This window comes from Mustela nivalis (genome assembly GCF_964662115.1).
Source record: "Mustela nivalis genome assembly, chromosome: 8".
Taxonomy (NCBI): domain Eukaryota; kingdom Metazoa; phylum Chordata; class Mammalia; order Carnivora; family Mustelidae; genus Mustela; species Mustela nivalis.
The window spans coordinates 128,850,586-128,992,457 of NC_139027.1; the positions used below are offsets into that span (position 1 = coordinate 128,850,586).

Sequence of the window (141,872 nt, forward strand, 5' to 3'; positions counted from 1 at the left end):
GGGCCCAGGAGCAGATGCAGGTTTATTGCTGTACAGACCATAGCGTCCGACAGCCTCACCCCAAGCACCAGCTCTAACCCTAGGCCCGGCAGCTCTGGTACCCAGAGGCTTATCTCCAGCACTGGGCCAGCCCCAAATCTGGACAATGTCCTCAGAGCTGAGGCCTGGGGCCCACCAGCCCTAAGCAGTGCCCCCAGGCCAGCCGGGTCATTCCCGTGGAGCTCAGAGAAGCCCGAACGTGGGTGCGGAGCCGCGGGCTGCCTGAGGATGGGGACCCCGCAGCCCAGGATTCCAGCCCCGCCCTGGGGGGAAAGGCGAGGCCAACCTCATCAGAAACAGACTCGAGGTTGGGGAGCTGCCCTGGGGAGGCTGGACACCAAAGCCCCAAGGTGCCCAGAAACAAGCAGGAGAGAGCATCCCCGCGGCTCTGCTTGGATGCCATTGTCCCCACCTTCCCTGGGTGTGGAGGGGCCCAGACGCCCCTTCCCTCCGTCCTCCCTGGTGCAGGGGTCCGCGAGCCCTCAGCCTCTACCCAGCCGCAGGCACAAGGGACCAGAGACCCAGTGTGGTACAAAACTTCTGTAATGAGCTACATGCAAATACCATCTTCTGCCAAGCAAGCCAGGGGGCTCAGTAGTCAACGGACAACCCCCATCGGGGACCCCAGACTCGATCTTCTCTCCCTGGGAAACGATTGTTGCCAAACAGCCTGTCTTGGGCACCGGCCTGAGAGTGAGCCCCAGGGCAAGCTGCCCCGGCTTCGGACGGCTTCCGTGCTCATTCTCCCTGGAGGCTGCGGTGGGCCCTCGTGAGGGAAACCGACAAACCAATCCACGGCCATCCCGCTAGCGTTCTCCTGGTGGCCCCGGGGCTCCTGTGGGTGGCTCTTTAGTGCTCTGGGCACACTGTAAGCCCCAAGCGATGCAGCCTCGGGCTCAGGCCCTCTCAAAGACTGGGGCCATCCCAACAGCCCCTGAGCCCGGCTTCCAGCCCAGGCTCCAGTGCCTCGTGTCCCCCCCCTCTTCTCTTGGTCCAGAGGGACACCGACTGGACTGGTGGGAGGAGACAGGAGCACTGGGTCCCGGCACCCAAACTGAGCATGTCCATTTCCTCCGTTGTCGTCCTGAACATCTGTAAGCAAGGGACAGAGTGTGTGCTGCGTGGAGCCCACTCAAGGCAAGGGCCTCTGCGCCGTCGGGGGCTGGGTCCCCGGCTCGCCCGCCCCAGGGATCTGACATTCCCTCGGCAGCCAGGCGGTTAAAAGAAAGGGGGCAGGGGTGGAAGGAAAGGGGCTGGGAGTTAGTATCACTATCCTGGTTTAGTGACCTCTCCCAAAACACACAAAAGCTCAGGGAAGGGGGACCCCAGCGGCAAGGTGAGAACACGGGGGAGGATGAGGGGGGGCAGGCGCGCTCAAGAGACCAGGGCTCTTCCTTCGAGGCCGGGCACAGGGCTCCCGAGGATCCCCAGCACATTCCGTTCCTCTGGGCACTTCTGTCACCCAGCGCCAGGGCCAGGGGCGGCCTCCTTAAACAGATGTGGTGTGGAGGCGAGCTGGACCTCAGTGGCACCGGCCTGGTAGCGCAGAAAGGTGGGTCCCTCCCATCCTCGGCAGAAACTCCTGGCTCTGCAGAGAGACAGCGAGAGGCTCAGGAGAGAGAGGGAGGGAGGGAGGGAGGAAGGAAGAGGCTGGGCCAGGTCCGAGGTGGGGTTCAAGCCCCGGGGTGTTCTCTGGGGCCAGGACCCACCTCTCCCAGCCCCCAGGGCAGCCCGACTCAACAGAATCAGAGTCAAGTCCCTGAGGCTCCCTGAGGCCTCTCCCAGCCTTGCTGTCCCCGAGCCTGGTACGCTCTCCTGACCCTCCCCCTCCTGCTGTCATCTGGTTGGCCCTTCCACCCATCGGGCCATGAGGCGTCAGTCCTTGCAGCCAGCAGAGCCCAGATCCCACGGGCCCCAGCAGAGCCCAGCGCTCAGCCCCAGGGCACCACCTACCAGGCTAATACTGTCCCTGGCTAGTCACTGGGTGACTGGACAGGGAGTCCTTCTCCTCTCCTGGGACTGAGTGGGAACCTCCAGCCCACACTAAAGTAGGACTCAGAAAGGGGGTGGGGTAGGGTCTTGGGTTGGGGTCAGGGCAAGAGGCAGAAACTCTGTTAGCATCACCAGGCGCAGGATTTGTGGTGTGAAGGCTGGTCCTGGCAGGGAAAAGATTTTCTTTCTCGTGGATACTTCACCCTGAGACCCATGAGAGCCACTTTCCTTCAGCCCAGGCCAGCCCAGCCCAGCTCCTTTTCACCGGGCCCTACCAAGCCCTCCCAGTTCCAGCACGGGGCAACCACCGACCGACAGCAGGGTTTCTGGAAGGGAGGGCTGGGAGAGGACTGGAGGGCGAGGGGCAGACGGATTACGGACTGAAGTGGGCAAGAGAGAAAGGGAGGGCAGAGAGGAGGGGGCCTGCCCATGTCCGGCAAGCTCCGGTGAGACCGTGGCAGTCTGGGGAGAGGCTGTTCGGCCTCACGTCTGGATGTCTGACTTCTGTATAACGAGCTGTAAGTTACGGGTTCACTCTCATCTTCACCCCATTTCTAGGGCAGAAGAGGGTCCCTGCTGTGTCCCTAGATCCCAGCAGAGCAGCAGCTCAGTAAATGGTGGTCAGAAGAAGGAATAAATGATGAACGAGTGAGTGAGGGAAGCCCCAGGGCTCACCTGACAGGCGGCAGGTGCTCTGCACATGCTGCGCAAATGAGGCCCGTGTGTGTGTGTGTGTGTGTGTGTGTGTGTGTGTGTGTGTTCAGGAAGGCATCATCTACCAAATCCACAAATCCGATGTCCCTCCCTCTGCTGGGGGCAGGGCCTCAATTAGCTGCAGGACCGACGCGCAGGGGGCAACATCCTTCCCCCAGCACCCTGGTGCCCACAGCTCTCCACAGACTCCTGGGCGGCGGGCAGGGGGGAGGGTGGGGGGTGGAGGGGGAGGGGACGCACCTGGTAGACAAGGGTCAGGTCAGGAGGTGAACGAAGAGGATGGCCAGACCGATGTTCAGCAGGATCACCATGCAGATAAGGACAGTGTTGGGGACCTGCGAGCAGTGGAGAGAAGCTGAGTTCCCGCGGCCTCAGAAACATCCCCCACCCAAGACCCAACAAGGCTAGATAGAGGAGCAGAAAATTCTGAAAGAACCCTCCTGAGAACACCCCTCGTTCTGCTCACTGCTGTGTCCAGCACCTGGACAGCAGACCATCAGAGCTGGAAGGATTCTGGGAAATGAGTAACCAAACCATACAGGGTCCAGAGAAGGACAAGGATGTGTCCCAAAGCACAGTGGGCAGTGCTGGGCCTGGAAGCCAGAACATCCTTCCTTTGTGCTAATTCCCCCCCTGGATGGCATCCATCAGTCCACATAACTTTGCCTCACCCGTGGCCCCTGTGTTTCTGGCTCCCAGCCCCCTCCAATAAACCCTACTGGGTCCTTCCTCCACTGCCAGGAAGCCCTCCCTGCTACACCTTGCTGAAGATGCTGCTGGTGCTCCGCTCAGATCGCCCTAGTTCCCCAGGTGCGCTCACTCCTCCCTAGCTGCTTCGGGCTCCCCCGCACCCTCTTCTCCAAAGCACTGCCCGCTGGCCTGAGCGCAGGCACAAAGGCCCGCCCCCTGTCCCAAGGTCGGGGGGGGGGGGGGGGGGACGGACTCGGCAGGGATTCATGCTACCAGGTCCTGATGAGGCTATACTTGACGAAGCCCACATCCCTGCTGCGGTTTTCCCCTGTCCCATCCTGTGTCACGACCCTCCCCACCCCCAAATCCTCCCGCACTGGAATCCCACGTGGAGCCCAAGCACCCCTGGGGACCGGAGCTGGGACACGCCCTTCTGCCCCCAGCCTCACCTCCTCCACCTCCACTTCGGCCTCGGCTGCCGGCGCCGCCTCCTTCCGAGCCTTCTTCTTGGCCCCCGCCTTGGTCAGCCCTCGGGCCTCCGTCTTGCGGGCCTTCGCCTTGGGCTCGGCTCTGGGGACAATGGGCTTGGGCTCCAGCTTGGCCGGGGACTGGGGCGGGGACTCGGGCGCGAGCTCGGGGGCCCGCGGCGGGGCGGCGGCCGGCGACGGCGGCGCGGAGTCGGGCCCGGAGGCCTCGGGCTCGGGCTCCGGCTCGTCCTCGAAGGGCGGCGGCGCGGGCGGCCCGGTGCGCACGGCGTAGCTATGGTAGCCCCGGTACAGCGCCACCTCGGGCTCCTGCGACGGCGCGGGCGGCGGCTGCAGCGCCTCGATGGCCATGTGCTCAGTGGGCGGCCGCGCGGGGCTGCGGCGACCCGCGCCCTCGGACGGCGTGAGCGGCCGGCTGCCCTGGGCGCCCGGCTCCCCGTTCCAGGCGCCCGGGCTCGCCAGGCGGTCCTTGGTCGCCGCCGGGCGGGGCCGCTTGGGCTGCGGCGGCGTCCCGGCAGGCGACGGGGGCCCGCCCTCGGGCCCGAGGGGCTCGTGCTCGTGCAGCTGCGGGCTCTCGCGGGAGCGCGGCGGGGGCCCCGCGGCCCCTGGGCCCCGCTCCGGGGGCTCGAGCAGGCTCTCCGAGTTCTCCAGGATCTCCTGCAGCAGCCGGCGCTTCTGATACTCGGGTCCTGCGGGGGGGAGGGGACACCCAGCGAGGCTGCCCTTGAACCCGGGTCCCACCGCCTGCCCTGGGCGAGCGCTTCAACCTCGCCCAGCCTGCTTCAGTGACTCGGCCGGCACCTCGTCTAGCGTGGGCCCCCCACACTATCAAGCGGGGGCTCGTTGCGGCGGCCTTTTAACAACCCTAAGAGGTCCGTGCAATTATTGGCCTCGTGCTCACAGGGGACGAAAGGGAGGCTCAGAGACTTGACGTCACTTGCCCAAAGTCACCCAGCTCAGAGCCAGGACCAGCACCCAGACCGACTGGCTCCAGAGTTTATGCTCTTCACCGCGACACTGGTTTCCTTCCATTCCCTTACCTGAAAAATGGCCTAATCGTACCAATTTCATAAATACTAATGGAAGGACTAGTGGGGGAAAATGCATGAAAAATGCGGAGCTCGGGGTCCAGCTGTTGCTACCACCACCCAGAGCGGAGGCAGCGCCGGGAGGCGTCGCTCTTCCTGGGGCCAGCAGGGGGAGCGCCTTGCCAGGAGGCAACTTAGCCTGCCTGATACACATCTGCGCTCCACGGTCCGGCACCTGGTCCCCTGTGGTGTCCCTGCTACAGCCAGAATAACGTTTAGATACAAGTCTGATCGTGCCACTCACAATGAAACCTCCTATGCGGAGAACAGCAGCCTCCCAGCCCCCGGGCTCCCACTACTCTACCCAGGAGCCAAGTCTCCATCCCCACCGGTTCCTGCCTGTTCCATTCTCCAGCCTCTGAGCCTGCAGCTCTGCTCCAAGTCTCTGTGCCTTCGCACCTGCACCTTCCTCCGGGTCGGGGCCGCCCACACAGCCCTGCGAGGCCCCCCCACCTCCCCCGCGATTCTCAGTGGATGGTCCCAAACCAGCAGCTTCCGCACTGCCTGATCCTTGTCAGGAACGCACGCACATTCAGGGGGGCTGTGTGGCTCAATCCGTTAATCCCCCAACTCAGTATGATCTTGGGGTCCTGGGGTTGAGCCCGGACTCAGGCTCTGTATTTGGTACAGTCTGCTTGTCTCTCTCCCTCTGCTCTCTGCCCTCCATCTCCCAAATAAATAATAAATAAAATACTTTTTTTTAAAAAAAGGAAAAGAAAAGCACATTCACGGATCTACAGAATCACGGATCCCCAGATCTACAGAATCAAAAACTTGGAGTGGGACCAGCGTGCTGTGTCATGTTTGAGACCCACTGACCTAGGGGACCCTCGTTCAGCCTTCAAGATTCAGCTCAAACAGCCTTTCCTGAGGGCAGCCTTCTCTAGGGTTTCCCTGCCTGACTGGTGAAGTGCCCCCCTGAGCTTCCAAAGCCGCTGTTCCAGCCACACAGAACTTAGGCTGTGCAGAATGTAGTTGTAACAGTGAGACAGAACCAACAGTTCCCAAGAGCTTGCTATACGCGGGGCTCTGTGCTCCCCGACATGATTTGACCCACCCAACCCCCAAGAAGGTAAATATTATGCTTACTCCCATTTTATAGATCAGAAAACTGAGGTTTACAGAAGTGAAAGGACTTAACAAGGTCACTGAGCTGGCTGGCAGGGGAGTCAGGACAGGGATAGACTCCCTGATCCTCACTCCCCGATTCTGCCATGATTCTCGGCTCCTCTAGATTCTGGATCCCGGAATCCCGGGTTTGTACCGCAGAGCCCAGCACGGTGCCTGACACACGGGCAGCACTCAGGGACCGGCGGACTGAAAGTGATGAGCTGCAAGGCTTTTTGCCTCCTCATCCAGAGCCCTCTCCCTTTGCTAAGCTTTATCAGCTCAGCTGTCAGCTGTTTCTGCAGCATGGAGAGGAGACAGCCTGGGATAGGTCCAGTCCACAACCAGGAGCCTCTGATTCCGCACCCCCCGCCCCATCGCAGCACAGGTCTCCTTGTGTCACCGCATCCCGTGCCATACCTGTCCTCCCTCCCTGGTTGCTTGACCTCACAGACATTTGTGAACACACTTGGGCATCTCAGCTTTCCAGCAAGCAAGCAAACAAACAAACAAACAAAATGTCCAGCCCCGGGACCTCCCCTTACTCTGTGCTGCCCATCCCGGCCCTGGCTGGCCCTACCTGGCTGGTAGAAATCCGGAGCCAGCTCCCTGGCCACAGTGCGGGCAATGCTGGACTCCTGGTTGGCAGCAAGGGCGGCCTGTTCCGCTGCCTCAGCTTTGGCCTTGGCGTGGCTTGTCCTAAGGAGACAACATGGTAGAGGTTCAGGATCCCTCCAGAAAACCAGACCTCTGCCCACCAAAGACATGCCGGACACAGCATTCGTTCACTCGGGCTGCCAGTGAGTATGTATTGAACCCCGGGGGGCCAGACTGCTGTGCGCTCCGTAGACCATGCCTTCTTCCTTCTGGGCACACAGACAGCCCACGTTCCCCTTGCAATCAGTGCAGTCAGGTGACTGAGTCCTGGCCGGCGCACAGTGGGAAGACACGATGCATGCGGTTTCTAGTCCTGGACCATGAAAATCTCATGTGCCATGCTCTACATCCTCTCCTTCCCCTCTCTTGTTGCTTGAATGGAAGGAAGGCCAACACCCCTGAATGGGGACCTTAACCTCTTCTGTGTCACAGATCTTTGGCATCTGGTGACACTCATGGGCCCCTTCTCAGAATGATGTTTTAAAATGCATAAAATACACAGGATTACAAAGGGATGTCATTATACCGACATGCTATTACCAAAATATTAGAGGAACAAATCTGTAATAGAATGCATTTTCTTCTTCATGAACACACTGAACAAAATATCTAGCAAGGGAACTAACCACAATAATTTTGAAGTACAGATTAGCAGAAAGGATATTTCAAAGATACCCACAATAGGGGTGCCTAGCTGGCTCAGTCGGGAGAGCGTACATGAGGCTCTTGATCTTGGGATCGTTGAGTTCGAGTCCCATGTTGGGTGTGGAAATTACTTTAAAAAATAAAATCTTGGGGCACCTGGGTGGCTCAGTGGGTTAAAGCCTCTGCCTTCGGCTCAGGTCATGATCCCAGGGTCCTGGGATCGAGCCCCGCATTGGGCTCTCTGCTCAGCAGGGAGCCTGCTTCCTCCTCTCTCTCTGCCTACTTGATCTCTGTCAAATAAATAAAATAAAAATCTTTTAAAAAATAAAATAAAATAAAATCTTCCTAAAAAATGATATCCGCAACAAAAATAATGTGACATAAAAGCATGTAATTTCCACGGTGGCAAAGTCACAGATGTCCCGACTACTACTGTGGTGTATTGCCTATCTCCATAATTGAAGCAAATGCTACATTTCAGTAAGAGGTTAGTAAAAATAAGATGGTTTTTCCATCTTTTGTGGACACTGAGTGCCCTGCCCAGATCACTTCCCTGGCACGTGCACCTACCCCCAGCTCCTGACCAGGCTGCTAATGGCTCACCAAGGTCCCAGAGAACTGCAGAAGCCATGTTGTTCTAGAGACCAAACTACCCTCCCCCACCTCAACCACACAGCCCACAACTAATGATTGATGACACCCACCAGCCCCACTCTTGCCCCGGGAAGAATCAGTTCTGTGGTACAAACCAGGCTCCAGAACCCCCACCATGGGGCCAGGTAAGACCACACCCTGGTTTGGTCATTCCCCTTCTCTCCGGAGAGTGTGCCCCACAAAAAATCATCTGCTCAAGAATCCCTACCTCAGGGCACCTAGGTGGTTCAGTCGGTTAAGTATCTGCCTTCGGCTCGGGTCATGGTCCCAGGATCCTGGGATGGAGTCCTATACTGGGCTCCCTGCTCAGCGCGGAATCTGCTTCTCCCACTCCCTCTGCTGCTCACCCCCCCCCCCCGCTGTTGCTCTCTCTCACTCTCTCTCTCAAACAAATAAACAAAATATTAAAAAAAAAAAATCCCCTCCTCAGGCTCAGCTTCTAGGGAGTCTAATCTAAGACAGCATCCAAGTTCACAGACTCTGAATTCCGGCCCCCGTTAAGAAACACCACGGAAGGAACCTAGGTCCAGAAATGATTACTGCATAGGGCAGAGTTCCCACGCTGGAATGGGGAACATTCAGGCATTACACTTAAACATTCCACGTGGGTCATTTAAGCAAACCGTACGTGTCTGGGAGTTAAGCACCTGAGATTAGGGGGGGACGTGTGTTTCAGCTGTTAGTCTAGCCAGCAGCACCTGCTGAAACAGTAACAGGCGCATGGGGTTGGGCCAGGCACAGTTCTCCGGGCAGGAATTAGGCAGTTTATCTCCTGCAGTCATCATCACGCCTTAGGAAAGCTGGTGCTGTTACCATTTTCCACAATTTGCATAAAAAAAAAAACTGAGGCAGAGAGGTGATATAACTTTCCCTGGGTCTCAGGGTCCTTAACTGTAGGAGCTGGGATTTCGAACCCAGGCAAGATGACTCCAGAGCTTGTGAGCTTGAACATGACTTTGCAAATGCGCCACACCTGCCAGGAGCTGAAGACAGGGACTCCCGTGGGTAAGACAAGCCCCGTCCCTGTCCTCACCGGGAAGTAAGGGAGGAAGAAGGCCAACGAACAACAGAACATCTTTAAGAAAAGGTCATTAAATAAACGGTCCTCGGTTGCAATTGTGAGCAGTGCCATCGAGGAAGAGTCGAGAAGGCAGTGATCTCGTAGAGTAGGATGACAATACAGGTCGGTGGCAGGGTGGGGTCAGGGAAGGTTTCTGGGAGAATGGGACAGTTAAGTTGCCATGAAGACAAACGGAAGTTAGCTCCGTAATAGGAGAGGCGGGGACAGCAAGGCAGGTGGAGGAAAGAGAGCAAGGGTTTGGTGCCTTTGGGGGAAGTGAAAGGTCAGCATAGTGTCCACCCCGCAGATGACCCAGCTCCTCGGGGACTTGACCTGTATCTTTGTACCTGTCTCCAGCATGTAACATTGGGCCTGAAATAAGGGAGAGAGCTTTCACGAAGCTCCTTCCATGGGAGAGGCCCTTTGCCTGTGTTATTCCCTCCAATCCTCAGCACAGTCTGGGCAGTGGCTCTTCCTGTTCGGCCTTCACACAGGGGGAAACTGAGGCTCAGAAAGGTATCTCCTCAAGGTCGGAAAATGAGTTAACACTCAAAAGCATTTACTACATGCCACATGCCAGGAGCTTTATGGAAATTAACTCCTTTGACACCCCGCTCCCCCCGCAATAACGCTGGGCAGCAGACATCAGTACCAGCATTCCTCTCTACAGAGGAGAAAAGCAGGGCGCGGCTTTAAGGAGCTGACACAAACTTACACAGCCAGCAAGTGGCAGAGCAAGATTTCAAACCAAGGCCTTCTGGGTCTTGAGTCTGTGCCTTGAGCCACAGGCTATCCCTGCAATAATGGGCAATGAAGGAAGGACCCAGAACTGTCTGATCTCCAGGCCCTCCCCTCTACGACGCCACCTTACCACAGTAATGTTTACTGAAGGAAAGAAGACACAAACGCAGGGCGCCTGGCTGGCTCAGCCATAGAGCATTTGACTCTGGATCCCAGGGTCGTGAGTGCAAGCCCCACACTGGGTCTAGAGTTTACTTCTAAGAAAAAAAATATGTACGTGAGCTCGTGCCTGCACCCAGGTATAAGCAGAAGGGGCGGCCCAGGGCCGAGTCCAGAGCCCAGCTTTGGATTCCAACTTTGGCTCTGCCAAGACTGGTGCTAGGGTAGGTAAATGATGCATTCACCGCAGGTTCAAAAGTTAGGAGGATGCAAAAACTTAGTAAGCAAGATAAAACAATATTTTAAAGCACTATTTCTAGAAGTCAAAAATAATGCCAAAAGATCCTTAATGAACAAACTATGAATAAAATTTAAATAAAGACTGGATCAGACCCTGTGGTTTTGCATGGCCTTGGTCACGTCACCCTAGTCCCAACCCCATGGTGCCTCTAGGACTGTTGATAAGTGGCCCTGGCTCTCTGCGCCCCAGTTTCTTCATCTGTACAATGAGATCGTAATTCTCCCCTCTTGAAGAGGTGGTGAAAACTGACAAGAGGCAGCACAGGGAAGTGTTTGGGCCAGGACGGGACTGACTGGAGGTGGTGGTGTCGGTGGTGGGGGAGATGGTAGTGGAGGAGGTGATCATGATGGTCGTGATGGTAGTGGTGGAGGTGGTGGAGGTGGTGGTGGTGGTGGTGGTAGTGGAGGAGGTGATGGTGATGGAGGAGGTGATGGTGTTGGTGGTCGTGATGGTGGTGATAGTAGTGATGGTGGTGGTGATGGTAGAGGTGATGGTGGTGGTGGTGAAGATGATGGTGGTGTGGTGATGGCAATGGTGGTGGTAGTGATGGAGGTGGCGGTGGAGGAGGTGGTAGTCGAGGTGGTGATGGTGGTGGTGGAAGAGGTGATGGTGGTGTTGGTGTGTGATGGCAGAGGTGATGTGGTGATGGAGGTGGCAGTGGAGGAGGTGGTAGTCGAGGAGGTGATGGTGGTGGTGGAGGAGGTGATGGTGGTGTTGCTGGTGGTGATGGCAGAGGCGATGGTGGTGATGGAGGTGGCAGTGGAGGAGGTGGTAGTCAAGGAGGTGATGGTGGTGGTGGAGGAGGTGATGGTGGTGATGGAGGTGGCAGTGGAGGAGGTGGCGGTGAAGGAGAGGAGGAGGAGGACGATGAGGTTTATGACATCAAGACAGAGTGTGGTACGTGCCTAACCCCAGGTTCACATTTGCCTATACACACAGGCATGCGATTCAAACTCCTACACTTTCCAGAAACACTTCCCTGGAAACCTGAAACCCCAGGTCAGGCGGAGGAGGGAAAGAGCCGGGCAAACCTTCAAAGGGAGAAAATGTCCTTTTTTGGTAACACAAGCTGGATGGTGCTTGCTTGTTTCTTGGCGCCCTGGGAAGCTGTGTTGCAGGGATCTTCCTAAGGCCGGAGCGGCAGCCTGCACGCAGAGCCCCAGAAGAACTGGAGGGGTCAGCTGTGGACCTCCCGTCCAGAGTAGCCAGAACAGGGGTGGAGAAAGGGGAGGCCACACAGCCCACAGCAATGAGGGCTTCTGTGTTCAAAGGAAGCCCACCGCCCTTCCCCGTGTCCATCAGTCTGGCCGATGGAACCCCTTATCAGCCCTCCCCCAGGTCTCTGGTCTCAGGAATGACTCCCAGCCTTCAAGTCAGTCACCCCCGAGTCCTCCCGCACCCTCCTTGTCTCCCTGCTGCAGCCAAGGCCATGACTCACCAGGTCCCTTCTCCTACTCCTGCTACATCGGCAGCTTCTCCCTCCTTCCGTCACTGCTCCTCGAAGCCCCGACACACTCCCTACAACTGATCACAGTGGCACCGGGGCTGGCTTAATCCAATTGTCCAGCGGCCTCTACTCTTGCTTAAAATCTTTGCAAGGCTTCCTACCATGTTCACAATAAAACCCAGGGCACTTTCCACAGCCTTCCAGGCTCTCCGGAGCCTCTCAGAGTGTCCTGGGTATATCACCAGCGACCTTCAGGGCGCAGCCTGGGGCAGCTCAAGGTGGGTGGAGGGAGCACTGTTGCCCACAGGCTCCTGTAGGCTGGGGCCGCTCACAGTGCGGCGCATCACCCTCCTGGCCCCTTCCTCACCTGGGAGCTTGTCAGAATGCTGGTTCTCAGGCTCCACCCCAGACCTGAGTCAGAGCCTCAGGGGGAGGAGCCCAGGAATCTGTGTGTTACACCCCTGCAGGGCAGCTCCCAGCCTGCTCAACCCAAAGAGCTTCGAGTGTTTCTCCTCTGAGTCTTGTTAGGGAAATGCCGGACCCATTTCTTCTCCTCTGACCACTCCCTGGGTCTGGGCTGAGGCCCGGGCGGGGGTGGGGGGGAAGGGTCTCCGGGGATGGCTCTGACCTGTGGGAAAGTAATGCAGCAGAAACTAGGGCAATGGGAGGGGCATAGAGCAGTCCCTCTTCTTGATTTCACTTGTCAGCAGGGTTAAAAATAAGGCTGGTGGTTCTGGGATAGGGGCAGGGCAATAACCCGACAGAGCCACTTCTGAGATCGTCCCCCTACCCCAGCCTCTTTCCCCCACCCCCAGGCCCCTAACTGCTGCTTCCAGTCTGCCACTTCGGCATATAAGCTCATTCATTTCATATAACTCTGTGGAGTGCCTACTGTGTGCGAGGCACTGTTCTGAGTACTGTGGATATCACAGCAAACCAAGCAACCCAAACCCCCTCGCAGAGCTCATGTTCTAGTGCAAGGGGTTGGCACACTGCAGCCAACAGGCCCCCCACCAGAGCCCACCGCCGGTGGCCATACTGTCAGTGAGTTAAGACTGATTTATACACTTTTGAATGGTTGAACTTGGAAAAAAAAAAAAAAAACAAGAGTAATATTTTCTGATACATGAAAATTACATGGAATTCACAGTTGAGTGTCCATATAAATAAAGTTTTTTTTTTTTTAAAGATTTTATTTATTCATTTGACAGAGAGAAAGATCACAAGTAGGCGGAGAGGCAGGCAGAGAGAGAGAGAGAGAAGCAGGCTCCCGCTGAGCAAAGAGCCCGATGTGGGGCTCGATCCCAGGACCCTGAGACCATGACCTGAGCCGAAGGCAGCAGTTTAATCCACTGAGCCACCCAGGCGCCCTCCATATAAATAAAGTTTTATTGGAACACAGCCACACCCACTTGTGGACACACTGTCTACAGTGAAGTAGTTGCCACATAGACTGTGACTGGCAAGGCCAAAGATGTTTGCCATCTGGTCTTTTACAAAAACAGTTCGCTGATGCCTGCTTTAATATATTCACTCAGTAACTGTCTCTTCTACTACTACTAACAATATTAATTTGTTATTTGTTGAGGTTTTTTGTGCCCAGCTCTGTGTCACCTTAACACAAATGACCTCAGAGAGGTGGAGTTCTTCTTTCAAGGTCACACAGCTAGAAAAGTGCATCGGTCCAAGCTCTTACCCATTATACCAAGGTCTCACCCTCTTCCCACTGACTCTGGGCTAAGTCCTCTATGGGCTGGGACCAGGGATGGGGATGAATGGGACCTGAGGAACTTATAGCCTAAGGCAGCCCTGCCAAGTCCACCACACAACACCCCTGAAAACCAGTGACTGAACGGGGGCACAGAGCACAGTCTCTAAACCGCTAGGTAGCTGGGATGTGGGGGCCTACCTCTGCCCCTACTCTGTTCGGCAAGTCTGAGCTCCCTGAACCCCAACCTCCTCATCTGTAAAATGGGGCTAATAACAGCAGCAACCGGAGCAATGGTGTAACGAATGACCAGTCATCTGGCCCCTGGAGCAGTGGTCAGGACACAGGAAGTCCACAAGGTGCTTGTTAATAAAATAAATAAGCATGTTTTTTTGGAGAGGACTAAAAATCCCAAATGGACCACATGCCACTGATTTGTTAAATAAAGATTAAAATGATTTTTTTTTCATTTGGCAGATAACGGGAGTCCCCAGCTTAAACCTCTGCCAGCCTCTCTGGAGGTCGCAGAGGAGGCCGACAGGGACAGTGCTGCCCAGTGTCTTCCTGAGGTGGGGAATGCTTCGGATGCCGCTGCCCCGCCCTCTCCCAAAATAGCCCCTCGCCCACAGCTCTGGCCGGCCGTGGCCATTTCCTCCAGAACAATCATGGTCAGAGTCATCACGAGCAGGAACCATAGCTGGGGACACAGACACCCACCTGGATAGCTCGCTGGAAGAAAGCCCCCTGACTACCAAGGACATAGGCAAGGGTACAGTCAGGGAGTCCTGCCTGATGGGGGAACTTCTTCTCGACCCCAACCCACCCCCAGGACTTCATTTGGCAAATGGGGCTTAAGTCCCTGCCGGGAAGTACAAATAAGAGACGCATCACATTCAAGGTATCTGCCCTTGACTCACTGGTCTCAGTCTCCTCAACTGGGAAATGGGGATGCTAATATTTCATTATGCTCCTGAGAGTCTGAAATGAGCTTTTAACAAACACTGGCTTTCATTATCATGGTTTTTGTTACTATTGTAACAACGCTTACCAGCCATTCCCTTCGGAATTCTATGGACCGCCCACAAGCTGGGATATAAATATGTGTTCTGGACCCTGTTTCAAGGTCCACCCATGTTATCGCACGAGCCCAAAGCAGGCTGAGCTCACCTGTTCTAGCGTTTGCGTTGTTTTCACCGCTTGGTTGCCATGGGCACTTGTGCACAACTTTTTTTGTGTGGTTCTATGTTTTCATTTCTCTTGGGTGCACAATTAGGAGTAGAATTTCTGGGTCGTATGATAACTCCGTGTTCCGGGTGAGGAACGGCCGGGATCCTACCACAGTGCCTGCACCATTTGACATCCTCCCCCTAACATCTGAGGGCTCCCGTTTCCCCACATCTCTGCTAACACTTGCTAGATCCAGCTTCTCATTTTTATCCATATGGTGGTTTGTGAGGCGCCATCCCAGCATGGTTTTGTTTGCATTTCCGGGATGGCTAAGGATGCTGAGCTTCAGTTCGTGGGCTTCATGGCCACTGGTATATCTCTCGAGGGGAAATGTCTATTTGGATCCTTTGCCTTTTTTAAACTGCGTTTTTGTCTTTTTTATTATTGAGTTGCAAAAGTTCTTTATATATTCTAGATATAAGTCGTTCATCAGATATATTATTGCCAATCACGTATTGCAAGAGTTTTTCTATCTTGTGGGTTGTCTTCTCACTTTCTCGATGGTGCCCTTTGAAGTATAATGGTCTTTAATGATGTCCAGAGTATCTTTTTTTTTTTTCTTTTGTTGCCTATGCTTTTGGTGTCAGATCCAAGAAGATTTTGCCTGACCTACGGTCACAAAGGTTTACTCTTGTATTTTCCTCTAAGAGCTTTCTAGTTTTAGTACCGGCATGGAGATCTGTAAGTGTTGTTTCTAATAAGAAAAGAATGAGAACTGGGGGCACCTGGGTGGCTCAGTGGGTTAAGCCGCTGCCTTCGGCTCAGGTCATGATCTCAGGGTCCTGGGATTGAGCCCCGCATCGGGCTCTCTGCTCAGCGGGGAGCCTGCTTCCCTCTCTCTCTCTCTGCCTTCTTGTGATCTCTGTCTGTCAAATAAATAAATAAAATCTTTAAAAAAAAAAAAAAGAAAAGAATGAGAACTAACCTAAGGGTTCATGCTGCCCTGTGAGGTCGGCTCTACTGCCGTTGTACAAATGAGAAGATTGAGCCACGTGCCCATTACTTAAGTCACGTGCCCATTACTATTATAACGAACGCGGAGCCAGACACGGAAGGAAGGAGACTCTGGCAAGAGGAGAGGAGACGGAAGGTCCTGGGATGAGAACAGAGACTACAGGGCAGCCGTAAAGGCCACCTGGTGGGTCGCAAGTTCATAATCTGTCTTTGGTTATTTTATAGTATACGTTATAAAATACAGAGTATAAAATGATATGGCTTCATTGTAGAAAAGTCTTGAGAATAGGCAGGTTTTGTCTTTTAAAAAGGAAAAAAAAATGCTACTAATGTTTTGGTATTTTGAGGTGGTAAGGAGCACCGCTGTGTGACCGCGGGTGACTAAACGAGTTCTCTGTGCTTTGATTTTTCCCTCTGTAAAATGGCGGCAGGAATAGTCCCGCCCTCACGGGGCTACTGGGATGACAGTGAACTGCTGTAGTAAAGCATCTGGAACTGGACGTGGCAGATAGTTGGCTCTATGCAGGAGCTTGAAAAATTCCGATAAGGTGGTTTTGTTCTAGTTGGGGGGGGGGGGTCGGTACCACCTCCTCAGGCCCTAGAGAACCTCCCCACCTTGGAAACCCAGCCTGAAATCCCCAGGCCATGGACATGACCTCTCCCAGATCCCTTTTTATAGTGACCTTTCTCCCCTTCTTAAAGAGCCTCCAGTTCTGCTGGCAAGTCTCCTCTACCTGTGAGCAGGTGTACGCCGCTGCCCCCCGCCCCGGCCCTGGCCAAAAAGGCATAGGCAAAGTAGTAAGAATTGCAGTTTACTGAGTGCTAACTATGTGCCAGACACTTGACCTATGTGTTTGGCTGAGAAATGGCCCCAAAGATATCCCCTTCCTATTCCCTGGAACCTGTGAACATGACCTTATATGGCCAAAGCAGTTTTGCAGATGCGATTAAGGATCTTGAGATGTGGGGATTGCGCTGGATTGTGTGATCACACGTGTCCTTATAAGAGGAAGCAGAGGGAGATGGGATGGCAGGCGAGGAGAAGGCGAGGTGTTGACAGAAGAGACTGGCCGTCGAGGGTGTGATGTGAAAACAGAGGAGGGCCGGGGGCGGCCACTAGAGACTGACAAGTCAGGGAATGGGATTCACCCCTGGAGCCTCCAGGAGGAAAGAACCAGCCCGCTGACCTTGGCTGTGGTGTGGTGAGACTGATCACAGACTTCCGACCTCCACATACTAGAATAAATCCGTGCTGTCTTCGGGCCCCACGCTGGTGGAGGTTTGCTATGGCAGCAACCAGAAACTAAAACAACTTGTGTGCTCCCTTGTCATCCTCAAGACAACTCACTTTATGGGGGAAGAAACGCAGGCTCAGGAAATCATCTGCCCGAGGCTCATCGCTGGTGGCTGCTAGAGCCAGCTGGAACGTGCCTCCAGGGCTTCCTAGCAGCAAGGCCTTTGCTGACCCACGCATGCCCTGTGCTGCCTCAGTTCAAGCCCCCCTTGCAGAAGGGCCGAGCGGCCGCCACCCAGCCTGTTCCCACAGGGACGGTGTGAAGCCCTGCCCGTCTCAGAGAGCCCAGGGCTAGTGGCTACCAGCAGTGATAACCCTACTTCCCCAAGTAGGCTAGGAACTGCCCAGCTGACTATATGTGACTGAGATCTGGCTGCGCTTCTGTGACAAGTGACACGACAGGGCAAGGGACCCCAGGCCTTGCTCCCCTTCCCCACCCCGGACTGGGTCCTGCAGTCCCACCCGGAGCCTGGCTGCCAGCTGGGTGGCCTCTCTGCGTGAGTTGGCAGAGACCTTCAGACCAGCACAGACAAGTTTCCTTTTTTAAAAGTTTATACCAGGTTTGGAAATTAAGTTTTAGAAACTGTGAAAACAGTAACATGAAAGCAACAGCACCATGACTCCACGAGCTTCCGCGTGCACAAGCCGTCTCCATCGGGGCTCTGAACACGAGAAACACTGCATGTTCAGGGACAGGACTCCAGTGGAAGCCGAAGCCACCCCAGCTGGGCCTGAGTCCCCGGGTCAGACCTTAGGCTTCGTGGACGGGGGAAAAATCGCTTGGCTTCTCTGCAGATGGATCCATCTGCTCGGAACAAGGAGGCCGATTTCCCAGCTGGCCGCTGGTGTCCGCAGCCCGGTGCCATCCCCTCCCCTGGTGCGTGCGCTGAACTTAGGCTTCAAATAAAAGAACACAGGAAAGGTGATGGCATATCATTTCCATGCTTTGCTTATCAAAGACAGCAACGTCGCTCTTGCTAGCAGCTTCTCCTGCTGGCTTTGTTGGGGAGGTCCGCACAGCAAGGATTACCCTCGTTAATTTACTGCAGCCTCCGGCCAACGGTAATGAAGAACCGAGGCCCTCAGTCCAAAGGCCCGCATGAACAGGTCTGCCGGCAGTACTGTGATTTAGAAGAAATCCAGCTGCCCTTGAACAATGCAGAGGTTAGGTGCCCATCCCCCTCATGGTCAAAAAATCCAAGTATAACTCCGGATTTCCCACAAACTTAACTGTGAACAGCTTGTGTTGATCAGAAGTCTTATTGATAACACAAATAGCAGATCAACACCTGTTCTGTAGATGCACTATATACTACATACTGGGTTCTTGTAAGAAGGTAAGCTAGAGGAAAGGAAATGTTATTAAAATTGTAAGGAAAATGGGGCGCCTGGGTGGCTCAGTGGGTTAAAGCCTCTGCTTTCGGCTCAGATCATGATCCCAGGGTCCTGGGATCGAGCCCCACATCGGGCTCTCTGCTCAGCGGGGAGCCTGCTTCCTCCTCTGTCTCTGCCTGCCTCTCTGCCTACTTGTGATCTCTGTCTGTCAAATAAATAAATAAAATCTTTAAAAAAAAAATTGTAAGGAAAAGAAAATACACTTACAGTACTGTATCTATTGAAAAGAATCCATGACTTTCAGTGGACCCATTCAGTTCAAACCCATGTTAATCAGGGGTCGGCTGTACATATTTGGTCATTCAGATGACCAAAATATACGTCTCATATATACTAGGTCTTTGTCCATGTTTCCTGTCTCACAGTTTCCAAAACGCTTGGAATTCCCAGAGTGCTAAGAGCCATGGGAGCATTTTTGGTCACAATATCTGGTCTCTTGTCCCCAGTTCCTGAAATCACTTCAGAGTCATAAAAACGAAATGCGTGTCTTGATATTCATTAACAAACCTCTTTCTAACACAACTGAGTTTTATGATAATGGGGCGACTTTGGGAAAACTTCTAAGGATGGAGGCTGGATGCCAGGGGAACCGACCAAGAAGGGAGGGTTGGAACTCTCAGTCCCACCCTGTGATTTCGGGGGAAGGAGGAGGGGCTGGAGGTTGAATCGATCACCGATGGCCGATGATTTAATCCGTCATGCTATTATGATGAAGCCTCCGTAAAAATCCAAAAGGACAGTGTTCGTAGAGCTTCCGGGCTGGTGAACAGGTGAAGATCCAGGAAAAGCATCACACTTAGAGAGGGCACAGAAGCTGTGCACCCTTCACCCTATCTTGCCCTACATAGTTCTTCCATCTGGCTGTTTCTGAGTTAGATCCTTTTAAAATCAACTAATCATTTAGTAGGAAGTAAATGACTTCTCTGAGTTCTGTGAGACACTCTAGCAAATCAACTGAACTCAGAGGAGGCTTGCTGGGACCTCCTCTCTACAGCTGGTCATCAGGAGCCCAGGCGACATCCTGGACTAGCAAATGGCATAGGGAGACCGACTTGCAGGACTGAAACCCTAACTTGTGGGATCTGATGTTATCTCCCGGGAGATAATGTCAGAATTGAGTTGACTTCAGACCTCCAGCTGGTGCTGGTGAACTCCTTGGGGCCTTGGGGGAGGGTCACAACCCCTCTCCCCCACCACATGTTGAAATTTGGGGGAGACCCCTTACTACCCCCTAGGGCTGCTCTGAGAACTCAAGGAGTTCACGTACAGAGCAGCGGCCCACACGGTGAGCACTAGAGGAGTGTTTCTGTACGTTCGCATTTATCATTTCAAATTGCTCAAAGTTTTCCTTTAGAAATTTCGCATCTACATTTTTTTCTTGCCAGTGATCTCTCTTCTGGGCATCTGGCCAACAGACGGGCTCCAAATGACACGTGTTCAGAGGCATTTATAGCAATGCGGTTTGTAATCGCAGAAGCCTGGACACAACCCCAAAGCTAGCAGCGGGGAACTGGTCTGCCCAGTTATCCTATGGCCGTCTGAAGGACCTGATGCTGCAAGTACTAAGAATGAGCGAGGCCTTTAGAACAGAGTGAATCCTGAGACGTCAAGTCAAAGAGCAAGGTATAAATTACTAGATATCATATGCAACACTTGTGTAGACAAACAAGTGCATTTGCTCCTCTGTATGTGGGCTATTTCTGGAAGGATAGGATGAAATTGGTAATACAGGCTGCCTACTGGGGTGGAAACTAGATGCCGGGGGAGGAGGTGGAAGGGGGGAGACATGCACACCCCCCTCTACGCTGGATGCCCCGTCTCCTCCCCCTGCCCCACCACGCCAGCCTGCACCCTGCTCTGTGCCCTGGGAGACTGCATCCACAGCGCCCTCGCTCTCCAGCTCCCAGCTGGGTCTGGCCCATGATGGGCGCCAGCCAAGGGCTGGAGGACGGAGCGGGCAGGGTATTGATTCCCTGTCCCTCTTCCAGAGGGCTCGCTCCTCCACAGCTTACAGTCGCTGCCTCTAGTGTAACACATTTCCTCCCTTGGCCCCTTCAGACCCAGGACACGAATTAATGGCTTCCCATCATCGCTGGCCCTGGGCAGCTCAACATCCCTTTCAGTTTGTGCCCACAGGGTACCAACTTCCAGTGAGAAGATGAATAAGTTCTGGGGACCTAATATACAGCATGGTGATTCCAGTTAGGTATACCGTATTATATACTTAAAAGGTACAAAGAAAATCGGTCTTAAATATTAACACCACAAAGAAGACCTGGTAATTACGTGACACACAGGAGGTGGTGGTAGCTAATGCAAGGGTGGTGATCATTTTGTCGTCTGTGAGTGAGTCACATCGACACGCTGTGTAGAGTGTTACATGTCAATTACAGCTCAATAAAGTTGGGGGGGGGGACCCTGTAGCTTCGTGAAACTGTCTGCAGTTGAATTCTCTGAATATATTCCTTCATGCCAAGACTCTTGACTGATTCAACGCTTTTCTATCTTTCAAATGTGCGTATACTATGCCCGTTCCAAGATAAGGTAAGTAAGTACATTTAGCATCCTAGCATCTGAGTGCTTGGACTTTTAAAGGTATGATTTAATTTATTCCTGAAAACAACCCTAAGGGCCAGTACTAGTGTGTCCACTCAACAGACACGGAAAGCTACATAGCCGGCAAGTGCTCTAGACCCCAGGTGGGCCCGGCTCCCAAGCCTGTGTCAGCCCTGCAGGATGGCTCCTAGTGGCTAGTCCTGTCTCCCCTGCCTCCCCTGCAGGGCAAGGAATGGTATAAGACCCAAGTGTCCTGAGCTGGTCCAGCTCTAGCTGATGTTCTCCGGTGCTTTCTTGGAACTGGAAGACTGATTCAGGTGTATGCAGCAGAGTGATATTAAACACGTGGAGCCACTGCTATGGTGGGAAGGGGGGGGGGCGGGAGCACTGACCATAGAGAGGCATGCCAGGTGCTTAACCGTGTAGTTGCCAGTTCCGGAGAACCCCATCTTCTGGGTGAGAGGCCAAGTGTACAGGGCAGTAACAGGAGGTGGGGAGCACATAGGGAGCTCAGGGCAACTGCTGGCTGCAAACTGGTATCAACCAGAATATTTAAAAACCTTAGCAACTGGGATGATGTTCCTGGAATGTCCAGCTGGATACTAAACCTGGAAGTAAGTTTTCCTTCTTACACACCACCTGCTTCAGAAAGCCTTCCCCAGAGACGACCCCAGTAAATGTAATCTTGACCCACGGCGGAAGCCTCCTCTGCATCTTTCCCGTGCCTGGAGGATAATGTAGAAAGGCATTATTATGCTATGCGTATGACCTCATGATCTAGCTCTTGCCAAACTTCTGGTCTTAATGCAAACCAGCCCTCCAGACAGCCAGAAATTTCCAGGTCCCCACGTGTGCTCTACTATTTCCACCTCCGGGGCTTGCGCCCAGGCTGCTTCCATTTCTGAGAACATTTGTGTCCCCTCCCCCATCCCCCGCCTCCATCCTTCTCTTTATCTGGCGAACTCCTACTCATCCTTCAGGAACCTTCCTCAGGAAAGCTTACCCTGAACGTCAGCTCTCTGCTCTTACAGTCCCCTGCACTTGGCTGCCAGGTCACTTTGTCTTCCTCCAGTTAGTCTGTGAGCCCCCCCAAAGGAGCAGAAGCTTCCCTGTTGTGTTTCCATCAAAACAGAAGCAAGCACGTAGCGGGTGCTTGGTAAGTACACATCAGTAAATGTGTGCTATGGATTACATAGTTGACTGTGAGACTCACACAGCTGCAAGGACCCTCAGAAAGTATCTCTTCCCATTTGATAACTATACGGTAAGAAGATGGAGAAACTGAGGCCTGGAGAGCCCTATGTGATGCTTTTCAATAATCAAAAATAAATCATGGTGATTGTTATCTCTGTTGCAGACATGTTAGAAGGGTCATGTACTATGTGAGAGGCTCTCGTCTACGTGCTCACACATATTACTCCACTAAACATGAACAACTGGACGTGAGAAACCTGGGGCTCTGGACATTTCCATAACTTGCTCAGGGGCACACAGCCAGCAAGGGACGGGAATCCTGACAGTCTGGCTCCAGAATCTGTGTTTCTCCAACACTCCACTCTGCTCCACTCCATAGTGTGGCCACAGGCTTCTCGAGGGACAGCGGCAGCGACCAGCCCAGACCTAGGCACATAGTAGGTGCTCATGGAAACCCTGGGCAATCAAGCTGACATGAGGGCATGATTGCATACTAGGTATTAACAGAGGGGAAATCCCAGACACCCCTTCCTGTCTCTTGCTCTGGGAACCTGCAAGGCTTCAGACAGGCTAGGAATGGCTCTCTCCAGGGGCCCCCCCCACCCCCATCATCACTGCGCTCCAGGAGGCGACACAGCCTGCTGGGAAATGGCGCCACCTTTTGTTCACTCTGCAGCTTGGGTCCCGTCTAGCCAGGAGGATGCGGAATCCCTGCGAGCCATCATCGTCCCCACATTACTCACAGACAACACCTGTTGGGTACCTACTCTGCGCTGAGCACGATGCTAAGACCCCTGCATGTGTTACTCCACTTAGGCCTCCCAGGGTTCCTGAAGGCAGGTATCACTACCGATGCCCATTTTGCTGGTGAGAAAACCGAAGATGGAAAGGTTGTCCAATGGGCCCTAACTTGCACAGCGAAGAAAGGGGGAAAGCCAGGAATCCCAGGGTGGACGACACCAAAATAAGAAGGTGGGAACATGAGTTCGCGTTGGAACCAGAGAACCTGGTTTCGAACCCCAGCAACTCCTCTTCCAAGTTTCGTGACCTTTGCCAAATCACAGAACCACTGTAAATCCCAGTCTTACCACCTATAAAATGGGTTAATTACAGCACTTAGCCACCATCAGAATTAGTGTAAGGATCAAGTGAACTGTGGCACGTGAAGTGTGTATTCATTCTCTCGTGACAAGTACCAACTATGTGCCAGATATGGAGTATGAATAGGAGAAATTCTCCACCTGGAGCTTACAGACGGGCCTTGCCTAGTGCTTCGTGCATAGTAGGTACCCATGAATGGTAATTGCTATTTTCAGGATTATTACTTAGAGAGTGATTTTTCTGCCCAAGGGTTGGACTTCCCACCTGGACTGCCTGCCCAAGGGCCCACAGACTTGGCTCCAGGAGTGCTCTGCACACCCCCTACCCCCACCCTGCATGGTGAGCCAGCCAGCAACAGCATCCCACAGGCCCGGATCAGCAGACATCTCCTGCCTAAATAAGGACAAGGCGCCCAGGAGAGCTTTCTGTGAGCCTGAGGAATGTGACAGCTGAGGTCTCCCTGCCAGCACCCTCCCCCACCTCCGGCCTCCGGCCCCTCCCCAGGTGGGGCTCCGCCTATGGCATTCCAGCTTTTTCCAGAGCAGCCCCCAGTGTCCCCCACACCCCCGTTATCCTACTCCAGGCTGCTCTGAAAACTGATAAGGAATCTTGGGAAGGAATTCCAGGCAGCTACAACTGTCCCGAGGGCTGGGCATCTCTGCCACCACAAGGAGGGGGAGGAAAAACCCCAGGGAGGGACCAAACCCGGCCCCAGAGAATCACATCCCTTTGTTCAAAAAGCATGTCCAGAGATTTTATTGGGCCCAGGCCCTGTGCCAGGCTCCAGAGGGGAAGCTGACCCTGCTGGTGTCTTCCTCTGACAAAACTGTCATGGCAGTCCTGACTGGGATAAGTCTACGGGGTGGCGGAGGGGAAACACAGCTAGCCCAGAGATGGGATCAGGGCAGACCTCTTAGACAAGTTCATGCTCAGGCAGTGGTTGAGCGGGAACTCTGGCCACAGATGACCTGGCTTCGAAAACTGGCCCTGCTTCTTCCAAGCCGTGTGACCTTGAGCAAGCTACTTTCTTGCTTCTGTGCCTCAAGTTTCCCCATCTGTGGCAACGGTGAAAAATAACACCAGCCTCACAGGGTTGGGAGGATTGCACGTGCTGATATGTGCAAAGTGCTTAGAGCAGTCAGAGGACTTGTGTCCTCAGGCTTTGTTTCGGGTGACCGGAGAGCCTCTCCAAACCAGGGAAGCTGAGGGTGAACGGGAGGTTGCTTATAATTGTACCCAGCATGAAGCAGGTCTGGCCCAGGCATTCCGGGCCAAGGGATCACCCCAGCCTTAACCACACCGAGGTGCCAAGTGAGGCTGAAGACTGGTAATGGTGTCTGTCCCTCTGTGAGCCCTGTATCACGGAACACCATCCCAGCACACAGTAGGTGCAGGGAAAAAAAAAAAAAACACCCAGACAATGAAGGCAATTAAAACTGAGACTTGGTCCTGAGACCAAAGAAATATCAAGGGTTTCGATGCTTGAATTAGGAGCTGTTTATTGAGCTCTTCATGTGGGTCCATGCCTGGGCCCTGGGGTGGAGGCAGGGTGTGTGGCAAGAATGGGGAGGGGAAAGCAGTGTCCCAGGGGAGCAAAATAAAGCAGCAAAGGATTCCCTTCCTGGTGACCAACCACGGCTGGCCGGACAACGAGGAAGGATTTGGAGACAAGGCTTGAGACACTCAAAAGACGCTGTCAGGGAAGAGTCAGGCTGCAGGCGGCCCGAGGGAGGTGTGCACAGGCACAGACCCAGTGCAGAGAGGGCACCCTGGGAAGGGTATGGGGATCTGCCTGAGCAAAGGCTGAGAGGTGGGCAGGAGGGGGCCTGTGCGGAGGGGAGGGCATGTTGTGGGGGCTAAGAACCATGTCCTAGGACCAGGTCCCAGGGTCTGAGTCCCATCTTTGCTCCCTACGTAGGGGCTGACTTCCAGCAACTCCACAACCATACTTGACTTCACTTCCTGCAGCCGTAAAACGGAGCTAACTACACCGTCACCCTTCAGCTTGCGGGAAACAGAGATGGTGCCTGGGAGCTTCGGTTCAGTTGTGCTCAGTTGTGGGTATGCTGCAAATGCGGGAGCAAGCTCCATGAGGAAGGCATTTTTGTCTGTTTTGTTCATTGCTGAATCCCCAGCACCTAGAACAGGGCAAGGCCCAGAGTAGGTGCTTCACAGAACTTTGCTGAACAAATAGAGAGCAGCCGTTACTATGATTATCATCATTTCTATGCAGCGGTCGGCCTGGCCCAGCTGGAGTGGAGGAGGAGAAAGGAGCTTTGTGCACAGACGGGGAAACAGGCCCAGCCAGGTGCAGCCAGCAAGTCCCAGAGCAGGAACTGCCTCCCTCAATGGGCTCTTCAACCCCACCTGGTCCACCCTTTTCTCTGCCCGCCTTCTGGAAGCATTTCCTGGGTGCCTCCCAGGTGCAGATCTCCAACAAGGCAATGGGATATAAAGAGTAGAGCCCAGGCCGTAGGAAGCTATAGATTAGCAGAGAAGACCAACAGGAAAATACTCCACTTTGGGATGCTCAGGCCTCTAGAGCTGGGAGCCCGGAAGGAACAAGATGCTGACAGCTGGGCTCTGGCCGCGTGCAGAGCAGCATGGAGGAACCAAGCGCCGGGTTAGCTGTGCACAGGAGCCAATCTTGTCACCGCTCTGCCCGCCTCTGCACGCGGGCATGGCACTTGGGTAGCATGAAATGGGCCACAGTGGCGGTACTCCCATCACGGAGGCCACGGGACTCAAGGAAGCGGGTTTCCCACCTGCCCACACCACCCCCTAGAGCTACTTCATCAGGACGCGACTTCTCAGATTTGACGTGAACTACAAAACCTTAACTGAGCAGATTCAGACCGTTGCGTTTCACCTCCTCCCTGGACAATTTCTGTGACCCCCTTTGAAAAACAGGTTCCTAGCTGTGTTGACAAAAAGCTCTTGAGGTCTGTCATCCCTGACTGCGGCTCTCCTACCTACTGCAGGACAATTCAAGGAGTGGCGTCTGTATACGAAAGGAAACCTGCAGTTTGCTCTATGAAGGAGGTGGGGGAGCAGAAGAGGGCCCCTCTTCTCCCTGAGTGTCGTCCTTGGAAAGTGACAGAGTCTTACTGTCAGCTCTGAGGCTGTGGTCTTAGTCTTCACGTTCCTGTGAGCTGGTCCAGCAGAGAAGACAGGAAAGAAGTCAGAAATGGGTTTTCTGCAAAGAGGCAAGTGCAAGAGCCAAAGCACATGGGCTGTTAACACTAAAACACACAGGGGCACCTGGGTGGCTTAGGAGGTTAAGCCTCTGCCTTCGGCTCGGGTCGTGATCTCAGGGTCCTGGGATTGAGCCCCACATTGGGCTCTCTGCTCAGCGGGGAGCCTGCTTCCCGCCCCCTTTCTCTGCCTGCCTCTCTGCCTACTTGTGATCTCTCTGTCTGTCAAATAAATAAAATCTTTAAAAAAAAAAAAAGACTAAAACACACACACACACAATTTAAGAATCTGGGAAAAGTTCAGCCTGACAATGTCAATGTCATGAGTGAACAAGGACCTAGAAAGGCAGATGATAAAGGACCTCGAAGGTCATGGTCATGGAGCATGGCTGAGACTAGTCAGTTCATCAGACCAGTTTCCTCTTCTTCTGGGCACACGCCTGCCGGGACTGTTCCCCAGCGACCCTTGCAGGAAGGCGTGGCCGTGGGACTGGCCTCTGACCAATGGAAATTAAGAGGACAGGACGAACCCTCCTTCCTGGCCTGGCCAATAAAAAACTACCCACTTGCATTTATTCTGTGTGTTTTTCCTTTTCACTGGCTTCATGCAGAAGAGCATGAGGACCTTGGAAGCCAAGTGCTGAGGACGGCAGAACCGTGAGGTGGAAGAGGGCTGGGCCTCCGAACTGCTGGAGAGCGCGCTGCCCGCCGACGAGAGCACCGATTTTGAACTTTCCATGGTGGGAAGTAAAATTAGGCTTGATCTGTTCCACAGCCCCACATGTGAAGGAAGTCAGTCACTGACAAGCAATGAGTAAATGTCTGCTGTGTGCAAGGCTGTCTTAACATGGGCGCCTCTCACCCAGAACTCCACAGAATCTCGTTCCTAGAGCACAGACCCTTCAAAATTGGCTTTCCTTCTCTCCCTGAGACTCCAGGACGACAGAGAGGAGAAACCTGTCTCTTCAGGCCAATGTTCGTATCTGTGGAATACCAGCACTTGGGACCCAAATGACAAGTGACACCAGGACATTCATTAGGTAACACTGTTACTTTTTTTTTTTTAAGATTTTATTATTCATTTGACAGCAAGAGAGAGAGAGAGAGAGCACGTGGACGCACAAGTTGGCAGAGAGTCAGGCAGAAGGAGAGAGAGTAGCAGACTTCCCACTGAGCAGAAGGCCGATGTGGGGCTCGATCCCATCACAACCAGACGCTTAACTGACTGAGTCACCCAGGCGCCCCAATGCTGGTCTTCCAAAATTAAAAATCAACCACCCTGATTTCATCAATGAGAAAGTCTCCTTTGGTGCTTATTTGTGTATCTTTAATAAGTCTCTTATATTCCATTGTTTAGCAGAGAGAGCACAGCAGCAAGCAGCCTTGATCTGAGTTTTTTATGAGCAACCAACTGAAGGATGGTTTAATGATGTTTTTCTTTTTCTTGTATGTGTATGTGCCCCCCCCCAACTTTTTATCTAATGCTGGATTTCTATTTATGGTAATGATGTAAAAAGTTCCTTTAAAAAAATAAATGTAGGTTTAAAAAATTAAAAATATTTTTTAAATAGTAAAGAGATAATAAGCCAGAGGGTACGTGGATACAGCATGGCTTACGAAGGTACATCAGCGACTGGCATCCGGGAAACCCTGCCTCACCCCATGATGTCTCATCTCTGAGCCTTTGACTGTGGTCCTCTGCCGGCCCTTCCATGCTGATCTCGTCGGGCTCTCGTGGCCTTGGCTGGGGTTGAAATCATCTCCCAAAGGAGCTGCGCCAACAATAGCCGAACGTGGCAGCTGCGTGTGGCTGGGGCGTGGGAAAAGCCACGCAAGGAGACGGATCTGAGCTGGCTGTTTTTCCCAAGGCCAAGTAAAGGAGAGCTCAGTGCTCCAGGAAACAGAGACCCACAGAGGCAGGGACCTGCCAGGGTCACTCAGCACGTCAGTGGCAGAGGCCTCTCACGCTCGTTCCACGTGGATGGGAAGATAAAATGGGACGATGACTACAGACAGACTCCGATCGAGTCATTGCCCGTCGGGGATCTTATCCTAGAGATAGAATATCCTGCGGATGAAATGATGAGTGTCCAGCTTTATTTAACAAAGCAAAATTCTGGAAACAACCCTAATGATCATGTTCAGGCAAGAAGGTCCGGATTCAACAAATGATGACCCAGCTAGATAATGAAATAAGATGCAGGTGTTTAAAAAAAAAAAAAAAAGCTGACAAAGGTCTTTTCTGGGGAAGATACGGAAAGATCTCCAATACAGACACAGCAGAGAAGAAATCAAAGTTCAGAATAGGGGGCACCTGGGTGGCTCAATGGGTTAAAGCCTCTGCCTTCTGCTCAGGTCATGATCTCAGGGTCCTGGGATCGAGCCACGCATCGGGCTCTCTGCTCAGCAGGGAGCCTGCTTCCTCCTCTCTCTCTCTCTCTGCCTGCCTCTCTGCCTACCTGTGATCTCTGTCTGTCAAATAAATAAAATCTTTAAAAAAAAAAAAAGTTCAGAATAGTATGTGTTAAACGTTACCTTTTGTATAAGCAAGAGAAAATAGGAAATTCAAGTATGCATTTGCTCGTGTTAAGTGGAACCGCATGAAATTGCCATTTTGTAGGTCGGACATGGTCAATTTCATGGAATGCACCTTCATGTACGCACAGCGTTCACCGGAAGGAAAGGGAAGAAACCGCAAACAACGGTTGCCCGTGGGGTGTGGAGGTGTCCTCAACGGAGGACAGGGAGGGAAGCGGACTCCACAGTTTTATAACAGTGGCATTCTGAACCACAGGAACATGTAGCCTATTTTAAAAAATAAAGGAAGAAATCATTCTGGTTCCAGGATGGCTCTTCTGCTGCATGAGGACTATCTCTACATCCACCCCAGCTGGGGTCGTCAGGGAAGAACTGCGCCGGCACGGAGCCTGCCCCAGGTTTACCCCGACAAATCCCCTTCTGGAGGGCCTGATCGGTAGCATTTCTGACTCTCTACCGGGTGGGTCAGAGCTCAGGGCCCCCTCACCCCCACCCTCTCAGCCTGGCTTCTGGCAAGCCCTGTGGGGTACAGTATAGGTAGTGGGCTTCCGTGATCTCAGGATAACACCCCTTTCCAGATACGGCTGCCCGAGCCAGGGCTGACGGGAACAGCGCTCAGCAGTAATGTGATAGCCCCCACAAGTGATGTGGCTTGGCCAAAGGTGGCTCTGAAGACGGATTCCGCTGCACCCCTCCTTCCTATCTGGGTGCCACTCCACACCCCTACTTGAGACATCAAGAGAGGCTCCCTGGCGTGACTGCTGGGACTGTGGAAACACCTTGGCGATCCCGGCTAATGGAAAGGCAGAGCAGACCCTCGAAGGCAGAGGCCGGGGAAGGGCTTGCATCAGCTTAGATTGGAGAGGAACCCTGGGGTGGTTAAGAAGGGTTTTACAGTTTTTACAGAGCAGACATTGCCAGGTACTCACCAAATATCCACTTCCTCCACCTTCCCCACTCCCATCCCCCCCAGAGATGCAGAGGCCGTGACTGCAGGGCCGCCTGGCAAGGATGACGGGAAAGGCGCTCTGATCCTGGCTGAGCCTTGCTTGCTTTAATCATACCCACTTTGGGAGGTGAGGAAAGGACCCCAGGATGTGTTCCCAGTTATGTCTGGGTGAGGCTGCTGCCCTACCATGACCAGCAGGGCCCTCCCCGGCACTGTGCAATAGGGCCGTCAGTGGGGGACACGGGCTCCCTCTGCGCCGAGGCGGCAGCTATCGGGCACTGGACATGTGCCTATGCAACTAAAGAATGGAACTTTCTTTTTCATTTCTAAAGAATGGAACTTTCCCTTTACTTAATTTCATCTAAATTAAATTTAAGTTGTCACATGTGGCCAGTGGCTCCCATGTTGACAGAGTGATCCGTCCCCGCCCCAGCCCCAGACTCGGTCTGGGCTCTTCTACTGTCCTCTCCCGCTGCCTCCCTGCTCCCATGCTGAAGCCTTCACCTCACTCGGCTCACTGACACCCCACTGCTGATCCTCTCATCTCCTTGGTGTCAACTTCTCAGCGAGGCCAAACCTGACCACGTGGGTGAAGAGGCAGCTCGCCCCCACCAACAAGCTCCCTCATGTACTTACTCTGTCAGCTGTGGTGTTTGCCTCCTCAACTAGAATTTCAACTCCAAGAAAGCCGGAATCTTTAGCTTTTCTTCCCCCCAAGAGCCTAGAGCGCTACCTGACCCTAGAAGGTGCTCAGTAAATATCGGCTGAATGTGTAGGAAGGCTTACATGAGTCAAATAGAGGACACTTCCCATCGTGACATGTTTGGGACCTAATGTTATGTCCTGAGCCTCACCCTGTGCTGGGTGCCATGCCAGGAGCTGGTATCTAGCAGTGACCATGGCAGGCATACCTCCATATACAACCTAGGGAAGATGGGGACGAGTTCGGACAATGGCAGGGGGTGGTAGCAGTTGAGGGAGGGGCACCTAACACAGGGAACCCAAACGAGAAGGGAGCTCTGAGGAAGAAACGTCTGCGTTGAGTGAGCCCTGATGACGACAAAGGTGTTAGCAAGCTAAAGATTAAGGGAAGACCACTGCAGGCAAATAGAATAGGATGTACGAAGGCAGAAAAGAGAACGGCCCTTTGGAGGAGCTGTGGCTGAAGGGGAGTGATGGGGAGGGCAGCGTGAGATGGGGCTGGTGGGGTAAGCTGGAGCCAGCTTAGAGGCCAAAGTCAGAAATCTGAAACTTCTTATAAGCAGATATACCTGACCCCATGTCACGTCTCCTCAATCTTCTCGTAATCTCACCCGCTGCTGTGGAAGCAAGTTCCACATGTGAAAACATCCCCCTAGCACTGCTGGGGCACAGTTTTCTGCTTTCTGCCCAGAGTCTGCTCTGATGCTGCAGGAGGCCCAGGAGGCCCCATGCCCCCAAGTGCAAGCACACCAGGGAGTGGAGGAAGATTTATGTCCCCAGGGGATGTCTTTGGTGAAGTGGGGGGCTAGAGTGGGGGAAGGAGACAGGGTTTTGTCCACCCACCCTCCGTCCCCCAGGTGCAGAGTCTTGTGGGGGTTCTGTACTGAGGACCCAGCCCAAACCACTCCCTGCAGCCTACAGTGATGCTTCTATAACATGCACTTAGACTGGTTCTTCCTTCTTCCCTGTTTCTACTCTACCCATTCACCGCCCCCTCACCTTCTCCTTTCTGCATTACCTCCCACCTCAGCTCTCTGCACCCAAATCCTTGCCTCAAGCTCTGCTTTCAGGGGAACCCAAACTAAGAGCCCCAGGAAAGTTCTGCTTACCAAAGTGGCATGCTCCAGCTTACATTTATAAAAGCTCACTCCAGGGGCGCCTGGGTGGCTCAGTGGTTTGGGCTGCTGCCTTCGGCTCGGGTCATGATCTCAGGGTCCTGGGATCGAGCCCTGCATCGGGCTCTCTGCTCCGCAGGAAGCCTGCTTCCCTCTCTCTCTCTCTCTCTCTGCCTGCCTCTCTGCCTACTTGTGATCTCTGTCAAATAGATAAATAAAATCTTAAAAAAAAACAAACAAAACTCACTCCAGCTGTCGTGCAGAGGAGAGTACAGGGCAAGAGGAGTGAAGAGCTGGTGAGGGGCCCTTTCAGTGGTGCAGCAAGAGGGGCTGGTGGCCATGGAGACAGAGGGAAGGGTCTAGGGACACTTGCATCCCCCTCAGGACCAGAGGCTCGGTGGCAAGGTGGGTGATGTGGAAGCTTGGCCTGAGCCTGCCTGGCTGTGAGAACCAGCTCCACCAAGTTCCATCCCTCAAGTCCAGCCTGGCTCTGGGGCCCAGTTGCAAAGGCGCTATTTTTAGAGAGCTGGGTGTTTACTTGAAGGATTGGAAGACTGGGCTTTAATTTTATCTCCTCTCCCAATGGCAGGACTCACTGGTGTGGACTTAGGAAGTCAACTGGAAGTTGGATTGGGCTTTGGAAACCCAGGGGAGCAAAGTGGCTTGCACTTGGGAAAGAGGAGCTTGGAGGAAGAGCCTGATGGCCTCTCCATGTTCCACTTGCCTGAGTTTCCGATGATAGAACAGGCCACGGCCTCTACACACCAAGCACCTGCTGAGCGCCAAGACCATGCAAGCCCTCTGTGCGCATCACCCCATGGAATCCTCACCATAACCCGCGAGGCAAGGCCGACACTGTCCCCATTCTACGGATGAGGAACGTGAGGCTCAGAAGATCAAGGACACGCAGCCAAGTAACAATGTGGGATTTGAGCCTCAATTTCTCCATCTCCCCAGCCTATGGTCTCAACTGCTCTGCCGGGCAAAAAGGAATGGCCAGGCACCAAGTTCCCGGCGCAGAATATCAAGCTGGCAGGATAATGACTTGAAATGTTCAAGGACATCCTTTTCCAACTGTGGTTTAGGGGGCCCAGTCTGGATCTGAGAATTCAAAGCCTAGTGTTGGGCCTTTGGGCTCGTTAGTTTCCTCGCCTATGAAATGGGTTATTTATTACATATAAACAATCCCTCCCTCATGAGGACTAAATGAGATGATGCACATAAAGGGTATCGGCACAGAGCCTGGCATGCGGTGGGGAGAATGGGCACTGTCCTAAGCACCATCCTGTCGTATGCCCCATAATGCAGGTGCTCCCATGATCCCATCTTAGAGACACAGAAAGGGAGGTGCAGAAAGCTTCAGAAGAAGTCACTTGCCTGTGCAGCCAGCCAGTGTCCGGGACTAGAACGCAGGCAGCCCACCCCGGAGCTGAGCCCTTGACCACTCACTCTATAGCAGCCCCTGTCATTCTCATTCTGTCACTGTTATTCCAACACCCTGTGTCCTGGCCCTTCTGGCACAGACCTCTGACTCCCTGTGCTGCTGGAGCTCAGCTCAAGTGTCAGGGTCAGGGGCCAAGTCAGCCTTTCCACTGGGATGCGGGAAAACACTTGCATTGATAGAAAGCGCCATTTTTCTCCCAAATGTGCAGGCCTATCTATTCTCTGAGTCTGCTATTGGGGCTAAAAAAATAAATCAATCTGGAAAGGTTCTGGAGAGGAACTGTAAGCCCAGTTCATAGGGCTAAGGGTCGGGAGAGAAAAACATTCCTTTCCATCTTCTAGAGCCCTACGCTCTTCCTAGCTGATGTACTAAATGTGACCCATCAGTCAACTGAGGTTTCACCAGAGCCCTCCAGCCATGCCTCTCTCTCTCTCTCTCTCTCTCTCTCTCTTTCTGCTTGGCCCCTCTCTCTGCAAGACCCTGGCGGGTGGCCATCCCTTTCCAGGCCTCAATTTCCCCATCTGTGAAATGAACACATTGGGCTGTGTCCTCCCTGAGGTGCCTTCCAGCTCGCTGGGTCTCTTCTCAGGTTTCCCACTCTCTAAGCTCGGAAGGCCTGGCTACCGCCAAGTACACTGCCCCACAGTTCGAACATCTTGCTGCCAGGGGTCCAGGCAAGGTCTTCTCTCTCCCCAGACCACTCAGCTCAGAGGCCAGCCTTGGAATCACAGCTGCTTCGTGTAAGTCACAGGAGTCCCACTCTGACAACTCAGGACATTCCATTTACCCCGGTCTTCAGTCTCTGGGAGCAAAGAGATTTTGTCCACTGGCCATTCTCCAAGGAGGGAAGTGACGGAGGGCAGAAGTCGAGTGTCAGGGGCCTCTCCAACATTTCAAGGCCATCTCCGGGGAGTTGAATCCCCCTCAATGGAACCCCACATCCGGGAAGAACCAGGAGGCAAGCCAAGGACAAGCTTTTCCCTCTATGAGCATGGGTAGTTCACGGTGGTCACTGGGTTTACGGAACACCTGACTGTCTTCAAATAATTTGGCAAAGATGCAAAAGACTGATAATACATGGTGTTGGTGAGGGTGTGAGGAAAGCTGTCCTCCTGAGCACTGGCGGTGGTGAGGGGAGGGTATAAATGCAGTGCAACCCTTTAGGAGGTTAGTTGGTTTCTGGTAATCATGAAAACACATTCTTTATGACTTGGCAATTCCACTTGCAGGAATTTAACCCACAGATGTGTGTCTGTACGAGCAAGGACAGGCAGCAGGCTAGCAATCTGGTGCCCCTTGCAACAATTATTCTTAAATATCTATTGAACATATATGATTAGGGGACATTAGACAGGGGTGGTTTGGATTGCTACTTGTTTGCATTAATCCATTCAAATCCAGGACTAGAACATAGGTAGCCCACCCCTTGAGCACTTGAGTATTGGGGGAGAGAAACCAGCAAGATACCTCTTGACAGTAAATGCCAAGAGTCAGTCTCTTGCAAAGACCCAGATGGACTGGCATCATATTTCCAGTGCATTCCAAGGCTGGTCAGATGTCGGTGATGGAGTAAGACGGCTGGCTGAGCCACTTCCTTCACCAGCATACTCCTCTGGGAGCAAGAGTACGTGTCCAAGGATGTTCACTGCAGCCCTTTTGTAATCATGAAGGCAAGAGATGGTTTGCATCTCCATCAAGATAGATCTGGTTAAATAAATCATGATACTTCCAAACTGTGGAATAGTATGCAGCTGTTAAGAAGAACAGGGCAGATAAATGGGCATAAGATAAAAAAAAAAAAAATCTCAAAACATATGACGTCGAAACAGTAAGCTAAGCACATTATGTAGGTAATCCTAGTGGCAAAAGCAAAGAAAAACAACACCGCAGAATGGATAAACGGAAGAGGGCTGTGAGTGACTCTTAACAGTGGTTACACCAGAGCGGTGGCTGAAAATGGAGTAGGAGAGGGGTTTGATTGCTTATCTCTTATTGTTCTGAATGTCATTGAATTTAACAAGTATGTTGCCCTGAACAATGGAAAAAGAGAAAAGGAAGAAAAGAGAAAAGAAATGAGAGAGAGGGGGGGGAGGGGAGGACAGAAGCTCAGAGTATGTGACGCGGCAGATGTAACGGCTAAGACCGCGGATCCTGGGGCCGGACTCTCAGCGCAGCATGGGCCAGCTGTGTGACGTGGAGCATGTAAAAGCAGTCTCTGTGCCACCAGGAGAACGAGCCGAGTGAACGCAGGCGGGCACCTAGAACAGTATCCGCACACAGTACAGCTGACGCTCTAGCTAGCGTTCTCATAGCCCACCCTACTCTGGCTCTCGGCGGCCTTCGCAGCCTTATCTCTAGCCTCCTCGACGCCCGCGCCAGCTCCCCATGACTCACGACTCCCAAAATACACCACACACGTTCCTACCGCCATGCCTCTACCTGGAACGACCTTTCTCTCCCTCTTGCCCATCTGGCAAACCCTCAACCAGCATCACCCACCACCGCAGGGAGCTCTCCCAGACCACCCGGGGGCAGTTCCTTGTTCTTTCCTGGGGCCTCCCTCCAACCCACCGTGCGCTGTGAAGAAGCCCTGTCCCTCTTGCCGCTAAGCTATGAGTCCCCGGAGGCTGCTGACCCCACACTGACCGATGCGCTGGTGCCCCGTGCCCCAGCCCGAGCCTGGCACAGAGCATGTGCTAATCAGTTTGTGACAGAAAACCTGCCAAAGGTCAGATAATGGTTAAGAGCATTTGAGAACCAGGTCTCCCAACGGTGCCGTTACTCAGCTGAATTATTTGAGATACTTAACCTTGGTTTCCTCATCTGTCAAGTGGTAATAATTGTACCTTCCTCATAGGGTCATTTTGAGGATGAACTAAGTTACTACATGTAAGGAACTTGGAATCCTGCCTGGTTCCCAGAAATAAGGCTGATTATGGATATCTGTCAAATGAGAATCAAATGAACAGGCTCAAACACAGGCAATTGCCAAGACCCCCACTGACACCTAGTCCAAGGCCAGGTCCACCCCCCTCTGGGGGGTCTGGATACACCGGTGGTGCTGGAAATGAGTGTTGTCAGTGCAAACCCCAGCCTCAAACAGCGCCAGACCCATCTTTCTTGTTGGCTGGGACAAACCTCGGCCAGGTGGATACGGGTCTTCCGAACCTGGCAATCTCTTGCCAATGTCTTTTTAACAAAAAGAGAGCAGACTCTGGGTTTAGCACCTTTGGAATTAACAGGGTGACTTCTGTTTCAGAACCTGATACTGGTTTCCCACTTTCAACAGAGATTAGAAAGTCTCCCTTTTCGATAAATGCTTAAAATGCTTTTAAGTAAGTTGATTTAAAGATAGAGATAAAGAAAGTCAGTAGAGGGAGTAGGGAATGCAGCAGGAAGTGGGAGGTGGCACACAGAAGAGGCGAGTCTGGGAAACACAGTTGGAAGGACTGTAGAGAAGACAGGTCTTCCCTCGGGGCAATTTCATTCTCAGGGCGGACTCTTCGATCTGTACAGATAAAGGATTCGGAGTAATAGCTTATCCTGCCTTGCATACCAGCAACACAGAGGCCCTTTATATGAGCTAGTGTTTTTTTTTTTTTTTTAACTCTCTTCAACACCATTTTGAAGAAGGAATTAATTTAATCCTCATTTGACTCAAGAGGCATGTGAGGCTCAGAGAGGTAAAGTAAGTTGCCTAGGGTCACACAGCTTACAGGAAGCTGAACCCAGATTCAAACCTGGCTGCTCCCAGCACCACAGCCCATGCTCTTAGCTAATGTACCACATGTTCCTGCTCTTCTGAGAAATCACCTCCCAGTGGTAACCTGCTTCGGATTGAACCCTTGTCATATCGTTATTTTCCTTTCAGAGATGAGAGAACTGAAGTCTGGAGATAAGGTAAGAACCGCAAGCAGAAGGCAAGGCCAAAGCAGTGCTCTTAACCACTCCCTGTGCTCCTTACGGAAGGGAGCCATTTATCATCAGTGTTGGCATGACATTCAGAAACATTCAGGCACTCCCCGAACACCCAGCTTTCCCTCCACCAGGATCCATGACCTTAAAAGGCATCACAAAAAGAGTTTTCAGCCACAAAATCGTAAGACCCGAGGCCAGCTCTCCATTGACCACGTAAGTGGCTATGGGTGTATCTTTGACTCTTTCTGTACTTCCATCTTCCCATCTGCTTGGGGAAGGAGTCAGATTATGTCCTAGAGCCCCGGGTGGGTCCAGAGCGACACAATGGGAGCCACATGTGTCATTTTTAAATTTTCTAATGGCCACATTCAGAAAAACAAAAAGGCACGGATGAATTTAATAATTATGTTATTGATATTATTAATTTAGCAATTATGTAATGATACATTTTATCCAGCTCAATACCCCTGAAACATAGTCATTTCAACATGTAATCAATATTTTAAAAGAATCATTGTAAAATTCGTGGGTTCCTTTACTCTTTTTTCTTGGTAAGTCTCCAAAATCCCATGTGTGTGTTTCCTACTTAACAGCACATCTCAGTTCAGATCAGCCCCATTTCCAGAGCTCGGCAGCCACTGAATGGCTGCCATATTGGACATTGCAGGTCTAGAATCTTTTCCGGTCCACAGTCCATTTTAGAGGGACATGACGCCTCAATTTTCTCTCTTATCCCTGGGAAAGCTCTCCTGATCCTAGACTCTGAGCCGACAAGTTCCATGGAAGCCCAGGACCAAGAGCTTGAGGCCACACCAAGAGGAACCCCAGGTCTGCCTGAGCCAGGGAGGCTGGTGGCTGCTAGAAGGCTCCCCGTTCCTCTGCAGCTCAATTACTCACCAAAACTTCTGCAGGAGAGACAATCCTGCTTTTCCTCCTAACCCAAAGATTCCCTTAATTGGAAATTCAGTCTGAGCGTTAAACCAAGCCAGGGAGCTGCCCCCCACATGGTAAGGGCCCTGTGGGCATACAGGACGTGTTCCCTAGACACACAAGGAATCCAAATCCCCCGTGTGCCCCCCTCCCGGCAGAGCTTGTGGGGGAGGCCAGACAATACCTTCTCACTCCAGAGATGCAGTTCCCAGCTATGGGCCTGGCAGCCTTCTCCAACTGAGCTTAACATCGTCATGTTCAAAGGCACAGGCCTTGGTGGCAAGGACGAAGAGGTCAGGGAAAGAAAAGGGTGGAGGGGGGCAAGATTTTGCCTCCAGCAGGTGAGAACTTGGGGAAGTCCCTCCTTCTTTCCAAGCCTCTACGTCCTCACCTTTGAAATCGAACAGGTTAGATGATGACAATGACTGCTTTTGCTGCTGGCTGCTCTGTGCCAGGCATTTTAGAGGCAACAGCTCACCTACACCTCAAAACAACCCTAGGAGGAAAGAAGATCCAGGGCTCAGAGTGGTGAAGCCCCTTAGTCACACAGCTTTTCAGGAGGGGAGCAAGAACTCGAACTCGCCATCTTCTGAATCAAGAGCCTAAGCTCTTACCTCTTGTAAGCTCTGCCCTGTCCCAGGTTGGCCCAAGGACAGTCCAGGCTTATGCCGGTCACAATGATAGGCACTTGGCCTAATAATGAAAAATGTTCCCTTTGGAAAAAGGGACAAATCTTCCTTCCAGAAGAATTCCAGCTAATGAATGTTGATACTCGCCCCTCTGGAGCTTAATTCCAGACCTTTCTCCCTCTCAAGTGTGGACTGAACTTTAGTGTCTGGATTCCAAAAAACAGAGTATGGAAAGGAGGAAATGGTAACTTTACAGCATAGAAACATGGCAGACACCAGGTGTTCAAGGTTAACGTCATCTGTGACGAGTCATGTTGAGGCCACGTGTCCCTGATACGATATGTTAAGAGCATCTGGCCTCCTGTGGTCTTCTTCCCCCAGGCCTATACCCTCAGTGTAACAATGAGACAAACATCAGATAAACTGAGGGATGTTCTACAAAAATGCCCAGCTAGTAATTATCAAAACTCAAGGTCACGAAAAACAAGGGAAGGCTGAAAAACTGACCCAGACCAGAGAAGACTAAAGAGACATGACCACCGCGTGCAATGTGGATACCAGAGGAATATGGAATGGGAAATGGGCAGTAGAAGGAAAACTAGTGCAACTCAGACGAAGTCTGGAGTGAAATTAACAGCAATGTACCAGTGTTGGCTGTGACCAATGTCTTATGGTAACAGAAGAACTTAACACTAGGGGAAACTAGGCTGAGAGTAGGGGTAATTTTCTTAAAAATTTAAAATACCTTCTTTCCATCTTAATGATACTATCTGTGCACATATTTACAGCAATTTAAAGTGTAGCAAGTTCAAAGATAGCAAGATGTGCTGGTTCAAGCTTCAGAATCAGAAATTTAGGACCTGGAGCGTTGGTTCTCCCACTGGCTTGCCAGGTGGTCTCAGGGCATATTACATTCCTTCTCCGGGCCTCAGTTTCCACATCTGTATAATGAATTCACTGAATGATGATGATGACTAGGTGATACTTACTGAGCCTTTGCTAGGTGTCCAGCACTGTGAATGGGTACCGTGATGTGCCCCCTGGTTTCCTCTTCAGGATGGGAGGACTTATTTCTCCTCTCCTCCTCCCCTACCTGCTCAGAGGGGCACCAGCTGTCAGCCCTGCCCAGGGGTGGGGCTTGGCTGAAGAGAACCCTCCAGCCCCAGGTCACGCCCCTTTCTGGAGGGTAGCTGCAGCCACCACAGAGGGTGTAAAGACCCAGCACCCTCTCCTCAACTAGGGACAACTCTGAAGGTCATTTCCATGGCGGCGCACCCCTTGCGGTTCACCGAGGCCTTTGTGGAGAACACACTGCAGCCCAGTGTCTCCCTCTGTCCAGCCCAGCTTCCTTCCCTTCCCCACAAATGTTGCCCCACGACAAACTCACCCCACGACAGGACTGTAAACCATGGGACCTGCGCTGCCTTTCTTAACCCTCAGACTAACCCTATTTTTATAGATGACATAATTGAGGTTGAAGACGAAAACTGATTTGGCCAAGAACGTGTAACTCAGAAACGGTGGCGCCACAGTTGGGCAAACTGAAGCTCGGACCCAAACTCATGCGCCCAGATCTCTGAGCTAACAACGACAGAACCAAGACTTGGTCCTATGTCTGTTTCCTCGGAAGACCACAGTGCCACAGCCTCCAGCCCAGGCCACTTAGAGCCCCCAGCAGGATTGCTATGGGCACCAGGACATACGAGTGCTGTTCACCACTGTCCCACCACACCTGCCACCCTCCCTGCAAGCTCACTCCACATCTGCAGGAGGGGAAGAGTAACAGTACCTACCTTTTTTGAGATGTTGTAAAGATTAAGTGAGTTCATTTATGTAAAGGCCTTAGGACAGTGGCACATAGAGAGCCCTTTATAAATGGCAGGTTAAAAACAAATCACATAAGGAACATAAAGTTGCAAATGTGAGACATTGTGAGAAAACATCCATGCAGTAGGTGCGCCTGGGTGGCTCAGTGGGTTAAAGCCTCTGCCTTCAGCTCAGGTCATGATCCCACGGTCCTGGGATCAAGACCCGCATCGGGCTCTCTGCTCAGCAGGGACCCTGCTCAGCTCTCTCTGCCTGCTTCTCTGCCTACCTGTGATCTCTCTCTCTGTGTCAAATAAATAAATAAGATACTTTTTAAAAAAGAAAAGAAAACGTCCATGCAGTTGAGTGAGGTCAGCCTCTAACAGGGGGCTGGGCTCCATCAACTCCCTGAGGAAGTCAGGCTGGACCTGAGCTCCGAGGGAGGAGTAGGAATTAAATGAGCAACAAGGGGGAGGAAGAGCAGTCCAGGCGGGGAACCAGCAGCAACAAAACTCTCAGGCAGAAGGAACTAAAGAGGGATGACGCAAGGCCGGCATGACTAGCTCAGAGACGAAAATTCAGGTCCAGGGCAAGAATGGTAGCGTCGCTGAATAGAAGTGTAGGAACCAGATTAGGAAGGGCCATTCATTACCTGGGTGATTTGGGACAAGTCACTGTATCTCTGTAAGCCTCACTTAACCCATGCGTAAAACGGAAATAAAACCAGAACTTATCTTATAAGGTACCATAAGGAGATTAAATGACTCCATATTTGTAAGTTACTCAAACAGTACCACATATACAGCAAGAACTATACATTTTGGAGGTAATATTAAGACTTTTTCTTTCTTTTTTTTAAAGATTTTATTTATTTACTTGAGAGAGAGAGAGAGAACATGAAAGGGGAGAGGGTCAGAGGGAGAAACAGACTCCCTGTTGAGCAGGGAGCCCGATGCGGGATTCGATCTCGGGACTCCAGGATCACGACCTGAGCTGAAGGCAATTGCTTAACCAACTGAGCCACCCAGGCGCCCAAGACTTTTTCTGAAGTACACTGAGAAGACATGGAGGGGTCTGAATATGGATGAAAGGGTGGGTGCTGCATGGTTAGGAAGGTAAGTGGACTCAGGGCTAGTAGGTAGTTGGGTGACTGTAGCTGAGTGAGTGGAAGAGAGATGGGTTGCGGAACAGAAGTTAGGGTTGGGCTCTAGAGGTGGCTGGCTGGATGGATGACAGATGGGTGCCTGCAGGAGAGGGTAGGTGGGTGGGAATGGATGTTGTTTCGGTTGAAGGAAGCACGGTTGGGTGATGGGAGTGACTGGGTAAATGGAGGAGACTGGGCGGATGGAGGTGGTTAAGCGAATGAATGCATGGATGGATGTTAAGATGGATGACGGGGTGGATGGAAGAAGTAGAACGAATGAATGTGGGTGGTCAGTGACCAAGGGGATGGGGAGGTGGCCGAATGGTTGTCTGGACCGGCGTCCAGGCGGTTGGGTGGATAGGTGGGTAACTGGAAGGTTGGGTGGGTGGAAGGGGGGAACGTTGGACGGGTGGATGGGGGTGGACGAGGATGTGGCTGGATGCATGGGTGGCTGTCCAGAGAGATGGCAGAGAGGCTGAGTGAGGGGTCGTTGTCCTTATGGAGGGGTTATTCAGGAGGTTAGTGCAGAAGTTAGGTGAAGGAGGGGCTGGGTGAGGGAACAGATGACTGGGTGCCTGGCGGCTGAATGGGTACACAGAAAGTGGAGTGGGTAGGTGGGGTGAAGAGATGGTTGTTCAGGGGCCTGTTAGCCTGGATGAATGGAAGGGGTAAGTGAGTGAGCAGTTGGGTGAATGGGAGGGAAGGAGTAGTTAAGTGGATGGATGGATGGACAGTTGGGTGAGTGGATGGATGGATCGACGGACAGACCCACAGATACGGGAATAGAAGCACCTCCAGTTGACTCTCTAAAAGTCACGGGGTACCCCTCATGGTGAAAGACGCAGAACAGGCTTGGAGCCTGGGACTCCCGGGTCACCCGGCCCGGAACCCCTTCCCCAGCAAGGCCCACTCCGCCTGCGCCCAGCCCGGGGCCTACCTGGAGGCGGCGATCTCGGCCTTCTGGCGCGCGATGGCGGCGGCGCGCTGGGCGCCCTCCACGCTGTGCTCCACCTTCTGGCGGACCTTGTTGCTCTTGAGCGGCAGCACGCGGCGCTTGGTGCCCTTGACCAGCACGTTGTGGCGGTACTTGCCTTCCTCGCGGTGGCCGTCGGGCAGCGTGGTGCAGCCGTAGCCGTGGCGCAGGTTGTCCAGCCACTCGCCCTCGTAGCGGAGGCCGCTGGAGCGCTCGCTCACGCCGAAGCCTGAGCGCTTGTCGTTCTTCCACTCGCCCATGTACGTCTCGGTGGTGGTGGCGTCGATGTCGGCCTCGAAGGGCGCAGCCTCGTCCGCGCCCTCTGCGCCTTCGGCGCCCTCGCCCAGGCTGGCGGTGGACGCGGCGTCGCTGGCGCCCGAGCTGAGGTCGCTCTTGAGGAAGCTGACGCGGCTGCGCTGGCTGCCCAGCGACGTGCGCGACTCGGCGCGCCTCAGGCGACCCAGCAGCGCGCCCCGCTGGAAGAGGCCGCCGCCCTTGGGCGCCCGCGCCGCGTCGGCGTTGGCCAGCAGGCTGAGCGCGAAGCCGCCGCGCGGGATGGCGGCCGGGGGCGGCGTGGGGCCGTCGGGGGCCGGCGAGGAGGGCGAGTCCGGGGCCACCGTGCCGTTGCTGTGCTCGCTGCGCAGGGATGAGAGCGACGTGCGCAGCGGCGAGCGCACCACCACGGCCATCCCGTAGGGCACGCTCTGGCGCACGCCGTAGCCGTGGCGCATGCCGTTGGTGAACTGGCCCTGGTAGGTCCCTGCGGGCGAGGAGAGGGCGCGTCAGTGGGCGGCTCGCGGGCCGGGAGCGGGCGCGGGGCGGCAGCGGGGCCGGAGCTAGGAGCTCGCAGTGGGGAGGGCGGGTGAGGCGCGGGTGGGGACGGCGGGGGCGTCGCGGAGCGTGCGAGGACGTAGGTGCGCAAGCCGGAAGGCGATCACGCGGGCCTGTGGATACCGCGGGTGGTGGCAACGCGCAGGGGGCACAGTGGTCGAGGCAGAGTGAGGCTGTGGGAGTCACGGCGGTGTGTGAAGCGGTGTGAGCGGGCCAGACCGTGGCGTGCATGCGGTTAAACGACTGTGCGAGGACACAAGTGGACGGCCAGGTGTTTGCGCCATGGTGTGACTATTTCCCGTGGTGGCCCAACGACAGGGTCATGCTGGGCGCGACAGAGTGAGGTCACATCAGTGTGTGAAGCTGTGTGAGCAGCTGAGATCCCACAGTGCATGCCGTTAAACAGGTGTTTGAGGACATGAGTGGGTGGCCAGAAGCAGTTTGCACAATAGAGGAGATATTTCTATTGGTAGAAACACAGCAAGGTCACAGGTGTGCAAAATAGGGTGAGTCAGTTTTATTATTTTTTTTATTAATGCATCATGTAATATTTGCTTCAGGGGTACAGGTCTGTGAATCATCAGTCAACACAATTCACAGCATGGGTGAGTCAGTTTTAAAGTGTGAAGTTGTCCAAGCGGCTGAGGTTCAGCGAGTGTGAATTAGAACGAGCGCACAGATTTTGAAACACACAAGAGAGACTGCACATGCAAAAGAGTGAGTGGGCAAGGCAGTTTGTGGGGTGATGGCAATATTTGCCTGTGGGGGAGTGTGCAAAGCGGTGGAACGTGCTGAATCATGGGTGTGCAAGGCTGTGTGTGCACAGAGGGTGACTGAGATCACGTAAGTGTGACATAATGGGATGCAACAAGGTCATAAGAGTATTTGAGGTCTTGAGTATATAAGGAAAGGCAAAGTTGGGTGAGGGTGCAAAACCATTAGAAATTCAAAGAGGATGGAGTTGTGTGAGCAGACACATCTGTTGGTATGTGAGGTTAAATGCATGTGCATAGTCATCCTATTGTGCAAGGTGATGTGCATGTTCAAGCTCATGAAAGTATTCATGAAAGTATTAATTCACTGACTAGTGAATTCCCAGAGTAGTGTGAATGCTGGAGAGCATGGGACTCCGTTGGAAAGCATGCAAAAGTGTGTATCTGTGCAAGGCCATATGTATAGAAGACTTTAAGGACATGCATGTCAGTATCTTTCGACAATATGAGATCAGAGTGTGCAATGCAGTGTGTACACAGTGGGGTAAGTGCCCAGGTTCCTAGAGGCAACATTGTGGGTGTGTGGAAGGTTCTGGGTGTGCAAGGCTGTCTCAGTTTTAAGGCACAGAGTAATATGTAGCACTTGGGGCTGAGTGTATGAGGTTGTGGGCATTAGGGAAGCTAAGACTGTGTGAGACCATGGGTGTGTGTAAGATAGTAGTGTGTACAAGGAGATATCGCAGTGGAGGCCCTGTGTGTCCATTAGTGTAAGCACATGAGCTCCTGGGAAAGAGTCTACGTAAGTAGTCCGCTGAAAGCCAGTCCCTGCCTTCGTCTTCATACCTTCAGCATGTAGAACAGTGCCTGCCATAATGTTCACTGAGTTAAGGGAGGAAATTCAGAGCCTTTGTTTTAAACACAATCTCCTACTTTACCCTGGTTAACTAAAAAAAAAAAAAAAACCAAGTGGCTTTCTTCCCAGCAAATGCCCAGGGTGGGTAGGATATTGAAACGATGAGCCAGGAATGGGATTCCTAAGCTCAGCCCAACAGGAGTGCTTTCTGGCCTTTGCACTGGCTGTTCCCCCTGCTTGGAGCTCTTTTCCTCCAGATCTGCTTGCACTTCCAAAAGCACCCAGGTATCCCCAATCTACTTCTGTTTTCTATAGTATGTATCCTTTTCTAATATATCCTATGACTTAATTATTATATTTATTGCTTTTCTCTACCCACTAGAATAGAAGTTCCCTGAGGGCAGGGATCTTTCCTGTTTTGGTCTCTCATGCAGCCCCAATAGTTTGAATAGGGCCTGGCACATAGAGGTGCTCCATAAATATTTGCTGATTGATTGGCTGAACTTGTCTGGAAACTGCATCTCAGTGTGTGACCTTGGGCAACTCTCTTTCCTTCTTAAGGCCTTAATTGCCCTGTCTGTCAATGACTGTATTGGATATGAAGCTCTCTAAAGTTTGACCTAACTTTGAGATGCTGGCCTTCTAGAAATTGGGCACCGTGACTTTGCAGGTGGAGGACAGTGTGTCCACGTGAATCAACTCTGCCTGGTCCCCCCCAGCACAAGCTGTTCCAGCTCAGGCCTCCAGTCCTGTCCCTCCCCCAGACCCTTCTGCATGAAGAGATCCCATTAAGAGTCACGTATAGTGCCCAGGGCTCATTGAAAGGTGGGTTCCGTGATGATGCTTATTTACAGAAGAGGAAGATGGTGATCTGAAAGGTTAAGTGACTTGACCAAGGAAGCAGAATCCAAACCCAAGTCTGTCTGACGCCCAAAGCTCACGCTCTGAGTCCACAGTTCTCTATCCTGGCTCTTCAGAAGCTCTTTAAAAAAAAATCAATTTCTGGGGCACCTGGGTGGCTCAGTGGGTTAAAGCCTCTGCCTTCAGCTCAGGTCATGATCCCAGGTCCCTGGGATTGAGCCCCACGTCAGGCTCTCTGCTCAGCGGGGAGCCTGCTTCCCCCTCTCTATCTGCCTACCTCTCTGCCTACTTGTGATCTCTGTCTGTCAAATAAATAAAATCCTAAAAAAAAAAAAAAAAAAGACCACATAGTATTAAAACATTAAAAAAAAAATCAATTTTCAGGGGCGCCTGGATGGTTCAGTGGGTTAAAGCCTCTGCCTTCAGCTCAGGTCATGATCTCAGGGTCCTGGGATCGAGCCCCACATCGGGCTCTCCACTCAGCAGGGAGCCTGCTTCCCCCTCTCTCTCTGCCTGCTTCTCTGTCTACTGTGATCTCTCTCTCTCTCTCTATCAAATAAATAAAATCTTTAAAAAAATCAATTTCCAGGCCTCACCACCAGAAAATCTAGTTTAATCTGTTGGGGAAGGTCCCCAGGTCTTGCAGCCTCTCTATACAGCAGGCAGGAGCAGCCATCAGTGAGAGGGATGGCAGAATTCCCTTCAATGACTGCCGTGAGAAACCAAGAGCATAGAATGCGAACCGTAAAAGGGCCAAAGAGAAGTGGAGAGAGACAGAGAAAGGAGCTATCACTGGGCATGATCTCAGAGGCAGATATAAATATGATCTCCATCACAGGTGGAGTGGTTCAGAGAGGTTATGTGACTTGCCCAAAGTCACCCAGTAAGGAAGGTGCAGAACTGGGTTTGAAACCAATTCAAATGGGTGTGTGGGGCAGGTGCCGAGAACAGAGAAATGAGAGCGTGGTGTAGGGCATGATCCAGTTGGGAGATGGATCGATGGAAGACTACTGTGTTCCCATTTCCAAGCTCATTCCCGTGTGGTCACGTTGTATGAGAGGCAGAAGGACAGATAGATAAACTGATCTCACACATCATCTCATCTGGAGAACCTCGTTACTTCTCCTGATTCTCAATTTGCTTATCTCAAAAATGGAAAAATAATACCCACTTTTTAGGGTTCAGGGAGAAGATTAAAAAGGAGACGACAACAACAACAAGTGAAAACGACCCAAGTGTCCATCAGCTGGCAAATTGCTAAATGGATGGACAGGTTGTCGGGCTCACAGTAGAGTACCGGTCAGCAGTAAAAAGGAACAGACTACTGATTATAGGGCGTAGTTCTCGAAAACACGCTAAGTGAATAAACCAGAGACGAAAGAATACAGGCTGCGTGATTCCGATTACATCGAAGCCTGGAAAAAAGCTGATGATGCTGAATGACAGAAAGCAGATCTGTGGTTACCGACCGGGGCTGCGGGCAAGAGGGATCCACTTGCAAAGGGACTTACGGGAACTTTCTGAATTGGTAGAAATGTTGTCTACCTTGATGGTGCTGGTGGTTACACAGGTAAATACATTTGTCAAGACTGTACACTTGACATGCATTTTGTTGCGTGGAAACTATACCTTGATGAAATGATTCATTAATTAGTTAATTAACTTTTAAGGAGAAAAAAAAATATCACCAACACCCCAGCACAGTATTCTGCAAATACCTGTCAGAAAATCCTGTCAACTCTCCTTTCCCAGTGCGTTTGAAATCCAGCCAGTTCTCACTCCCCCAGATGGTAGCCCAAGCCACCCCTGTCTCTGTAAGGACCTATTTAGAAACTGTCCCTGCTCCCCTTCCCCCAGGGGATTTACAGGTAACAAAGCCCAGATACAAAGGTGGGTCAGGCCAGGTGGAGACATCCAATCAGTTGGGGGGGGTGCATACTGTCTCCCTGGTTACCAAGGAGTATGGGCCCCGCCCTTTAGGAGCCTTTTGGGCACCAATCCCAATCAAGGTGTAATAGGCTGGTTCAAATGTCTACTAGGGTAAATTGTAACTCAGTTGGTCACCTAGCATCACTGTGGAGTTTCCTGTGTGTGTTACAAACCCATTGGCCACCTGTGCGTGGCCTTTGCCCTTAAAAGCTAGTCTGTGAAACAGAAGGGTTGCCCTCTCTTGTAAGAGGTGCGGCCCCGAATGTTCGGTTAGATTCTTGATGCTTGATGCGAAATAAAGCTTTGCTTGACCTTCGCTTTGTATCAGTCTCGCTCCTTTAATCACGGACCCATTATTGGGGCATAACAGCCTCTCACTGGGATTTTCATGATGGTGGCCACGCTGGTCTGTTTCCACCCTGTGCTTCTCTATCCATTCCTGACACGCCTATCATGGGGATTCTGTTCAAATGTAATAAAGTCACCATCGTGACACCGCTCTGCCTCTTCCCATTCAGAGGAAAAGCTGAAGTCCTTAGTGACCCACAGACCCTACTGATCTCATCCCCCATCCCTTTCCCTTACTCCACCGTAGCCACAAAGGCCTCCTTGCTGTTGCCCCCACACACTAGCCATGGTCTCTTTTCTGCACCCTCCGCCTGGAATATTCTTCCTCCAGAAATCTGCATGGCTCGCTCCTAGAGCGGTATTTAGTGGTTCCTCTAAGACTCACCCAAGGCAGCACAGCTAGTAAATATACCAAAACTCACATCCGTGTTTAGCTGGGCTCCTTCCACTGTGCTCAGAAGAAAGAAGGAAAAAAAGATCTATGAAAGGGAAAAGTGAACAAGAATAGAGCAGAGAAGATGGTAAAACATCTAATCTCTGGGCTGGACAAGTTTGTGAAATTAAATCAGCCAATCTACCTTTAGCTTAAAGTTGGCATGAGATGGGCTGACATGGTCCCTTTAAGCCCAAGAAAAATTGAGATTGCAACAGGAGAGCGGCTCTTGGCTACCAGTTGGGGAGGAAACAGCCAGGCTATATTAGGAAACTTACAAGCAAGTGGCAAGAGGCACAGACACCCAGGGGAGGCTGGGAGTGATGGGGCCCTGGGAAGGGGGAAAAGCCAAGTGCTGGGGCCATCCCCAGCCTGACTCTCTCTAAGACAGGGCAGCTCTCCCTGGGGACAGGAAGAATGCATCCACATCCGAAGAGCGGGAGCAGGAGGACCTCGCCCACAGCCATCTGGCTGAGAGGAGCTTTGTGTGGAGGGAAGTGCCTCCTGATAACCTCTGGGCTGGCCCCCTCACTTCGCCTTATAGGCACAGTGGGACTTCCCACTACCTTTTGGTGAGAGCCAAGATTCTCAGCAGGCCACAAGGCCTGGTGTGGCTGCTCCTGACCACCTCTCCTGACTCGTTTTGAACAGCTCTCCAGTTACACTTGCCTTTCTACCTCAGGACTTTTGCACATACTCCCCCACCCCTTCTCAGAATCTTCTCCTCTCTTCCCTTAGCCAACTTCTTCTTCTTCTTCTTTTTTAATATTTTATTTATTGATTTGACAGACAGAGATCACAAGTAGGGAGGCAGAGAGAGGAGGAAGCAGGCTCCCTGCTGAGCAGAGAGCCCGATGCAGCACTTGATCCCAGGACTCTGGGATCATGACCTGAGCCAAAGGCAGAGGCTTTAACCAACTGGGCCACCCAAGCGCCCATCTTAGCCAACTTTTATTGGTATTTCAAGTTTCAGCTTCAATGTGACTTCATCTGGGAGGATTTCTTGAGCCCTACCCCCTGAGTACTGCTACCTGATGTCATGTCCCCCTACACCACTTCTTCTCACTTCTCCCAATTGCAGTTAAATAATTACTAAGATCATCTCTTCACCACAAGCCTTTCCCACCGGACTTTGACTTCCAAGAGGGAGAGAGCCATGTCCAGCTTACTCCTGCTATGATTCCAGCATCTAGCCCAGATCCCAGGCTCAAAGAATCCCACAGCAAACATCTGATGAATCTGTATCTTCTTCTCAGTGACACCCTCCTGTTCTTCCAGGGGCAGGAACCACACTTTCTTCTTTCCCTCATGACTCGGCATGTGGTACATTGCTCAGTAGTGACTGACAGCAACTGCCAATGTTTTCAGGTCTAGTATTAGCAGCCCAAACCCCGGGAATTATTGGGGTGCATGCAAAATTCGGGAGAAGGCCATGACCTTGGTAAATATAGTTCTGTCCTTCATACCAGGCCCCTAAAGTTAATAAAACCTGAATATCACCTTCTCCCTGCAGTTTAGTATAGAATAACCTGGGTTTTAACCTTCACTCTGACACCAAATAGTTCTGGAACATGCCTGAACCATTTAAGCCTACTGAGCCTCCATTGGTCCTTCTTAAAATGGAGGTAATGATACCTACTTCCAAATATTGTTCATTCATTTATTTGAATTCAGTATTTGCTGTGGATCCTGCATTCTTGATGTTAGAAGCTGGGGACACGGTGGTAAAAATATAGTCATGACCTGTGCCCTCAGGGGAGTCAAGTGCTGGAGGGACAAGATTTAATCACCAGAAATAAATGTGAGGCAGCCGCAGCAGTGGCACAGAGTGCCTTGGCCGGTGGGGGAGTTCTGGTCGACCACGGACTAAGTGAACCATATGTGAGGACACTGCACATAGTAAGCATTCAATAAAGGGTAGCTTTTTGCCAGGCCAGAATCTTTGCTCAGAAAAGCTGGGCCAGAAAGGATTAACTGGAGAGATGAAAAGGAGCCAGGGAAGACAGAAGAGCTCAGAGGGAGAGAAGGAGACAAGCTTTGATTTTCCGCCTCGGTCTGCTTGTTTGTCGGAGAGCAGGTCTCTGCCCTGGGATGCCCAGGCTCGGCTGACTTGGCCCCTTCTCTGACTCAGGAGCCTTACAGCATCTGTCCTTGGGAGGAAGAAAATTTGGGAAGTCTGTTCATCACTGAGATCCGCCTTCACACCCTCTAAACCACATGCCAGAGTAGCTTCTGGAAGCCACATCTACAGCACAAGATCCACCTTCCTGGCCAGAGAGTATGACTTAATTGATGTGAACACGAGTTTTTATAAAGCGTTTCTGATGGTTCTGATATGCAGCTTGGGTAGGAGCTGTAAAACCTCTCCACTGACTTCCAGTTAACCAGTGGGCTCCGTTCCTTTGGTCAAACCCACAACCTGCTATGCCTGGCAGGTGTTGTACAGATCCTGGTGGTTTCCCCAACTGGAGACCATTCCTTTGCTGATGGAACCTCATTCTGTCCTGGGGCCCAGCTCTCCTCCCTGGGCCTCAGAGAAAGATTCCCTATGCAGGGGTAGATCCCGACTGCTCTCAGCCAGACTTCCTGTCTACCCATATCGCCAGTGATTGCATTCAACGTGAGCATTTGATGGAATCCAGCATTGAGAGCAGAGGGGAAGCAGAAAAGAGCTCCTAGTTCTTATAGAGAGAAACATGCAGAAACATAGTTTTCTGCTGCTGGGCATTGCCACCTGGAGGTGACCCCTGGGGCTGTGGTAGCCGGCTCAGTACCATGAGGGGAGCTACTGAGAACAGAGCTGACACTGTGGATTGCAGAGCAAAATGTAGCAGGAACCTGGGCCCTTGACATTGTTGAGCCTCCAAGTCAACCAGTCCTGAGACTGCCCTGCCTCTGGATTCTTCTTTATATGAGATCATAAATATCCTTATTGCTTTAGTCTGTGCTGTCCAATATGGTAGCCACTAGACAAATGTGGTTGTTGAGCACCAGACTGTGAAGAATTAGTACCCGAAAAAAAAAAATGTAAAATATCTCACTAATAACTATATATTAATTACACATAGAGATGACAATATTTTGGGTAATGGGTTAAATAAAATATATTATTAAAACTAATTTCACTAGCAAAGTTTAAATTGCCTATGTAGCCCACATTATATTTCTATAGAAAGTGTTTGTTTAGTTCACTTGGGGTTTTCTATTACTTGCAGAAAAAAACAAATCGTAACAAGTATAGATATCATCATCCTGATTCATAGTTGGAACACTTGAAACCAAGAATTTAAATGACTTGGTTTGAAAGGTTCGAAAGTTCTCACTCAAATCTTCTAAGGAAGCCAACCATTTCCGAAACCCAAGGGAAGTCTAGGAGATCTAGAGTCCAGTTTGAAACAGAGAAGAGACAAGCGGACCAGATCAGGGATTCTGCCTCTGAATACAGAATGGACACTAAGAACACCACCCTCTCTGGCCAGGGATGTCTACCTGTTTCTAGAAGATTGTCTGAAGACTTAGCATCAGTGTCACTGGAGGACTGGACAGAGATGGAGAGAGCAGAATCATGACTAGCTCCTCTCCAGGAGGTCCCTGCTGCATATGGACGTCCTGACCTGACAGCCCAGTGTCTCCATGACCTAGTCCCAATTCACCCTCCCAGTTTTATCTTCCCAAATCCACCAAAGCGCAGCTTCAAAGCCACCTCCTTTAGGAAACCCTCCTGGGCTATCTTCCTTCCTCCATACTCTCATTGCTTGAGACATTTGTCACTTCTTACCTCCTATGATAGCTATCTTATCTCTATCTCATCTATTCTTGCTAGTAGTCATATCCAGCCCTTTTCTAAGTTCTCTCACGCAGGGTCAGATGTTAGGACAAGATCTTGGGACAGGACCATGGAAGTGTCATCAGCAGATTTCAGACGGGGTTTGATGGAGAATGGCAGGTAGGGGATTGAGCACCAGAGAGTCCAGGGGTCAGTGGCTCTTGTCCGGGCTCACCAGAATTGGACCAGGTAAACCAATGTACATGGTGGTGACCTCCAGGCCCATATATCACAGATAACTATGGAAATGCTCCTGAGAATAGGGAACCCCCCCGCCCCAGCTTGGCTCTACCCCACCTTGATAAAGACCATAGACCCAGGGTCGCTGAGAAAGCAAGCCAGGCCTGACATGTCTTTGTGGGCAACAGAATAATGGAAATGGTTTGGGCTTTGGAAACACACGGGCCCAACTCTGAATTTTGCTTTCATTTCCCCTGCTTCTCTTTATCTCCTCCTCATCCGTCTGGTCCAGGCTGCGTCAGTTCTCCCTGATTTACCACAGCTGCATCTTCCCTGGTCTCTCACCTCCCCTGATGCTTCAGTCTACCCTTTGCCGCTGGCAGAGTCATCTCCTTAATAAGATGTAGATCTGACCAGGTGACACCATCTAAAACCCTGCAGTGGCTTCTGAGTGCCTCGAGGATTGTCGTGGGTCCTCAAGTGAAGACTGTATGTGAATGATTTGGGGGCAATGCTCTTGGAATGAACTATCGGGAAGCAGGATTCCAGAGCAGAAGTTGAACTATTGGAACCAAGGCTTCTGCTGATCCCATTGGGGAGCTCTGGAGCTGCTATGGTCCTTCAGGGTTGTGCAAGGAGGCTGGGTCTTTGAACTCCTGTATGAAGCACTCATTAGCTATGCATTGCCGACTGAGGTGGGCAACTCTTTGACAGATGACAGTGCCCCCACTACAAGCCATCAGCAACCAGCACTCCTGGCAGCAGGTGGGGAGAAGGAGGACACTGCTCTGGAGTGGTATCTGAGGTATCCAGCAGTACATACCATAAGGATGAAGTCAAACTCTACACCATGAACCACAAAGCCCTCAAGATCCGGGCCCTGCCAACCTTCCAGCCTCACTGACTCCACTCTTTCTCAGTCTCTGTGCTCCTGCCTTTTCTTGAACCCAACAGCCTTTTGTTGTGCCCACCTCTGAGCCTTTGTACTAGTTCCTTCTGCCAGGCACCGTGTGGTTCCTGTTACCTAGCTATGCTCTGTCCATCCTTCAGTTCTTAGCCTCAACACCACTTCCTCAAGGAAGCCTTCTGTGATTACTAGACCAGATCAAGTTCCTGTTACCCCCATACACGCTTCTACTTTCCCTTCAAATTGCTTATCCCACTTGTAATTAACTAGCTGTCCAATGCTGGTTTCTGTTGTTAGAGCACAAGCTTCTAAGGGCAGGGACCAAGGCTGCCATACTCACCATAGCATTGCCAGCACTCGATGCAATGACTGACACATAGAAGGCATTCAGCAGAGACTGTCAGCTGAGTGTACAAGTTCATGGCCTTGGGCACATTCTCTTTGAGTCTATCTCTAGTCAGTAAAGTAAACATAGAAAGTTTACCTCGCAGGGTTGCTAGAGGGTTTACATGGGTTCTCTAGCAGAGATCTCAGATTCTCAACAAATGCTGGCTCCCTTCACTTCATGGGAAAGAACTGCAAGGTGACCTGTCATCCCAGTTTGCCTTAAACCGAAAGGTTTCTCAAGACATAGGACTTTCAGTACTAAAGCCAGGACAGTTCCCAGGCAAAGCAGGATGGTTGGTTACCCTCAATCTGGACAAGGAAAAAATGGGATTTCATATTAGCACAATGTTCAGTGTTATGCTAGTAGAAAAGCCCTTTGGAAAAATAAACAAACAACCCTAATTTGTAGTGCTAGCCAAGTTCCATCATGTAAATATACCCACAGTGGCTAGTCAGGCCACAGTTGAACAGCCAGCTTACAACATTTCTGAAAATTTTAGGGATGGGCTCTTATGAGCTGGTAGCAGCTGGTATCAGCACCACATGTGTAATACACACTGTCATGTTCTCTCCTGATACCTGCAAACGTGTAACACATTCATAGGCAACTGTAACTTGGTGGGTAAGTGAGACCATTTCAGTCCCAAGAAGGTCACACATGGATTGGCCCTCCAAGACCATCTAGTTCAAGGCAGCAAGTAAACTGTCATATGGGCCATCTCTTACCCACACTGTGACCACAACAGACATTGCTAATCAATCATGATATTGAATCCCAATGCCTTGCTCTCTGGTTTGCCTGTGAGGTGACACCAAAGTTTATTCCCAGGGCTCCCAAATGTGGCCACCTATCAAAGCTCCACTGTCCCTGATTTTCCAGGATCGCTGAGAGGTAACCCAGAGCAGAGGAGCTAGCAGTGCTTAACCTGACCCTGGGAGCAGGGTCAGGTTACAGCGGGTATAGGACAAGTCCCCATAGCCTGCAGGGCTCCACCACGCCCGCATCCAGAGGCTGTCACCTCAGATGACACCCCACAGCTCACATGATAAGCAGGGGATTCATCAAGCAAATCACCTGGGTGCCGCCAGCCCTGGGGACCTGTAGCCTGGGTGGAAGTCCCTTTGCCAGACTCTGAGTCAGCTCAATAATCTTGAGGGCCTTGGAAACCAGAAATAACTGGTTGTAGAGGAGGCAAAAGAAATCAAGGAGAGTCTAGGTTCAAAGGACCCTCCACTGGTCATGTAGGCCCCCCTTCCATGCTCAGGCCTACCCACAGCCCTCATGCCCACACGGCATGTGCAACAGGCCTTCTCTCACCCATAATGTCGAACACTGAGCTCCTGACCTTCTCTCTTCGAACACTTGGCCCATCTCAGCTCAGGGCAATGCTATCCTCCCATGGCTTAGGCCAAAGCCTTGACTCCTCTTTCTTTCACTCCCCCTGTCCGGTCTATCAGCAAATCTAACAACTCTACCTTCAAAACAGACCCGGGATTTACCTCCTTCTCTCCATGGCCACTGCTGCAGGGTGGCACTCCAGACTTGTATGCTCACCCATAACATTGCACTAAACTCACTAATTCACTTCTCTGCTCCTCCCCTTTCTGCACCACCAACTCTCCCCCAAACAGTCTCTCAACACAGTAGCCAAGGGAATCCCTTTAAACAAGGTCAGAGTATGTCACTTTTTTTTGTTGTTGTTGTTAACATATAATGTATTATTAGCTCCAGGGGTACAGGTCTGTGAATCACCAGGTTTACACACTTCACAGCACTCACCGTAGCACATACCCTCCCCAGTGACCATAACCCCACCACCCTCTCCCCACCCCCTACCCCCCCCCCCAGCAACCCTCAGTTTGTTTCGTGAGATTAAGAGTCTCTTATGGTTTTTCTCCCTCCTGATCCCATCTTGTTTCATTTATTCTTTTCCTACCCCTCAAACCTCTCACATTGCATCTCCACTTCCTCATATCAGGGAGATCATATGATAATTGTCTTTCTCCGATTGACTTATTTCGCTCAGCATGATACCCTCTAGTTCCATCCATGTTGTCGCAAATGGCAAGATTTCATTTCTTTTGATGGCTGCATAGTATTCTGCTGTATGTGTATGTATGTATGTATACGTGTATATATATATATACATATACTATATATATATATATATATATGTATGTATATACCACATCTTCTTTATCCATTAGATAAAGAAGGCCTTATTCTTTCATAGGCCTTATTCTTCTCAGAGGAAAAGCCAGAGTCTGACAATGGCCCACGAGACTCTGCATACACCGCCTGCTGCCCACGCCTTCCCAGCTGGGATAGAGTGTGGTGGGGCTGCGCCCTTCTCCCTGCGTCCCATCAAGGGTCTATATTGTAAGGTTGTCCTGTCATCAGCGATGTGAAATTTGATCACTTTGTGAAGATGGTATCCATAAAGGAGTCAAATTTAATTAAAAATAAAAGTCACAGGGGTGCCTGGGTGGCTCAGTCAGCTGAGTGTCTGACTCTTGACTTGGGCTCAGGCCATGATCTCAGGGTCCTGGGTTTGAGCCCCTTGTCAGGCTGCATGCTCAGTGGGGAGTCTGCATGAGAGTTCTGTCTCTTGCTCTCCCTCAGCCCCTCCCCCATGCTCATGCTCACTCACTCTCTCTAAAATAAATGAATGAATCTTAAAAAGATAAAAGTGCTAAAACCATTGTGCATGCCCAATGGAGCCATTCTTGCAGGCTGTGCGCAGCTCTCAGACCTCAGTGTGTGTCCCCGACTCCACACAGTCCATATGACAGTTGGCAGCATATGCTTGCATACCTCTAGGCACAGGATGCTCTCTGCTTGCCTGGAGGGAAGTGGGTTCTGGAGTTCCCACAGCCCCTGGATCATTCTGTGGATTTTGCCAGGTGGTCTGGCAGAGTCAACCAACTCTGTTTTAGAGCAATGAGTAAGGGTCCTGGATGCTTTACCTGTGACCAAACCTAACTCTCCACCTACTCTGGGGCTCTGACTTCAGAAGGCATAGGAGGGGACAAGGACAGCCCTCGGGTCTATGGCAGGAAACAACTCTGTCCTGCTCAGACTGCACCCCAGCCTCAACCAGGGCCCTGAGTAAAGGCCCTCAACATTCCTCACAAGGGTGTGGCAGCAAGGGCTGGTCCAGGGAACAGTTGCTGGGGACACAGAATTAACAGTCTGGAAACAAGCGAACTTGATGAATCCCAAGGGCCTGGCCTTGGACAGGAGTGTATGTGCAGAGATTCGGCCAGTTGGACCTATGCAGCACAGAAGGCAAGTCTGCAGAGAAGAAGGACTAATTGTGTCCACTTCCCTGTCTTGCGGAGGGTCCACTCTCCTCCCCTGGGGTCCCGGAGAAAGCCAAGAGGCTGCCAGGACAGCAACTCAGCCAGCTGTCACAGTGGCCCCTTGGCTGTGAACTGGGACATGAGATTTTCAAGATGAGGTTAAATTATGCTGATTCTACATTCGAAATGGAATCGTGCCCGGCATGAGTTCCATCTACACTGGCAGGACTCAAGGCAGAACGAATCGAATCAAAGTCTTAGCTTGTTAGCTGCTCCAAAGTCAAAAGCTAATTTCTGTGCTTAAGCAGTCTCCCCAAAACAGCTGTGGTGCAGGCCCTCCTGAATTAGTTCACGCTCTAGACTGTGAAGTAAATGCAGAAAGGAGAATCGTTTCAGGACTTCCCAGGTGCCAGGCACTATGCTAAGTGCTTTTTGTGTATTATCTCATTTCATTGTTTCAACCATATTTTGGAGATTTTGACATCTCTAATGGAAAAAATGAAACAGGAGCTCAGAGAGGTTACGGGTGTGCCCACATTCATAGAATTAAGAAGTGGCACAGCTGGAATTGGAACCCAGATGTGGCTACTGTAAGCCGTGAGTGCCAAGTACCACATGACGTTTTTACTCCTATCTATCAGGACTGCCACACTTGATTTTTAATAGCAATCAAAAGATTTTAAATGAAAAGATGTTCCCTTTAAGTCCAAAGAAGAACAAAAAAATCCCACTAAACCTAAGCAATTAATTTGGCAGTGTAAAAGGATTCAAAGTCAACATATAAAAATAATTGCGTTTTTATAACCCAGCAATGAATAATTGGAAAAATGAAATTCAAAAATCCCATTTACAGTATCATTTTTAAAACTTATGAATTTTATTCACCACCAACCAAAAAAAAAAAAAAAATGTGCAAAACACCGAAAACTCCAAAGGATTGCTAAGTGAAATTGAAGACCTAAATAAATAGGGATCTATACCATGTCCATGAATTGGAAGGCTCATTGCCCTTAAGTTGTCTGATCTCTGCAAATTGATAAATGGGTCTCATGAATTCTTTTTTTTCAAAGATTTTATTTATTTATTTGACACAGAGAGAGATCACAAGTAGGCAGAGAGGCAGGCAGAGAGAGAGAGGAAGGGAAGCAGGCTCCCCGCTGAGCAGAGAGACCAATGCAGGACTCGATCCCAGGACCCTGGGATCGCGACCTGAGCTGAAGGCAGAGGCTTGAACCCACTGAGCCACCCAGGTGCCCCAGGTCTAATGAATTATTAATCAAATTCCCATTGGGCTTTTTAGTAGAAATCAGTAAGCTGATTTTGTAATGTTTATGAAAATGATGTAGAAGAACCCAGTCTTAAACAAGAAAAGCCAAGTTGGAGGATTTACTCTGATTTTAAAATTTACTATAAAGCTGTGATAACAAAGGTAGTGTGATATTGGCATAAAGGCAGACAAACAGATCAACAGAAAAGATATTCCTTTGGAGAATGAATGAGTGAATGAGTGAATGGATGAATGAATGAATGAAGTTGCTTCAAGGAACACATCCCCTAGGCCCAGATAATGTGACACTAGGTATTGCTCATGTCCCTGTCCTGGCGAATTCACTTTGCTCCCATGTTCACTGTCAGTTGGGTTAAAATGAGCTTACGTCATCAGCTTTGGGCAAGAGAAAGAAACTTGGATCCAGAGAGCAGAAGCTTGGGTTTTTTGACCCAATTGTCATAGTGAAACACAAAAATATCATCTTTTCCGTGTGTCATATTAATTAAAGCACTAAGCACACGTCAAGCTCTAAGCGCTTTACTCTATCAGGGCATCATTTAATTTTCTCAACAAGATAGGATAAAAGAAAAAAAATAGCAAGGATTGCATAGAGGAAGGGAAATATTATTTTGTGATGATTTATTTCAGTTTTGCATTTTTGCGTATGTACGTACAGAATTATGATGTGAACTACCTGATTCACTGTGAAGTACTGTGAGGTACTGTGAAGTACCTGATTCCAATCTTGGCGTTTGGGTTGCAAACGCCAAGATTGGAACACCACTAAGAGTAGTCAAAGAGAGTTATTAAGAAGCCTGAATAGAGGCGCCTGGGTGGCTCAGTGGGTTAAAGCCTCTGTTTTCGGCTCAGGTCGTGATTCCAGCGTCCTGGGATGGAGCCCTGCATTGGGCTCTCTGCTCAGCAGGGAGCCTGCTTCCTCCTCTCTCTCTCTCTGCCTGCCTCTCTGCCTACTTGTGATCTCTGTCTGTCAAATAGATAAATAAAATCTTAAAAAAAATAAGAAAGAAAGAAAGAAAAAAGAAGCCTGAATAGCAGAGTGCGGGTAGGATTCGGAGCACAGAACCTGGTGTAAAAACACGGTAAGGGGCAGATGCAGTTGTGATCACTGTCCAGGCCCTCCTCAGAAGCGTCCCCCTGTGTCATTGCTCAGGGCTCTGCGCTCAGAAGACTCTGCACTTGGTTTAATGCTCTGTCGTCATTACCTCGAAATTCTTCATGGTTTTGAGGAGGGGCTCCTGCCTTCATTTTGTACTGGGTCTCCCAAACTATGCAGCTGGTCTTATTTTGTATAGTGGTTTATCGCTTGTTAAAGTAGTTATTTATACTACAACTTTTTAAAAAAAGATTTTTATATATTTATTTGAGAAAGAGGGACAGAGTGAATGAGACGATGAGGGAGAGGGAATTTAACGCAGACTCTGTACTGAGCACAGAGCCCAGCCTAGATCTGGAAGCCACAATCATGAGATCGTGGCCTGAGATGAAACCAAGAGTCCAAGCTTAACCAGCCACCCAGGCGCCCCATATACTATGAACTATTTAATTATCCCTTATTACCATCAAATTCTATCACTGCTTCTCACTAGTTAGAGGACTGTGAGAGAGAACACAGTACATAAACCCTTCGTCTCCTTTGCCTTTTCTGTAAGATGGGGGTAATAACAGAACTTCCGCATAAGGTTGTTGTGAAGGTTTAAGTAACACATGTTCCACGCCAAGAGCAGCAGCTGCACATAGTAAGCACACCAAAAATTAACTATTATTATTACTGGCTTTACAAACAAAGTCAACCTTGCGCTTGTTCTGTTTTGGTTTTGAGAGCGAGTGAGAGAGCAGAGGGTGGGCACAGGGAGAGGGAGAGAGAGAATCTTAAGCAGGCTCCGTGCCCAGCAGGAAACCTGACACTGGGCTTGATCTCACAACCCCCCTGAGATTATGACCTGAGCAGAAATCTAGAGTCAGATGCTTAACCAACTGAGCCACCAGGGCACCCCCAGGCCTGGTTTTTCCACTGCACATTTGGGGGAAAGGACTGCCAACTAGGTGAGGGCTTCTGGAACTTAGCAGATTACTTCGAGAATCTGAAGGCGATCTGAGGATAAACACAGGCAATCCCTGCCCATAGGCTCCCATATTGCCTGTGCACTGATGGGCCTCTGAGGCCAAGGCCGGGGCTCCAGGTCAAGGACCTCGGAAAGCAAAGATTACCAGTGGCCCTTCTAGTCCTGGAGTCTGTGGGTCTCTGGGGTGGGAACAGCTAGGCTGCCAAAGGAGCATTACTACTTAAGGCCTGGGTGAATGCTTGCTTTGGGGCTTTAAGCCAGCAGCTATTTTTGGTTTTGCTATATATGGCCAGGGCAGGAAGAGGGCTTATAGGCGGGGGAGGGGGGCCAGGAGGCTTAGAGCAGGGTTTGGGAGCAGGAGCTCGCTGCCTTGCCACCTTCCCCTCCCCAGGGGAGAGCTGGACAACTTCCTCAACCTCCAGCTGACATGACAGGCGACAGGCGTGGAGGAGAGGGAGAGGCTGTGGAGGGGGGAGGGGTAGCAGCTTCGATGAAGCTGCACAGCAAGTCACTTTAGAGCCGTGATTTTCAAACTTTTTTGACCATGACCTGCAGTAAGAAATACATGTATGCAGACATCAGGTAAGAAATACATGCTGCGTGTAAACACAGAAGCCTTTCTACACACATTATATGTGTACGTGTATCTTCAGCTGAACAGACGTTTCAGGAAACAATACTTTCTCATGCGCTGTGAAATGCTCTGCTTTTTCTGTTCTGTTCCTTCATTTTAAAAAATGCCGCTCATGATGCCCTGAACTGGAGTTACCTCCTATTAGTGCTTCCAGTTTGGAACACTGCAGTTTCCTGTGACTGCAAGGTAAGGTGGGGACTGCAGGAAATGGGACATTTGGTCCCTCTGATCAGTACCTCCTAACACTAGGGATAAGATGCAAGCTTCAGCTTTATCTCCTGGCTGGCAGCAAGTTCTAGACCTCCTGGCTTTCGTGTACTCTGTTCCCTCAACCTGGAGCACTCATCCTTGACCCTTGCCACCGGTCTCCCTCCATACTTCAGAGTCCAGCTTGCCACTTACTCCAGGAAGCCTCCCTGAATGCCTCAGTCTGGTTAGTTGCCTGCCTCTTCCTCCCTTAGTCCCCAGTACTCTCCTGCCTAGCACCTGACACCCTATAGCTTGATTTCTTGTAGATTCTATGGAAGATAGGGACCATTTCCATTCTGTTCATTTCTACACTCCTCCCTCCCAACACGATACCGCCAGCTTCATGATAATCACTCAGTAATTATTAGTGGAGCAAATTAATGAGAGTTAATAGTAATTATAGCAACTACAATTTATCGAGTACCCATTTTCCCCACAAGAAATCTTAGGAGGGATTAGGATAAGCCCATTTCATTGGTGATGAAACTAAGGCTCCACGGTATGAAATCTTGGGATAGGCCAAGGTAATGACGCAGAGCTCCCTGACTCCCAGCTGCTTCTAATCCCGGATCTTAATTGTCTGCATTCTCTTCAGCTCTGCTCCCGCTGGGGCAAAGGGCAGGTCCTTAACAAACCCTCAGGGATCCGATGACAGGTTGATTAAAGAGATTTTCCAAAGCAGTGGCCACGTCTAATTTTGGAGAGCTGCACCTTGTGTGTGGCTTGAGAGAGAGAGATCCGGGAGGTTTCCAGGGCCCCGGATGTGGGACTGTCTCATTCGGAAGAAGAGTCTGGGCCTCTGACACACCAGAGGAGCAGGTCTTCAGTTAACCCGGCCCAAGAGCACATCTTGCAGTTAAGTGGGCCTGAAGAGCTCCCGCACACACCCAGAATCAAACCCAGGGCTCTGCAAAGCCTACGTGATCTGGCGCACACCCACAGCTCCAACGTCAGCCCCGGCCTGCTGTTCCCTTCAGCCATTCTATTCCTGCCACCCTGGTGTTCCTGCTGTTCCTCAAACATGCCAAGTCCTCAGGGCCTTTGTGACTGCCATTCCCTCGGGAGGCATTACGCTCTCCCGAGTCCTCCCATCCAGCTTCCCAGAACACGCTATCCAAAAAGTCGACCTCTTCCTTCTCTATTTTCCTTGCTCCCTGCCCTGGCTTCTGGAATTTGCTGTGGGATGCTGCCCGACACGTAGCTGGTGCTCCGTAATATTGATTGCATGAACGAATGAGTGAATGAATAGGTCCCCCCTCCTCCCCTTTAAGACATATTGGGAAATCAGTACATAGTTTCCCAGAAATGGGTGTCTCTACGACTCACACCCAAGCCTTCAACACAACACCTTGGTTTGGAGAGAGGAAAGAGGGAACGGACATCTGGCATCCTGTGTACCACATTGCATAGATAACCGACACCCAACCAGCCCTCGAGGATCCTCAGCACGTTATAGCCAGAGAAACTGGGGCCTGTTCCCTACTCGTCCCCACTGCTCAGCGCAGTGGCCAGCGTCAACATCCAGGGAATTGAGTTGTCCTGAACTGTAGAAGGTTTGGCAAATGGCTGACGGTCACCAAATTAGGAAGCGTGGAGCCAGAATTTGTCCTAGCACTGTCCAGCCAGTGTTGTGTCGCTCCCACGGTACCCACAGAAACTCTGGGGACACAACCTCTTAACACCCAGCCACACTGGAGGGTGGGCCCCCGCCAGACATCCACCAGCAGGCAGCCCAGTCGGAAGCATCCTGGACCTGACGCCCCTCTGTACAGGCCTCGACTTGAGCATAACTTCCACCGTGGGCTGGCTCATGTGCCTTCCTGCTCCACCCCAAACCCACTCCCAGACTGCCCACTTCCTGCCCTCTGTCATAAAGAGGGGAGACTAGTGACACATCTAATATACTGTGAATGCCTTCTGACAGACGCCAACCTATTTTTGTTTAAGTAGCTATAGGTTTGAGTCATCTGTGTCAGCAACTCTTTCCAATGGGGCATGGGAAGGAGACTTCACAGAAGTATCCTGAGCCGGAAGGAAACTGAAGGACCATTTAAAGCGGAGCCAGCCACCTTTCCTGTAAATAGCTGAAAAGTAAATATTACAGTCTCGGTGGACCCAAAGGAGATGATGTAGGGACTTTCATGTAATTTCTACATGTCACAAAGTAGAGTTCAACTTGTGATTTTTTTCAAATATTTCAAAATGTAAAACCACTTTGAGCTCATAAGCTGTACAAAAACGGGCAGCAGGCCAGTTGGGCCGGCTCTCTATAGTTGGAAAGTGCCTGATGTAAAGCAATGCTTCTTAAACTTTAACATACATAAAAATTCCAAGGGGGACTCGTTAAAACACATGCCTGGGCCTACCCTTGGAGATTCCGATTCAGATTCAAGTCTAGATGGGGCCCCTGAGTTTGCATTTTAACTGGTGGACAGATGATGTTGATACTGCCTCTCTAATGACCATATTTTGAGCAGCACCTGACATTCTAAAGCCCATTTTGTGGATCAGGAAACTGAGGCCCAACTAAGTGATATATGCAAGGTCACAGCCAGGGAATGAGGTGATGATATCTTCTCTACCACTTCCCACAGCTGTTTGGCCACAGAAAATTCCTCTTCATCTCCTTAACCCACTGGGCACGCTCATGCTTTTGAGCTTCTAACTCATTGCTCTCCCCACTCACATGCTCTCTAAAGCAGTTTTCCCAACAAGATCCAGCTCGGATGTCACCTGTTCTCAAGCAGTCCCTGACCTCCTCGAATCTAACTTCTTTGCCACAGCACTCTACCTACTTGTATATAATTGTTTATCTACAAGCCAGTGTTTGAAGCCTTGGGTGCTATCTTATTCCTCTTTATATCTAACTCTTTTTATAATACCTAGCACATAGGAGGTACAACAGAAATAGGCTATAAACAAAACAATGGATGGATGGATGGATGGATGGGTGGGTGGGGAGGTGGAGGGGTAGGGGGGTGGGTGGATGGATGGGTGAATGAATGAATACTTCATAATCTATGGCTTGAAAATAATTTTCATGGCAAAGTTGAGATTAGGTCCAAATTCTTCTGGAGCACAAGCCGGAGTATATTCCATGGCTGATTGTAATCCTACCATGCCAACGGTAGTAGTTAGGTTTTACTGAATGTGTGCCGTGTAGTTATACAGCAGGTCTTGTCCGACACTACTCAATGGCCCTGTTATTGGCCCAACCTCCACTAATGAGGAAATGAGTGCTGAGAGAGGTAGGGCAGCTTGCCCAACGTCACACAGCAAGGACATCCTGGCTCTTCTGATTCTGTGTCACATTACCCCTCCCTCTTCCCACCTCCACCAGTCTTCCTCACGGGTCTGGCTCCTACTAGCTCTGCTGGCCCCAGGCCGGGCTCACCTCCATCGGCATAGGTCTCGGTGCCATAGCCGTCCTGCAGGCCGTTGTTCCAAGTGCCTTCATACTTGGCACCACTGCTGCTGCTCTGCCGAGTTCCGTAGCGTCCCTTGAAGCCGTGTGTCCACTCGCCCTTGTAAAGCCAGCGCCCCTTGGTCTCTATGCCCAGCCCATGCCGTTTGCCCTGGCTCCAGTATCCCTCGAAGGTGTTCCCACTGGGCCAGGTGTAGACGCCCGCCACTTCGAAGCCAAAGTTCCAGGAGCCCGAGTATTCGCCCTGGCCCTTGGGGCCTGTGCACAGTCCATGTCCGTGGGCCTTTCCCCCCTCCCAGCCCCCGCAGTATGCCCCGCCATCATCAAAGTCAAAGCGGCCCCCACTCATCTCATCATAGTCCCTGACAGCCTCACCGTCCTCCAGCTTGGGGGAGAGAGGGTGATGGCGGGTGCCAATGACACGCTCCAAGCACACTCAGGGCTGGGCGCCCCTAACTCACCACTGCGCCCCAGGAGGGAGAAAGCAAGATGCCACCAGAGGCTGAATGAGCCCTGGCACCAAGTCAGCACTGGGTCGGCTGGTCAGTGCCATGCCTGGGAGGTCCCGACTCAACCAGCCACAGGAAGGCTGCCAGTTGGGAAGGAAGCCGGAGGGAAAGATTCAAAGTCTCCAAAGAGCGTCCCAAGTCTGGCTTCCCTGGAGTCAGAAGAAAAACGGTGTGATCCCTTTAAGAAGCACAGTGAAAGGGGTGGGGGTGGAGGGGTCCCCGGTCCAGTTTTGAAAAGGGGAAATTCCTCCTTGGTGACAGCCCCCAGCCTGAGGCTGAATTCCTGCAGCCCGGCAGGCCCCCTTCTCCACCCAGTGGGTGTGCGGGGCTGTCGGTCTCCCTGCCGCTGCCCCGCCCCTCTCTGGATCCTGCCCTCCTCCTGGGATGGGAAGGTCAGTGTTGCCCTAACAAGGCCATTGGATCTCAGAAGCTGCTCCCAAAATAACCCCCTGGCCAGCCCAGCCTCCTTCAAAGCGGGAGGGGTGTTTCAAACTGGGCTGGTGCTTCAGACCCAGGGAGTTGCTGGAGGGGACGAGGATGGACAGCGGAGAACTAAGTGTGGGCAGCAGCTGGGGCAACTGGGTGGCTCTTCTTCCGCCTGGGTAGGAGCTCCCTTCCACCTTTGGGGTCCCCTGAGTCTGCAGGCAGGGAAGCAGCCGAGGGGTCAGGGAAGGGAGGGAAGGGAAAAGGAGGCCTAGGGGAACAGCCAGTCCTGGAACACTTAAAATCCCCCAGAGCGTAGAGATTGGCAAATCTCACCCACCACCACTCACATGCCCTAACAGGACCTGGGGCTATACACGCTGCCAGCCCCATAAAGGAATCTGGTGACCTAAAGAGAAAGGCACGGGCCTGGTTTCCCATATGCTTTTGAAAGCAGAGGAGGGAACTCAGGAAGAGAAGTGAGATTCTGGAAACAGAGTCTGGAAAATAGAGAAAACCTGAGTCCAGCGCTCATGCACAACCCCCAACCCCTCTCCGCAGCCTTGGGAAAACCCTGGAAAGAGCCCGTTGAAAGCAATGAATGCTCTCAGGTTCTCTCCTCAGAGGGGCGAGGAGCCTGTCCTTCTCTGTCTTCGAGACACAGTGTCGCTGGTTATTTGGAATGAAGTCGTCTACGCAATACTCCAGAACCGTGATTTAAAAAAAAAAAAAAAAAAAAAAAAAAGAAATCCCTTTTCCAAGTTTTCTTTCTCTTCGTTCCTCAGAGCCTGTGAGGCCAGACCTCAGAAAGCTCTTGGGGCAGGGTCAGGAGGGAAGGGCCTGGGTGGATTCCCAGCACTCAGGTTCCCACCAAAATTCAGTCAAAGGGACAAATAAATCTTTGTGACATGAAGCCATGGCCAGGACTAATGATTGGAAATCCCAGCTGAGCCCAGGGTTCGAAGGAGCAAGAGTAATTCTGGGAAAGGTAGGAGCTATCAAGAACAGGAAGCTGTTGGTGGGGGGGCAGAGATGGAAATATATGGGGGGAATAAAAATTGCTAAAAAAGCAAGTGCAGAAGGCACTTGAGGACTAATGGATTATTTTCTGACTCCGGACTTAATCTTACATACTCCAAATCCCACCATGACTCAGGCTCCTTGAAGTCACTACGGAAGATTTGTTCGTTTCAGAAATCGACAGAAAATATTCTCTCCCTTCATCCCAGTGGATTCCCAGTTCTCCTGGTTCCTTCCCTGTTAAAGAGCCCCTTCTGGGTCCATGTTTCAGCCTGAGGTAGAAACACACAGCCTCTGAGCTCACTACCGCTGGCTGTTCGCCGAGTGGACAGGCAGAAAAGTAGCTCTGGATAAACACTGGGTCTTCTAGGTTTGAACTCACCATCCGGCCAGCCAGACAGACTGAACTGCTTACCCAAATTCACTTCTAAGAATGCCTCGCTCTGCTTTTGCCACTTCTCACCAAGGTCTCTGGAGAATCACACGTTTCTTTCCAGCTCTGCTCTCAAGAGGAGAGGAAAGCAACATCTCAACGTGGAAGTTCGATAGTTTGAATTGTTCAAGTTCAATACTCTTTGGAGTTAAATGCTGGGCAAATCACCGTAATCTTCTTCAAAGGCTGGGAGGCTGTTGTGTCCTCCTGGGCTGTTCTGCCTGATAAATTGAGCCACTGTGCACCCATGCAGCTCCCTATGGTGGTTCCCTACCAAGGGTGAGTACTCCTAAGATTTAAGTTCAGGTGTTGAACTTAAAAACATAAACAGATTCCAGAGCTGTCCCCTACCCACCACCCCAAACAAATGAATAGACTGTTCCCAGAAAAGGCTTGGGCAGTTGTATTCTTCTTAAAATCCCCTCAGACGAATCTGATTTATTCCTGGTTAAGAACTACTGTATGTTTTGGGGCACCTGTATGTTTTGGCTCAGTGGGTTAAAGCCTCTGCCCTCCGCTCAGGTCATGGTCCCAGGGTCCTGGGATCAAGCCCAGCATCGGGCTCTGTGCTCAGCGGGGAGTTTGCTTCCTCCTCTCTCTCTCTCTGCCTGCCTCTCTGCCTACTTGTGATGTCTGTCAAATAAATAAAAAAAATCTTAAAAAAAAAAAACAACAAAAACGCTATATGTTTTCAAATTAAGAAACCATTTCTTAGTAACATTTATACCTTCACAAATCCATGTACCGTAGGCTCTGCAGGGTAGGTAGCCGTGGAGTTAGGTATGTGTTCATATCCCAGTTCTGCCCCTCACAAGGGGTGACCTTGGACCAATTGTTAATTTCCCTAACCCACAAATTCTTTGACTGTGTAAGTACCTACCACGAAGGATTATTAGTATTCAGGGTAACAGTATCTTCCTTACATGGTTGGGTAACTTAATAGTGTAAAAAGGCTTGGAGCACACTAAACACCTAATAAATATTAGCTATTATTAATATTATGTTCACTTGATACGTTGCTCCTCAAACTGGAATGCTTAATAAGATAGTCACCAAAGAGGTAAGTTAGGATCATCCCCTAAATACTAAATACCTCGACACCACAGTCCTCCTTACTCTTCACAGTACTTGTTGACTCAGCATTGCCCTATGGTTTTTCACTTTTTAAGCTGATAAACTAAGTTATCGGTCAAGGGGCGCTTTGATTTCTTAAAAGTTTTAGTACATCGTTTGCCGAATTTGGTGCTGGCCTTAGGCAATCGGGGCTGAGCTTTGGAGCAGCTCTTGCCTCCAGCGGCCCGGAAGCAGTGCATTTCAAGGAAAGGGAGGCCTCTTGAGGCCATCCGTGCATTACAGAAGCTTTTCCTAAGGAAAGTCAGTTCCTTGGGCAGAAGGTAATTTACTAAACTTGAAATGAATTCTAAACCACTTTTGAAGAGCTATCCCATTCTTGCTTTTTGCCAGGTCTTTTCTTTGTCTGTGGTTCTGTCTTTTGATCAGAGAGAGCAGTCACTTGCTTCCTCTGTTTCTTTCTCATTTCTCAGATGTGGATCACTTCTTAGGGAGCCTGGGGCCGGGGGCAGGAGGATGACCCCAAAAATCCAGAATAGAGAGAAGAGACCTGCACGCAGAAACCCACCGAAGACTCAGTTGAAGAAGCCCCACCTTCCCTCAGAGAAGCTTCCTGGCTGGGTTAAATGCCTTTGCACATGTGGGCTCTTTCTCTGAACTATGAGTAGTTTGAAGCAAGGATTATCATCATTCCACAAAAAAGCAAGAACGCAGACCAAGTGCCTGGCGCTCCGGCTCACGCTGTATGCCCAGTGCCTGCTCACAGCCCGGGCTCACCTTTCCTTCTCTGCACCGTTTGGCAGCTTCCAAGTCCCTTCTTAATTAAACGCTTTTTCACTTGACCGATGGGACTGCTCTCTTCTGTTCCCACTTCACTGGCTGCTCCTACCTAGTCTTTGGCTGGTTCCTCTTCATTCTGCTGACCTCTCTACCATGGGAATGTCTGTCTGGGTCTTTACCTACCTTCACTTCCTATGTGGTCTCCTCCAGTCTGAGCTTTAAGTAAGACCCCTATCCTCGTGGCTCCTGTATTTATGTCTCCAGCCTGAACCTCCCTACTGATCTTCAGTAAAGGTCTACCACATCACCACAGGGCGTCTCAGAAGCAACTTACACTTGGTGAGAGCAAACCCAGACTCCCAACTTCTCCCATATCTGCTCCATGGGCCAACTTCCAGCTTCTGAAAGCCTTTGGAGTCCTTAACTGCAGTTTTTCTCTCATACCCTGTATCTAATCCATTAGCAAATCCCCTCGGCTGTACCTCTGAAATTGTTCCAGAATACATCTCTTCCTCTGCACTGCCAAGTATCCAAGCCATCAAAACCCACTGCCGTGACCTCCCAACTGCCTCCTTGCCTCTTCTTCTCCTGCTCCCCAGTTCACAAAGAACAGCTAGAGTTCTCGGTAAAGGCCAGTGTGATAATGCCTCTCCTCTACTCCAAAACCCCCAAATGGCCCCTTACCTCATTTAGGACTTATAGCCTTTAAAATGGCCCGCAAGGCCCTCCATGATCTGCCCCTGCCCCACACTTCTGTGACCTCACCTGCTTCAAGCCACGTTGACATTCTTTGCTGTCTATCTGTCCGGAATGCTCTGCCCCCAAATATCTACAATATCTACCCTTTCTTCGGGCCTCAGCTCAAATGTCACCGACCTCATCACAGAAGCTTCTCTGAGCACCCAAAGAAAGGAATCACCGTCCCCAGCCCCAGCCCTTAGGATCTTGGAATCCTCTCTCGAGTAAAGGATGTCATTCTGTTGCTGTTTTATCCCCAGCACCTTGTATGGCTGCAGGCACCCCAGGAATATTTGTGGAATAAATGGATGAAAGCAGGTTCTATGAACAGTTAATAAAGGCACATGTCAGGATGCGACTTCTCAGAGTAAAATTTCTCAATCCATAATCTGAATCCATCTCCCAGGGTGCATTCAAGAAAGACTGATTCAATAAATCACACTCATGAAAAGTCGGAAGTTCCAGTGAGGGACACTCAGATTAAATTTGGCCAGCTGGGTCTGAGCAGAATAGTTTTTAGCTTCAGGATTCATGTTTTGAGATTTTGACTGAAATGTTAAGTATCTACATTTCAGTCAAAATCTTCTGGATCTGGAATGCTAGCTTTGACCCAAGTTCGGATTTCTTCAAGCAGTTACTTAGCCACTGGAACTTTGTCCTGACACCCGTGCTCACGGCAGCTTCTGTTTGAAAGGAAGGCGGACCTTCCTTCCTTCTCTAATGACTGTTCTGTTATCATAGAGAATTAAGTAAATAACCAGACTACAGGACTTAAAAGCTAAAAAAGACTTAAAAGACTGAGGAACCATCTTTATTCAAGTACCACACTCAGCCCGAATTATTCCACTCTCGCTAGTACAAAAGGTGAAGCAAGACGCTGGTTGTGGAGATGAGGGCGTGGGTGGTGGGCGCCTTTACAGTAGAAACTCTTTAACGGTCTCATCAGAGGTTCTTAAAAGTGTGCTCTGGGGATCTACTCTTTCAGGGCATCTGTGAGGTCAAAACTAGTGTCATGACATTAACATTAACTGCCCTTTTCATGCTCATCTCCCACAAGTGTACAGAATTTTCTAGAGGTCACGCGACACAATGTTCACAAGAGGTTGAATGCAGAAGCAGATATGAGATCTAATTGTCTTCTATTAAGGCAAACATTGAAGACATTTGCAAAACTGCAAAACAACGCCACTCTTTTCACTAAAATATTTTGTTAATTCAAGTAAAAATGTTAACATGAATAAAATCATTATTTTAAAAATCAAGTAATACATATTTTTAAAATTTTAATTTCTAATAGGGTAAATATTTGTAAGTATGACCCACAAAAACAAAAGCTCTTTGGCATCCTTAATTTGTACATGAGTCATGAGACCAAAGGTTTCACAACCGTTGCTTTAGGTATATGCAGTAACATTCCTTCTGCTAGCATTAAGAAATTTCTGCTTCCAGGCCCGTGATGGCAAGATACTGTGCTCCCTTGCTCAAACCACAGCCTTCAGATGTCATTAAATCCACACCAAACTAGTAACTAGCACAGATCTCCCACAGCTTATGTTTAGGGCTTTTCCGGGGAATACCCTTCCCACCCCTCCCAAGTGCAAATCACGTTATGTGTGAAGCCCAGGCCCCACCCACTGTCATGAACCAACTCCAATCAGTGGGATGTTTTAGTAAAGAATAAAACTTGTTTTGTAACCTAAATAAAACTTAAACTCTCTGTTAACATGATGTTAAAATGGCTGGACAGGTTTTCACTGAATTTGATGGGAATGCTTAGGATGATGGTCTGAATTACAGTATGTTATGTGGTATGCGTAAAAATTCACATTGGAGCCATCTGAAAAAGACAGGGATTCATCCTCTAGCTGAAACCTAGTTTTTTTTTTCTTTTTTTCTCTACTGAACTCTGGCGGGAATTTTGGGATGGCCAACCAGAAACACAAGATAGCGCATCTATCAAATTGTTTTGGGTTGGCTGGGGTAGGAGGGCAGTGGAGAGAGATAATATCCATCTGGAACATTTGAAACTGAGGTATGAGATCTATATTACAAGTGACTGAAACGTGTCACAGATGTTAAAATGCCATCGATGGAGAAGATGCACGCTGGTTTCAAATACTACGGCCCCTCGTTCCAACTGAAGCAGCCGCTCCAAGCTGCTTCTTACCTGAAAAACTTCACATAACGTGCCTTCATGTACCAAGTGCCGGCCGGGGTTTATTTGGTGACGGTTAATGATTCTCTCAAACAATACAGGGCAGGCCAGCTAGTTTATTCATATTGAATGTAAACCTTAGATCTCTGGCTTAACAATGACATAAAGAACCCTGAAAGACACAATAAACTTGTGTTAAATCAGAGACAGTTTAAATCAGTCATAGAACTTCTAAAATTCTGGGCTGGCAACTACAGCGTGACGAATGTTCAGTCCAGTTACAAAACGTTTCATTTTCCTGGGCTGACAAATCTTAAACAGAGCTGAAAAATGCAATGCTTTACTTGTAGCCTTTTACCATATACCCATCGCTACCAGTCAAGTAATTATGGTTTCTTCATCTCCCAGAAACTTTTCTAAAGAAGAGGGATTTTCCTTTGATCTGCTCACCTTGGTGCGTATGTAAGAATGCAGAGAGTTAAGTTTAAAGAATGAAGATGAATGGAGATGCCAAGAAAAGTTTTTATTGCAAGCACAGTGAGCAGAAGGAGACGTCTTCTCACATAACGTGGCCGCAAGGTCTGCCATTAACTAAATCTCTCTGACAACCCTTCATTGGTTTAAAGCATAGGACTTAGCTTCTTGCTATCAGGTGTACATCATTTCTGCCATGTGGGACATTTTCTTGGGAATATACAAGTAATATTCCATGTAGCCTGACAGGTCCTCAATGGTCACATCATCCACATAGACTCGAGCTTGCTCAGAACAGGAGCGGGGAGAGCCAGACAGAGTTCTGGTGTGGAGCGACTGAGAGTAGTCCTCAAGCATGGATCTTCTTTCTGGGGCCAAGGGAGGGACACTCTGCAGGCCTGAAAAGGAATACACTTCCATATCATGCCATCTCTTACACTGGCACTCCTTGCCTATGCATGCACATGGCTTGCCCTGGTTTAGCTTGGAAACGGATTGAAAGTCAGAGAGATCATTGGCCTTGAGACTTGCTTGGGAGACTTGGGTAGCATCAGAGGAGTCTTCCTTCTTACTCTCTGATGGGAGCCTGGGAACCGAAGTTCTCAAAGGCTCAACGACTGCCCCTGTGTGATTAGTATCGAGAGAAGTAGAGCATTCTCCTGCAGTGAACTCTTTAGGGGTGGAAATTCCCAGCCCACTGCTGCTATCAGGGGAGTCAGTCTGGCTTTTGTGCTTGAGCTGGCTGCTGGAAGAAGAAGCTATTGTACTGCAATGTATAAACTTTGGAGGATGAAGGACAGGAGACTTAGAACGTCGACGACGCTGGGTTCTCACTGCTCCTCGTGAAGACTTCCTTGTAGACCTAAGAGGAAAACAGTGCACAAAAAGATGTTGGGACACACAGCTCTCCTAAAAGGATTCTTTGTGATAGCTGGAAATATACCTCCTCTCCTGAGTCTGAGGTCCTAAGTTTCCCCCAAAGTGATGAGCCTATCTCTGTTTTTGAGCTGCCTAAGTCTACATCTCAAAAACTTCAACATCTCCTTATTAGCAAGCTACAGAAATAGGAGAGGTAAAGGGTAGTTTTTAATTGCATTTCTTGGGCCACACATTGGGTGCAGAACACTTCCTGGTCCCAACCCTTGATCTGGGAACCATCAGCCAGTGGGTCTAGAAAAGCCCCTGCCCCAAAGCACCTGATGCAGTAAGCCCAAGTGTTGTGCTCTGTGCTCTGAACACAGAAGCTTCTATACCACTGTGTGCGGCTGACGACACAAACGGCCACTGTGTCATGATGTCATGGTTACCACACAGAGCAGAGACTTAGGATTCATTTCTACCACTGGGAACAGATGACGAATAAATTTAGACTCCCTCAAGTTTTCAGATATTGGGAATTACCAGACGCTCTACATAACTTTTAATAAGATAGTTAAATGAATAAAAGAGCTGAGCAAAGGGAAAAAAAGAAAGAAAGTGACTCAAAACTGTGAACAGAACCAAAAAGAACTTTAAAAAAAAAAAAAAAAGCAAGTTTGAAATTAAATTAAATGGCTGGGCCAAACAGGAGAATAGAACTTAGGAAAGAAATACTGAACTGGAAGATAAATCTGAATTATTTCTAACGGAATTCAGCCAATTGTAGTCTGTGGGTCAAAACTGGCTGTTTTCACACAGCCCACAGATACTGCTCCTGTGGACTAGCACTGTGAGCCAGAGACCAGGCAGGGCATCCCCGTTCACCCGGTTCTCTACTCCCTGTGCCTGCCTTCCTGGCCAGATGCGTCACACCACGGCCGAGGTCCCACGCTGGTACCATCTACATGCTGGGGCTCTGCTGCCAGGAACCGCCAGCACCTGAGAGGCGGAATCTCAGTTCAAGCATCTGGCTTATGCGGGGCTCTCTGGAGGAAAGAAGGGCTTGCTGGAATCTGGGGGCCGCCGGGGCACATGGTAAACCTGACTCCAGTATTGCCGCCCATCCTCCCGCCCCACCTGGCTCATCATTTCACCCTGAAACTAAGCACCTGAACACAAAGTGTGTCCACCAGCCAGGACAGTGTGCATCAGGCAAATGGGGCAGGGCAGAAATTTTCTCGCTTATATCCATACCTACATACCATCCTTGAATCTCACTTCTTGGCCTCCCACCCTAAAATATTTACTATCTGCCCCTTTATAAAAAAAGTCTGCCTACCCCTGACCTCCTCCTCCTCTATCCCTGACGTGGAGGAGACTTGGAAAAAATGTAAAAGCAATTAAAAAAATATGTAATATAGAATAAGAAATCTGGAGTTTCCCCAAGGAAAAACTATAGAGCATGGAAGACAAGTGATTTCTGAAGAGCTAAGGACTGAGAAATTTTCTGAACTGATGAAAGAGATCTACAGATATAGGTAGCACCATGAAACAGGACAAATAAAAGAGCAGTCTGCATCTAGACCACTGTAGCAAGACTGTAGATTCTCCAAAACTGGATCATCTTAAAAGCAGCCAGAGACTAGACAGATTATTCCCAAAATGAGGAATGGTAAGACTGAGCGTAGACTTTTCAACATCTGTAATGAAGCCAGAAGACAATGAGTATCTTCCAGGTATATGAGAAAATAACTCAATCTAGAACTAGGACTTCAGGCATATCAAATCAGGTGTATCTTTCAAGAACAAGGAAACAAAGACATTTTCAGATAAATGAAAGTATATTTACCAAGAGAACGTGATGTTATACAAGGAGGAGGCACCATTGAAATTCACTGTATGGGGAGTTCTACAAGAGACCCTATTTATTAACAAGAGACCTTTGTTAAAGGAATTTCTAAAGAAAGTACTTTAGGAAGAAAGGCAAAGGCATCCTATACGGAAGGTCTGAGATGCAATAATGGTGAGCAAATGAGATAAACAAACACTATTTAAATAATAAAATAAAACCTATTGGGGAGATTAAAAAGAAACGAGAAAAGTAAAATATCGGGCAACTGCGCATGGAAGTTAGGAGTTCAGAGTAAAAAGATTGTACGGAGGGTTAAAATACAGCTGACGCTTGAACGAGAAGGGTTTAAACTGCGTGGGCCCGCTTACACGCATGGATTTTCTACTGTTTTTCACCGCTAACCCCTGTGTTGTTCAAGGGTCACTGGAATAACTTTTGTCTTGGTTAACAAGCACGTACGGTGGAATTCCAAGGCTAACTACTGAAAGAATAGAAACAGCATATAATTTCCAAGCCAGGAGAAGGAAAAGTGATGGGGGAAAAAAAACAACAAAAGCCATTTCAAACAACTTTTTAAAAGAAGGAGAGAAGGAGGAAGAGGGAAGGATGGAAGAGTAAAAAAACAAAAAACAAAGAAGTAGAACAAACAACATAAAGTGGCAGAAACAAGTCTACATGTATCAATCAATAATCAAAATCAATTTAAATGGATTGAACTCAGCTTAGAAAAAGACTGTCAGAATGAATAAAACAAAATAGGCCCTATATATTTATGAGATACAGCTAAAATTTTAAAACACACAATGGTTAAAAATAGAAGATAAAAAATGATATAATAGGCAAATGTCAACAAAAAGACAACTGGACTGATATATTAATTCTGAAAAAAACAGACTTTAAGACAGTAGTCATTACAAGGAATTAAGAATGTCACTTACATCATTAAAAATCTCAATTCATCAGAAGAAAACATTCTAAACTGGGATGAACCTAGACTGTATAACAAAATGACTTCGAAATACATAAAATAAAAATGTTTAAGAGGAAAACAAATTCACTCCCGTATGGAAGATTTCAACATACATCTCCCAATTATTAATAGATTAGAAAAAAATTACTGAAAAAATATTTAAATAATACATTTAAAAGCTTGATTTAATGGACATAAAAGAAACCCAAGAATGACCAGAGAAGACTCATTCTTCTCAAACACACACAGGACATTTATAAAAATTGACTACGGGGACGCCTGGGTGACTCAGTTGGTTGGACGACTGCCTTTGGCTCAGGTCATGATCCCGGAGTCCCGGGATCGAGTCCCACATCAGGCTCCCAGCTCCATGGGGAGTCTGCTTCGCTCTCTGACCTTCTCCTCACTCATGCTCTCTCTCACTGTCTCTCTATCAAATAAATAAATTTAAAAAAAAAATTGACTACGAACGAAACCACACGGCGAGTCTCAGCATATTCTCAATTGAGAAGAATGGCTCATCCCTAATCATTGGGTTTGGGGCTCTGCATCTAACATACTCTTTTCTGGATACTCAGGAAAGTCCAATAGTAATTTAAAGTATTGGGAGAAAAACCATCTGCAGTAAGAAGCTCTTACGCATGCCAACTGTCTTTAGATGCACATGAGGTTTTCGGTTTGGTTTCATCTGCTGCTGTTCTGACGGATGCTCTGACGTTCGTGCCTTCTCCGACAGACAGAGATGCTATGGACCTGGAGAAACAACAAAGTTTACTGCTTACAGAAAACTGAAAGAAGGACAATTTACTGCTCTCACCAATTCAAACACAACTTGCATTAATACCTTTCTCTGATGTTGGGGTTTCTCAAAAAATTTCTTACCTTTCACAGTAAATTTCCCTCCAAAACCAAATTTAGGGGATCCCTAAAAGCCCACAGTTGCAGAGTCAGAAGCCAAAGAGTAATTCTTAAGTATGATCAGCAGCAGGATATAAATAGACTTTTAGGCTGTTTATCTGGGCCAGATAAGGCCTTATGTCCACAGAGAACCCTAATGACAGTGACCACTTATTTTATGTGCAAATCAGAATCACAAGAACTAAGCTGAGGAGCAAAAACTTCAGGAGACTCAATCTAACTTGAAAGGAGTATTTTTGACAACTAAAAAACTTAAAATTACAGAAGTAATATGGGTTCCCAGTAAAGAAAATGAAAAAATTTGAGAGAAAAAAAAGTGTGTCTATAATCTCACGACCCAGAGATTTACAACATTAACATTTTGGTATAAATCCTTGCAGATCTTTTCAGTATACACACAAACACACACTAGGCTCCTACGATACATGCCTTAGTATTAGTAACAATCCCTTAGAAAAGACACTTTAACCTACTAAGTAAAAGAATGCTCACTGAAATTAATTTAAAATAAAAATAGGAATAACCTAAATGCCCAGTAGAAAATACTACATTATATAAATGATGACAAATGATGATACATCTAGTCAATGGAATATTCAGAGTTTATTAAAAATTAAGTGTACAAAGAACTTGAATGACACAAGAGAATGCTTATAACATTTAGAGAAAACAGCATTAGATAAACAACTATACATATATTATGATCTCAACTATGTCAAAAAAATGTATGGTGTTAAGTACAGATGGCCTAGATTGTTAAGAGCAGTCATGGTAAATTGAGATTTTTACTTTTTGTTTTGTGAATTTTTCTGTAATAAGCACTGTATTATTTTAAAATCAGATAAAAAGGATTATGTTGTTTTCTCATAAATATAGAGAGATTTATCCTGATAAGACAAATTACCATTGGGAATCGAAACCTGCTGAACAGGATCATACTAAATTCCTGGCAAGGCTTGGTTAGTTTATGAGTCAGTACCTCAGATGTCCCATTTATAAATCAGCAACAATATGAAACAACTAGAACCATATGATACATTACACAAGTCTTATTCTGCTTAGTCATGGTAATGACTCATCCCTTCTACTCTTATTTGGTTTTCTCAAATGTTCTCTACTCCCCTTTCCTTTTTATAACTTGACTCCAAGCAGATCACATACTACAAAGTTGCAGTATCTGACCACAGGTGATACGGTAAGATATAAAATCTTCAAAGGTGCTATTGTTGTTTTTGTTTTTAATGTTCCAGGTAATTTTTAGGGATACTGAAATAGTTTAATTTTATGTTCCAACTTCCTGAAACACTAGGAAAGAAATCCGTGTACGAAGAGTTACTCATATGTATTTATATATGCTAAGGAATTTGTATGTATATGTGTTTGTATGTGTATACACATTCCTAGCATTCTCCTCATTAAAAAAATTATTTCTATACCAGAAATCACAAAGGAATGTGACCATAATCTGGAACTATCTATTTCTCTGCTATTATTTCCCAAAATGCCTTAAAAATTACAGATCAATTTAAATGGCAAGATGACCATATCAGAAAAGCCACTGGGAGGAGAGAGATACTTATTCGAAGCAAATGGGAGCACCATTAACAGTTCTTGTGCAAACCCATTAGTATAAATCTTCTCACCTGATAGGCCATAAATAAATAAATAAAACCAGAAAAAAAAAAAAAACAGCTATAACAACTAATTTTTACTATGTGCCAACTACTGTGTGCAACTCTTCCTGGTGTCTTCAAGGTATCATAAAAAGGAATGGTTAGAGCACAGGTTCTGGATGCAAATTGGGTTCAAATCCTGACTCTACCACTTCTCACCAATGTGGCCTTTAGCCAGTGACCTAATTCATCTGTGGCTCCTCTGTAAACTGGAATAACTATTGTATCCATCTTCTAAATTGGCAGTGAAGACTAAATAACATGTAAAGATATTTAAGCTAGTGTCTAGGGCATAGAAGTGGGTAATAAACCTCAGTGATTATTAGTTGGTGTGAAGTGTTCGACTCTGAGCTTCCAGGGTTTATTTACCATTCATGAAAAGAAATATTCCTGTGTCTATCAGAGATTCAAGATTTCTTCTGGCCTGGGGTGAAGAATGGAGATGAAAAGAGTCTTGTACAGAACATTTTGCAATGGGCGAAATATTAACATTCAGACAGCAGCTGGTCTGCAGGTGCTCTAATTAGTTTGGCGAAAGGGTCCAAGATTATTGATCTCAGTGACAGAACCCTAATGAATAGAGGTTTCCATAGTGATAGACTCAGCAATCAGAGCATATGAAATCGAGAATGTGGATTTCTATGGAGCCGATTCACTTTTAGGGAAAAACACTGTGATTCCCTAGAGATGTATGAGAAAATTCCTGATGGGATACTGCTTGATAATTCTGATTCAAGAGCAAGGTGGGGAACCCTCCTCAAAACGAAGGGAAACCAAAACACCCAACATGGGAGTACAAATGAGCCGCCACTTTTCAAAAGTGAACATTAAGGATTTCTTTATAAGTAAAATAATGCTGTGCAAAATTCTGCAGAATGTCACACTATTAACATTTTCATTTTTTATGAATAATGAGAAATTTTAGGAGAGCATGAGAACTTCTTCAGTGGAAAAGGCTATTTAAATCTAGTACACAATTCCCAAAAAACACATTACATATTTAATTACCCTGATGCATCCACTCTTAATTTCTTGAAAGCAGTTTGTAGACTCTCCTCTTCTCCATCCTTGGCTTCAGATTTCATTGTGAAAGTTTTTACACTACTATGGATGTTGCCGTTAATACTAAAAAATAAAATAAAAATAAAATGAGCTAAGTGAAAACAGTAGGTTCAAAGTATACCTTTTGTTAAAATCTATATTCCTCATACCATTACTATTTGTTAGGGAGAAAAAAGCAAATTGCTATTTCTAAAAGGAATTTTCAGTATAGACATTTGGAGACTGTAGTTTTTATTTCTTAAGAAAAAACAAATGATACAGAAACATGTATTTATTGGAATAGATTTTTTTACTGAAGTATAGTTGACATATATTAGTTTCAGACGTACAACACAGTGATTCAACAATTCTGTATCCTACTCAATTATTATGGTAGAATTTAAACTGTCCAAATACTTGATGCCAATATCCTATTACACAGCTTTGAAAACTAGATCACCTGAAATTTATGTTTAAGTATAGTTTTTAACAAGGGGTAAAAATCTGTCCAGTTGTAGAGGTCTAGAAACCCACAGACAAAATGAACTCTGCACCAAAAATAAAAGGAAAAAGCCCCACTACAGCATTCTGATCTTTTAAAATGATACTGAATATTTGTGTAGTCCAACCCTAACAATAGCCCTTAAGTGTAACTTCATGACACATGACAGCATTTCTCTAAAGCAGTTCTGACCCGTATTCATAGTCATATAAATATTCATACTCAGATATCAAGATGTTACCATTGTTAAAACAGGATTACAAATATGTTTCAATGACTACTGATTATTCTACACTCTTACCAATAAGGTTGATACCTTCATTTTTTATCTTCAAATTATTTTAATTATTATATGAGAAAGAAAATAAATGAACTATGCATGCAACTTGAAAAGATAAAACTTTGCCAAAAGAAAAAGGTGGAAAGTAAAAAATATATATATTTTTCTCTAGATAAACCTTTAAGTGATCTCCACTTAATTAACCAGTTTGATTAATGGAACTTCTCCATTCTTCCACCTTGGTTTTTATATTTAAACAAAGAAAAGGGGAACGGGGCCAATCAGAGCAATAAGAGACACAACAGAGAAGCAGAGAAGTCTGATCAATAAACCCTTTGAAATCTAGATTCTTGATTTTTTCACTAAGGTAATAAATTAGTTAACATCAAATCTGAACAAATATAAGTATATAATCTGAACAAATATAAGTATCACAGGGCCTCAGAAAGAGAAAATGTAAAACAAAAACCAGAAGATGGTAGATTTGTGAAGCAAAGGATTAACTTTACCTTTTCCTTATTTCTAACTTGCTATAACCCTACCTAACCCCCTTCCCCCCTCCCACCCCCCAGGCACTCTCAGAAGGAGCAGTGCCTCTCTATGGACCCTACTTGTAACTTCTCTGATTCCTTATTTGCTCATTTCTCAGGGGTGAGTTTTAGGGTATTGTGAGACCTCTAATATTCCAAAGGTCAGGGTGTCACAATATGTTTGATATAATGTAATCATAGTGTACCAGTGGCAGAATAAAGCAGCAAGGAATTAACACTAATCATTTCATTTCATTTATTTATTTACTTACATGTAGAAGAAGAAATTTTAGGCAGATCTCTCTGGCAAACACTGAAAACGGTCTCCAAAGAATTCAGCTAGCTTTTATTGCAACTTCTTAAATCAAAAAATTTAAACACACTCCCCACATATATATTGCTGGTTACTTTAACCAGCACCTCGACTTGAGGAAACATTATTAACTCCATATTTTGCTGGTCTCTAATGCTTTTGGATTTAGAGGGGGGTCCTCTCCCAGATACCCACTAATATCCTATATATCTGGGGAAAGAGGTAAGCAAAGGTAACACATCCTATCCTAATATTTTTGGAAGCTCCACAGTACCTAAAAGAGTGCTACTATAAATTATAAACAAATTATTCCTGCTGGCAGAACTAAATTGAAGTTTGGCTTATAGTTTTCCTCAATTACTTTATGACCAGCCAGTCAAATGCTCACACTATTTGCTCTTACAGAGTTAAAAACATCTGAAGATAGTCTTCCCATTCCTGAAGACCCCACACAAACCCTTTTCTGGGTCTCTCTGGAAATCAGTACACATCACAACTAAATAGACACTGCTGAATCCTACAGGCAGAAATTCATTCCATCCACAAATATTTACAGAATTCCTACCATATGCTGTAGCACTAGACTGGATGTTAGGGATAGAAGGATAAACCTGACACATACTAGCACTGTGAACCGTATTCCTCTAAGAACTGGAATCTCATTCCTGCCCTAACACTGTGCTAAGAAGCTTTTGCACCCAGATATGTAATTTTTAATTATACAGTCCTAACTTAATTGCACTTCAGGTGACCTCTACGTGTTTATACAAACTTAGTTAACATTCTTGTTGACACACCAAAAGATCTATTATTTGAAAACCAAAAGAGACCAAAATAAAAACTGGCTATAGAGTAAAACTTTAGGGATGAAGTTCTGTCTAAACTATTTTCAGATTCCCAATATTCCGATTATGCACCTTTTCCCTCTGTTATATTAACCCAGAGCAAAGGTGAGGCTTAGACCTTAAGAGCTAAATCAGAGCATGTTTGTAATTAATTACAACAGGCTTATTATGTTCCTCTGTATTCCTAGCTTCCCATTCACTCAAATCAAGAGCTGTACAACTAACTCTGGGAAACGTGTAAATGGTTTGCCCTTTTTCATTAAAATTAAATTTATGGTAACATTTCTTGCCATTTTCACTGCAATGACTTCTTGAAAATGGACAATTCCCAAAGAGATCAAAGTTTGAAAGCCTATTCGAAGTTACTTTGTATTGTTTTAAGTTGAATCACAAGGGCCACTTTAACTTTGCCTCGGATTTTCCCAACCTTTCAAAAATGACAAGTAAAATTCTTCTAAGTTCCTCCATCAAAAGGGCAAATTCCTGGTTTTCTCTGAGTTTCAAAGAACAGCATGTGTCACAATCTTATTTATATCTTGTAGTTTTAACACCATGACCTCTTAACCTCAAACCTGGATCCAAATTTCCAGGACCCTGAAAAGACCTGAGTTGGATCAATAAAGGATTCGCGCGTAAGCGTGTCATCACAATGTTAAAAGATTTAGAAACTTTCCCAGCCTCCCAGGAAGCGCGGAGTGCGGGCGAGAAAACCCTGTCCTGCAACCCCCTAAGACACAATCAAGTCTAGGTTGCAACTATCGGCCCCCCAGATCAAAACACATTCCCATCTCTACAAACTCTCTCACCCCCTACGCTCTCGATGTGGATAGAGGTAACGCACGGTGTTAATGCTGTCGCCTTGCCAGAATCTGGACCGGTCGCAATTAAACGAGAAGGCAAAGGGTCAGAAATTGGGGGCGAAGGGGGGGGGTGTTATTCCGGGAGTGGAGAGCTGTTTATTAAGGCCTCCGCTCTGCCCGCCTAGGGTCTCCAGCTGGAAAGGTGCCTCTACCGGATGCTCTCCGGCCAGAATGAGAGGCTGGAGTCGCGCGGAGGCGCAAGGGATGCAGGAGAAGGCGGGAGTGGAGCCGAAGAGGCAGCCAACGAGGCTGGGGCTCGGAAACAAGCGGGAAAGGGCGGGAAGGGGCAAAGGGCGGCCAAGGAAGGCGAAAAGGGGAAGCTATAGCAGAGCGGGAGCGGGCGGAGGGGCGGGACGCGGCGGGGAGCTCGGGGGCGCGGGAAGGGGAAAGAGACCCGAGCTTGGGCCGACCCAGGCCGCGGATGCCGAGGGGGCGCAGAGAGGCCCAAGCCCAGCCCGGCCCGGCCCGGCCCGGCCCGGCCCGGCCCGGCCCAGGCAGTCAACGCCGGGGGGAACGACGCGACGAGAGGCGGGCGGGCCCAGGGGAAGCCTCCCGAGGCCAGGTCGGGCCCGCAGGCCGAAACGCGATGCCGCGAACTCTCCCCGTCATGTCAAGGACTCACCTCCTCGCAGCTGGGGCGCTCCGGGAATCCGGTCCCGTCAGTTCAGATCGTCTCTCGCAGATCGCAGCGCCTGACTGACCCGGATCCAAACCCGCGGAGGGGCCAGCCCGCGCCTCCCGAGTCGCACTGAGCCTGCGTCACTCAGCCACGCGCTCCGCCCCTTGCTCATGCTCCTCCCACCCCAGTGACTCGGCAGCGCAGCAGGCGGTGGCTGCGCAGGCGCGGGCCACCGGCTTTGCCTCTCAAATGCCCTGTACCCGCCCCTCTCGGAAGCACGTGCGTGTACGTCATTTCCTGTTATTCTCCTCGCTTAATGCTCGGTGCTCCGCGGGTTCGCTGGGGACTGGAGTGTGGGGCGTGCCCGCTTCCTCTGTGTCAGGTGAGTGAGTAGGCGCTGTTCTTTGCAGTCGTCCAGTCGCCTCGCTTTCCAAGGTCTCCCTGGGTCTGGGGCTCGCCCTGGAGTCGCCATGGCAACGGAAATTCCGGGGACCGAGTGCGGGGTAGGGGGATCTTCGCGGCACCGGGACCCCGCTGAGCTCTTGGCCCGAGTCTCGGTGCGAAGGAACCCGACGGCCTGCAACATCTCCAGAGCTCGGACGCAAGCCCTCGTCCTGCAGGGAAGCGGGGGAGGTTATCAGGCACGGCCAGGGTCACGAACGTGAGGCCGGAATTGGAATGGCTATAATGCCTCCGTCTGACTTGAGACGACTGCTTTTACATATCTGGGCCTCAGTTTCTCCAATTGTTAAATGAGGAAGTGGACTTTATCAGCGAATCTCGTTTTTTTTCAGACGCGGGCTGCTTGGAAAAGCTAGTGAGAACTCGACGGAGAAAGGCCCCTACACACTAAATTTTGCAAAAAGGTTTATGGGGCAGTTCACCTCACTAGGTGACTTTAAGGCATCTTTCCATTTGTAGAACTCTGACGGTTGCTCAGGTGAAGGGCAAAGAAGAGGTGATGTGTGCAACAGTTGCAATCACCACTCCCCCCACCCCCACCCCAGCGCGTGCGGGTCCCCGGGACTGATTCTGTTGACGTAGCAGTGTCTCTCCGCATTCACCATACCCAGGTTAAACATTTGTATTTCTCCGAGCTTTGTGGAAGAGATGGCTTTCCTTAATAGAATTGGCTGGAGTTGGTTCTGGCCCAACACTAGGGTGAGGGTTGTTACCTGAGCCCAAACTAGGTCTTCTCAGCCCCTGATATTTAGGTATCGTCACCAAAGTAGATAGGCTGATGGAAATAGTTTAGTCCGTCCAACTTAACTACAGCCAGACCTTGGAATGCCTGACCCATGTCTGGGAACGGAATCTACAGGTTGTTGTATAAGAATGTTAAACCTAAAGCATGTAGTCGGTTGTAGTTAAAACATTTTAAGTTCTCCTTGTTCCTACCAAAGCCTCATTAACCGACAAGGGATGGGAAAAAAATCTGTTAATTGTGAAGTTCCAACATCAAACCTAATAATGCTGATAATAATGGCTACCCTCTACCACGCAGCAGCAATGTACATGTTCTCTCATTTAATATTCTTGTGATTTTATACATTTTACAGATGAGGATACTTGGGATTCAGATGTTAGATCCCTTGTCCTATCTAGCTCCCCTTGTGCTGTCACCCAGTGCTGGTAAGTGATTGAGTCAGGATTTAATCTGTCTCAAAAGCCTGTCCATCCACTGCTACCCATTTCTCAGCATCTCTTAGAAAAGAATAAATAAGAGAAAAATGGGCTGCATTTTTTTTCCCCTCTGGAATTGCAGAGTGAGTTGCATCAAGACTAAATATGTGTTATTAAGCTGAAAATACTGCTTCTGGTAAAACTGCCGCATACTTGAAGGCAAGGACTATAGATCAGTCAGGAATCCCTGATGCCCAGCAATTCCTGGAGGTTAGCTGCTAAATACAGTTTCGGTGAAATTTTCATTCTACCTTATTTCCTTCCATTATGGCATTAAATACTAACAAGCAAAATTTTTTTTAAGTGTTTCATGTAAGCCTATCTCCATCATAAAGTCAGATCCTTTCTGTGAATGTGGCTCATTACTCAGGGAGTATTTGGAAGGCAGGAACCTCTGGGGAATGTGTCTGAAGTCCATTAACTCACATGACCTGCCATGGCCTAAAATTTCAAGTCGTCACAGACAGGCCTGGCTCACTATGTGGCACTTCATGACAGAATGAGATAGAGAAGCTGAAAACATGTGATCTGAAGAAACAAAAATTATTATTGTATTATATTATTGCTAATGTATTAGGAACACTGGGAGGGTCTTTCCAACCCTGGAAAAAGCCCTGATTTATGTGCAGACTTTATGTACTTAGGAAATTGACTAGGTATTAACTTAATGCACATAGTAATATCATTTTATCAGAAAGCTATGGTAGCTGTAAAATTACTTTAGCAGTGCTTCCTATTCTATGTATCTTATAACTGATTGAATAGAGGACTTCATTTCGTCAAATTATACTGCAAAAATAATCAATATGCATGGAAGATAACTTTGATTTAAAAAAAAAAAAAAACTTTGGAAAAGGCAAGTTCAGAACCTTCAAAAAAATTTATTTTCCCAACCATGTGGCTGCCATCCTACCAGTTGGTAATCTGGTATAGTTGCAGTAAATGTTTCAAGGCTCAAGTACATTATTCCTTACCTTGAAACAGTTTTAGAAATGACTTTGGAGTAGAGGATGGTGATGATAATGATCATTTGTATCTTGATGTACAAGGGCTGTCTCATCTAATCTTTGTAACCAACTTGCAAAGTAGTTGCTTTTATTTTGTCCGCTTTACGGCTGAGTAGACTAAGGTTCAGAGCAGCCAGATAACTCATCCAAGGTACATAGCTTGGAAGTGGCAGAATTGGGATTCAAATCTAGGCCATCTGACTCTACACCCACCTTCCTGGTCACTGAGTTAGGCCACATTTCTTAGCCTCTACCCATCTTCCCTTACACACCCTAACTAGATCAGGCATACTTGCTTTCACCTGGGAACTACATTGGGCTTGAAGAATTGTGCTGCCTACGGTGTGGGACTGTGTTCCAGTTGCACTTGACTTGCCTGTTCTTGAACTTACGAGGCACATTTCCCTCTCAGGTCTTTTGTATTTGATGTTCCCTCTGCTTGGAACATTGTTACCCACAACTCCCCTCTTCATTCAAGTCTCTGCTCGTACCGGTTCCCCCATCAGGGCCTTTCCTGGTTACCCCAAAAGCCCCTTCATCTGTGGCCCTTGAACTGGCTTTATTTTTCATTATAGCACTTAGAGTACCTGGCAATATATATTTGTTACCACTCCCCTCACTGGAATAGAAGTGAGCTAAGAACAGAGACTGTCTCTTGTTTATCAGTACTTTCCTCTTTGACTCCTAGGTGATATTTCCCACAGTTTAGCCTTCTGAAAAAAAATGGATGTGTCCTATAATTGACAGCTGTGTCCTGGTAACATTTATTTTTTTTCTTGATGATACCTTCAATAAATGGGGAGTCTAAAATAGCAGTGTCTTAGAGCTGATGAAAATACAGCCTATGCCCAAGCCCCGAACGCTTGCCTGGCACAGAGTTGACATTCAGTAATTCCTTGTCAAGTGAAAGCATTGAAAGTTCACCATGTGCCAGAAACTATTTAAATATTTTTAATCTTCCACCATTATCCTGTTATGAAATACTTCTGTTATCAAAGCAGTGCGGTAGTGCGGAATAAATGTGTGGTGTCCTTTTGGAAGTCTGCAGAGGGAAGAGAGCTGCGTCCTGGTCTCTGCCGTGGGACTGCAGTGTGTCTGGTAGCCTGGTTTGTCCCCAGTTCCTTCTCTTCTTTCTATAGACTTAAGTGAATACGTGCTGCTTGCCCTGTGCTGTGTATAAGCCAAGGCACAGGGTGCCCTGTGGGCCCCCGGAAGGGTTGTCTAACCCTGTCTGGAGATGCATGGGGATGTCTCAGACAAAGCTTTCTGGAGGAGGTTCTGTCTAAACTTGAAAGTCAGACATTGACCTGGGATGTGGGAAAGGACAAAGATGAGACTGGAGAGAGCCCAAGCCAACTCAAGGAGAGAGTCCTGTAAATAGCTTGCATTTTGCCCTTAAGCAAAATAGTGATGTGCCCGAGGACCATTTATGTCACTCTGGCAGCCTCTTAGAAAGTAGATGAGGGGCGCCTGGGTGGCTCAGTGGGTTGAGCCGCTGCCTTCGGCTCAGGTCATGATCTCAGGGTCCTGGGATCCTGCCTGCCTCTATGCCTACTTGTGATCTCTCTCTGTCAAATAAATAAATAAAATCTCTTAAAAAAAAAAAAGAAAGAAAGAAAGTAGATGAGGGGGGCGCCTGGGTGGCTCAGTGGGTTAAAGTCTCTGCCTTCAGCTCAGGTCATGGTCCCAGGGTCCTGGGATCTAGCCCCGCATCGGGCTCTCTGCTCAGCAGGGAGCCTGCTTCCCCCTCTCTCTCTGCCTACTTGTGATCTCTTTCTGTCAAATAAATAAATAAAATCTTTAAAAAAAGAAGAAAAGAAAAGAAAGTAGATGAGGAAGGAGGGGGATGTAAGAAAGGCCAGTGTGTAGACATTGGAATTAATGTAAATGAAGACCAGAGCTAGAACAGTGGCTGGAGGGGGGAGAGGTACCTAAGGGGACACAGCATCTAAGATTAGTGGGTCTTGCCTGGGCATGCTGGTCAGAGATGTCTGGCCCAAGTGAATGAGTGGACAGTAGGTGGCGCCATTCACTAGGGAGGGCAATCCAGGAAGCCAGTAAAAACTTTGGGGCACTGGGGAGCTGGAGCTTGAAGTGCAGGTGATAGCAGGAATCCCATCGTGAAGCATCTTCATCTTAGAGGCCGTGTCAGGGGGCTTATTTTCAGAATCGTGGGGACTACGGAAGGGAAGAGAAATGACCATTTTATCTTAGAACGATTACTCTTGTAATTGGATGGCGCAGTGATCCGGGCCTGAGTTGGCAGCGATGGAAAGAGCAGGTGGCCGTAGGACTGGAGGGCAGGGTAGCAGATTGAAAGTTTAATACATCAGGCTTCCATGAGAGATTATATGTGAACAGGGTGGGCAGTGAGCGAAAGTGGATAATGAAAATCTGCTTTCTGGTCTGAGCCACTGATGAGGTATTGGTGCCTATTTCTGATGTGTCACCCCGCTGAATCCAGTTGGCAGTGAACAGATGGAAAACAACATTTAAATGGGGGATAATAATAAAAGCTCATACTCTTGCAGCTCTTGCTGGCTATCAGCAAACTCAGTCTGATCCTCTCAACAGTCTGACGAGAGTACCATGATCACCTTCATTTTCCAAATGAGGAAATCGACAGAGAAGCACTGTAACTCTTCTGAGGTCACACAGCTAGGAAGTGGGGGCTGGAATTTGAACCAAGGCGCTCTGGCTGAAGACCGCTCTGCCTTCCTGCCTAGTGAGATCCTCTAAATGAGGAGCCGAGTTTACACTCACTAAACCTGAGAGATCTGTGGGGCAGCCCCGTGGAGGTATCCGAGGCTCAGGCAGATAAATGGGGCAGGGTGGGGTCAGTCCGCACCTTATGTCCTGACTGTTGGATCCTGATGATGTATCACCTCCGCAAAACAACCACCGAAAACGTAAAGACTCAGGGTCTTTACAAGGCTGTTGAGCTAAGTTTTTACGGACTCGCACTTACTGTATCTTCCAGTTCCCAGTGGGCGGTTTGAGTTCTTTAATTTGAGTTAAGTCTTGATAAGTCTTCAACTTACTCTATGTGTGTCTAATTCTGCCTGAGGGAAAAAGAAAAGGTTTCACCGGAAAGGGGCACCTGTGTCCTCAGAAGCTGTTGGCTGTGAGGTCTTCTGCGTCCATTCTTCATGGCCGTCTCTGTAGCCAGTCCCTCCCCTTCTCTCTGAGACCAGTCTCGACTCTGACACCACTTTGGTTCCCATCCTGCCCCCTGTTCTCAAGGGAACACTCCATTTTTCCGTACATGGAGACACGTAACGGTATCTTCTCGCATCCTTTAAAACATAAAAACTGAGAAAAAACCCAAACCCACAAAGTCCGCTTCTACCCAGATCCCCCCAAAGCTCCTGTCCTTTTCTCACCCTTAAAACCACAGTCAGTATCTCTACTTCTTTTCTTCTCTCTCTCTCTCCCTCTCCAGCCCACTACAGCCCGACTTCCATCCCCACCAAAACCCTTCCTGCCAAGGTCACAAGGAACTTCCTTGTTGCTGAATCTCGTGGCCTCTTTCTCAGTACTAGGGTGCTTGAGTTCTGAGTACTGACACTGGACATGACCTCCTTAACTCCAGTCCCCTTCTGGCTTCTGTGGCCCTGCTCTCAGCTGCTGCCCCCCCAGCTGCTGGTCCTCAGGGGTCTTGCCTCCAACTCCTCTCATCTCCCGTCCAGGATGATGCTCTTTCTGAGAGGAGAAAATCTGTGGCTCTCTTGGAAAAGATATCGGGCAGGTCACTCAGCAAACAGGAATGCTGAATAACCAGGCCTTCTCAGACCGGAGACCAGAGCCTCTGCCAGCTGCCAGGAATTCCCAGGCAGCTTCTCTGGGGCATCGTCATCAGAGTGATTTAGGCCCATTTTTCATTCTTCTGTGCCCCTCGGCAATAGTCAAGTTCTTTGGCTCCTTCGTGGCAGCAGATTTTACCCACTGCTGCTCTGGTCCAAAACCGTGCAACGTCCTGTGTTTCACTCCTCCCACCTGGATCTCAGACTCCATTCTGCCAGTCCTTAGTGTGTGTGGGGGGGGTTCTCTTCCAGTTCATATACTGTTCTGCACAAATATACTCAGTATTTCAGGGTTTTCTCCCCTCCCCCTTCTCCTTCTATCCCAACTTCTACCCCAAGTGGGCAGGGGGGGGTGCGCAGCAGCAGACAAGCTTTGTGGTTCAGATGTGTTCCCTTCCCGTTGCTGGTCTTCCCTGCCATGTGGCTGCTCTAGACTTATCCCTTGGCATTGTGGATTCTGGGGGGGCCCGCCAAGACCGGGCCGGCCCGATTTCCTTCCCGAGCAGAGTCACGACATTTCCAGGGTTTCTAGTCGTGAGCTCTTCGTGTACCACAGCCCTCTCAGCTTGCCTCCTGACCTTGCCTCGTCCGCCCAGCACCTCCCTGGGGCAGGCGTACACTTCGGGATTTCCCACATGGCACATGGAGGAAGGGGAAGGAGAGAACTGCCCTTGTCCACCGCCTCACCTGGGGCTGCTTTTCCAGCCGAGGAGCCACCGTGGTGCTGCAGCCCAGCCAGCGGGAGTCTTCCGGAAAGGCCAGTGCTCTCCCTTGGCTCTGCTTAGGGAATGGGGCACCAGCCTCCTCCAAACCGAAGTGCCTCTGAGCCCCACACGGGGGATTTGGCCTTTAGGGAGGGCAGACCCGAACGCTTGTCCTGCTTTTTCTCCTGGGCAGGCCCAGAAGGCCATTGTCTGTCCCTTCCCGCCCTATGGGAGCTTTAATCTGACAGTGTGTCATCTCCGCACTGGGGCTGATAGGAGATCTCTGTCCTCTTACCCTCAACTTGTGTTCTTGATCTACAGAGCGTTAGGAAATTAGGAAATCTTTTTTCCTCACCCAAAAGCAAGATTTTAAGACTCTTATCTCACTATGGACTCAAGAAAATTGAATTTCATACTCAGAGCTGAGCAATGGCTCCCAAGCAGCAAAGGCCATTCACTAAATGGCCGGGGCAGTGCAGGCCTGCCGCTCTGCAGTATGGATTTGACCTCAAGAAATGTTCTCTCCTTTAGAGAGCCAGACACTTCGCCCATCTCACCAGACTACAGAGAACGGGTAGGGCATTTCTCCAAAGGAAATGTGGGTTGCTATTACCCACAGAAAGGGATAGAGGGAACAGGAAGGTGGAGACAGGAAATGTCTTCCACAGCTTTGGTGATAACTGTTCTTGACACGACTTCTCGATCTTCAGCCCATATGTTCCCGGTCGGGGAGCAAGGCTTCCTATCCCTTTCAAGGGCCTCTCTAGCTGGACTAAGAATCAGATTGACCTGAGACAGATTAACAGGAAGAAATCAAATTTAATAGTGTACACGCAGGGAATCTACACAGACAGGCAAAATGAGGTCTGTGTGCCATTCTGAACTAAAGCAAAGAGGGTCAGAGCCTGGGACTTCAGAGGAGACGTATGTACCTCGTGGTGGGAAGAAAAGAGAATGTTGGTAATTAGATGTTTGTCCTGCCGTGCAGATGGGTAGCTCACATAAACTTTATCTCTGCTGTTAACTCCCATTTTGGGAGAGACCCCCGGTTTAGATTCTTCTGTAGAGTTAAGGGAGGGGCAAAAGTTTCTCTTAACCCCATAGGGTCTCCATCGCCTTTAGCTCATAATAATCTTCATGTCAAAATGGCCAGATTGGGGCGCCGTGTTTGCGACCCCTGGCCCCACCGCCACACCTCTGTGTCCCCTGTCCTTCTGCTTATCTCCACGTGGATGTCCCACAACACCTGCTGAAATGAGATGTGTTCAGCATCTACCGGCCATGTTTCCCCTAAGCCTAGTCTTCTGGCCTTTCCTGATCCCTTTCCGTGTTACCAGATCAAATTGGATCTGACTGACCACCTCCCCTCCATCTGGACCCCAGGTAATTTAATACCCCTTGTACTTTGGAAGTATTTTTAATGTGTTATTATATTATTTTTGTAATAAAAGCTACTTTTAACAAAAGAAAAATGTACCTCTGTAGAAAATGTGGAAAATATCAAGAAGAAAAGTTTATGGTCAGCTCCAGCACTTGGCGATGACCATGGCGAGCATTTTGTCCCAGTGCCACAGAGTGCCTAAGAGCCAGACTGGCTCTGTTAGCGATCAAGCCTCCCACCTACCTCGGTGTGCAGCCCTGGACGTGCTGCCCAAGCCCCTGGGCCTCAGCGTGCTCCTCTGAGAAATGGTAATGCAAGTACCCACCTCAGAGGGCTTGGAGAGTGTTGCGTGAATAATGGGATGAGACCCTGCCTGGCTCCCAGCATCCAGTATGTTGTAGCTGCTATTGTTCTTATTATAAATGTATATATGTTAATTACTGATAAAGTGTGTTTACAGATTAATATTCTGCTTCTTTCCATTAACTATTGTAAACATTTTCTAGGTCACAAAATATTCCTCAAAAACGTGATTTTAATGACTGTATAATAGTCAATTACTTAAATATATTCATGATTTCTTCTGTAGGTGACTTTTCTTCTATTTTTTGACAGTTGGGGTAGGTACGTTTCTCTAATAACTCTGAGCCAAAAATGTTTATTTATGTGTATATGTACAATTAAAGTGTGTGTATTTGTAAGTGTCTATATCTACATCTGACTATGAGCCTGATGATTTCCTTAGAATAGGATTTTACACCTGAAGAAGGGACGAGCTGTTTAAAGTTTCCAGTAAATGAGAAATTGCGTAAAGGCAAGGTTATCAAGCACACACACTCGGGCCACCGCACCACCGTCTCCAGCAGCGAGATGAGCTTGTTTATCTGCCATCGCTGACAAGGTCGCCTTTACCACATGTCACTGGGCTGGTAGGAGGCAGAACCTTGCCCTGCGTGCTTCTGTATACATTACTTTGTATAATGTCAGTAAGTTAAGTGAGTGCTCCCCTAAGCCCTGGACAGACATACTAACTTGCTTCCTGCCCAGTCCGTTTTCCTGTGGGTAGAAATATAATCCACAGTGCTGGAAATACACCCCATTGGGTTTTCTTGTTTCCCTGATTAGCATTTGGCACCTCTCCCTGGTGACAGAACAGGTTCCAGAGCCCAGTAAAAGGTTTGATGGGAACCTGGCTCAGTTAAGGTACTAGCTTAGTTGGACGGACCCATTTTCTGAACTCTTGTGTGGCCTTCTCAACCTATAGCAGCATACTGCTATTTTGTCCCAGTGCCACAGAGTGCCTAAGAGCCAGACTGGCTCTTAACGATCAAGCCTCCCACCTACCTATTTGCATACTGCAAATCTCTCACGATATTTCAGGTTTGGATTTCCATTCAGTGTCTTCTCTCTTGTACTGACCCCAGGACTCTAACCCCACAGGAAGAGAGCTAGAGTTTTATTTTGCCAAAATAAAACCAACAAACATTTTCAAGTGTTTTCTATTTTATGAAATGTGTTTGCAAACGTGATTCCTTTGAACCTCAAAACAGTCCTGGGAGTTAGGTACATTTACCTCCATTTAACAAATGAGGCCCAGAGAGGAGAAGCCAGTGGTTGAGCTGGTGAGTCATAGGGTTGGTTGGCTGGTTGGCCTCTGATGCTGCCTTGGGATTTTCGACATGCAGGGCAAGACTTTAAGCCGGGTTTCCTTGCTCCAGGTGCGAGCAGGCAGGACTCCAACCATGGTCCCTCTCTTTTTCTTCTGGTTTCCTTTTCTACTTTTGATTTTTTTTTTTAATAATTTTTTATTTTTTTTATAAACATATATTTTTTATCCCCAGGGGTACAGGTCTGTGAATCACCAGGTTTACACACTTCACAGCACTCACCAAAGCACACACCCTCCCCAATGTCCATAATCCCACCCCCCTCTCCCAACCCCCCTCCCCCCAGCAACCCTCAGTTTGTTTTGTGAGATTAAGAGTCACTTATGGTTTGTCTCCCTCCCAATTCCATCTTGTTTCATTGATTCTTCTTCTACCCACTTAACCCACTGAGCCACCCAGGCGCCCCTCTTCTACCCACTTAAGCCCCCATGTTGCATCACCACTTCCTCATATCAGGGAGATCATATGATAGTTGTCTTTCTCTGCTTGACTTATTTCGCTAAGCATGATATGCTCTAGTTCCATCCATGTTGTCACAAATGGCAAGATTTCATTTCTTTTGATGGCTGCATAGTATTCCATTGTGTATATATACCACATCTTCTTGATCCATTCGTCTGTTGATGGACATCTAGGTTCTTTCCATAGTTTGGCTATTGTGGACATTGCTGCTATAAACATTCGGGTGCACGTGCCCCTTTGGATCACTACGTTTGTATCTTTAGGGTAAATACCCAGTAGTGCAATTGCTGGGTCATAGGGCAGTTCTATTTTCAACATTTTGAGGAACCTCCATGCTGTTTTCCAGAGTGGCTGCACCAGCTTGCATTCCCACCAACAGTGTAGGAGGGTTCCCCTTTCTCCGCATCCTCGGCAGCATCTGTCATTTCCTGACTTGTTGATTTTAGCCATTCTGACTGGTGTGAGATGATATCTCATTGTGGTTTTGATTTGTATTTCCCTGATGCCGAGTGATATGGAGCACTTTTTCATGTGTCTGTTGGCCATCTGGATGTCTTCTTTACAGAAATGTCTGTTCGTGTCCTCTGCCCATTTCTTGATTGGATTATTTGTTCTTTGGGTGTCTACTTTTGATTTTTATCTTTTATTATTTTGCAACATCCGTGTTATAAAATGATACAAGTGATTCTGAAATATTTAGAGATGAAAAATCCCAGATGTTCCCCCGTAACTCCTCCGTCCTACTCTACAGAAAGATAGCCACAGTTTGTGGTTTAGTGCACTTTCTTCCAGGCTTTAAAAACATGTATCCAGGGGTCCCCGGGGGGCTCAGTGGGTTGGACCTCTGCCTTTGGCTCGGGTCGTGGTCTTGGGGTCCTGGGATCGAGCCCTGCATCGGGCTCTCTGCTCAGCGGGGAGTCTACTTCCCCCTTTCTCTCTGCCTGCCTCTCTGCCTACTTGTGATCTCTGTCTGTCAAATAAATAAATAAAATCTTTTTAAAAAACCACATATCCATATGTATTCTGATGCAGGTATTTTTCTACACACATATACACACACATTCATACAATTTTGTTCTTCACATTTTACAAAAATGTTCTCTACACTCTCCTGCACCTTGCTTTTTTCCCCCATAACAATTTTTTTTTAAGATTATTTATTTATTAGAGAGAGCAAGAACGGGGGCGGAGCAGGGAGAGAGGGACAAGCAGCTCCCTGCTAGGCAGGGAGCCTGACAGGACTCGATCCCAGGACCCTGAGATCATGACCTGAGGCAGATGCCCAACTGACTGAGCCCCCCGCAAAGCCCCCAATAACAATTTTGTCTTGAAGACCTGTCTGTATCAGGCCTAATTCAGTTGTATGTCTGGACATGTTGCAGCCAGATAGATAGATATTTAACCAATTTCCTACCAATGTTATTTATATTATTACCAGTTTTTAAAATATTACCAAGAGTGCTGCATTAACCATGAGTGCCATTATCCATTATTATCATTAGTGCTTATTGAACAAGTTTGTACTCCTGTAAACGTAAACTCTACATTTGTGTCCTTGTGACACAAAATTCTTTTTTAAAGATTTATTTATTTGGTAGAAGAGAGAATGCGCAGGAAGATGGGCAGAGGAAGAGGGAGATGCAGCCTCCCTGCTAAGCAGGGAGCCCGACAATGTAGGGCCCGAACCTGGGACCCCGAGATCATGGCCTGAGCCCAAGGCAGGTGCTTAACTGAGCCATTCAGGTGCTCTGTGACACAAATTTTAATATCTGATAACTATGCTAAACTGCCAGATTCCACTCCCACTAGTGGTGTTTGGGGTGTCCATTTGCCTACAGTGGTTCTTGGCAAAGGGTCACTTTGCACCTCCCCGCACCCTAGCCATTTGACAATGACTGGAGATACTCTTGGTTGTCACAGCCCAGGAGGTAGCGCTGGAGATACTGGGGTTGGGGGGGGGGCAGGTAAAGGCCAGGGTTGCTGCTAAAGGTCGTAGTGTGGCACAGGAGAGCCGCCACCACAAAGAAAATTGTCTGGAGTGCTGAGGTTCAAAAACCCTGGCCTACACCCTTGCCAGTGCTGGAGATGGCCATTTTTTTAAGCTTGCCTATCTGGTAGTCTAAAAAATGATACCTTCTTTTATTTTGTATCTGTTTAGGAAAATGGAATTATATTTACTTCTTACATTATGTGTTATTTGAATTTGTTACGATTAATGTGTAGTATTTTTATAATTTTCTCGCAAAGCCACTGAAGATTTTTTTTTAAATCAACACCTCTTTGATTATTACTATGCAGTCTGTTCTTAAGATTTAGTCGTATAAGTGCCTGTCTCTTGTCTTTTCCCTGGTAAGGTGTAGAAAGAACTCCTCAGGGTGGCCCTTGAGAACCTTTCAGTGCTTCAGGTTAAAGTCTCTCATCCTCTGGCCTTCAGAATTTCCCTGCTGCACTTCCAAAACACCTTTTCCCAGGGGACACCCAAACCCAGGAACCGCCTCCGAGAATCATCTTAGCCCAGACATACTCTTTATCACAGACCAGGGCCCCATAATGAAATGTATTCTGTAGGACACCCAAAATAGCCACCGTGGACCCATCTGCCCAAGATGCCAGAAAAAAAAAAAAAAGAAAAAAATCCTTATGCTCATTTCTCAGCTATGAAACCTGAGATACATTCACCCTGTGAATTTTGTAGCCTGTCACAGCGGAGTCCGGTCCTTGGTGCTTCTGCAGAGCCTGAAGCCACTGCCATAGCTTCTGGGGCAGTGTGAAAGCTTTCATATTCCCTCTGCTGGATCCTGTCAAATGGGAGGTGAGTGGATCCTGGTCCTAAACCCTGCTCAGCATAGCAAGGACTCCTGGAGAAGTGGCCTACACCTTGTACTTGGCTCAGAAAAGCCAGAACCAGACTGGAGGAAGTGTCCATGAAGAACTTCTCAGCGATCCTGGATGCTCCCAAGAAAATATCCCATGTGGCAGAAATGGCACAGACTTGCCTGCAGCCTTTGCAGATCACCCAACAGCAGACTTTCTTTTCTTTTCTTTTTTTAAGATTTTATTTGTTTATTTTACAGAGAAAGATCACAAGCAGACAGGCAGGCAGAGAGAGAGAGGGAGAAGCAGGCTCCCTGCTGAGCAGAGAGCTCGATGCGGGGCTCGATCACGGAACCCTGAGATCATGACCCGAGCCGAAGGCAGAGGCTCAACCCACTGAGCCACCCAGGTGCCCCTAACAGCAGACTTTCAAAGTGGCCCTGGTGCCAGGGACAGGCTTCCACCAGAAGTTCTGTACATTTTATCTGTAGCCTGTTGTGGTTTTCCAGTAAGCAACGGCATATGTGCAGGCTGCCTGGTCTGATGGCTCTCTCCATTCTGGAGTCTACAGAAATCCTGCCTGAGAAATGAAAGAGCCAACCCATGAGGCCATGAATGCCTGAGACAGCCCTGCATTGCTGACCTAGTGAGAGAAAGCAGTAAGAGGTTCCCAGTGGGAAGGACAGGGAGTGATGTACAAGAAAGAACACCTGGGGCACCTGGGTGGCTCAGTCGGTTGGTCAGGTGTCTGAGTTCTGGTCAGGTGATAAACCCAGGGTCCTGGCGCCGATCCCTGAGTGGGGCTTCCTGCTCAACGGGGAGTCTGCTTCTCCCTCAGCCCCTCCTCCGGCGCCTGTTCTGTCTCTCTCAAATAAATAATTAAAATCTTTAAAAAGGAAAATTTAAAAAAAAGAACACCCACCTGCAAGGCAGGGCCTGAGTTCTGCTCTTGCCTCATCTATCCTGGGACAGATAAGTCACTTTATTTCTCTGGGTCTCAGCTTTCTTTTTACGTAGTTATTGGGAGCATTTACTCTGTTTTTCCATATGCAGTTTTCTCAAATAATAACATCGCCACCTAGGTAAAGCTGGCTAAAATAAGAGATCTAAAATAGAGTTTAAGGAGCACCCGGGTGGCCCAGTGGGTTAAATCCTCTGCCTTCAGCTCAGGTCATGATCCCAGGGTCCTGGGACTGATCCCTGAGTGGGGCTTTCTGCTCAGTGCAGAGCCTGCTTCCCCCTCTCTCTCCCTGCCTGCCTCTCCCTACTAATGATCTCTGTCTGTCAAATAAATAAATAAAAATCTTTTAAAAAATAAAATAGAGTTTAAAACCAATCCAATGCCTGCAGGTCAGTTTTTCTTGTTCAAAAGTAATAGATGTTCAGAACAGAAAAAAGGTCACACCGAGCACAATTTAGATCATGGAGAACATCACCTGGAGACCATGCTGTTGGCATCTTGTTGGGATCCTTCCAGATAAGACATTCCTAACTCGCTCGATTGGTGGGTGGGCTTTGCGGAGGAGAGTCCCTGAATGATTTAATGACCATCCCCCTTCATGGGCCATTTAGGATCTAGGAGTTGTTTTTCCATCGCCAAGAATGTCAGGCAGATAAAACTGGATGAGAAAGAATTAGCACTTAATGAGAAAGCAAGCAGAAAAATGGACAATTTGAACACCTGACAAAGATGCTTTAAAGGGCACGAAGGGATGCCAGATTATCCCACAGCGTTCAAAAGTTGCCAATGAGAGACAAATAGATTAATGTTCATGTTCAGCCATTTGCGTTTAAGTTAACAAGTATTTACTGGACAGATGCTATTGTATCTGTGCCAGGTGCTGAGGACTCTGCAGGCAGCCCAGCCGCTGACCTCACGGCTTTCAAACTAGTGGAGACCAAGATGGAAATGATTTCACACACCAACAGTCATCTGTGTTTAAGCAAACTGCCTTCATGCGTGATTGGTGCATCAGAACCCTGGGTCATCTCCCTCCCTGGGCTCTTCTTGACTCCGCCTCCCCTCCTTCTGGGTCTCAGCTCAATCCAGATATTGCCTCTGAGTGCCCCTGCATGAAGGCCATTCTGTCCTCTTTGGGGAACAGGAAGCTTACGACCCTCGATTTGGCCCCTGCTTCTCTGAAAATTTCCCTATGTTGAACTGCAACCCTCTTCCCTGTAGCTTCCTCTGATTGGCCCCAGAACCTCACAAAACAGGTCTGCTTTATTCTCCAACCTGCAGATCTAAAGAGCTTTAGATCTTCAGGTGGAGCGCCCAATCCCATAGTCTGCCCCCAAGACAGTACCCAACATCTGTGACGTCCTTCCCTGGCAGAAAGGGCCTGTGAGTCCCCTGTTGATTCATCAGACCATGCGCATGCCCAGACCAAACAAAGTGTCCATGAACAGATGGTCATGGCGGGGGCAGCGAGGCCCAGACCTTTGAGGACAGATTATGCTAGTGACACTAGAAAACCTCCTGCAAGCTTCGGGAGGGTAGCTGGGGGTGGAGAGAAGGCGAGCCAGCACTGATTGGAGGACCTAATTGGCTGTCCTTCCAAAAAAGAGCCTGTGTGCCTAGAGTGGGGCTTATCTCCCGGGGATTTTAATTCAGCAGGTCTAGGGGAGAACCCGAGATTCTGCTTATAAGCTTCCAGAGATGTGCTGATACTTCAGAGGCCACTTTGAGTAGCAGAGCCCTAGGGCAATGGTATCAGAATACCCTGGAGGAGCTTTAAAAATATGGAAAGTTGGGCTTACCCCAAACCTACTCATCAGTCTTCTGGTCCATTTATTGAGAAGGTCTCATCCTAGACTGTGCATTAGACTCACTTGAAGAGTTTTTAAAGTGCTGACTCAATTACTGATATCTCTCTCTCTCTCTCTCTCTCTCTCACTGCTTTAGTTTGAACAACTTACCAGCCTAATTTGGTGTGGGAGCAGAGGGTCCCAGCCCTGGCTGCACATTAGAGTCACGTGGGAGTATATAAAATGTCAGCTTCAGGACCCCTCCCAGCAGGCCCACTGAATCAGAAATCCGGGGGTGAAGGCCAAGAGATCAGCATTTCACGAAGCTCCCCAGATGATACAGCCCCTGGTACAGAGCCTGAGAGAAGAATCCTCTGGGGTTCTGGATGAAAATACAGGTCACCACACTCTCCCCCAAACATTCTGGGACTTTTATGTTTAACAAGTACCATGGCTGATTCTTAGGAAACAGCAAGGTTGGGAAACACTTGGGTGGAGGAAAGGTCCTTGGATGGGAGTCAGAAAATCTGACAGTGCTTTTTGCTGCAAGACTTCTCACAGGTCACTAAGGCTCTCTGAGATTCATTTCTTCATCTGCAAAATGCAGAGGATGGTAATGGCTTGGGGCAGAGATGGATAACTGCCCCCGGGGTCTGCAGAGCTGGTCTACAGGACAGTTCCTGTTGGAAACTCACAAGCCAGAGACTGCATTCCCCAGCTCTCCTCTGCATTTTGGTGAGGTGGCCACAGCACTGAGTTCTGGCCAGTGGAGCAAGGGTGTAAGGAGAGCTGCTACCATTAAAACTCCCACAGGTCCTCTGCTCTCTGTCTTCATTATGTGCCCACTGGATTGCGGTGCCCTGGGTGATCTCGGAAGCCACATGGAAAAGTTGACAGCGAAACTCCTTGCCCCCCCCCCACCTACTACCAATTGGACTTTGTGGGAGTGAAAAATAAACGTCTGCATAGAGCCCCTGTGGTTTCTCTCTTTCAGCAGCTCGTGCTGTGTTAACTACCATACTGCCCCTAGGATTGTGGCAAAAATTATCTCGTGCAGAGGCTGCAAACTGACAATGCAAGGGCTTAGATTCAACCGATAGATATATTTTGTTATTTCTGTGCCAGCCAGGTTTTTTCTTTCTTAACACATTTTAAAATGAGAGATTTCATATGAACATCTGAATCTCCAGGTTCTGGAAAACCTGGAATGGTTGGCAGCCATGCTTGCAGTCCGCTCCGGGAGGGATTGGCTGGAACAGGGAGCAGCCAGCTGTGGGACCTGTGCTCTCCTAATCTGCCATGCTCCCCACCACACCCTTGCGGCATTTCTGGGGTCCCCGTGGCTTCCTGAGCCAGCAGGCCCTCAGGTAATAGATGTAGACATTAGATGCAATCACTGTTGGATGGAATTAGATGATTAGATGCAATTCACAGCAGATTTCTTCAGGCGACTTCTAACTCCCAGGAGAACCATTCATCCTGCCCAAAACTTGGAAGCAAAATGTCCTGAGTCGTCCTTTCAGGGTGAAGGATGTCCTCCACCCCCACTCCAGCCCACCCATGGCTGTGGCCTGTTCGGGGTCTGCTGTGGAGGCAGTGGTATGTGGAGAGAAGGGCTCAGGTCAAGTAGACCCGGCTCCCAAGCCCAGCTCTGCTGCTTCCTAGTTGGTGACTGGGGGTCAGGCAGTTTGTGTTATTTATTTTAGAGAGAGCATGAGTCGGGGGAGGAGGGGTGAAGGGAGAGAGAGAATCTCAAGCAGACTCCACATGGGGCCCAGTCTCATGACCCTGAGATCATGACCTGAGCCAAAATTAAGAGTCGGACACTTCCTCGATGGAGACACCCAGACGCCCCACCATGTGACCGCCTTGGCTGACTATCCTTCTATAACTTACATAGTTTAAAAATTGAATGGTGTATACTTTTTTGGTAACCTGCTTTTTTTTTCTTTTTATATTTTAAGTATTCTAGTTACCCTTGCTAAATAGAATTTTTAGAGTAGCTCATGTAATTTTAACCTGTTTTTAATTGTGACCTTTATATTGTACTCTTGCTCATTTAGTAGATGTAAATTGTTCCATGTCTGTATGGTATGGACATACTCGATGTATCTAATCCCCTATTGTGTGGACACTTAGAACTCCATTTTCTATGGACTTGGGTATTAGTGCTTGACTTTGGGCTAATAACATCATTCACCTGAGCATCAGTTTCCCCATCTGTGTTATCAGGATAGTAACAGTATCACTTCACTTGAGATAACGACTAAAAAGTGCTTAGCACAGTGTCTGGCACATGGGAAACCCTCCTAGCTGTTATTGTAATAACATATGCATTATAATCCACCAGTAGAAGGCCCAAGTGAGAAGTTCCCCAAGGCTCTCCATCTCACTGTGTACTGAGTTCACATTCAAGGCAAGCTTTTGGTGGCTGAGTCCATCCCTGGTTCACATGCAGAGGTCAGGAGAAATTCCATCACCAGCAAGGAACAGCTAGTCTCCAGGGTGAATTAATAGGTTGGAATGTCAGTATATGTGTTTTCAGGCGTTTTCAGACTTCTGGCACCCAAACTGGGTGTTATTTCCCTGATGAAAAGTCTCCAGTGACTTCCCAGTGCCCTCAGCATGATGTGGTAACTCCCAAAGGTGATTTAACAGACCTGGCATGACCACAGAGCCTCATCTCTCCCTCTGTCTCCAGCCAGGTGAACAGCAGTGGGTCCCTGAAATACCGTACCCTCGCTGTCACCTCTGTGCTCTGTGCCTGCTCCGTCCTCTGCCTGGAGTATGCATCCTTTCCTGTCTACTCTTCATCTGGCTAATTCCTCTTCATTCTTAAAGTTTCTGCTCAGAGGTCCCTGAGCAGATACTGACAGTACCCTACCTGTCCTCTACTTTTACCATGTCTGTGCACACCGGCTGACCCCCAGCGGGCAGCACCCACATTTATTGCCTGAGGGCCTTTTAGTGACTGGAAGCCACTGCCAACCTCAGAGCAGGCTTGAAATGCTGAGGAATTAGCACTCCCTACCAGGAGCAGCCTTCCAACAATGACTGACAAGACTTGGTGTATAAATACCCTGGCTTTCTTCCTCCTCTAAGTGCTTTACACCAGCCTCAGAATTTCCCTGTGGGATTAAGCCCCAGGCACCCATGGTACTCACTTGCCTGACAGTACACCTTCCCAGGCTGCCTTTCTTGTCTGTGTTATTCCCCCACTTGCCTCCCAGAATTGCCATCTCCCAAATTAACTGATTGTCCTTCAATTCTTGGGACCTGCTTCAGAGGAACCCATACTGAAAGCCACCAACTCCTGAGAGCCTTCCCTTGCATGTCCAGGCACATGCCCCTTCCCAGCTCGGCCACAGTCCCTGTCTTTACCCCAGCACAGCACTCATCACATTGGGGTATAACTGCCCAGGTCCACACAGAAACATAGACTGTTTGCTGGGAAAGAAATTAAAATGGATCTGAAATAGTTTAAAAGATGAAACTCAAAGAATACCAGCTGATAAATGCACCTGAAAGGGCAAAATCAGGAAATCATTTTACAGCCTGGATAATTGGTCCAGCCAAGGACCATCGGTGGATGAGAAACTGGATATCCTTAAGGTCCCGGTAGGAAGAGGAAAATGGACATTTAACATGGAGAGTGGTGGTCACTACCTTAAATCACACATGGCATCATTAATAGTGGGACCCCAAGACATTGTGGATCTCCAGACTCAAGGCAAAATGAAGCACACAGCTCCACCCACAAAGGGTTCATTAAATTCTTGCCCCCAAATGCTTTACCTGAGTCAAGACTATCCTTTAGACCTAAGTACTAGTTTATAGGAAACCCAGAGGAGAGTAAAACAAGTTAAAAGGTGCCGCAATGGTCAGACCCCCAAGCAGAACATTGTACAGGAAAACTCCGTGAGTTAACATCGTGGGCAGAAAATATAAATGAATGAGGACCATTCTCCATAAAGGTAACAACAGAATTCATGGCATGGTCCCTGTGTGGATGGATCCTGGTTCAAACTCGCTATGTAGACATTTCTCATACAACTGGAGAAATGGGAATATGACCTAGATAATCAGGGCCTTATCGTTAATTTTTTAAATGTGAAAAGTGCATTTATGCAAGAAAATGACTTATATTAGATATAAAGTACTTAATACTGAAGCATGTCATAGATGAAGTATCATGATGCCTTTAATTTGTTTCAAAATACTTTAAACCCTCCTTCCAAATTAAACAAACATGGCAAAGGTTAACCAATGATTGTATTTCATTGAAGGATATATGGGTGTTCATTGAGCTGTTTTGTTTGCTGTCATATGTGTGAAAATTTCTTTATCGTAAAAACTCAGAGAAGCAGATAAAGAAACACAATATACATTTCTCACCCAGAGATTCAAAATGAAAAAAAAAATATATATATATATATATATATGTTTAAAATATGCTGAGTTGGCAAGGGTGCAGGGGAATGTTTTGTAGATTGCTAATGGGGAGTGTAACTTGGAACAGCCTCTTTAGAGGGAACTTGGGCAGAGATGTATTCTTCGATCCAGCAACTCCACTGCTAGGAATTTATCGTACAAATTATACTCAAACATGTGCAAATCTGTATGAATAAGGATTTTTGCTACATCATTGTTTGCTACATCATTAGAAACAGCATATATGTCTCTTAATTGGAGTTGTTGAATTTGTTACAGTGCATCCATACAATGTAGACTGTTACAAGTATAGTTATAAGTATGGGTTAGACCTGCATTGATAGGAAACTCTTTCCCAGATGTATCAATAAGTGAAAAATGCAGAGAGCAAGTCAATGTCTGTCATATTTATCACCGTATTTCCGATGCCATCAAAGGACCTAGCATGCAGTAGGTGCACAATTAATGTTTGTTGAGGAATGACTGCATATTTGAGTGAAGCTGCTGCGACATGGGCTCCCTGGATGCCTTTAGGTTGAAGACAGACAGGGACTGTTGGGCATCCCAGTTGGGTGGGGACGGGCAGCACCTTGGGTGAAAGATTCACCCAAGGCAAAACCAAAGTGATAGGCAAGGGAGCAGCAGCAGGACAGTACAGGAGAGACTGTCTGCCATGAGACCGTGCTGAAGAGCTACAGTTACAGGGTGAAGAAAGGGAGTATGGGGATATATGGAATTGTATTTTTTTTTTTTTTTTTTGTAATCTTGGGACCTGTGCTTGGTTGTAACTGCTCAGTTAGGGCTTTTTTTTTTTTTTTTTTTAAAGATTTTATTTATTTATCAGAGAGAGAGGGAGTGCGAGGGAGCACAGGCAGACAGAGTGGCAGGCAGAGGCAGAGGGAGAAGCAGGCTCCCCGCCGAGCAAGGAGCCCGATGTGGGACTCGATCCCAGGATGCCGGGATCATGACCTGAGCCAAAGGCAGCTGTTTAACCAACTCAGCCACCCAGGCATCCCCTGCTCAGTTAGGGCTGATGGCTCTTTCGAGTTGGGTCTCCTCATGAGCCTTTTGTGTCAGCTAGGTGGTTGCCGTGGGCCCCTTTGCCTTGCTCGGGTTTCCACTGCTCAGTTGAGGCTGTTGCCTAAAAGGGGCCTCTACAGGGACCAGATTTTTCCACCCCAATCAAATTTCTAAGAGCTTACTTCCCTGAATTCAGACATTTGAATCTTCCCTCAGGACACATCAGATCCTGCTTTGTAAAATCAAATCATGAACAACAAGACACTTTGAGGAAAAAGAAGAACTAAAAATTTCATGAAGGGACTCCTGGGTGGCTCAGCCAGTTAAGCATCTGCCTTCAGCTCAGGTTGTGATCTCAGGGTCCTGGGATCTAGCACTGCCCCCCCCCAACCACTAAGTGAGGAGTCTGCTTTTCCCTCTCCCTTTGCCCCCCCACCCCGTGCTCTCTGTCTCTCTTGCTCTCGCTCACTCTCTCAGATGAATAAAACCTTTTTAAAAAATTTTCATGAAGAGTGATAAAGAATTTGCTGAATCAGAGAGGCTAACGTGGCAACTGGGACTTAGTAGAAAATGTAGCTCCAAGCTTCCTGGCAGCCAAAGCAAAAAAGGGAAGCCCATGGGCCAGAGAACTTTTGCATCTGGTAAAAGGAAAAAAGGTAAAAGGTAAAAGGAAGGACATTGATTCCTCAAGAGCCATGCTTATCATTCTGAAAGGGTGATGTGCTCAGGAGTTTTTGACAGCATCACATGCCAGAGGGAGGGCAAATTCAGAGGCTTATCTTAGTGCATCCATTTGCTCAATGGTAAATAAATTAAAACAATATTTAGAGCAAGGGAAGCAAGGGTATATTAAGGAACTTTATGGAAAGATCCCATGAATATTTAGGATAAACTGAGTGACAGCGGAGCATTAGGAGCTTTCTTGGGCTCCGCTGGTTGTGCTTGTGCCTCTGAGGTGAAGATGTGACCTTGGACCAATGACTTGACATCTCCAAGCCTCACCTTCCTCCTCTAATAAAAATGATTGTTGTGCAGATGAATGAGATGATGCGTGTAAAGTGCTTGGGTTGATAAATACTTGCTGTGCTGTTGTTTGTATCATTATCATGGTATCATGACCTTAGCATTAAGAGCATAGACTCTGGAGCCGGACAGGCTGGGTTCGAATCTTGACTCCACCACTTACTAGCTAGGGGACCTTGGCCAAGGTCGCTTAACCTCTCTGTGCCTCAATTTTCTCCTCAGAAACAAGGCTCATAGGATTATTGAGTGCTCAGTGAGTTGATGGTTGAAAAGCCAGGGCGCACAGCTAGTGCTGTGTAAGCATTTGCTCCAAAATTCATAGTTTGCTTCCTTTTGCCCTTAAGAGGTCCTTCAGGAGAAATGCTAAAAATGACAAACCCTAAGAGAGACAAGCTATTTCCAGACACTGATTTATAAAGGGAATGGGTCTCTATAACAACACTTGTCCTAAGAGGTATTTGCTTCCTGGAAGACAGAGAGTCAGAATGCGTTAACAATGGTGGAGTCTCCGCAAATGACTGGCCAGATGCGAGCTATCTGGGGGGCATGGCCCACTCCCCTGTGGCTCCTTGAACCCTTCCATGGAGCGGGACCCGAGAGGGCTGGTGGTTTCTCTGGCAGGGGGCAAGGGCGTGCCAAGGGGAGGAGGAGGGAAGGAGCTCCCGGGATCCCCCACGCCCCTCCCCCACTCGCCCAGCGAGTAATGACATTCACGAAGAGGGGAGGGAGGGAGCGAAGCAGAGGGGCAGGCTCCGCGAGGCCATGTGATGCTGGGCGAGAGAGAGAGCCGCCGCCGCGGAGCCTCCTTCTTTCCTCCCTCTGATTCCGGGCTGTCATGGCGACCCCCAACAACCTGACCCCCACCAACTGCAGCTGGTGGCCCATCTCGGCGCTGGAGAGCGATGCGGCCAAGCCGGTGGAGGACCCCGACGCGCCCGAGGCATCCAGCCCCGCCCATTGGCCCAAGGAGAGCCTGGTTCTGTACCACTGGACCCAGTCCTTCAGCTCACAGAAGGTACAGCCCAAGGGAGCAGGGGAGCAGAATGCACCCGGTGGCCAGGAGGCGTGGGGGAGGGGATCCAGGAGGGAGGAAGGGGTCTGAGGACCCCGGCGAGAGGCTGGAGGGTGGAAGGTGTTTCGGGTCGGGAGGGTGGAGAATGCTGGGTTGCTCTCCCGGAGATGGCTGGCCCTGTCTTGGGCCCCAGGAGCATCGTCCCCAGTTCTGGGAACATCCATTATGCCTCTTTCCCTCCCAGAAAGACCCAGTCTCTTGGAGGGGTGAGAAGAGAGACAAAGGCAAGGGGAAGCGAATGGACACTGCTGGGAAGGCGGCCTGTTAGAGGAGGCGGCTGCTGCGGGGAGGGAGGAGGAGCGCTTCCCGGGATCCAGTCTCCAGCCCCAGTAGTCGTTGGTGGGCCTCCCTCCGAGCTGCTGTCCTGGATACTACAGGCCCTCCAGGTTACAGCTCCTGCCTGGCTGGGAGCCTTCCTCTGGCTGGGGTTTGGAACGTCTGTCCCTAGTCCTCTCCCGCATCCACACTTACCTTGAGCCGAGAAGGAAGGAGTTAACCCATCTCCTTAGACCAGCTCGGTTTGGCCCCTAAAATCTGTGTTTTGCTCTTAAAGACACAGACGGCCGCTCCGCCCCTTCTCAGACCCAGACGCGCTGGGGCGGTGGGGGTGGGGGGAGGGCTGTTTAGGAATCCAGCCTGGTGCTGAGTTTTCCGGGTTCCCGCTTCCTGGGGGGTGAGGGTCAGACACTGAGCCTGTAAGACAGGGGCGCCTCTAGGGGCGCAATCTCCCACCCTGGGCAGCTGTCCGTCAGTGGGGCACGAATTCAGCACCATGGCCAGGGCCCAACAGCAACTATTGTTGATCTCTAAGTGGCGCCCTTTGTCAGACCCTGGGATTGCTCTTCTTCCTGGAAGATCCTTTTGTTTCTTTCACTCATTTTTCAGATAAAGAAACAGAGTCCATAATGAGAAAGGGCCTTGGAACCAAAGGAGTTGTGTTTGAGTCTTGGTCCAGGCGCAGTTCATCATCTGGAAAATCAGATGATGATGATGGTAGTAGTAACAGTAGTAATAATAATAATAATGATGATAGTAATAACAACAACAACGATAATAATAGTAACAGCTACTTCTGATTCCCACCCCTTCTCAGAGCTGCTGAGAGGGTTGTTGAAGAGGCAGTATAACTTAGTGTGCTACCTGGCACTGCCCAAACTTGAGCATACATTAGATTGCATGATCCTGGTTGAAACAGACTGCTGGGTCCCACCCCAGATATTTTGATTCAGCAGGTCTGGAGTAGGGCTCAAGAGCCTGCATTTCCAAGTAGGTACATGATACTGGTGAAGCTGTCCCACAGACTCTCTGACTAGCTCCAGTTTAGAGAATAAACTCTGAGCCCAGGCAATCCCCAGCGAAACAGCCATCTTCCCCAATAATTTACTGTAAAGCTTTGGACACATCACCTTGCCTCTCCAAAGCCTTGGTTTTATAATCTGTAGAATGGAGCTAATGGCTCCATTACCTTTCTCAGAGGGTTATTTTGAGGGCAAAATGAGGTGACACACAAAAATGCTGATAGCAGTGCCTGGCACAGGGTCAAGGCTCTGATAATTATAGGTGTTATGATATCACTAAAGTGCTAGGGGAAGGAGGGATGGGTTAGCCAGGGCCACTCTGGGACTCACCTATAAATTCTTTTTTTTTTTTTAAAGATATTATTTATTTATTTGATAAACAGAGATCACAAGGAGGCAGAGAGGCAGGCAGGGAGAGAGGAAGGGAAGCAGGGTCCCTGCTGAGCAGAGAGCCCGAAGTGGGGCTCGATTCCAAGACCCTGGGATCATGACCTGAGCCGAAAGCAGAGGCTTTAACCCACTGAGCCACCCAGGCGCCCCTCATCTATAAATTCTACACATGCATGCTGAGCACCTACTACATGCCAGGCTCTATGCAAGTTGCTGGCAGTTTGGTTCCCACTCAGAACCTCAGGAGCCAGGCCTCAGTGGCTGGGACTGGACAGTGGGCAAAGGGAAGGTACCTCCCATCACCATTCCCCAAGGGAGCTTCTTCCTCTTCCCTTTGCTCCCTGTGGAATATATCCTATTCAGTCTGCACTCAGGGCTGAAGTGGCCCCTTAGTCAGGGATAGGATTACCCACTGCAACCTCATTTGTGACCAGGCCAGCCTGGGTATCCTGCCTCCCCTCACGACCTTCCCCTTGCCTAGGGGGCCATGGTGGGTTCCAGAGACAGTGTCACCTGGTGGAAAGGGCCTGGGCTGTGCAGTCGGATGGTCTTGGGTTCCATTCTCATCGTAAGTGCTTACTGGTTGTGTGACCCTGAACAAATCACTTAACCTCTCTGTGCCCCAATATCCTCATCTGGCAAAAACAAAACAAACAAACAAACAAAAAAAAACTTTTGCATCCAACCCTGCAAAATTCCTGGGAGATTAAGAGGACATGGAGATATGTTAAGTGTCTGGCACATAGTAGGAATTTAGTAGGTGAGTTTCCTTCTTTTCAGTCCTGAAAAGCCCTACCTTCATTCAGGGAGCATTTCCCCTTGGTAGAGCATATGAGAGGTCTGTCCTTAATGGTTCATGAACAGCAGAAAATAGCCTACTCCCAGGAGTGGTGGTGGTGGCTTTGTGGAATGTCTGGGGACTATCCCAGAGCTGGAGGGCAGCAGGACAGTGAGGGGATCCAGAGTCCAGACTCTGGGACCAGACTGCCCAGGGTTCAGTCTTAACTCTGCCACTTACCAGCTGGGTAATTCTGGGCACGTTGCTTAGCCTCTCATGCCTCAAGCCTCATGTCTGTAAATTGAGAATAATAACAGCACCTCCAGGATAGGGCATTGTGAGGATTCAGCAAAGGTTTCCATTAAATCACCTAGAGCAGCACCTGGCTCATTGGAAGTGCCCAGTAAGCGGACTTACATTTGCCAGACTGGAGATCAAAGCCTGACTGTGCCACTTCCCACTGTGTGACTTCGTGCACGTGTCTTCACTTCTGCAGGTTTCCTCTTCCTCCTCTGTGGAGGAGGAATGATACCTATCTCAGAGGGTTGTGAGGATTGAATGATACCATGCATGGCCACACAGTTAGCACAAAGCCTTAAAGATTGCATGCTAACGATGGACTCTCAGGTACCATCCTAAGTGATCATCTAGGGCTGCAGGGTTCCTAGGGCATTCAAAATGCAAAGTATAGAAGTTAGCTTGTTTCTGAAGCTGTTCCTGCCTCCAGCCTCCTTCTCCGTGACTGGGAGTGGGGGTGGTGGGCAGAGGGGTGAGACTGGGAGGGGCAAACATGCAGACATTCTTGTTGTTGGCATTCCCACCCACTAGCTTGTGACCTCAGGTAGGTCCTGACCCTCTTTGGTCCTCAGCTTTTCAACATGGAAATGGACTAGATGTTTGATACAATCTGCATCCCTCCCTTCCCAGGCAGGAAGCACTTCCCCGTCTCTTGTGTGTCCCTAGCCCCCAGAGCATCCTTCTGTCCTCACACCAGCCAGTGTTTTTTAAAAAACCAAGATTACTATTTACCAGCTTTGTGACTTTGGTCAATTTAGTGCTGTCTCTGTGTCTATTTCCTCTTTTGTAAAAGGAGCACGATACTAGTACCTACCTCATTAGGTTTTTGTAACCCATGTAAATGTCTTAGAGCAGTGCCTGGCTCAGAGAAAGTGCTATATGAGAGCTGTCCTTCTTATTATTATCACCAAGGTGAGTCTCTGAGAGCCATCCTTGGCTCCCTGCAACAAGCCTGTTCAAGGTTCCCTGACCCCACCCTCTCAGGGTTGGCCCTTGTCTTGGATATACCTGTGGCGAGAACCTGGCCCAGCCTTCTGCCCCCGGGAATAAGAGCCCAGATCTGGGTCCTGTCAGAAGACAGTCACAACACCCAAGACTGAGCAGGTCTTCCAGAGGCCCCTCTCAGACATGGCAGGAGGAAGCAAGAGATGGAAGGTGATCGCTACCCCCCCGCCCTGGCCTTGCCTTTCAAGCTCTTGGGTACTGGTCCCCAGCCCCGTCCATGCTGCACTTGACCCTTTACCCCACCCCCACCCCCAGAAACTCAGGTGACAGCTGTAGATTTCACCACTCTTCTCAGAAGCCTGCAGTGCTCACCAGGTCCTTCCAGGAAAGAGCCAGAATCCTCCTAAGGGCCTTAGGCTCTACTGCAGGATCCTAACCATGCCTGGGTCATGGACCCCTCATCAACGTGGGGTGGGGCAGGGGGGACACCCTGTGGATCTTTCTCACAATAATGCTTTTAATGGTATAAAGTAAGATACATAGCATTACTGAAAGGTAAGCCTGTCGAAGTTCAGCTACTGACAGACTTTTAAAACAAATTCATTATATATTAACATATGTTTCTGTATTAACCCATTATAACCTGACCTAGTGGCAGGACGGAGCCCTGTAATGTCAAATTCACAATGAGTGTAGCTGTAGCAATGGGGAGTGATGAAAGTGATTTCTTGTGGTGACAATATTTCAGGCACTGCTAACGCTACCATGCTTGTCACCTACACTCATAATTGTAGAAAATGCTAACTGTCAGTATGAGAGTACTGAAAATAAACATGTAATTTTCCCATCCTAGTTCAAGGAGGCCCTGGGTTGATTCATGGTCCCCTGAATCTGGGAGTCTCGATTACAAGGCCCTGCGCGTGACCTCCTCTCATCTCGTCTTGTCCCCCTGTTCTAGCCACACTAGCCTCCTCGATGTGTTTCAGATATGCCAGACACGCCCCTGCCTTGGGGCTTTTGTGCTGCTGTTCCCTCCACTGGCAACTCTATTCCTCAGATCTCTGTGTGGGCCACTCCCTCACCTTGATTAATTAAAAAGAAGAAAAAGTATTTGAGAGAAATACCCTGAGGTTCAGAGACTCTAAGTGTCTTTTCCAAAGTCACACAGCAACTAAATGGTTGGGTAGAGATGCCAACCCAGCACTTTGCAGTTGCCTCATAAACAAGGGCCTTGCTTGGGGTGCCTGGGTGGCTCAGTGGGTTAAGCCTCTGCCTTCGGCTCAGGGTCCTGGGATCAAGCCCTGAATCGGGCTCTCTGCTCAGCGGGAAGCCTGCTTCCTCCTCCTCTCTCTCTCTCTCTGCCTGCCTCTCTGCCTACTTGTGATCTCTCTCTCTGTCAAATAAATAAATAAAATCTCTAAAACAACAACAACAACAAAAGGGCCTTGCTGAAGAGGGACAGTGCCCAACTATGACAGTGAAGCACTAGGAGCTAATTCTTTCCACTCATGGGGAAGATAGTCTGCCTGGGGGTGCTTGATGTCTGGTCGCACTGAGTGGTGACCACCTAAGTCTGGTCCAGTCTCCCGGATGCAGAGATGGCAGATGGCCTTGGTGACTGCGTGCCCTTCGCCTGGGCCTGGCTTTCTCCCACCTCCCCTCCCCTGCAGGATGGCACATGGTTCTGGCCTACAGCTCAGCTAAAGGAGAAAGTCTCCTTGGCCGCCTGCCGGCATGACCCTGAGGCAGCTCCAAGCAAAACTGTTACACCCATAAAGACAGTCCCTTCCCCAGGTACTAGCCCTGCCTGGCGCCCTCACTAGAGTCCCAGGGCAGGGCCTGGCGGTGGTCCCTGGGGGCAGGTGCCCTGCCAGGTGGCAAGGCCAAGTGCCTGGACCCGCCAAGGGCAAAGGCCTGTTTTGGTTTCTGTTTCCATCCATTCAGTGGTCCCAGCTTGGCCGGAAGCTGGATGGCTGGGCGGGGCCTGGTCGCACAGGGTCGGGGGTGCCAGGATGGGCAGGAGGAAGGGAGTACAGTTCGGCTCCAGGCAAACTCCGGCCTTGACTGCTCCGGGGCTTCTCCAGGGCACCGGCACCACTCAGGACTTCAAATGCATACATGCACATACTCTCCTGCTTGTGCATGCTCGCCTATACACACTCGCGAGGACACACACACGTGCCTATACACACTCATCCCCACACTAACGCACATGCACTCACACACTACTTTAACAGTTACTCACTCTTCCATACACACACACACTTGTGCACACATATGCACACACACTCTTCCATACACACCCACGCTCATGCACACATGCATGTGCGTGCGCGCGCACGCACACACACACACTTATTTACGCAGTTGCCACTCACATTCAGGCTCATGCTCTCATACGCTCACATCCCCAGACCAAACAGTTGCCACCCCCAGTGCTCACTCTGGCACAGTTCCTCCCCCTCTCTTAGACAAAAGCAGCAGTTCCCTCCCACTGTCTCCTGTGTGGTCTGAATGTAGTGTCAGCTTGCAGCAGGGCTGCAGGGCGTGCCTTGAACTCGGAGTTCAGCCCTCGTTCTACCAATGACTGAAAGGAGGCTCAGAAAGGGACAGCGATGGCTCTCAGGTCACATCACATTGCTGGGGCAGAGCCAACGTGAGGACCTCCCAGCCCCATCTGCAGGGCCTGGTTTTGGCTACTGGTGCAAATGAATCTGTGAATAAGGGTTGGGGCTCAAGGGCTCATTGCCTCTCCCTCCCCACGAGGAAAGGGGTGTCCATGTTGGCTCTGAGGGTGGGGGCAGGAAGGACTGCTCTAGCACATCAGCGATGGGTGTGAGGTAGTCTGTGTGTCTGTGTGTGCGTGTGTGTGTGTGTGTGAGAGAGAGAGAGAGAGCGAGCGCAAGCTAATGAAAGTAGAACCCCTGTATTAACCTCCTGCGCTGGGTCTCTACCCATGTCATCCTGTCCTAACTCATGCCACGCTTGAAACAGTGGATTACATTCCTCATTTCATAGAACCTAAGGCCAGAGAAGTCAAGTGACTTGACCAAGATCACAAAGCAAACAAGCAGCAGAGCCAGGCTTCAAGTCCAGATCTGTCTGCTTCCAAAACCTGGTCTCGTACAAGTGGCTAAGACACGTTATGCCTACGGTGTGCCAGGCCCTGTTCCACAGGGACTACAGCATCTCACCCCCACAGCAGCCTTCTCCGGGCATCACCAGTGGGGGACTCTCACTGGACAGGTGAGGAAACGGAGGCACACGGATGTAAAGCCAAGTCACCCAGCAAGTAGGTGCTAGATCTTGGATTTGAATGGATGGTCTGGCTCCCAGCCCAAGGTCTGACGATGATACCATGCTGCCTCCCCCTGAGTGTTTAACTCCTGGCACCTGGGAGGGAAGCTGGGAATGCCCAGTCCCAGTAGCTACCAGGTGCATGGGGACATTGACGCCCCAGGAGAGCCGCTCTTCCTGGCCTCAGGGATGCCTTCCCTTCCCCCTGAACTGGAGCCATTAATGGAGAGGAGTGGAACCATCTTTTTGCTGGGAGACCTTGGACAAGTTGACTTCTTTCTGAAGCTCAATCCATAGGCAAGGGGCAGTTGGACCGGGTGATCTCTAATTGCCTCCCAGCTCAAAAATGTTGGGCTGGGTCAGGAGCAGACCCCAGCTTCAAGGCTGTTCATTAGGTTCTACCAGCTCAAATGTTTGTCTGGGACCCCTTAGAGACACAGGGGAAAACTAAGGAGGGACAGGCCCAGGACTTCCTGAAGATGCCTGCAGGGCAGAGAACGCTGGGCTGGGAGTTTCAGGTCTGTTGCTACCTTGCTGTGTGGCTCTGGGTAAGTTACTTGCTCTCTCTAGGCTTTAGTTTTCTCATCAAGAAAAACATGGGGGATAGTTCCTGTTCTACCCCCACTCTGCAAGGCTATTGTGAGTATCCAACGTCCAGATGGGAAACTGTGTGGGGCAATGAAAGACCCAACTGATGTTGGCAAATTATTATTATTTTTTTAAAGATTTTATTTATTTATTTGACAGAGATCACAAGTAGGCAGAGAGGCAGGCAGAGAGAGGGGGAAGCAGGCTCCCTGCCGAGCAGAGAGCCCGATGTGGGGCTTGATCCCAGGACCCTGAGATCATGACCTGAGCCGAAGGCAGAGGCTTTAACTCACTGAGGCACCCAGGCGCCCTGGCAAATTAGTTTGCACCTTGTTTTGTTTCCCAAATAATTTGAGAAATTTAGCTATTGATAATTGATTATGTTGATAAGAGTTTCTGTGAATTTCCTGGCCAGATCTACCCCTGGAGGCCAGGCTGAGTGTCTAATCAGATAAAGAAATCATGAATTGAGTGCCACCCATGTCCCAGACACTGGGGTGGTACTATTAACACTACTTCCCTTCTGCAAATAAAGAAACCGAGGCTCAGAAAGTTTAAGAAATCTGCCCAAACACACAACAGAGCCAGGAATCATATCCCAGGCCCATCACCACCAGGGAGCACTGCCCCTTTGCCCCAGAGTAGGGTAGGGCTGTGTTCCTCCAACCAAGAGGCTCCAGGCCCATGAGAGATTTCAGCCCCCACCCCTGCCAGGAGCCCAAGAATGAACTGGAAGCAACCATGTCACCTCCTGTGTGTGACTTCTGACCTCCCTCCCACATGCCCCGCCCCCTGGGCAGAGTGTCCCCCACACCTGCCCGCCTGCCCCGCTCTGACCCTGGCGCCTGCAGGTGCGGCTGGTGATTGCCGAGAAGGGCCTGGCCTGTGAGGAGCGGGATGTGAGCCTGCCGCAGAGCGAGCACAAGGAGCCCTGGTTCATGCGGCTCAACCTGGGGGAAGAGGTGCCCGTCGTCATCCACCGAGACAATATCATCAGCGACTATGACCAGATCATCGACTACGTGGAGCGGACCTTCACAGGAGGTACGGCTGCCATTTCCACCAGGGGCTCAGCCACAGACCTCGGGGACCCCACAGGCTCAGACAGGCTCCCAGAACCTTGGGGAAGCTGAGGAAGCCCCCCGGTGCGGACATGGCCCAGTCTCCCCTGCAAGGAACAGTGGGGCTGCAGACAGGGCTCAGATGCTTCCCAGGAATCACAGAGCTACAGGCATGGCCACGGTCCTTGGGATGCCACAAACCCTCTCCCCGGCACTCCAGGGAAAGGGCTAGCTAGTCCAGACATGCCCCTAGGAGCACTGGGGCTGCAGCCTCCTTCCCCAGGAGCTCTGGTCAGAGGCACGGCCACAGGTCCTCAGAGCCCCCCCGCAGGACGCAGGCCCTCCTAGTCACCACAGACGGGGCCCAGACCTTCCAACAACGCCAGCACAAGGGCAGGGCCTAGCCCCCTGAATCTCTATAAGTACAATCAGGGCCGTGGGCCCCCTAGGTACCCCATAGACACGGGCCCAGGTACCCTCGAACATTGCTGATACGAGCGCAGCCCAGACACCCCAGAGCCCTGCAGGACCCTGTGTCTCGTCTCCCTCCCTCCCTCCGACCCTCTTCAGGTTCAAAAGCCCACTGCCCATGGCAGATCCAGGCGCAAATCCAGGCGAGTGGGGTCAGGGCCCAGATGGGTACTGTGTAGAAAGAATATGAATGAGTTGCCGACAATTAAAAATCAAAGAAAGTTCCGTTTTAAGCATCCAGATTTCTGGCTTCTCCAGCCTGGTCACGCTGGGCCGACAGCCCCATCGGGCTACAAGCCTGGAGTGGTGAGGAGCTGCCCCTAGGAGACAGGCTGGGTAGACCAGTAGGATCCCCTGTCAGTGTGTGTGGGGGGGACACTTTGTCTCAAGAGCCTGGGAAAAGGGCTGGTCCCTGTGGGCCTCGACATCTCAGGGTTCCAGGAGGCTGACATGGAGGGATGGGGTCCTAGAGCCTGGCCTGTCCAAATCGGAGGTAGGGAAGGGTAGGCGGGCAGGGTGGGACCGCCACCCCCAGCCCAGCCCTGGCCGTGCCCTGCAGAGCACGTGGTGGCCCTGATGCCCGAGGCGGGCAGCGCTCAGCACGCGAGGGTGATGCAGTACCGGGAGCTGCTGGACGCGTTGCCCATGGACGCCTACACGCACGGCTGCATCCTGCACCCCGAGCTCACCACCGACTCCATGATCCCCAAGTATGCCACGGCCGAGATCCGCAGTGAGTGCCGCGCTACCCCCGCTGGCCCACCCGTGTGCTTTCGACAGGAGTCCTCCTGCTCATCTCGAGTCCCCTTCCTCCTCATATTCCTCCTGATCTCCCTCATCCCTCTCTGCCTCTCTCTCCACCTCTTTCTCTCTGTCTCTGTTAATCCCTCTGGGTGTCTCTGGCTCGACCCCCCCGCCCCCCCCCCCCCGCTCCTGCCCTCCCTCCTCTGCCTTTCTCCCCGCTGCTCTCCCTGGCATTTCCAGCTCATTCACTCCCTTTCAAACTGAAATGTCTCTCCCTCTCTGGCTATCTTCCTTTTCCTCTCCTGCCCCTCTTCTAGTCCTGCCATCCCATGCAAAGGCTGCTGGGCTCTGTGGCCCCCGGAGGCTTGTCTTGTCCCGGGGGAGCTGGGGCACCGCCATGGTGGAGTCCCAGCCCCAGACACCTGGAGTCGGGGGCCCAGGGAGGTCAGGACTGTGGTTGGTGATCCAGGGCGCTGAGTGACATCAGGGTTGGTGCCACCAAGGAAGGCTGCCCAGATGTGCAAGGCCCCCTTTGGGGTCTCTGGTTTCTGATTTAAGCATCATGTGTCCTGTCCTAACTGCTAGCTTGGACATGCCCATAGCCTGGCTCATCCTCTAGTTTCCAGCTCCGGGTAAATGGGGGTTAGATTAGATCTGACTACTCATCAACCACTGTTTACAGACTTTGGTCCAGGCTCTGTGAAGACACCATGAGGGTCCTATACACAGATGAAGTGTGCTGATTCTAAGTAGATACTAGGTGCCTAGAAAATGATCACTTCCTCCCTCTTGAAGGAGAGAGCCGATGTTTGTAAGTGGGATGGAGCAGGTTGTGGAACTTGATCTCGTCCCTTAGAGCATCCTTGAACAAGACTCGGAATTTATCAGTATCATCCTATCTCCATTCAGTCAGCAACACTGATGAGGTCTCCTATGACACAGGCCTTGGGCAGGGGGCTGAGGACGGATGGGGACAGACACAGCTTCTACTGGCCCAGTCACGGTTCCATCCCAGGGAAGCAGAATGACAAGTGAGCATGTAATTGCAGTGCGGGACTAAATACATTTGCACAGCCTCTCAGGAGGGCAGCCTGGCATCTAGATCAAACACAGAAAGGCCCGCAGCTCAGAGATGATCCCACAGTTACACCTGGATGCGTGCACCAAGAATCACGTACACGGATTTTCATTGCTGCCTAGGTGGTAATAGCAAGAAGCTGGAAACAACCCCGTTGTGCATGAGTTGGGCAAATACATTCTAGTTGTTCTTTACACTGGAACACTTCAAGTCTTCCCATACAATGGACCTCAGCACAGCTATTTTTTAAAAAAAGATAAGCCTATGACACTGGGTGTTACATGCAACTGATGAATCACTAAATTCTACCGCTGCAACTAATAATACACTATATGTTAACTAACTTGAATTTAAATAAAATCTAAAAATATAAGCATATGGGATGCTCTCTAAGATATATTAGTAAGTAGGAATGAAGGGCAAAAACTGCATCTAGCGGGCTATCATTAATATATTTAAAAGGGTGTTAAATGGACACGCAGGCGCTTGCAAACACAGAGGGTTTGGGGAGGGATATACGAGAAGCTATTGGCTTTTGGGGAGCAGAACTAAGAGACCACAGATTGAGGGGAGAGAGATTTACTTTTCACTGTGCATTCTTTTAATATTGTTTGCATTTTAAAATAAGGATGTATGTATAACCTGTTCAAACACTAACTGATTTTAAAAATGTTAACCCTAGAACCAATGAGTGTTAAGAGAAGGTGCCCATCCCAGCCTTGGGGCCTGGGGGGCTTCTGAAATAAAGCAACACCCAAGGATGACCAGGGGGTAGAAGGAGAAGGAGAGAGAGAATCCCTCCAGCTTCCAGGAGAGGGTGTGGTGTATTGGGGGAACTGAAGGAAGTTCCATGTGGATGATGCGTAGCCCCAGGGGAGTATGAGTGGCCGTGGTGCGAGTCTGGGGAGTAGGTCTGACAGAATTGGAATCTTGTCCAAAGAGCAGTGGAGATGGAAATGAGCATGATGGAAAACGGGATGGAAATGAACATGGGTGGAAATGAACATGATCTGATGTGTATGTTACAGCACTCCCTCCCCTAAGAGAATGGGTGGGACAGTTAGGAGGTCCTGCTGTCACCTGGGTGAGCAATGATGGTGGCCTGGACTGGGTGGAGGCAGTTCCTAAATGCTTCTGGGGGCTGGAGACCCTTCCTCATTCGTCCATGAGCTACCTGAAAGAACCTGGAAGGCAGTGAGGGGTCCAGAGAAGGCCCAACCTGCTCCTCCTTTGAGGAGAGAGATCTGAGGGTTCCAGCTCCATTGGGGGAAGGAAGGGGATCTCACAGGATGCAGAAGGGATCCTGCAGTGATCCCTCCAATCAGTCTAAGTTCTTTTCTGGGCTTGGTTTGCCCTCCTGGAGTCTAAAGAGAGCCACATGTGCATCCCTGGGTGACTGGCAAGAGAGAAAATGCTATACTTTACCTTCACATTCATAAAATATCAATGACACTTAATATAGCCCCAAAGCTGAAAGGTTCTAGGAGTGTGTTTACTGAGTTTTGTGTCAGGCCAGGAGATGGGGTGGTAGATGGTGAGACATCAGAGGGCAGAAGTTGAACATCTGCGGTTACTCATTTACTCGGTCATTCTATTCATTCATTCATATTTTCATATATTCAACTCTCACTAAGCTCTTGTTCTCTGCCAGGCCTGCACTGGGTTTTAAGGAAACAGAGACAAATCTGACATAGCCACTGGTCTCCAGAAACTCAAGTAATGGTGGGAGACATATATATCCAGAGATAAGTACATCAGAATCTCCACGTATGGCAGGACATGTTGTGCACTGCACAAGTCCAGGGGTCACTTTTCACATAGAATGCAATGTGAATGGGTTTGTGTAGGGGCAGCTCTGATTAGTGTATTTGCATTTTCTGTCAGAAATCTGTACAGTGTACACTGGAGGACAAAGGCATTGAGTGGTCAGACCTCCTAGAGGATCAGGACAGACTTCATGGAGGAGGTGATCTTGAACTAGATTTGGAAGGGGATTTTCAGGAATACAGGAGAAAGATATTCCAGGAGGCATAAGTAGTGTGAGCAGAGACCCAGAGGTTTGGGATGGTCTGGAACATTCAGGGAATGCCAAGCATTTGGAGTGGCTGAAATATTACCACCTAGGGACAGGGACAGGTGGGGCAACTCAGTGAAAGATGGAGTTGGTAAGAAGAGAGGATCCTGCTGTGGTTTTTGTTTTGTTTTGTTTTGTTTAAGACAAAAGAAGAGCTTGGATGTTATCTGAGGTCGGTGGAAGCCAAGGATGGGTTTTAAGCAGGAAGTGGCATGATCAAGTATGTGTTTGAGGAAGACCTCTGAGTGGGGAAAAAGGCATGGAAAGAGAGAGGGCCGGTGCCTCGGACTGGGTCAGAATCATCCAGAGCGAGATCAATGAGGGGATTTGAACTAAGGGAGGCGGAGGATTGAAAGGAAGAAGTTGAGCATGAGAAGAATAAGAAGGAGGAATCAGAAGGACCTGGGACTGATTTGGTTCAGGGAGCAGGTGAAGGAGGAATTGAGAGCACTCCTGCAGTCAACTGGCTTGGCTCAGTGTGGGGAAGGGTGCTGCAGGCAGTGGAGAGTGCAGGTGAGGAGCACGTGGAGCAGGGATGATGACACAGGTGGGCCATGATGAGTTCAAGGAGCCTAAGGGATCTCTAAGTGGAGTTGGGACACAGGGAAAGGGGAGAGTAGGATTGGGGCACCACCATCTACCTGACTCACCACATCCCAGACTTCCTGGCCAAGAATTCTGGAGAAATCATGGAACAGACCCCAGGATCTTATCCTGTATGACATTTTAACCTCCTCTTAAAACTCCCACAGTTTACAGTTAGATTCTCTAAGTTAGATTATGGATACTTCTTTTCTCTCATTAAGAATGATTCTCAAGGTGCTGCTTTGAGTTCCATCATGGACCCACTGTTCCATCACCCTTCCCTTTTTAGCATCTTTAAAAGGCCACTTTTCCCAGGAAATACAGGTTAGGGTGTTCCTAAATCCTCACAAAAATTGCCTCACCAGAATGGGAAGTTTCAAGACACAGTAAAAGTCTCTTACAGTTTTTCTTGAATTAAGCAAGTTTTTCCTTGTGAGCTACAGTGAGTGAGCACCAAACTAAGAATCGGATGGACCCAGGCCTGAAACCTGCTTATCCTTCGCTAGTGTGGGATATCATTTAGCCTCTCTGAACCCTTTCCTTTTCTTTTTCTGTTACCTTTACCTGTTGCCACAGGAAAGGGTAGGGGGAGACATGCACTGAAGTATGACTTTGTCCAGGTTTATAACCTCTCCGTTTCTGGCAAACTCCCATCCCCGAGTAGTCTCCTCCTCATTGAGGTTTCTTGATGCCTTGTGGCCCAAGCAGGTGGCCCTTTGTGTCCCACAGCGTTCACTCTCCATCACAGATTGATCATTGCTGCATCAGAGATTTCTCTATGGGTCTGTCTTTCCCACTAGCCTGAGCCTAGAACAGGATGGCATGTCATCCAACCCTACGTCGCAGCCTCTTGTACCTACTAGGTGTTGGCTGTTGATATTGTTACTTCCCAGACCAATGCTTGAGTGGGACTGTACCCGCAAACTTGTGGAAGAGGGGGTGGGAGTGGTCCTGGGTATCAGAAAGGTGAGGTTTTCCTTATTCTCTCCCCAGGACATTTAGCCAATGCCACCACAGACCTCATGAAGTTGGACCATGAAGAGGAGCCCCAGCTCTCTGAGCCCTACCTTTCCAAACAGAAGAAGCTCATGGTGAGTGCTCCCAGGCCTGCCCAGTTCCCTTCCCCATCACCTTTCCCATGAAAGAGTTCCAATGGGAGAAGCTGGTTTTATACAGAAAATCAGCTGATGACCTAAAATGAAAACACTGCTCACTTTTCCAATCCTGTCTCCTCTGTCATTTACTGGTTTTTTGACCTTGGGCAAACCACTGTCCCACTAGATCTTGGTCTCATGACATCTTAGGTTGTGTCCCTAAGAGCCGAGCATTAGACAGAGGTTCTTGGGTAACAGTGCATTGAGGGAGTGTCCTAAGGAGAACCCAGTAAGAGGCCAAGTTCACCTGATCCCACAGAGAGTTCTGCAGCGTAAGTGTCACCACAAAGTCTATCCTCATGGAGGCAAGGGGCAAGACAGGTATAGCCCTGTGTCAGTCATTCATTGGTTACAGATTGCCTGGTGGGGGCATGAGGGATGAGAGACCCTCCAGAGTATTTCCAAGCAGCTCTTGTTGGCTGAGAGTAACTCTGGAGAAGAGGCAGCAATGAACAGCTATAAGCAGATCCTCAGAGCAGTTGGCGTATGATAGTGCCAGGTCTGGCCAGGATAGCCAAGCTCACGGGAGTGCTGTGGGCACCAGATGAGCAAGCTTTGTAACAGTGGAGCCCTCTCTATGCTGGGAGAGATATTTGGAGGCTGGGTTTGCTGAAGGAGGTTTGGGTCAAGCTCGTTCCAGCCTTGGTTATCCAAGCCCCTTGGAAGCCGGCTCAACTCCTCTGGTTCCTGCCTGTCCTGTTCCCAGGCCAAGATCCTGGAGCACGATGATGTGAGCTACCTGAAGAAGATCCTCGGGGAGCTGGCCATGGTGCTGGACCAGATCGAGGCGGAGCTGGAGAAGAGGAAGCTGGAGAACGAGGGTGGGTGCCAGTTCTGGGGTAGGTGGGTGGTGGAGCCCATCCAGTCCACCCGCCCCTGCCCACTTCCAGCCCCTTTATCCCAAAGATCTCAGAGGACCTCCCAGGTGGTTAGGGTCATGGATCATGGAGGCAGACAGACTAGATATAAGTCGTAGCTTGACCATTTACTAGTTAAGTGACCATGGGTCAGGTACTTCACCTCACTGGACCTCATTTTCTCATCTGTAAACTAGGAATAATAATAAGACCCACTCCAGAAAGGTGCTGAGACGTTGCATGAAATAATACATGTAGGTATTGGGTCAGCGCTTAGCACACAGTAGGTGTTTAATTGAGGTTGGTGAAGATGATGACGGCGGTGACGGTGATGACCAGGACCCACCATACCATCTCACCTTTCCCCTGCTCAGGGATGTATTATGACTCTCTTTGACCTTGACTCTTTCTGTCCTTGAGTGGTTCTCTGACCTTGAGCATGCCAGCTTCATTCCCATCTCCACACCTTTGCTCCTGCAGCTCTTCTAGCTGGGAGTATCCTCTCCATGCCACTCTGCTCTTTTTTCCTTTTATGTGCTGTCTTTGCCACCAGTCCTCTTCGAGTTTGATTCTGGGTCTTCTCATCTTGCTCTGTTTTAGGCGGTCGGTCTTGTCTCCTCAGTTATGCTAATTTACAGAGCCTACATGATAGGCACTGCTACACTCACAGCATCACACACACACACACACACACACACACACACACACATACACACCATCTGTATGGGAAAGCCATGGAGCACAGTGTTTGAAAAGATGGGTTTAGGAGCCCCAGACTGGCTCAGTTGGTAGAGCATGCAACTCTTGATCTTGGGGTTATGAGTTCAAGCCCCAAACTGGGGTGTAGAGATTACTTAAAATCTTAAAAAAAAAAAAGATGGTTTTTGAGTCAGACAGGGGTTTGAGTTAGAGTTCCAGCTTCGCTGTCTATACTATGTGACTTGGAGAAGTTGCTTCCCCTATTGGATCTTCAGTTTCTTCACCTGTAGAATGAGATGGTAATAATACAACTTAATGCCATCTTGTTGGACTCTTATAAAAAGTCAAAGTACTTTGCCCACTGCCTGGAACATGCTAGTTTAAACATATGACAGCTAAGGGCATGCACATTCTCGGTTTGAGAAAACTGAAGCTCAGAGAGATACAGGGACCTGCTCAAGGTCATGTGGCTCGTAAATGGCATGGTTGGGGCAAGGGCAGGTTTGCCCCTGACAGGTGCAGTGCTCTTCCAGCATCTCACAACTGATGCAAGCATAAGGTATACATAGATACCTAAAGGCCTGAATAGAACATTGTCATGAGCTCCAAAGCCAGGGCCCTAAATCCTCTGTAGAAAAAAAAACATGGCAAGGCTTAGTAATAAAAATGTTATACACCTTAAGCAGGAACTTTCTCCTTTCTGTCAGAGAAGGTGCCTAGGAGAGCCGTTGAAGAAGAGTGCTCAGAGGCCAGAGGCGTGGTGTTTCCAAGGTTGCCTCTGGGGTCAGAGTCCCAGCTCAGCCATTTTCTCATTGGTTGACCTTCATTATCAGGCACATCTTATGTATTTATGGATTAATTTGATCAGCTGCCTTGACAAAATCCCACAGACTAGATGTCTTAACCCACAGAGATTTATCTTCTCACAGTTCTGGAGTCTGGAGTCAAAGATCAAAGTGTTGGCAGGTTTGGTTCTTTCAAGATCTCTCTTGGGCTCACGAGGCTGCATTCTTTTTTTTTTTTTTTAAGATTTTATTTATTTTATTTGACAGAGAGAGAGAGATCACAAGTAGGCAGAGAGGCAGGCAGAGACAGAGGGGGAAGCAGGCTCCCCGCTGAGCAGAGAGCCCGATGCGGGACTCGATCCCAGGACACTGAGATCATGACCTGAGCCGAAGGCAGCGGCTTAATCCACTGAGCCACCCAGGCGCCCCACGAGGCTGCATTCTTGCTGTGTCTCCATGCACACTTTGCTCTGAGTGCATGCTCCTGGTGTCTATGTGGCAAAATGTCCTCTCCGTATAAGGACACCAGATTAGTTAGGGCCCACCCTGATGACCTCATTTTAGCTTACTTACCTCTTTAAAGGCCCTTTGTCAAAATATAGTCACATTTGAGATACTAGAGATTAGGGCTTCAACATACGAATTTTGGAAGGACACAATTCAGCCCAGACAACATATCTTTTAACAACACTTCCTGTGGGGCAGGCACTGGGCTAAGTGTTTCACATAGTTTAATGCATTTAATGCCCCTAGCAACTCTAGGACGTAAGTAATATGAGTAATCCTATTTAAACAGATGAGGAAACTAAGGCACAGAGAGGTTCAGTAACCTTCCCAAGGTCACACAGATAGAAATGGTGAAGGCTAGATTCAAACCCTGGCTCCCAGAGTCTTCAGTTTTTAAGTGCTAGCTCTGCTGCTTCTTCCATTCTGTAAAGGGGTGATAAAGTGAAAGCCCACTTCACAGGGCTGTTGTGAGGCTCAGTGAGAAAGTGAGGGTAAGGGAATAAGCACATGGCCTGGCACACGGTATGGAAATGTCCACACATATTAGCTGCTGATACGATCAAGGGAGACACAGAGTGTGACCTAGATGGAGGGCAGAGTTGAAGGTCCTGGAGAATAGCTGTGAATGCTCATTCCTCAAGTGATCTGTAGATAGGGAGCCTCCTGACCTCAGGCTCTGTTTTGGTCCTGAGCTCTTCCAAGAGGAGGCAGCATTGCAGTGTCCCGTGGCAAGATGACTGGGATTGTTCCAGATGGAGATTCTTATGTCCCTCCATGGCTGTGGGAGGCAGCAGAGGTCTGGTGAGGTGGCTGGGCCCACATGGTCTCATTCACCCACTGGGGCACCCCAAAACTTTCCTGGGAGTAGTGCTTACACCCTGCACTTGTCCCCTTCTGAGGCAGAACCCAGGGTTGGGAAGTGTTACAATGTCACAGTTAAGACCTCTAGAATGGAGCCAGATGACACGGACATAGATTCTTGGTCAGCTACCTCCTAGTTCTGTGACCTTGTAGAATTCACTTCACTTCGGTGAGCTCATCAAAATGTGGATAATAATAGACTCTCACTTGTGAGGTTAGATTCTAGGTTGCAAGGGTTCATAAAGATAATGGGTGTTGGTCACTCTCCACAGTACCTGGCTAAAGGTAGAATGTTCTAGAAATAGAGCTTTCAAAATAATAACCATTACCATTCTTCTTCATTCATTTATTGAAATATTTCTTGGACACCGATTGTGTGCCAGGTCCTGAGGATAAAATTAAGTAAAAACAAGACATTGTTCTTGCTCTCATGTAGTTTATAGTCTGGTAGAGAAGAAAGATATTAGTCAAATAATCCCATCAGTAAAAACAGAATTATAAACAGTGATAAGGGTTAAGACTGATAGTAAAAAGAGTCTGGCAAATTTGATAAAGCTTCTCTGAAGAAGTGATGTTTCAAATGAGACCTGAAGGATATGGAAGGGCCAGCCTAGTGAAGAACCAGGACGGGTGTGTCCTAGGCTGAGGGGACACCATGGTGAGGGGATAGCTGGGAACTCTTTGGTAACTGGCTACTGTGTGGTCAGTAACGGCAAAAGTGGCGTAAGTGAGGTTGGACAGAGCCAGAGAGATGCAAGCTCATGGACCTGTATTTAAGATTTATCTTAAATCCTATGTTCTCCTCTAGGATTCTGATGGATTCCTGTCTCATGTTGAGGTCTTTTATCCATTTTGAGTTTATCTTTGTGTATAGTGTAAGAGAATGGTCGAGTTCCATTCTTCCCGTATTTATATTTTATTAAGAGTTTAAATCTAGTCTATATTTAGAATTTAGATTCTGTCCTATGTACAATCCATCCAATGGGAACTCCTTGGAGGGTTGTGAGAAGGGGATTGCATCAGTTAGCTTTTGCCGTATAACAAATAAACTCTAATTCTGAGTCACTTAAAAGAACCTTTTATCTGTTCATGATTTGTGGTTTGGCATTTTGGGCTGGGCTCAGCTGGGAGCTTCTCTCTGTCCCACATGCTGGTGGTGGCATCACTCAGGTATCTGTAACCAGCTGGTAGACCTCACTGGCATGTCTAGCAGCTGGCTCTCCATCAGCCTGGCCAGTGGGCCACATGTTGGTCATCATCCAGCAGGCTAACCCATGCTCATTCATATGGTGGTGGCTACAGGGTCTCTGAGAACAGAAAGGGAGCAAAGACTTTTCAAGGCAAACACCTTTCAAGCGTCTATTTGTGTGGAATTTACTAGAGTCCCATTAGCTAAAGCAAGTCTGGGTTAAAGGGGTGATGGTTGACATTCACCACCTGTTGGCAGAAGCAGCAAAGCCACATGCACACAGGACTGGGAGGCATTGGGTCCACCCAGGGTGAGATGTTCTGATCTTAGGAGCACTTTGGTTGCAGTGAGAATGGATTTCAAGGGAGACAGAGTGGAGGCTGTCACAGCAGCCCAGGAGGGATGATGCTGACTTGGGCCGAGGAGGTGGCAGGGAAGATGGGGAGGCATGGAGGGACTCAAGAGGCGTTTTGGAGATAGAATGGATTGGTACTTCCAGAGTGGTCTTATGAGGAGGGAAGAGTAAGGGAATGGAATCCAAGATGCCTACTGGGTTTTGGTCTGAGTTATCGGGTGGTGCCATTTCCTGATACGGATGGGTGGCAGGTGCGAGTGTTTGATTGGAGACTCAGTGTGTTCAAAAGACCTTTCAGACACCCAAGAAGGGGTGTCATATAAGCTACTAGGTATTCTAGTCTGCCTTGTAAAGGAGAGGTCAGAGTTTGGAGAGAGATGTGTGAGTCTCCAGCATCTCTATATGGTATTTAAAGCCACAGAACTGGGTGATTCATTAAGGGGGGGGGGGGACAAAACAGAGTCAGGCCTGATGTGTCCTCTTGCTGCACAGCAAATTGCCCATGAATTAGCGGCTGAAGCTGCAACAAAATGCACATTGATTACATCACACATCTTCTGTGGCTCACGACTTCTGGAGGGGTGGTGCTGGGTGCTTCTAATTTAGGGCTGCATGATGCGGGCTGCGCTCAAGCTGTCGGCTGGAGCTGCAGTCGTTTGAGCTGGAGAATCCACAGCCAAGACGGCTCGTTCACACCGTTGGTGACTGGAAGTCTCTGGCCCCTGCTGGCTGTTGGCGGGAGGCCCCAGTTGCTCACGACCTGCGCTTCTCAATGGCGCCGCTTGAGTGTCCTCACAACATGGCTGCCGGCTCTAACTGGAACCAGTGCGGCGGAGAGTGAGAGAGGCGGCCACAGTGATTTCCTCCAGCCTGCTGCTGGAGGCCACTGTCACTTCCGCCACATTCTGTTCACTGGAAGCAAGGGACAAAATACAGTCCGTATTCAAGGGGAGCGAGATCGGGCTCCATCAGAGATGTACTGAGTGGCTGGTGAGTGCATTTTAAAACTGCCTCCCTGCCCTGAGGTCCCCCCATGTAGGGGGGGCAGTAGAGGCGGAGGCGCCCGCAAAGCCGGCAGAGAGTCACCAGGGCAGCAGGAGGACCCTTGTGTCCATGAGATTTAGAAAGGATTGTGCTTTAAGGAGAGAACAGTGTCAAATGCTGCTGGGAGTCAGAGAAGCAAGGATAGAAAAGCGTCCCCTGAACTTTGTCTCACAACTGTCGGTGACCTTGCCAAGGGCAGTTTCACTGGAATGTGGGGGTGGATGGCTGGTGAGGGAGGAAGACAGCAGGTGTAGGCCCCTCTTGTGAGACCTTTAGCTGTGGAAGGGAGTAGAGAGATGGAATGTTGCCCGAGGACGAATGTGGGGTGAAGAGGGGAGATACAAGCGTGTTTTCAGGCTGAGTCCTGGAGTCCAGGAGAGGATGGGAAAGGCGTCCTACCGGCCAGGGCCCCGAGGGAAACAAGGCATCTTCAAATGGGGTAGGTTAAAGAGGACTTCATCAAGGGACCATTCACAAATGTGTGAGCAGGACGTAGGGAGAGCACAAGGAAAGACGGGGTGGCCTGGGTCTGAGGTTGTGAGGGGTGGGAGCCATGGCAGGAGCCGGGACAAAGAGGCTGTGTGTGGGGGGGACGGCCAGGCAGGAGCCCATGGCGACCCGCAGAGAGGACTCCCACCTCACTCTCACCCACCTACCCTCCTAACTCCTGCCTCTGCTCCCCAACGGCCGGACCCGACTGGAGCCTGAGGGCTGGATGGAGCCCCACTGGGGTGGGAATCTGTCCAGTTGTCCTCCTGGGGCACAGAGCAGCGTGGAGAAGGGAGGAGGATGGATCTAGAAGGCAAAGGGGAGACGTGCAGCCTTGGATGGTGCAGAGAACGGCAGCGGGCCCGGCCTTGAGAGGAGGTGGCCGAAGGCAGGGTGCGTGTGCTTGGCTTTGCAGGGTTCATGGCCAGAGTGAAGTCTTTTCTGCCTGAAAGCTCCTGTTTTCTGAATGCCGCACGTGGTGGTGTCCCAGTCTGAGTGAGGCCTAGGGACCCGGTGTGAGGAGAGGCGAAAGCTGTGTGGCTGTGTCTGCAGGCCGTGGGGAAGCCAGCCTACTCTGGGACTCACAGATGCCCGGGCGTGGCTGAGTGCCCTCTTGGGCTTTGTACTCATGAACTTGAAGCCTACTAACTGGTCCGTGTAAGTGTCTCCAGCACACTGAGCTGGCAGTCTCAGGGGAGGCAAAAGATAGAGTTTGTCCGGGGCTGGGGGCTTTTCAAAGTAAAAACAGAATTATAAACAGTGATAAAAGTGTTAAGATAAGTGTTACTGTTTTCCTATATCCACAAAGCTGGAGGAGAGGGGCAAACGGAAGGGCGACCCGCCAGGCAGCCACACATGTCCGCGTACATGATGGTTGTGGCTCTCGGCATCTGCCCACAGACAGAAACATAGGCGTGGACACACTCCGACAACGACATATGCATACAAGCTTGGGAATGTCTGTCTGCAGCCAAACAGCCCAGTGGACGTGGGCATCACTGCACTTAATGCATCTGGGGTTCCACACATGGACGCAGTGCCCACGTGTGGATAGCCGCGTGTGTAAACACAGTTGGTGCATGGACTTGAGCAGGCGCACACAGCACGCATGAGGCAGACACACAGATCTGCACACCCTACATAGAACGTGCTTACCGAAAGGGGCCCGAGCGTCTGTGGCGATCCATGCCTGTGCGCATGCGCCTCTGCATGGGGACGGGGCCGTGTTCCCTAGAGGTTATGCACAGATTCTGGAACCTGGGCTCAAATCCAGGCTCTGCTCGGACACGCCCTACCTGCGTGGCTTTGGCCGAGTTACTTAACCTCTCTGTGCTTCAGTGTCCTCATGTGTAATGTGGGGATAATAATAGCACCTACCAGACAGGGTTGTCGTGAGGAGTGGGGGGATGACACCTCACATTTGGTGCCTCTCCCACCCCACAGACTGTTCCCTCCCCTGCACCTCTGCTGGTTTCTCCTTGTCCATCACCTAAACCTTGTCCTGCCCGGGGCCCAATCCTTGGTCCTATTCTCAAATCTGTCTTCTCTAATCTGTCGCTGGGGACCACGGGCCCCCATCCTGCCTTTTTTCACATCCCCTCACCCCCATCCTGACCTCATCTTGCTCCAGAGCTGGCAGTAACTCCCCCCTCCACGAGGAAGAACACTCTTTTTTTGCCTGCACCGTCGGCTTCCTTGCCCGCCTCTGGCTTTACCACATTTCACAAAACCTTAAATGGTTACATCCGCTCTCTGCCTAGTAGTTCCTGCGCCCGTGGACCCAAGTGCGGCTGGAGAAACACATGTGCCAGCTGGTCTCACTTTGAATTCATGACCATGAGGCTTAGATGGCTCTCCTGCTGCCCGAGGGTCCCCCCAACCCCATCCTGGTCCCCTTTCCAGGTGACTGCTTAATACCTTCTCCTTCCTCCTCAACTTCCCCCCACTGTCCCCAGCCCTCCCCTCACTCACTGAGGACACCACAGTGCTTGAACCCCACAGCGCCCCCCTACCAGCCTCTGTGCTGTACCCATCCGTCCTATGCACACATTTTACCAGGTTTTTTTTGTTACAGCACATCGTAACATCTCTGAAATTGGAATGTTTCTCACAAACAAAGTCGAATTGGCACCACTTGTTCTCTGCGGGGTGGCTGTCTTCCATTCCAGATAGAGTGCCGTACGCTCCCTCGAATTCCAGAGCCTGAGCTGTCCTTGAACCAGCAACCCCTGCCCTTGTGTACTAGACGTCCATCTGCTCAAGCACTTGGGGTGGTAATTCTCTCCACTGTCCTCGGTAGCATCATTTCCCCCTCTCTGCGGGGTCTTCCCCATCAGCATGCTGGGCTTTCCCTCCCCGCTTGCAAAGACACCCTTGGCCTGTCTCGCATTATTGGCGCGTCCTTCCCATCACAGCAAACTCCTTGACAGAAGGATTCTCGCTCACGGTCTCCAGTTCCTCTCCTTCCTTTCTCTCTTGGACTCCCTCCAATCAGGAGTTCAGCATCAGCATCCACTCCCACTGCTCTTGTCAAGGTCCCCAGTCACCTAATGCCACCATAGTTCTCTGGCTCCTACTTGACCTTTCTGCAGCATTCGAATACCTCCCTGCTTCTCCTTGAAACCCTTTCTTATCTTGGCTTCCAGGATCACACCCTCTCGTGGTTCATCTCTTATCTCATGGGTGCTCCTTCTCATGCTCCTCTGCTGGTTTCTTCTTGTTGCCCAACATCTGACTCTCGAAGCTGCAAAGCTCAGTCCCTGGTCCTATTCTCAGATCTGTCTACACTCAGTGTAGACTACCCTTGCTAATGTCCTCCCAACTCCATGCTGATGATGCACACTTGAACTAGATATATGTACCTCTAACTGCTGACTCACCATCTCCCTTGGAGATCCAACAGGCATCTTGAAGGTTATGTGTCAAGAACAAACTCTGGATTAGAGCCTTCCTTGCACTTTACCTCCCTGTCCTGTGAAAGCACGAGCCTCTGAGGACACTCTGTCTGTCTTGTCCTGTCAGGTCTTCATGCCCAGCACATACTAGACCAGCACATACTAGATAAACATGTGTTGGGTGAATGAATAAATGAATGAACAAGAAGCCGCAGAGTGAGAGGGATGGAGGGGCTTAGGCTTTGATGGTGGAGGGCATCAGATTCAGGACATCTCTGAGTTGAAAGGAATACCGGCTCAAAGATGCAGAAGCCAGCCTCCCGGGACAGCAGACCTCACAGGAAGTGGGCAGCGGGGGGGGGGGGGGGGGTGCATTCCAGGCATGAGACCCAGCAGGGGCAAAGGCCCAGAGGTGGACATGGAGCTCCTTTGGTCTCCTACATCATGTCTTGGTTCAAAACCCTGAAGTTCTTCCCCACTGACCATGTCATGTCCCTACTCCTTTGTGGAACTTCTAAGATTTTTCCCAGTGTGTCTCCATCTACTTCTCTAATCTTGACTTTTCATGAATCACTCCCTGCTCCCTGGGTACCCCCAGGCAAGCCATGCCCATTTCCAGTCCCTCCGGCTGCTGTGTTGAGAGCCGACTCAAGGAAGTCAAGGGCAGAGATGGGAAATCATCAAGGGGACATTCTGAAAATTCCAGTGAGAGAGGATGGTTGTTTGGACCGGGCTGGTAACTGCAGAGGTGACCTCACATTCTGGCTGTGTTTGGAAGAGAAGCTGACAGGAATTGCAGACACGCTACATGTGGAGGATGAAAGGAAAAGGACTCGCCGTGACATGGGGCTTCGGCCCAAGCAACTGACAGGGTGGGCACGGGGTCGCTGACGTGGGGGATGAGCGTGGTGGGTTTAGGGGTGACAATCAGGAACTCGGTTTTGGACATACCGGGTTTGAAGTGCATGGTGGATATCCGAGCGGAGGCTGCTGAACGAGCGGGCAGTTAGACACGGGAGGCTGGACGTTAGACACGTGTATTTGCACTTCAAAGTCAGTTGATTTAAAGAAGAAGTACTAACAGAGGTAGTATAAGCCTTGGGCAGAAGTGATTCAAGCAGTAGGAGCGGGCGGCCCGGCGGCTGTGGAAGCCGGCAGAGGCCAGAGGTGTCAGTGGCGGAGATGTGAGTCCCACCACCCCCATCTCCTCTCCCTTCCCCTCCAGGGCAGAAGTGTGAGCTGTGGCTCTGCGGCTGTGCCTTCACCCTCGCCGACGTCCTCCTGGGAGCCACCCTGCACCGCCTCAAGTTCCTGGGACTGTCCAAGAAGTACTGGGAAGACGGCAGCCGGCCCAACCTGCAGTCCTTCTTCGAGAGGGTCCAGAAGCGCCTGGCCTTCCGGAAAGTCCTCGGCGACATCCACACCACCCTGCTGTCGGCTGTCATCCCCAATGCGTTCCGGCTGGTCAAGCGGAAACCCCCATCTTTCTTTGGGGCGTCCTTCCTCATGGGCTCTCTGGGGGGGATGGGCTACTTTGCCTACTGGTACCTCAAGAAAAAATACATCTAGAGCCAGGCCCGGGCTTGGTGCCTGTCGGTGTCTCTGTACTGTGTGACTCCCAGCAAGCTCTCAGTCAGACACTGTCTCATGAACACTCGGACAGCCACTCCCCGCCCCGTTTGGAGTAATTCTATCGTCAATGTGAAAACATTCCATAGTTTAGAAGTAGACGTTGCCAATGCCGTGAGTTGAGGCCACGGCTCTACTGAAGGAGAGAAAGAGTGAGTGTGAGAGAGAAAGAGAGAGAGAGAGAGAGAGAGGGAGAGAGAACAGAAACGAAACACGAATGCCTTTTCTTTTAATTCAAGGTCTCAAGATGGAACTGTGGGGACTGGTTAGGATCTGAGGTGAGTCCCAGGCTGTTTCGTCCACCAGGGCCCAGATTCTGGGAGGTGCTTGGGGCTCGGAGGGCCTGACCCCTCGCCTCCCCTTCCCTCTTGCCCAGGGAATTCTTCCACAGGACAAAGCCAACATCAACACTGACTTTTCTAAGCGGTGCCTCCGGGTGGGGCTGGAGACCACAGACCCCGGGGAGGCCCCTGAAGACTCGAAGGGGCTCCACTCTCCTGTACGTGGACGGAGACAGCACTGGCTCCAGCCAAGGCAGTGGCAGCCAACCACCAGGTCATGCCTGGGACCGACCCCATGAGCACACCCTCTCGTTCCCCTCCTGATTTGGCCAGTGGGTTTGCTTTGACACTAACCAGAAGTCCCTGGAGGCAGCGACCGTCCGTCATCCTTTTCACACCTGGGGTTGACATTTCCCAACACGGGAGGTGGCCTTTCAGCGAGGGCCCTGTTTGACCTTCTTCAGAAGGTCAGTCCTGGCCTGAGTGCAGGGGTGGGTCTGGAGGTGGATGGACTAGGGTCCGTCTCTCTCTGCCTATGCCAAAGCCACCTCGTTTAATGCTCACCTTCCCCATCTCTTGTGGGCCCCCCCGTGCTCCAACACACCACGTGGAGAAGGGGAGGTGCCTGCATCCCTGCTGCCCTCCGCGGTCGTGTCTCACTTTCCTGTGCCTTTTGCATGTTGGGAGAGGGTCTGGGTGTCACTGCCGCTCATGCTTAGAAACCACTGAAAGCCCCCAATAAAGCATTCAGGAGGAGCATTTGCTTTTCATTTCTAAACAGGTGTTTTCCATCCATCTCTTATTTCCAGAGTCTGGGGCCGGAGATGCAGAGACATGAGGTTCAGACTCAGAGTTGAGTCCAGAGCTCAGGTTTCTGGTTGTGGGGATGGCTACTGGGTGGACTTTGCAATGCTCTGACTTTGGCCTACACCCACCTCACTTGGACACAGGGTTTCCCAGTTTATAAAGCATGCTCACAGCCATCTGCTCATGTTAACCTAGATGTGGTCCTCCCTGTGGTACACCCAGGGCACATGCCTCACGGTCCCTCAGAGGGAAAAATGGGCTAAGATGTCTAAAGAACATTAAACCAGGGATATAACTTGTAGAACATAAAGCACAGTTTATTGATTTTTGCAAAAACGTATAATAATTTGCCTTTGTTTTGTTTTGTTTTGTTCATCAAGATGGAAAGAAAAAAAAATAGCCAGGGCCCAGATAGGGCAAGCACAGAACATGACAGCAGAGTCACCATCTGGCGCTGTTCCCGCCTTGGGCTGGTCAAACATCCTCGCAGACTCTCCACTCATAATTAAACTCCCCTCAAGAACAGAAACATCATGCTTCACCCCGATGGGGTTGACTGGTCTCCTGCTCTCACCCTCTCTCCAAAATGAGACTCAAAATGCCTCATCAATAACATCATTCTGGATGATGTTGGATTCTCTTCTTGTTCCTCTACTTCTAGAGGTCACAAGCACTCCTTGATAGGTTATAACCTACAGATTAAAACATCAGTTCAGCCATCACTGGCATTCCTGATGCACAATGTATACACACATGATAAGCAAGGAAGGAAGTCCACAGAGCTGTCAGAGTCCTCATTTCTGTAACTGATCCCAAGGCCATTGTTGATACTGATCATTTCTCTCTTCCCCACTAGATATTCTAGATTCTCTTTGTCCTCAACCAACAATTCGTGGTTGGGGTATTTTATCTGGTGAAAGGACTCAGACTTTGGTGATCCTTTCGCTGCTGCGGTTTCCCATTACTCTTTTACTACTGGCCATGGAAATACCGTGGGGCATCCCGGAGAATCCTCGACTTCCTATACAGAGTGTCCCAGGCCACCATTGCAGAAGCAAGCCCACGTACCCTCGGTGATCGGGACCAATCCCCGTAGTCTGTAGAGGACCCTTTTTTGCCTCTAGTTTCAATGGTATGAGATCAAAATGGCTAACTGGCAACCTCAACTTCTAATTCAGCTGAACCACTGATGTATTCCCCAACAAAAGCATTCCTTCCTTAGGAACCATAATCTCTAACCATCAAAGTGCAAAGATTCAGGGATGGGAAGTAGCATTTTTGTGAATGGGTTATTACGTGCAGGAGTGAGGGCTAGTCTTCCATTTGCACCTCAGCATGGCTGGATCTGTGTGTTCTGGGTGTGGGAGAAACAGCACCGTAGTCTGTGCGAAGTGTAGACTACATCCTGCAGGACATCACCCCCTGGTGATCCTGCCTGGTGCAGGAGGCCATTTCAATGCTCTAGAAGTCTGGCTGCTTCTAGATAACAGACCTAGTAAGACCAGAAGGTCCCATAGGTATAATTGTACTGCCACATTCTTCTGCTGTGATATCAACTCCTTGGCCAGAAGCAATGTTGTATGGAATACCAACACTGGATCCAAGGTGTCCATGGGCGTGGAAGTCAAAGGCGGCAAATCCATACATAAAATATAAAATTTGTGCCCCTCCATCTGTCCCTTTTTGTATTTGAGCCCGTTGAGCAAGCACTAGGGTGGCTGGGGGAGGGAAGGGCTTATGTCTACAGAACAAGTCATGTCCGTCTGTGTGCTGAGAGTCTCCTCTACAGGGAGTCCTTCTGGCGGGGATATCCGCAGAGAATACAGACATCCTCTCTCTCCGTGCCCCTTGTTACAGGTCCGGCCACAGCCTCTCCCTCGCAGGTCTCCTTGTTACCAATCTTCCATTTGCATTCTTGAGCATCCAGCCAAACCAGCCACCCCACGAGTACATGCAGATCCGCATGTCTGGACTCCTGTGTCCATCTCGATAGAGCGGACAACCACAGGCACTGCTTGAAGTCCTGTCCGCTGAGAGGTTTCCCTTCTCCGATGTCTCTGAGGCTGCCCCGTGGTGCTGTGGCCACCCACTCCCAGCTGGTATCAGGACGGAGGTTTTTCTTCTTCCATCTTTGGATCCTAGGGAGTTCGTCACAGGGCCTTAGGTGTTGGGTGAGGGAGAGGTGACAGTGTGGCAGGAAGAGCTGGCGGAGTCTGAGCTATTTCACTTCCACCTGATAGAATGGGGCTGAACATACCTAGCTCTGCGGCTGAATGGATCAAATGACACCCGGTTCGGGACATGCGGCTCAGGCTGCCTTGTCACTGGGTGTCTCATGGCTGAGTTCAGTTCTACCAGGGCCCAGGAGCAGACCAGAAACTAGTTTTCCAGTTGTAAACTGTTATTTGCAGACGAGGACATGACTTTGTTCCGGGTGCTAGGGGTGTGCAGTGAGATCGTGCACTAGGGCTGGCGGGAGGCTCCACACACCATGTCTAAATTTCCAGACTATTTAAACACTGTTGGGCCTGCTGGAACATAAGGCTCGACGGGCAGAGCACCTTGCACTGCAGCCCGAATCTGCTTTGGGAGCCGTCCATACCCAGCAGTCTAGAGCTGACTTAGCGAACGGTCTGGAGCAGCCCACGCTGCCTCTCAAATCCGAAGGGGGTCACCAACTGCACTGCTTCGATCTTAGCAGTAGGCATAGCAACCTGTCTTTCACTTGGAGGGGACAGCCTGACATTTCCTAACCCCTGTGGCCCTACAAATTTCACCCTGGTTACAGGCCCTGAATGTCCCTGGGGTTTAGACCACAACAGGTCTCGCCAAGGCATCTGGTGCACTCGCTATTTCCTGTTCACTGGGCACAGCCCGATGTCATCAGCGTCGTGCATCGGCATTCTGTTATACAGATCAAAGGTCTCTACAGGTCAAACTATGACGGAAAACAAAAAAGCTGACATAGCCCCACGTTAAGAACTGCTGCCGGGGCGCCTGGGTGACTCAGTGGGTTAAAACCTCTGCCTTCGGCTCAGGTCAGGATCTCAGGGTCCTGGGATCGAGCCCCGTATCGGGCTCTCTGCTCAGCGGAGAGCCTGCTTCCCCCTCTCTCTCTGCCTGCCTCTCTGCCTACGTGATCTCTCTCCCTGTCAAATAAATAAATAAAATCTTAAAAAAAAAAAAAAAAAAAAGAACTGCTGCCCTGCCAAGTGGAAGCAAATGGCTTTTGGCGGTCCTTACTAAATGACACAGAGAACAACACTCCAGCCCAGAAGCTGAACTCAAAGACAGACGCTGCATCGATTTGCTTTAGTGAAGAAACCACATCTGGAAAAGCAGCGGTCTGAGTCACCACCCCATGGAGTTCAACAAAACATTCTCCAGGTCCTGTCCACTGTACAGTGTGGAAAATAGTCTAGTGTGTGGGCGCAGTGGCGAGTTCTAGGAGCCTTCCCCTCATCTACCCAAATAGCCCTTCTACCTAAATAGGAAGACAGGAATGCTGGGATGGGCTTAACACACAACTTTGGCCCAGGAGCTAAGTGGAGGCTTAGCCTGGGTTACTGGGGACTGGAGAAGAGGGTGACTGACCAGCCGCAGGAGGCGGAGGTCTGTCTGGTGCTGCTGAGACTCTAAGGTGCCTGCCCATGGCAAAGACAGCCAAGCCAGTCTCAGTTTGGAGACAGGGAGGGTCCTCGGCTGTTACGAGAGCTGGCAGCTCTGCTTAGCACCTGCAGGGAGACTGATGCCCAGCCGAGCTGTGTCTCCACCCAATGCCTAACACATTCCAGCTTTTCCCAGGGCAGCTGGCTGGACGGCAAGGAAGTCAGGCCTGGAGAAGTGGGAATAAAGAAGGAGAAGGAGTATAGCAGGCGAGGAATGAAGAATTGCTACGGTGCATACCAAGCGGTTTTTAATAAGAGGGGAGAGACGTCAAGGACTCCGGAGCGTGGGTGTTCAGTGTTCTCCCATTCGCGAGGTGAGTGGTAGAAACTGCCCTGGAATGTTTCAAGGACCTAGACTCCTTCCATGCTGTTGCCTCACCTTCCTCTGGGACATTGTTTTCATCCACAGGGCCCTTGATACCCTGGTTTTATCTGCTCGGAAGGGGAAGAGAGGATGGAAGGGCACGTGTCCAGTAGTTTAAGACCTACACTGGGGAGAGGGTCACGGAACTTCCACTCACATTCCATGGGTATGAATTTAATGGCTGGGAAATGCCATCTGGTTGGGCAGCCTATTGCTGAGGAAGGAGAGAGCAGAAGTTGGCGAACAGCTAGCAGCCTCTCACCCGAGGAATAACTGAATGAGGAGAGGCACAGGCAGACGGCTGGAGAAAATCAGACTCCAAGTCCGGACCGGAAGATGCCGTGAACCTCCACTCACTTATTCCACATATGGGGAAACTGAGGCCCTACATAGACTGGTGTCTGTTGGGTCATGTCAGGCTCCCACTATGAGTGAGCTAGAGCCAATAGTCCTTTCCCTGGTCCCATCCTGTGTCTTGGAACACCAGGGAGAGAACCTAGGGAGGAGGACAGGAAGAGAGAACACGCAGGCATTTGCTCAGAATCCGCCAGCTGCCGAACTTTCTGTGCAGTGCCGTGGAGGGGCGGAGGGATGAAGCTGATGTGGGGCTCTCAGCACCACCCCCTGCACTGTGGGAATGGGCCTCCCCAAAGTTCCACCGTTCCACAGAAAGATCTGTGGTGGGGAGCACAGTTAAGGTCAGACTTTCTTCCGCTCACTGGCTTTTCACTACCAAAGGCACAGAATCACCTGTCCAGGTCACTCCAGCACATCCCCGAAGACCTGTCTGGCCGTCCCCCCACAACCTGGGCCCATATTGGCTAAAGGCCTCAGTTTTCCCATCTCTAAAATGGAGCTGATGATACTGCTAGCTGCCATCCAGTGAACACTAACTATGCCTTAGGAAATTCACATGAATTATTCTTAACTCTGCAAAACATCAATTTTTATGTTTCAATGATGAAGAGACAGAGGCTCAGAGAGTTAACTATCCAAGGTACAAGGGGCAATTTGGGTTACTGGACTCTCTCACAGGATGCTACGTCCACAGCCCTTGCTGTGCGACTCGAGCAGGTCCCACTGTGCGCAGAGCTCGCTCCCTGTGCCATGGTGCCGGGCTGGCCCCTGCTACCACCTTGGAGCAGTGGAATGTTGGTGGAAGGACTGGACGCAAGCAGAGGTTTTAATGTCCTGTTCTGTTTGTCTTAGCTTTTGTGCCCTGGTGATCATCACAAGAAAACCCTGTCCCAGGTCGTTGCTGGCCTTTTCGTCTGGGCCCCAGAATGAAAGCAGAACGGACCTGAGCCCAGCTTGTGGCCTAGAACGGAGCTTATGTATTCAGGCCGGCCCCTGTCTGTGACCTGTGAGCATCTGTGGTCAGAAGCCGTCATGTTGGGGGAGGTTTGTTACAAAGCATTATTACAGCAGTCATTGACTGATACAGTGGCAGAGCTGGAATTGGAAGCCAAAGACCCTAGAAACCAGAGGCCTTCCTGTTTTCTCCAGGACCAAGGTCGCTGGGAATTACAGTTGAGATCATATAATAAAAATGTCAGGTGTCAGATTAAAATATTCAGAACAAATGCTACTTGTTATTCATTGTATTCAATGTTGCATTTTCAAGAGTACATTGATGAGGCTGAGTCATTTCAGGGTTGCTGGGGACGTGTAGGAGTCACAGTGCCCAGGCTTCTGAGACAGACATTGACTAGACAAAGGTAAATGTCTTCAGTAACGAGCAGCCCTCAAAGGGGCCTGATATTTTAAAACTTCTAAAATATCTTCCCATCCATGATTTCATTACACCAATCAAAGACTAGAGAGGTAGAAAAAAAAAAAGTATTATCCCCACCTCATAGATGAGTAATAAGCCCAGAGGGGCTAAGTGACTTGCCTAAGATCACCCAAACTGAGGCGTGGACAGGCAGGATTTGAACGTAGCCTGCTTGCTCCAATCCAAAGCTTCTAATAACTCCGGATCAGAGTCACCCATTCACCCCTGCATTAGTCCCCAGGAGCATGGTAGTATCTGGCAGACATAGAGTGCTCAGGAAATGCAAGCAGAAGTCAAAAGGAGATGGAAAGAGGGGGCTGTGGGCAACGGAGGACAGCAGCCTGTTTGGGCAGGGCCCGAACAACTTTGCTCCAGAAACTTAGATGCTAATCAGGGGCGGCGCCCAGGCTTCTCTACCTATTGATCTCCCAAGCACTCAGCCCATCTCAGCCACACACACCCCAGGTGGCCACACCCTGGCAGAGAAGACAAGCCAAGCAGCAGGGCTCCCTGATAAGGCATCCAGCCCAGTTCCCAAAACCAGCTGCCTGGATACCGGGGGTAAGCCAGACTGTGGCTTGCCTGTGTGTGGACAGCGCCTCAAACGGGGACACCTACTTTACCTTGCCCCCAAGCCCCCCAGATAAACAGAGAACACCTCTCTTGTTTTCCCTCAATCACCATCCCCCCAACTTGAAAGCAGGTGTTAGACTCAGAGACTCCATTCCCACGCTAGGTCACCGGCACAAGGCCTTTTACATTCATTAACTGTACATTTTAATTACTTCTGAGTTGATCAAAATGAAAACACTGACATGTACGGGGTTTCTCCTGGTTGTAAAGTAAGTCATGGTGACGATGGTGCAGGAGAGACTCTGTGCACTTGAACGCATTCGTCCAGAATTTCCACATATTAGGTCCTGGTCTAAGCACTTTGCAAGCATCAATTCACTTAATCCTCATAATAACCCTATGAGGTGGGTACTCCTATTATCTCCATTTTACAAATGAGGAAATTGAGGCCAGGGGCTAAGGAACTTGTTCAAGGTCACAAAGCCAGTGTGTGTGTGAGTGTGTGTGTGTGCTTGAGCGCGTGTCAGAGCCAGAATTTGAACCCAGGCTGTCTGGCCGGAGGCCAGTCTCCTTCCTCCTTTGCTCCTCTAAGTGCTTTCTGCAAACCATCTCTGCCTGAGCTGTGGCTGGTCAGCGTAGGTGGGGGGCACACCCCGTGTTAGATGTTCAGCACAGTCTGGAGTTGCTCTACTCATCACCTGCACCCAGCTAGATGAACCCCCGAAAGGCTCATGTCTCTGAATGAACACTGTGCCGGCCACAGTGCCTGGTTTCCCCGGTGCTCCTGGAATATGGGAGCCGTGAATGTTGAGGGAGGAAAGGTAGCAGCATCCTGACCCTCTGCTTCAGGAATAGGGGCTCAGACAGATGTGATT

The 141,872-nt window shown here is 49.5% G+C and overlaps 3 protein-coding genes and 1 long non-coding RNA gene across 7 annotated transcripts; 2 read left to right on the top strand and 2 right to left on the bottom strand.

Annotated features, from left to right (window-relative positions):
• Positions 1-564: 564 nt before the first annotated feature.
• On the bottom strand, positions 565-65,626 carry JPH2 (junctophilin 2). Of its 2 annotated transcripts, none has more exons than XM_082744677.1 (6): positions 64,753-65,626; positions 42,515-43,310; positions 6,696-6,814; positions 3,885-4,609; positions 2,986-3,080; positions 565-1,131 (listed from the first exon to the last, which is right to left on the bottom strand). In XM_082744677.1, exons 1-5 carry the CDS (start codon positions 65,129-65,131, stop codon positions 3,000-3,002), a joined length of 2,100 nt encoding a protein of 699 aa, XP_082600803.1. In that variant the 5' UTR covers positions 65,132-65,626; the 3' UTR covers positions 565-1,131; positions 2,986-2,999. The 2 variants fall into 2 exon arrangements, with proteins under 2 accessions (XP_082600803.1, XP_082600802.1); XM_082744676.1 differs by having other exon boundaries at positions 565-1,627.
• A 6,381-nt stretch (positions 65,627-72,007) lies between these two features.
• OSER1 (oxidative stress responsive serine rich 1) lies at positions 72,008-83,822 on the bottom strand. 2 transcript variants are annotated; one of them, XM_082745472.1, is made up of 4 exons: positions 83,650-83,822; positions 79,665-79,781; positions 76,705-76,818; positions 72,008-73,247 (listed from the first exon to the last, which is right to left on the bottom strand). In XM_082745472.1, the coding sequence occupies exons 2-4, from the start codon at positions 79,739-79,741 to the stop codon at positions 72,560-72,562; spliced, it is 879 nt and encodes a 292-aa protein (XP_082601598.1). In that variant the 5' UTR covers positions 79,742-79,781; positions 83,650-83,822; the 3' UTR covers positions 72,008-72,559. The 2 variants fall into 2 exon arrangements, with proteins under 2 accessions (XP_082601598.1, XP_082601599.1); XM_082745473.1 differs by lacking the exon at positions 83,650-83,822 and adding an exon at positions 80,989-81,079.
• A 93-nt stretch (positions 83,823-83,915) lies between these two features.
• On the top strand, positions 83,916-98,503 carry LOC309871977. Its single transcript, XR_014315584.1, has 3 exons — positions 83,916-84,028; positions 90,696-90,896; positions 97,049-98,503. It is a non-coding gene; the product is annotated as an uncharacterized lncRNA (long non-coding RNA).
• Positions 98,504-107,099: 8,596 nt separating this feature from the next.
• On the top strand, positions 107,100-134,589 carry GDAP1L1 (ganglioside induced differentiation associated protein 1 like 1). Of its 2 annotated transcripts, XR_014315581.1 has the most exons (7): positions 107,100-107,404; positions 115,906-116,098; positions 117,146-117,319; positions 122,061-122,158; positions 122,928-123,042; positions 133,127-133,808; positions 133,907-134,589. XR_014315581.1 is itself a non-coding variant. In XM_082745470.1 (6 exons), the coding sequence occupies exons 1-6, from the start codon at positions 107,225-107,227 to the stop codon at positions 133,468-133,470; spliced, it is 1,104 nt and encodes a 367-aa protein (XP_082601596.1). In that variant the 5' UTR covers positions 107,100-107,224; the 3' UTR covers positions 133,471-134,589. The 2 variants fall into 2 exon arrangements, 1 of the variants encoding a protein (XP_082601596.1); XM_082745470.1 differs by having other exon boundaries at positions 133,127-134,589.
• Positions 134,590-141,872: the final 7,283 nt, after the last annotated feature.

Coding starts and splice junctions, on each gene's coding strand:
- JPH2 (XM_082744677.1), bottom strand. CDS start 65,131: ATGAGTGGGGGCCGCTTTGACTTTGATGATGGCGGGGCATACTGCGGG. Junction 43,311..64,752: donor CGAGACCTATGCCGATGGAG/GTGAGCCCGGCC, acceptor CCTCGCCCGCAG/GGACCTACCAGGGCCAGTTC. Junction 4,610..6,695: donor TCCGGATTTCTACCAGCCAG/GTAGGGCCAGCC, acceptor TCCCCCCCGCAG/GACCCGAGTATCAGAAGCGC.
- OSER1 (XM_082745472.1), bottom strand. CDS start 79,741: ATGAAATCTGAAGCCAAGGATGGAGAAGAGGAGAGTCTACAAACTGCT. Junction 76,819..79,664: donor TTAAGAGTGGATGCATCAGG/GTAATTAAATAT, acceptor TTGTTTCTCCAG/GTCCATAGCATCTCTGTCTG. Junction 73,248..76,704: donor TCTAAAGACAGTTGGCATGC/GTAAGAGCTTCT, acceptor TTTTCCTCTTAG/GTCTACAAGGAAGTCTTCAC.
- GDAP1L1 (XM_082745470.1), top strand. CDS start 107,225: ATGGCGACCCCCAACAACCTGACCCCCACCAACTGCAGCTGGTGGCCC. Junction 116,099..117,145: donor GGAGCGGACCTTCACAGGAG/GTACGGCTGCCA, acceptor CGTGCCCTGCAG/AGCACGTGGTGGCCCTGATG. Junction 122,159..122,927: donor CCAAACAGAAGAAGCTCATG/GTGAGTGCTCCC, acceptor TCCTGTTCCCAG/GCCAAGATCCTGGAGCACGA.